Genomic DNA, 144,012 nt, shown 5'->3' with positions numbered 1-144,012 from the left:
AATAGCATTGGCCAGGATTAAATCATCTTTTGCTTTCAGTACATCGTACTCAAAGAATATTACACTACACATGTGGTCATCCAGAGGGGTGTCTGCATGAACTATCACAGATGACAAAATTTACATCACTGGAACCCCAGTGAACCCTCACAAACTCGCAGATGCCTAAGTTCTAAACTTACACATTCTGCATCCATAAATAAGTTTCCACTAGAGACTGAGTGCCGTAAATGTCAATCCATGTGGATGCTACGCATTAAGAATAGTAATGAGCATGCTTGACTGTAGTGTGCATGCGTAAAATATGTATATGGCAATAACTGGAAAATTTTCAGAACACATCCTCCAAGTGACTGTGTGTAGACTAGAATGTAGTACAGAAGGACTAGGAGTGGCACAGCTCAGGCTACCTCAGTCTTACTTCTCAGCCTCTACCAGCTTTCGCACTTTTTGTCGCCTCTGAAATATGCAAATGAATGTAACCATTACAGTGTGAGTTGTGTCATAGCCCAGCACCCTGCATATGAATTTGTGACCTTCTGGAAGACACACCACTTAATGATACCTTGTTTTGTGTTTTTGGTTGTTGTTTTTTTTGGTAAGGGAGAGTAGGCGGTGTGCATAATCAATCAGTTAGTTATTGTCAGTCTGATAGTCAGTTAGGTGCTAATATAGCATTATATTGCTCACGAGTTTCCTCATCAGTTTAACCACACGTTTAGAACTTCAGTTTGCACTTTGAGAGTGTTTCTAATGTGTATTTGTTATTAGATGAATTATTTACAAATTGATTTAAAAAACGTCTTTGTACCTACTGAAAACAGAATAATTTAGTTCAGGGTTACAGTACACTGTGGTGTTTTTTTGGAAAGCATGACAAAACATATTGTGCAGATTATTTTTGTAAGTGTGCAATTCTGCAGTTCTGGAAGAGTATCATTTTACAGTTTTTTTCAAACATACACCACCAAGAAAAGATGACTTGACAAGATCAAAAATCATATTAATTGTCCTGTGGGCTTGATTGTCTTTAGTTGTTCATGGTAATACAGAATGTTTCAGAAAGTTTGTAAAATTAAATGAAACTTGTTTGTTAGACTTGTTGTGCATTAAATGTTTCTAACACAAATTCTACCAAGAGACTGGGTTGGCCAGACTCCATGAGGCTGGTAGCAGGCGGCACAGGAACTCAGGGAAATGGTGTGTTTGTGCAAAGAAAGGTCAACATTCAAAGTGGAGCCTGGCTGTATGCTGTCTGGAGGGCATTGTAAATCTGCAGTTTCAGGACACACAGACATATACAGACTCACTTGAATACTGCAGAGCAGTCTATCCAGGGAATCTGTTTCTTCTCTGAAACCACAGAAAGCTTTTCCACAGAAAATGATGCAGAGATACAGAAGTAATGTATTTCATCTCAAACCAAAATGTAGTGACAGATGTTGTGGAAATTTTGACCTGTTGCTCTCTGCTGCATCTTTGTTCTCTCCTTGATACACACATGCAGATAAACAAAAGTTTCAAACTAGTCACAACAGCCAAAGTCCTTCCCAACATCCCAGAGCACATGACCAGGGTCAGATTAAAGTGTGAGGCACGAGATGCATCCACAAATAGTATAACTTAGTTTTCCACTTTTTAAAATTTATGATCAACCCCACACTGACTTTGCTGTAAAGACTTAAAGATTATTTATGACCATGTTTATGTTAAAACATACACAGGGATGCTGCTGTCTGTGTGTCGAATCTCCAGAGAAAATTTAGGTTCAAATGGACTGATAAGTACTTATGCAGAAGGTTTTTACATAATTTAAGTTTGCATGTGGCATAACAACAGTGCATGTAAAGCTGTTCTTGATGTGCAGCCAACAGTCGAGGAAGCTGATTGTATATTTGTATATTTATTGATCCAACTATTAACCTTGAGTTAATAATAACTATAGCACTTTCCCAAAGAACATTACAATGGCATCATCACATTCTGGAACAGATTTAAATGCTAATGCAGTGCACTGGTCGGCAAACTCACAGACCAAAGTACAACTATCATGAAATATGCTGAAGTTGGGGTCACTTAGAAATGTCCTTATTTTTTTAAAGAAAAGCATTTTTTCAACGACGATAACATTAAGATTATCAGATATATAGTTTAGACATTGTTAATGTGGTAAATGACTATTCTAACTGGAAATGGTCGATTTTTAATGGAACATCTACATAGGGGTACAGAGGAACATTTCCAGCAATCATCACTCCTGTGTTCTAATGCTACATTGTGTTAGCTAATGGTGTTGAAAGGCTAACTGATGATTTGAAAACCCTTGTGCAATGATGTTGGCACATGAATAAAAGTGTGAGCTTTCATGGAAAACAGGAAATTGTCCGAGTGACCCCAGACTTTTGAACGGTAGTGTGTGCTCATGCAGTTGTTGCTGTTGTTGTTGAGGGAGCTTCCCACTTGAAAGGATGAGGTGATTCAGTCCTGGAACTTTTGAAAACTCCACCTATTTTCTATAGTGATCTGAAACTCCCCCTGTTGGACCTATAGCCAGCACAGAGGAGCCATAAGACATCTATCTTGGTGCTGTCTTGTGATTTCAATCAATATTCTGTCCTTGGTTGAAAGTGTGTCTCTGTCTTTTTGAAACAAATCCTACTGCTTGGACAATAATGTGTTTTGGTGCCATTTTAAGCAGAGCTGCAGGCTTGGAGCTCTGGTTGGAGGGTAAGCCTGTTGATTACAGAGAAACACTGGTTCCAGCTAATTGGTCGTCAGATGTGTGAGTCCAGGTCCAGAGGAGGGAAAACAAGATCTGCTGTTTCTTTATATCAAGTGTCTAGTTGATCCATAAATGTCCATGTATGTATTATCGATAAATAAAATTACAGAATGTAAGTCTTTGATTCTGTTGTGTAGAGCATGTCTTAGTCCAGACCCCGTGCAAACACTTCTATGAAAATCCAACTTTCACTCGACAAAAAAAAAAAAAATCATGCGTTTCAGAAGTTTGGATTTTATTCTTATGGGAAGAAAATTTTATTCAAAGACAGCAGTGATATGAATCTTAAAATGAATAAATGATTCATGTTTACTGGAATGATCTTCATCTAGGAAGATTGTGTTATTGAGAGATGAAAAAAAAAGAATATCACCGCAGATCCTGAGCCGAAAAAATGGATAGTTAACCTTTAAACTGGTATTAGATGACATTATAGTGCGCAGGTCAGGTCATCTCATTTCTCTGTGAGTAATTCGTGGATCCAATTACTGATCACATGTTTGAGCACCTCTCCACTACTACAATCAGTGCTGTCTTTGTGTGTGATGTACATTATAGTCTTTTCTCGTGAAGGTCATTCAGAAATACCTCAGAGGCAATGACAAGATCTAGAACAAGTTAAAACTGTACAGTATGTAGTCTCAAATATGTAAACATTTCAACGTCAAGCCAAACAGGACGACTACAATAAATGGTTCCTTTGCCAGACATATAAAGATCTACTAATTGTTTTGTTGTTAGGTTTGTAACTGGGTTAGCAGTTAGTTTTCTATTTTTGTTGCTGTTTTGAAAGTCTTGGACTATAATTTAGTTTACTTTAAACCAATTTGACCAAAGAACTAATTTCTGTAATAAGATTCAACTTCATTGTCATTGCACAGAGTATAAATGAATCCAGTCTTTTCACATCCCACAGCTGGTTAGGAAGTCTGAAGTCAGACGTCAGGATCAGCCATGCAACAGTGCATCTGTTGCAGACAGAGTGAAGGGTCTTGCTCAAGCTGCCCAACAGTGGCAGGTTTAGCAGTGCAGGCCCTTGGACCCTCGACCTTCTGACAGACAGCACCAATGTGAATTGCATGAAAAAATCACGGTGGTGTTAGACTGACACTAAACAGGGAGAAAATATGAATGTGAATGAATGTTTATGCGTGGACCTGACTTTGCGACATTCCAGTAGTAAAATAGTGCTGCGCAGTGGACCGGTGGTTCACAGCGGCGCCTCACAGCTAGAAGGTCCCCGGTTCATGTTCCAGCCTCCTTGGGATCTTTCTGCATGGAATTTGCATGTTCTCCATGTGCATGTGTGGATTTTCTCTGGGTTCTCAAGCTTCTTCCCACAGTCCAAAAACATGCTGATTCTAAATTGTCCATAGGTGTGAGTGTGAGTGTTTGTTTCTATATGTAGCCCTGTGATAGACTGGTGACCTCTCCAGGTGAATCATGCCTTCACAATAAGTCAACTGGGATAGACTCCATCCCCCCATGACCCTAATGAGGACTGAGTGGTGTACAACAATGAATGGATAGTATTATAATATACACAGATCAGTGATGTTACAGTTATCAAATGATCAAACTAGCTTGCCTTAGTTACCATAGTTTCATGTAAGTTGCTTTGATGTTCTGATCAAACAGCACTACCTAGCTTGACAGCTTTGTTTGAACGTTAGCTTGCCAGCTAGTTCTAGGTAAGTGTTATCTCATCTCATGGAGGCCTATGTCTTGTTAAACAGCATTTAGAAAAATCAACATACATGTTGTCTACACAAAATATCACACCAACTGTAAATTTAAAGGACTGTGTCACTTTCTGATCTGTTCACTCCAAGTCTTCTGTCCATCCATGTCATGTTTGCCATTTGACTGACAAAAGAGGTGGTTGATCTGCACGGTGGCTTTTGGGAAACCTATTGACAACACAAAGGGATGTTCTGGCAAAAATCTGATATTTACAAGTTGCTACATTTTATTACCAGCTAGAATTCTTCAAAATTTATGAGAGCACCAGTGAAAAGGCTTTATATAATTATTTGAATTATTAAGATGGAGAATCATTCAAATATAGTCCTTGTGCATTCTGACCTAAATCTCAAATTATTCAAAACTATACCACTTTAAAGTCATTGCATTATTATAAAAGGAACCATAGAGTATTTGCTCTAATGTTAAAAAATATAACTAACCGTCGATATTTGCTAAATTCAGAAAAAACAATGCAAATGCAATTACTGAGAAGCGATACAGCTTTGAAAAAATAATTTAAATGATGTTAAACACTATAGTCACATCTGTTGTATACTATGTGAAACCACTGTTTCCTGCAAGGTCAGTTTGAATCAATGTTATCTGAAGTCATGTCATATCTTGCTCTGATCAGACATTTTCTCAGATTTTCTACATTGACAGATTCCTGGTTTTCTTTGTAGATTGCCTTGGATACGTATCAGCATGAACAATAGTTGAGAGTGTCAACAAAAGTGTCCAGTACGTCCAAAAAGGCCATGAGGCTATGGTCACTTTTCCTGTTGATTTTTGCCCTTTGCATTCCTGATCTACATCCTGTGTCTCTCTCGCTGGCATGTTTTCAGCAGCACTCACTCTTTCAGTTGAAATAATTTATTTAGGGGATTTCACGGTAACTACACATTTACTCCATTTGGTAATGGAGGAAATGGAACAATGTCAAATCCTCCCACACTTGATCATCCATTTCAGTCAAGTATTTCCTGCAACAGGCCTTTGACATAAATGACACCGTTCACTAAACGCACAGGCCCTCCTGATATCCTCCTTGGGGGGCCTGTGCGTCTTTCAGAGGCTGTATCGAGGCCTTCATCATGGCTGATGGAGGACATATAGAATAAACATCTTCTGAAAGCTTTAAATTTGTGTTCTTCAAGAAATCAGTTCAAAATTCCAAAGAATAAAAATGTCCTGTCAGGTAAAAACAACTGTAAATGGGTATAACATTTTTATTCTTTGGAATTTTGAACTGATTTCTTGAAGAACACAAATTTAAAGCTTTCAGAAGATGTTTATTCTATATGTCCTCCATCAGCCATGATGAAGGCCTCGATACAGCCTCTGAAAGACGCACAGGCCCTCCTGATATCCTCCTTGGGGTAGGCCTCCCATCCCCTGGAGAATGCAGCCTTAAGTAAATCCATATTGGCATGAGGGGTGGCATTAATCCTCAACTCAATGGCGCCCCATCAGAAAAAAATCCAGGGGGTTTAGATCAGGTGAGCTTGGGGGCCAAATGCCTTTGGGCCAGAAGTTCCCCATATTCTTCTCACAGAACTTTTGGACCTTGATTGATGTGTGAGCAGGAGCCCCATCTTGCTGCCACACATAGTTGTTGTCAGGGTAGGTGGCCTTCAGCCAGGGCAAAACGGTGTATCTCAGAACTTTGTAGTACACATCAGCCCCAATTTTCTGATCTGGCTTGAAGAAGTAGGGGGGCATCTTATTGCCATCTGAGCCCAAGACTCCCAGGACCATCTTGGTGCCCAAACTGGATTGTCTGGCATGCTGGATGCGGCGAATGGTCCTCTCACTGATGCCAACAATCTTGGCAATGTCCTTCTGAGGGATTTGGGCATCCAGGAGACCACAAACCCTATTGTGTTTTGCTTGTTGCCTGCTCACTTCACAATGCACCAAGGTCTGACAAATACTAAAAAGATTGGTTAAAGGTAAGGAACTTTGACTTTAATTATTGTTTTGTTTACCCTCACCGTTTGGGCAGGACATTCAAATTTGTCAATAGGACATTTTTGCTTCCCCAGCCTGTACAATGTATAACGAGATTGCAGAGCTTATCCTTCTCATTCAATGCTTTTGATTTATTTGTAGTATTTTCTATATTGTAGATTAATACTGAAGATTCACTCTTTATTATTTACAACATAATCCCATGTGTCCTTTCATACTACTGATGTCTTCAGTATTAATCTACAATGTATAAAATAATGAAATCAAACCCACTGAATGAGAAGGTGTGTCCAACCTTTTGACTGGTAGCGTATACCCAATGATCCACACTAACAATGCACTGATCAGAGCAAAACAATTACACAAAGAAGTCAGAAAAAATCCCACCACAGTGAGCAGTGAAATGAGTACGGCAGCTCAGTTCAAAATTGTTTTGTATTCCAAACTGGGATATCAGGAACAATTGTCATGACTGTGGTAAATGACTTTCATGACCTTTATGACTTTGCAACAGTCATTCCTGCCCCGCTGGACTCTGCTGGAATGTGTTTTTTCTTCCCTTTTTAAATTCACTGATGTCCTCAGTGTTTCCATTAACTCTGACCGTCACATTAACTCTCTCCAGGGAGGCTCGGTTGTCGTAAACACCAGCCCCTGCAGGACCAATGACATCACAGTCTTTCTTCTCTGTCCACCCCTCCCTTGGACTTGAGTCAAAGCCTCTCGTCTTAATTATCACTTTGCTGAAGCCATTTCACAGTGGAGATGAACATCCCCTGCAGACAGTAAACAAACAAGTGAGCTGCTTTCATGAAACATCATCACAAAAGTTGATTGCACCATAAAAGTGATCAGCGCCAACAGTAAACAGCAATTACCGCACTCATGGCTTTTTATCTCTTTCATACATATAATTCAAGTACTACTTCACAAAAGCTTCATTTGTATTAATGTGTTTTTAAATATAAGTCTCAATGTCCTCTCTGAGGAGTTTATTACTGATTTGACATAATTTTAGAAACAGGCCAGAAAAGTATTGGTGGTTTATAACAGTTGGATAAACAGATCCGGAAAAGTGAACAAAACCACACAGTGGACAAAGCCAACTGTCCACGAGACGTAAACACTTCCTGTGCCGGCCCATGCAGAACACAAAGGAGGAATTTAAACATCATACTGACATTGCCAAACCCCCTTGACAGAAGAACAATATGAGGCAGCTGCCTGCTAGTAAACAATAGGTTTAAAACATAACCCTTTCCTGCTGCCAGAAAATCTCCTTATAGTCCCCTGAAACCTGTTTGTCACAATGAGAGAGAGAAGAATTAACGCTGGAATGCAGTCGCCCACTCTGATAAAGTGACAAGTAAACAGATTAATCTCAAGCAACTTTCTGGCTGAAGACTTTGCCCAGGAGTTTTGTTTCACTTAAAAGCTCAGTTATTAATGTGTCTGTGTGTTATTGTTTGTTTTTTTATTTATGTACAATCCAACTCCTGAGAAAACTATCACATATACTCCAAGCGCATGCTGCTTTTTTGACCTACAGGACTTAATGTCAAACACAGGCAGCAGTTGCTGAGGCTGAAAAGTAAAGCCAACACAGATGTGCTGAAAACTGCAGCTCCTTGGATGGCCACTTGAGACTGGATCCAACAGCAAATGAATCCCTATAGACCCCCATGTAAAACTATCCTACTTTACAGCAGAAATAAACCAGCCTGGAACAAAAACACTCTTGGTGTATATGGCTTAATTCCGTGTTAGGGTTGTTGTTAGGATTTATTCCCTGTATGTGGGATGGATTGTTTATTAGTTATTAATGACCAGAAATCACGGCAACACAGAATATGCCCATTTAATATAGTTGTACTCACAAACAAAATAACCTTGCGCCAAGCATAGTTATGAATTTATTATTATTTATTATAAATACACTATCATTCAACAGTTTGAGGTCACCCAAGCAATTTCCTGTTTTCCATGAAAACTGACTTTATTTATGTGCTAACATAATTGCACAAGGGTTTTCTAATCATCAACGAGCCTTTCAACACCATTAGCTAGCACAATGTAGCATTAGAACACAGGAGTGATGGTTGCTGGAAATGTTCCTCTGTACCCTTATGGAGATATTCCATTAAAAATCAGCTGTTTCCAGCTAGAATAGTCATTAACCACATTAACAATGTCTAGACTGTATTTCTGATTAATGTTATATTCATTAAAAAACTGCTTTTCTTTCAAAAATAAGAACATTTCTAAGTGACCCCAAACTTTTGAACGGTAGTTTATATGCTATTCTGCTCTGCTGAAAGAGATAATAAAATACAGTGGTATTGGTACAACCAATGGACAAGTCATATTTAATTGATGTAGCGTTAAAACAACAGCTCTGAGGTGAGGATGTCTCATTTATGAAGACCTTGTTGCCTCCATGTCTCGTGTCATCCTCTCGCCTCCTCTGGTGGGAGAGATTAAGAAGTGAGAAGAGGAGCTTAGGGAAGAAACCAAAGATGTACAAACTGGGTAATGCGATGAGGGGAAAGAAACTGAGAAACCATTAACTTTGTAGCACACCCAATTATGTGATGTTCAAAATATCATGAAGTTTATAAAATAATAAGACAGTCTCTTACCTGTAATCAAACAAATCACAGTTTCTGGTTCTGTTCTGAAATCTCCACTGTTTAAAAGGTTAGTTAGTTAGTCAGTTAGTTAGAAGAATAAATTTATGTAATCTGCCCCTTTACAACAAACAATCAGTTCACAATGAGCATTAAAAAAACAACCAACAAAATGTCTCTAAAGTCTGAAAGGTCTGCACAGCCACCCTCACTCATATCTCATAACAAACACTATGATACTCTTGCTTCAATTCTTTGTGTTTTAAAAATATGCTAATTACATTTTTAAATCTTGCGTGTGATTCAGAGTCTTTTGATTCCCTGTCTGGATTGTTCCATAAATTGACCCCTTTCACAGAAATGCAACATTCTTTGGTCCTAAATCTTGTTTTTGTGAAGATATCTGTTCTTTTTAAGTGATACTTACTTTCTTATTTTTCAGATCTGTTCTGGACATTGACTGACAAAGTTTCTTTAAAAACATCATACTTAATTTGCAGAATACTGCAATCTACTGTGTGGTGGAATTTCAACCATTTTAACTGAAGGAATAATGAGTTTTTTGGATCTCTATATTTTTCTTAACTGATTATTCTTATTTCTCTCTCTTTTTTTTAAACGAAACCTGAGTGGATGTTTGTCTTACAGCTTTTTACCCAAACTTCAGCACAGTAGGACAGATTTGGAACTATCAGAGATTGACAGAGCATGTACAATGCTTTGCTATCCAACAAGTCAATGTCAAAAAAACCAGTCGACATAAGGAGGAGCCATACACAACGTTCAATGTTCTTGTAAAATCAATGAGACAGTCTTCCACACGTGTTTTCACCTCTCACTCTCACATTGTTTCTGCTCTGCTTTCTTTGGCTGGAGTGCTGCCTGATGCTGCTGCGCTTTGGGATATGATGTCAGGACGGACGCAGGGAGCACCTGTTGATTTACGCACAAAGGCAGGGAGCAAGCTGATAGGTTTACGACCTCTAGCAGCTCTTATGTGGAAGCATCAGGATACCAGGGTGGTCCATCCTCTTATGTACATACACCCAGCTTACATAACTCCTGTGGACACACAGTGAAGCACCTCTTTGCAGCGTGACGCTTTATTATAATGCAGAGACTGCCAGCTGCTTATTCACAAACGCTGTCGACACACTCCCTCAGTCCTCAGAGGAAGCTGGTAGCAGAGGTGCTTTGATTCCAACAGGAAACTCCCTCCATTGTTCTTCCATGGTAGCTAATCCACACCCACAGGCTGGCCTCGCATTAAAAAGTCATTTTTAAACCATTTTTTATTGCTGTGACAGGCATCTGTGTTTTAATATAGCCCCTGCTATCCCATTTTACATTCCACTTCCATTTTAGGCATTAAGCTGACCCTAAAAACCAGAGCTGCTGCTTGAGGTCTTTGGAAAAGCCTGTTAATGGAAACGTAGGAATTAAAATGTGTCTGCAGTCAGATCTCACTTCACAAAGATTGTATTTTTTACTCAAACATTTTTTTATTTTACAGTACAGATCTTTTAAGTACTTTGCCTTTCCCTTATGACTTATTACTCCGCCAAGGAACGCGGCGGAGTTAAGTGATGATCAGCGTACGTTTGTCTGTGTCTGTCTGTCTGTCCGTCTGTGCGCAACATTACTCAGAAACGGACTCTAATGGATTTGGATTAAATTTGCTAGGACCAAGTGATTAGATTTTAGCAGTGATTCAGGCTTGTGGTCTGGATCTACAGATTTGATAAAGACTTCTGTATCATTGCAAGATGGTGTCACGGCGTCACTGTAGCTATGAGTACAAGTCAGCTGCCTGCTGACGATCACATGACTGCAATACAACTACAAATCCAATGCTGCGGACTTATCGGGACATATCCATCCAAAATAACACGACTGAACAGCCTTGGCAGAGCACTGCACTCTCTGAGTGTTTATCGTGTTGAATTATGCCCTACAATATCCATGTTGTCTTGGCAGAAAATGGTTCAGCAAAAACCAATCCCTGTAAAATGGCTGAGCTATAAGTAACGTGTGAGGCCGATTATAAAGCCAGCAAGCAAACCGCAAGGACATTTGTCGCAGCCAGTCACATCAACCTGCCAAATTATGTGGGTAGCTCATGGTGGGTTCAAGAGTAAATCTGGTTAAGAAATCCCAGATTAGGCTATTGCAGTTCAGCTCAAAATGAGCATGAATCTCGTACAGGGGGACAGATGTTGATGTAATACCATGTATTTTTGAGGTGAGGGGTTGGGATGTGTTTGATTGAAAATGACTAATTTATGGTACCTTTACAGCTCAGTAAGTATGTTGTGAATTTATTTACTAGATTTGTATTATGAAAAGACATGTCTCTCTATGCAGATTCAATCCCACATCAGCACTTTCATGAATTACTTTACATGAATTAGGTTTCTCCCTGATGCAAAAACCGACAGCCCGATTTTTCAACAGACCAGTTTAGGCAGCTGAAAATGAATGTAGTCCTGTGATCACTGTGTTTGTATTCTCACTTATCTTGGGCTGGAAGACACTAATCTACATCCTGAACACATCCCCCTGAGGACTGTCCAATCAGAGGATTTATTCATCAAATGTACACCGCATGAGACTGAGCGCCCACGCCAGGCATCGATTCCCACACTACTAAATCATATACTCATTACAATGTTGAAAAAAAACCTCTGCATGTACAGTAAGTGGGTGAGCGTGCATCATGAAAATTCAGCTGCCGCCTCTGGTTCAGTTAAATGAAGCAGATTTGATGAAAATGTAGTTCTTGAAATATACATTTTCCCTTCATTTTGAAACCCAACAGCAGCAACCCAAGACGCTTAGCATTTCTTAAATATTTCCCCAAAGTTAAATCCAGCATTTTTTCTTATCTCTGGAAACTCTGAGATTGCTACCAAAATTTAAGAAGAGGTCTGGTTGTCTTGAGGAAAATTTAGCTTTACAGCACAGCTACAGACTGTGCAGTCATATGTTAAAAAAGAAAAAAGTCTTAAAGGGTTAAAATCCTGGCACCCAAACCTGCTGACTGTGTTTGTACTGGGGTGTGACTGAAGATTTTACAGAACACATTACAAAGGTCCTTTAATTTTGGTGTTGAGGTTACAATTGCCGCCCAAGACAAATTCATCTCCACATCCGCAAAGGTCTGCATGGATTTATTTCACGGAAGTTTTGTCATCTACCCAAGTCCATGTGGACCTCTCTCCATCAGTCCGTGTTCGTGCATTCGTGACTACACAAGTGCTTGGAAAACAAAAGAAATGTTTGTTTTGAGGAGAGGCTGTGCAATTACATCTGTCATTATCCAAACATTTCTAATTTATCAATCAAAGTAATGGAAGTTTGTCAGCACCGGAGGGGCTTTTATTTCTTCTCGCTTCCCATCAGCATTGCAAGTGGAAAGTTTCAAACTCTCCTGAATTCCTGCGCTGTGTCCACCCATTGTACATAGGACGGAAAGGTCACAAACTCCAGTTACACCAGGAGTCCCCTTTAGAGTTCACTTCAATCTCCACCCTGGTTAGCTGAGGTAACCTCCTGCAGAAGGACGAATCTGTCCAAAATGGAGAGAAAAAGCGGGGGTGTACAAAGAACACCTCAAAACAGTTTGAAACAGTATTTTTAGATCAAATTGAATTCCTAAGTGGCTTACCGCAAAGAGCCTCCTTCATTCTACATTCCACCAACGCCCAGCTATGATCTGTTGGCTGATTTTGTAAACACCAACGGCAACATGCAGTTGACACCTGCATATTGACACATGCTGACAGATGTCTGTGTGTAAATGAATGCTGACATCTGATTATAAAGATTTAAAGAGTTGCAAGCTTGTTTCTCATGGCTTTAATCAGTATTGTAAGATGACAAACGCCATAAAAGATGACGAATAAATCAGTGCGGTGCAGAATGATTTGATCATAATGTTCTCCATTTTCTCTGATGAGACTCAGAAATGTTCACCAGAATTGTTAAGGAATTGCAGGTTTTTTTTTTCCACATACAAGCAAAGAAACTAATCTACTACTCCTTGTTTTGTATTGACACAGTGGATGGACCAATGTATGCTTTGTGAAAATGATGCTGGGCCAACAGTCACACCCAGTTTTGAAAAGCAGTCGTATGTGTTAAACATAAATCATATTGTGAGCCTGCACAGAACAGAATAATCACAGGTACAAAAGACATAACCACAATCTGCTTTAGTCCACTAAGTTGCTGGGAAAAACCTTTGTGATGTGTGCCACCATGCTGGTGTAGTGTCAGGTAGTTGCATTTGATTGTTTTTTCTTGAGAAAACTGTGAACTTTCCAATATCTCTGGAATGCAGGGTTGCTTGTCTAAACATTTGAAAAAAAAAAAAAAAAAAACTCCAAAGAGATGCTTCCACAGCATGCCTGAAGGCCTTGCCTGGTGCCAAAGCAAGTCGTGTGATAGTTTTGTCTAAAGAAGTCTCTGTTCCTAATCTCAGTGAGGCTGAAGAGCGTCTGGTATCTGGTTCAGGGTCACACCGTCTATAGGGGTGAAATGGGAGGTCTTGTTTTGACACCGTGGGACAGCTTGCTTTGTTCTTACTTATCTCCCCCTTCTGTAGCTCACCCCTACATGCTGTTTCCTTGTGATGTCTGGGTGTAAGATAGTGAACCATAAAAAACACGCTCTGCTCTTTTGACAGGGTAGCAGTCACATCTTTTAGCCCTTGTACCTGCTGGTCACTGTGAATCCCTGTTGAGCACTAGATCCGATTTCAACATTACTGCTATTTGTAACTCTCATGTCCTGAATAACTGAACACCACTTTAAGGCCAACCACTTTACTTCCCTATTAGATTATTTATATATGACACAAACAACTGCAATTTTTTTAAAATTCACAACTTAAGTTCATACACTGTGGTAAAATACTATGAATTGCTATTTTTAAAAGGTGCGACCCTATCAAGGCTAAATGGCCCACTTTAACAGAAACATATTGACACAGTTGTATCACTAAGACAGCTAGATGCCTACAGATGCACAATGTAAAAATATGAAATAATGAGTTGATTGGTTTGAAAGTGGGCTACAGTTAGCCTGAGAGATTCTGGAGTAGATCAGAGCTATGAATAGACAGAATCTATCTTGCCAACTACAACCTGCTTTTAGACCAATATTTACTCCGGCAAGGGACGCAGTGGAGTTATGTGATGATCGGCATATGTTTGTTTGTCTGTGTGCGCCATTACTCAAAACCGGACTAACAGATTTGGATGAAATTTTCAAGGCAGGTCAGAAATGACACGAGGACCAAGTGATTAGATGTTGGCAGTGATGCAGCTTATAGTCTGGATCCACGGATTTGTTAAAGATTTCCATATCATTGCGAGGTAACTTCACGCCGTCACTGCAGCTATGACTACAAGTGAACGCTACGTCAGCTGTTTGCTGACATTCACGAGATTGCGATCCTACTACAAATCCACAGTTGCCAGAAAAATATACAATGAGTGAGTGTACTACTGAGGGGTCTACAGTGTGTAGACCAGATTTCCACATAGACAACTTTTAGTCCAAGCAGTTTGATTCTTTATTACATGCAAATATCACACAAACAGTATTTATGTCAGTTGCATAAATACAGTTTGTGTATTGGCTAAAATAATGTGAATTGTGTTACAACCCAGCTCACAGGGGAAGTAGGAAAGTAGCATATAAATGACGAGATGTGCCAAACTTAAATGTATTTTCAGAGGATGAAAGTGGATGGAGTAATGATATAAGTCAGCACAGTCCAAAAACGGAGGAATGGAGGTTGGTGGAAGCTACTCAAACAAATAAATAGAACCAAAAGGAGGAGTGGAAGTCTACAACACGCCTACCTGGTCTATATAAATAACAAAGGAAGCGAGAATTCCATCCTTCACTGTCTAACCTGCACTTCTCAGCCAAAAAACAATTCTAGCCAGAAGCAGCAGCCCTCAGTCTGACTGAACATTTTCTTGAACCTACAGTGTAGTGGCATGTTTTTTGTGCCAGTAACAGAATTTTATGATCTGGATCTGTCTCCAGTAACAAACAAATGCATCTTATACATAACAAAAGAACTAATATCTCTGCAAAGTTTTCTGACTACCATCTGCCTGAGAAAAATCAGACAAACAAGACACACAGATGTGAAATTGTCATTTCAAATCACATTAAGGCAATTGTTCAACAGCCATTTTTTTAAAATGCAAAAACAATTTTTTTGATATTTAAGCATATCTAAATGGTATTTACAGGTAAAGATGCATTCCAGGAAACAGTAATTGTGTAGAAAAAAATTTTAAAATTAAAAAAATTAAATTTAAAGGTACTGCTTTTAAAAATCAAACACATACTACAGCAGGTTGAATGATTATTTGTTTTTGTTTTTTTATTATCCTTTATTAATGCCACAAGGGGAAATTCTGATTTTTGCATATCCCCCCCATCTGGGGGGGTCAGAGCGCAGGGTCAGCCGCGGTACAGCGCCCCTGGAGCAGGAAGGGTTAAGGGCCCAAAAGTGGCCGCATTGGGGTTTGAACCACTGACCTTGTGATCAGTAGTCTAGAGACTTAACCATTGCACCACCACTGCCCCATACTACAATTTGCAAAACCCTGAAACTTAGTTCAAGGCTATCAAAACTGATTTAAATACACTATATTGCCAAAAGTATTCGCTCCTCCATCCAAATAATCAGAATCAGGTGTTCCAATCACTTCCATGGCCACAGGTGTATAAAATCAAGCACCTAGGCATGCAGATTGCTTTTAGAAACATTTCTGAAAGAATGGGTCACCTGTGCAACAAATCCAGTCGTGACATTTCCTCGCTCCTAAATATTCAACAGTCTACTGTCAGCTGTATTATAAGAAAGTAGAAGTGTGTAGGAACGACAGCAACTCAGCCACCAAATGGTAGACCACGTAAACTGACGGAGTGGGGTCAGTGGACGCTGAGGCGCATAGTACTCTAAACCTCAAACTTCTGTTTTAACAAAAAAATTCTGAACAATTAAAGCACTCAGAGAGTGCAGTGCTCCGCCAAGGCCTCTCAGTCGTATCATTTCCAATGGCTGAAATTTTTAGTCCGTATTTGAGTAATGTTGCGAACAGACACACAGAGAAACAGACAACCCAAGCAGTCATAAAGAGTAGTAGGAGTAGTAAAACATGACCGAGGACTAGTGTCACAGTGAAGAAGAGAAAAGAGAAAACAGAAAAACGAGCAGCTTTAACGTGCATACTGGTGAATCTCATTGTTATGATAGCTTGTTCTCCTACTATATTAAAAATTCATTAAACACAGAACTCTCATGCTGCCAGGACTGTATGTTTTACTACCTTTTTTTTTTTTACAAAACCATGCATCAGTGTTTTCTTAGCAACATGGCTGATATAAGTTAAAAGTGTCATGTATGAATGTGACCATGAAGTTGTAATTAACCATGATGTAGTCTGAAAAGTCTGGTTGGCGCGCTGTACTCTTACAAAAAACTTTCAAAGAGCAATCATTCCTCACACATATTGACCGAAACTATATACATTTAAGGTTTCTTGTCAGAAGCAGCAGCTCAGAAGCATTAACAGAAAGCAGTTTGATAATAAACAAATACCCCTTGATCCATGAGTATACAGTCCTTCCTTCCATTCCGAGGCCCATGTGGAACGCTTGATATATTGTTTCAATACTGAAATTGTCAAAACCTTGAACATATCCATTACAGTCCTTACCATTCACTTTATCTTACTAACATTCACCTCCCCCCCACCCCCTCCCCATCATGCAGTACCTGGATGCATTGTTTCCCAGAGAGCCCGTGTGATTTGCTGTGCAGAGCTGATTGTATTTCAGCCAGAGGCTTTGGAGTGGCCATACATCTTGAGAGTGAGAATTGGCTCTATGGGGGGGAAGGCCAAACAAGCAACCACCTACCGGTTCTCCGTCTAATCCTATTGAAAGGCGGTAAGAGGTGAGAAACTCTATCGCACATAAAAAGACAGAGGCCTCATTTTGGACTCTGTGCTCTGAGATCTTAGCTCCCACAGCCCGTCTACTACAGGAATTAATGGATTTGTAGCTTTGTGCAGCAGTGTTTGGCCTAAACACCTTGAGATTTGCATGAGAGCCTTTAGTCAGCATGATGGAGAGCACAACTTTGTGCCCAATTTCCCCTGGTTGGACTGAGCAGAGGATCAGTTTAAGAACTGCTTTTATAATGATGTTTGATACTCTTTGCAAGTCTTGACTCACGACAAGCACAAGAATATTCAGTGTAAAGTTGTGCTCCGGCTCATTACTGCAAACCTATTCCACTGTGGATTTCACTTTGCTGTGTGGTCCGGAATGGCAAACACAATCTGCTTGTTGCTCGCTTTTGGTGCTTGCTTGCTGGGATCAACAGTTTTGTACATTTTTCTGTACACAAAAGAGGAGCATATCTGCATACAGATCAAATGGGTTTTATTATTAAATTAATCTGACACTATTATCTCTGAATGTACTGCATGCAGGAAATGGAGGAGCTACCCACAGCTGCAAGAAATTAAAGCTAATTATGGGTGCTGATGGGACAGCATCAGGAACATCTCAAAAAGAATACATTTGAAATATTTAATTGAGAAAAGGGGGAGTGTTGATATTAGGAGTCAGATTCTTATTAAATTTCCTGTATGGTTTTATGATTTACAGGTCAAAAATATCTAGTTGTGGAGGGTAAAGCTGGCTAAATGTGATTCAAAAGATGTCATGTAGGTTATATAACAATTTCAACAGAAGTTTGTGTGTGTGTAATGTCACCCACTGTTTGGTGGACTCAGTTCTAGAAAAACCTAACAAATAAGAGGTGGATCTGACTGAGTGCACAAGGACTCTATGCATGTCTACACAGTATAGCAACTTGTAAATAACAAGGTAGCCCCACCAAAACATCCACCTTATTTTTTAGTTTTACTCTATATTGGAACAAAATTTACTAAATGAACACTATTTTATATTTAAAAAGTCTTAAAACTAGCAACTGAGACCATAAACTTTTTAGGAAAATGATTAGGTAACTAAGGAAACTATGAGAAGTAGTCAGAATTATTTCCACAACACTGTCAGTGCTACAGAATGGTCTGGCTGGACCTCATCATCATTCTGCTGTAGAGAAACAAAAGCTCTAGGTTGTTTTCATTTCTGTCAACTAATCACAATCGTCTTAGCCAGTGCCAAGTCCAGGATGCAGCATGGTGCCCCATATAATGGAATGGCTTTGGTAGAGTCATTTTAACAACAAGCACTGTCAGTTAAATGTGTAATTCACGAAAAGAGTCATGCTGACCCATCGAATGCACAATCCAGATCCTCAACAATACATTTTTAATATGGGTTTGCTAACTTGGAGGTTGGTGTTATTGCTCTCCAAAGAGGATTTTGAAAACACATAGTAGAGAGTAGAGGGAGTAGAGAGTCACATGAAATGCACAGCTAAAAAGACGGGTTTAAAATCTACACTACCATTCAAATGTTTGGGGTCACTTAGAAATGTCCTTATTTTTGAAAGAAAAGCCTTTGTTCAATGAAGATAACATTAAATTAATCAGAAATACAGTCTAGACATTATTAATGTGGTAAATGACTATTCTAGCTGGAAGTGAAGAGAACCGTTCAGACCCAGAGGCTACGTTCTTTATATACAGTCTATAAATTAAATTGACTTCCTTCAGCACATGTAAATATAAAATATTGAGGTACTTTATTTTCTTGGATGTTAACTGCTGGAACAGTAATTACCTCCGCCAGGAGGTTATGCAATCACCGGAGTTTGTTTGTCTGTCTGTCCGTCTGTGTGTGTGTGCGTGCGTGTGTCTGTCTGTTAACAGCATAACTCAAAAAGTCATGGACGGATTTTCTCCGTTCTCCGTTCTCTCAATTGTCCTTCGACCTTCAAAAATCCTGGATCCAGACGGTGATTCGGATCACCTCCAAATCTAATCGATTCTTACTCTTGCTCTTCCGGACATCCTGTAAAAATTTGGTGAAAATCCGTCCATGACTTTTGAGTTATGCTGTTAACAGACAAACAGACACACACACACACACACACACACACACACAGACGGACAGATAGACAAACGGCATAGCGGAGGTATGCGCTCTCCGAGTGCTTTTCTAGTTGTCAAGTTGTACACTCTTGTCCAACATGAATAAGAAGAAAAATGGAAATTCAAACATCTGCAATAACACCTTGCAAAACCTCATCAGCTTGTACAGTTGACTTCTTGACGGCAGTTTACAGGGTATGAACTTTAAATCTCAAGTTTTAATCTAAAATGGACATGACATATTTAACTGGTCTTGACTGCAGTGACAGTGGGCGAAGTCCATCTGCTGAAGAACATTATGTGAAATGTGATTTGATCAAAACCTCTAGGACATCTCCTAAGTGAAAAATGAAAGACCACATGTACAGAATCTGTAAATGTACTAGTGATGCTAAATAGTGGTATTTACTTCAGACTTCTAGGATTTTACCAGATATGAACATTATCCCACTATGGCTGAGCACCTCCAACTCCACTGACACTCACATCTATCTTCCTCCTATATATCTGCTCATGCTCAAAGAACAGTGCGTCTTTCTAATTAGTCAACTGTGCAATGTAAGTTTTAAAAGTGCCTCTGTGAGTGGAGTTCTCAACTGTGATGACTCCTTGTTTGTGCAACTCAAGGATACGAAAGCTTGATGCAGTGTGTCTTCATAACGCACGACTTGCATGCCAAAACGGTATCCAGGAGCTTATTACTTCTGCTTATTAGCAATGTGAGAAAGCGCATGCAGTTCTTGTATGAGTAAATTGATACTAAGTGGTGGCATTAACTCAGTGTTATAATGACAAATTAGTTTTGGCTTTGTCTTTTCTTCGACTTCATCCTCTAAGGATAACAAAGTCTGAAAAGCAGAAGATATGTTGAGCGGATGTGTGAAATGTGTATTAACTATGAAGCACATGGAACGTCTTGTGTGCTTTACCACATGAGCATGTGTTGTGTTTCAGCTGGTAATCGGCCCAAGCAGTTCACAGGTGTACAGGTCCAGGCGTATTCAAGCTTTCTGATTTACCTTGAGGGAGTTGAACAAGTCTTTTATTACCGATGCCAGCCAAGAGAAAATTTCCTCACTCCGCTGTTGCTCTCAGCACCTTTCAGGTCTCTAAAAGTCTACCTCACTCCTGACTTTTGCCAACGTTCGATCACACATAAAGGTTTACTGAGATCCTATAAATCACAGAGGTCAATCCAGCTTCAAAACTGCTCGGAGCTGAATTCAGACCTGTTGGCGTCATTGTGGGTATAGCTGTTTGATCAATACATGTACGCACATTTTCTGACAGTGAATGTCGACTTTACTCTACAAAAGCCTGTAATTTGCTGCTCAGCACTATTTTGAGTCAAAGACCAACACTGCAAGCACCTAGCAGAAATGGCAATGTAATAGCACATGTTTTCATGCCCTTTACGTTGTCCTGAACTGTTGGCTGAATTGCCTGCGTTTGTCTTCTGAACAAAGGCTTGAGGTCTGACCATTAAAAGCAGGCAAACATTTTTCTTCTTACATGTTCCTGAGCTCAGCAAGTTTAAGAGCACACCAGGAAGAATCAAAGGCACTGCTCTTCTGGACAGTTAACTCAGTCCAAGTCGAGTTCTGCCAAAAAGTGACTGAATACCACCAACAATCTCTGTGTTGAATCCAATCAAAAGTGTCCGTCACCTGTGAGCAATAAACCAGATTCATGCAGTGCAAACAATTAAAGCAGCTGTTGGCTTAAGCTTCACTTCCCGCTTTAAGTACGCATGACTGCTCATTTCTCTCAGTGTTAACTTGAGGCTGTCCATGCATTAAATCACTTCAGTGATCTGACCTGCAGCTTTATTGTGCCTTACTGGAGCGTGGTTGTCTGAATTCAGAAGCTGAACATACTTTTCTTTTCTTGTGAGGTCTTTGTCAGGGTTTGTAAAAATCATAATTAATTAAACAAAACCACTTCATGGGTTGTATTATGCTGGAGGTCATTGGTAGAGATGTTGTGTTTTACATTTACAGCAGATTGGCTGTGGTTACACCCCTCATCAGTCAGATTGTTACTGTCAGATAACAATCGGATTGTGTCAGTTAACAGGTTAAACTGCAACGTTTGATCAGTTTTGCTTCCACTGCTATAAAGCAGGAGCTGAGGTATTTAATTTGTGACAGAACAGAGACGCAGAGTGTTTTAAATTTAAAGAACTTATGAAAGAATATTATTATGAATTTGATGTAAGTACAGACAGGCTTTCAGTGCAGCAGTTTTTATTTACACTTTTTTAATGACTATTATTTCATAATGACAGTTTTCACCACAAAGCATTTGGCTTCCAAACAAGACAAACAGTGCAGAGACAGGGAAATGATTGACTGCAGTTTCTGTTTGAATAGGCAGATAGATCGTAAAATAGGCCGATGCTGTAATCACAGTAATTGTGAAAATAAGCAAATGAAATAAAAGGTGTGTTGTGGTGTCATTTATAGGATTGAGCTAATTCATCCATCCATCCATCCATTCTCTATACACCGCTTTATCCTCATTAGGGTCGCGGGGGGGTGCTGGAGCCTATCCCAGCTGACTCGGGCGAAGGCAGGGGACACCCTGGACAGGTCGCCAGTCTGTCACAGGGCTACATATACAGACAAACAATCACACTCGCATTCACACCTATGGGCAATTTAGAGTACTCAATTAACCTCAGCATATTTTTGGACTGTGGGAGGAAGCCGGAGTGCCCGGAGAAAACCCACGCATGCTCAGGGAGAACATGCAAACTCCATGCAGAAAGATCCCAGGCCCACCCCGGGATTCAAACCGGGGATCTTCTTGCTGCAAGGCAAAAGTGCTAACCACTACACCACTGAGCAGCCCCCTAAGCTAATTCATATTTACATTAAATATGTGATTGGTCTGTCCATTTTTTTTTTTTGTTCAAAATGTCCTATTTTGAATTTTGAACACATTGAGTCTGGATTATCTGAAAATCGATTTTTGCAAGACGTTAAATCAATTGATTCATTAATTCTAATCAATCAGCTGATTTTTTTGTCCACAGAAATTGTGGAATTATCTGAATGAAGTTTTACCTGATGTGTGGTTGGATATACACCAATCAGGAATAACATTTTGACCACTGACAGGTGAAGTGAATAACATTGATTATCTCTGCATCGTGGCAGCAGGTGAACATTTTGTCCTCAAAGCTGATGTGTTAGAAACAGGAAAAATTTGCAAGTTTCAGGATTTGAGTGAGCTGGACAAGGGCCAAATTGTGATGGCTAAACGACTGGATCAGAGCATCTCCAAAACTGCAGCCCTTGTTTGTGTTCCCAGTCTGGAGTGGTCAGTATCTGTCGAAAGCGGTCCAAGGAAGAAACAGTGGTGAACCAGCGACAGGGTCATGGGCCGCCAAGGCTCACTGATCCATGTGGGGAGTGAAAGCTGGTCTGTGTGGTCCGATCCAACAGACAATCTACTGCTTCTGAGATTGCTGAAGAAGTTAGTATTGGTTCTGACGTAAAGGTGTCAGAGTGCACAGTGCATCGCATGTTGTTGCGTATGGGGCTGCATAGCCACAGACCAGTCAGGGTACCCATGCTGACCCCTGTTCACCGCCGAAAACAGCAATGATGGTCACGTGACCATCAGAACTGGACCACAGAGCAGTGGAAGAAGGTGGCCTGGTCTGATGAATCATGTTTTCTTTTACATCACGTGGATAGCCGAGTGCGTGTGCGTCACTTACCTAGTGAGCACATGGAACCAGGATGCAGGTTGCTTTGACACCTACCACCTATCTAAGTGTTGTTGCAGACCATCTACACCCTTTCATGGAAATGGTATTGCTTGATGGCTGTGGCCACTTTCAGCAGGATAATGCAGCGTGACACAAATCAAAAATGGTTCAGGAATGTTTAGAGCAGCACAACAACCAGTTTGAGGTGTTGACTTCAGAGGTCTGGTGGAGTTCATACCTGGAGGGGTCAAGACTGTTTTGGCAGCAAAAGGGGTACCAACACAATATTAGAGAGGTGGTCATAATGTTATACCTAATCAGTGTATGTGCTATGTAGTTTTATAGGCATCCTGTTGTGTCGCACATGACTTATAAAGTTTGTAAGATGTGTCTGAAAATTAGACAGTTGTCAAACTATATGTGTTATACTGAAAGAGTGACAAAAGAATGAAATAGAAAGTGTAAGTAAAAGAGGTGGGCAGGGGGTGACGAGAGTAATGGGATCTCATAAATGGTGATTTTAAGATCAGATTTCACGAATCACTTTTAAAAATGAAGCATTCTTCTCATCACCCCCTAACCTTTCCACTCCAGCTATAATTGTTCATGACAGTTTGTCTCAGGTGAAACAGTCTGGCCTCAGGGAAGGTCTCACTCTGCTGGATGTATATGCAGCTCACTTAAAGGAACAATTCACCATAAAACCCTTTGACACTTTAAAGCAGCTATTGGAGACACAGCTTGGGTCAACATGAGCTCATGTAATGAATCATGCAGACTTCCTCCCTTGTATTTTATTACTTTTGTGTTTATATTTAGACACATTTTTTTAAGGTTAGCTTTTTGTCAGGATTATAAACACATTCTTTTGTGCTGAGACATGCACAAAGAATACAGGGAAATAAAAGTGTTTTTTTTCATAGAATCTAAACTGTAAGATCCATTTTATTCTCACAAGATACTCACATGGAGATGATTAATGCACTATAAAGCTATCAGCAATGTCGTAAAATAGCAAACAATCACAGGAAGGTCGATGCTGGACTGCATCAACCGGAGACGCGTAGTGGTGGTGAAGATTAGGGTAGGACGAGGGGTGGTTGTCGGAGTTGGGGTAGGTTGCAAAAGACAGCAAAGCTGATCCAATCTAGCACCGAACAGGAAGGAAATGTGATAATGAATGATGTTCGTCTTGCTAAATGCCTCTGATTGCTGTGTGTAGTAAATGGCAGGAGAACAAAATAGTGTATTTGGTGTGATGCTGAATGGTTGCGTGAATTATCAAAACCATCAGCAACAATTTGCAGCCAAAGATAAAGTCAGTCAATAGTTCTTTTTATGTGGGGGGCATTTGCATTTTGGGGTGAACTTAGCATGTTTTTTGTTGTTTTTTTTTGCCTCATATGATATTAATTTGTACTGTCTTAAATTAGATTGAATTTAAAATGATGAGTTTGTGATACTTAGTGTCAGTATAAGGGCATCTTATTTCTGTTTGAAGTACTTGGTGCCAGTGCACGGTGAAAGATGTGCCCTTAATCAAAACCTAATTATCTAGATAGATTTAATAGAACTTCTCGAATCCAATAGTGGTTCTTCAGCACCGAGCTGCTGATTTCTGCTGCTCACAGTTTTCGGTCCAAGCTCATAAAGGCTGGGAGTAAATCAGAGCAGCAATCAGGCAATGTGTTTTGACAGATATTAGGTTCATTAAAGCACACAGATGTGCGTTATGCAAAGCGTTTCTACTAATTCATTTAATTGTTTGCTGAGTAGTAAAGGCAGGGGAGGAAACACTTTATGTGATTACATTGTAATTTTCAGTGTGTGTCAATACTGAAAGGGTGTTAATTCCCAGTTTGGTCAACGTCATCATTTCATCTTCTCAACAGGAGCCTGTGTGTCATACATATTAAGTCTTAACATGTCCATTTAAAGACATATTGTAGAATGAAGTCACTTGCAAAGAAGGATGTTGTCTTCAAGTGCAAACATGTTTTAATTGCAAGTCAACAATAGAACTCCCTCAGCTCATGAAAATGTGGCTTCTGTCACGAAACACAGAGAAGAACCCAAGCAGCAGGCGCAGACAGGAGGGTGAATTAAATAATGATTTAATACAAAATAAAAATATATTAACAGAAAACTCCTTATAGCTGAAGCAGGAGGGAAGTGATGGGGAGAAGAACTAAACTAAACAAAGGGCGGACCCGAAGGCCGAGGTTAAACAGAACATAAACTAAAGGCCCGGTCACACCGCCCGAACTTTGCTGGAGCGTTCCTTGAACGGTAGGGAGGAGGGGCCGAATTTCGACAACGCTCGTCGCTGTGCACAAAATGGGAAAAAAAAAATCGAAAACATGGGCGTTGTCTTAGCGGTGCACCACTGAAGCCAGCGTTGCTTTAGCGTTGGTTTAGCGGTAGTGAGCGTTAGCTTTGTGGTGACGCGAGCGTTGGTATAGCGGCGTTCTGCGCATGCGGGCGTTGGCTCGGCGGGGGTATAAAGTTGGTTTAGCGGCATCCCAACCAGAATTTTGTTCAAGTGTGGGGTACACACTTTACTGTTGGGGGTACCCAGAGCACCCATGGAGGCACAGGGAGAACATGCAAACTCCATGCAGAAAGATCCTGGGAAGGAAACTGGGGATCTTCTAGCTGTTGCTAGTTTCTTTTCACTATATTTGCATGTTGTCAAAGCTTTGTCTTTCATTTTGGTCACTGCTTAAAGTCTGGCACCTACCCGCTACCATCTTACCTGACTACTGTTACTGGCTGGTGTTTCTCACCTGCAGCCCAAAAGTTGCAGTTCAAAGGTGTCCTGAACAGCACAACAAGAAGTAAAGAAGAAAGTACAGGCAAAGGACAGGGTGCTGGTTAAATACACCCTGATACACTTCTGAAGGGTCATATCTGTGATTGTCTCATAGGTTTTTATTTAGGAAAATCCTGCATGGTACCTTTAAATTTCAGTGTACTATTGTTTGATTCGCTTCATTATTTAGTACAGTTCTGCAAAAAATGTTGCTGTATTTTAGAGAGTTTCATTTTTTTTTCCTAATTTGTTATAAGCATTTCCATCTATTTCTGTTTTGATTTTGTAAGCCTTTCAAGGCCTGCTTCACCTGCATTGCAATGCAAATATGATGAAACAAAAGTGTAAAAAATAAATAAATAAAACACTGAAAACTTGACATTCACTGTGGTATGAAAAAAAATCACTGATTTTAATGATGCATAAAAATGATTAGAAAAGAGTGGGCAATTGGATCAGTAGTCAAAATATGTGCAAAAATGACCTAAATAGTGTGCTTTTAAAAAAATGGTACACAAAAACATAAATTATCGTACGTGATTTTTATTACAGGAACTTAGAAAAGGCTTACCAAAAGAGCTGATGTTCTGTAGCTCTTACAGTCTCTGTAAAACAGCAATTTCTTTCTTTTACTTAAAGACTTCTGCTGCCTCTAGCTTCAAATCTTTAAGATGCAACTGAGATGTGAAAACAATGAGGCCAGCCAGAGGATCCTGAAATGAGATATAAACCATATAAACTACTCCATCTCTCTCTCTCTCTCTCTCTCTCTCTCTCTCTCTCTCTCTCTCTCTCTCTCTCTCTCTCTCTCTCTCTCTCTCTCTCTCTCTCTCTCTCTCTCTCTCTCTCTCTCTCTCTCTCTCTCTTACATGTTTCAAAAGCTGCTCCTGAATAATTTCCAAGAGGTTTATAAAACAGCTCCATAAATCTGCCACAGAGTGAAGTGAAAGTAAGCTACTAAAGCAGCTGTGCAACAATGGCCACATTTATATTGCTTTTTCTTTTTGTCCCTGCATATATTTTCACCTGTCAGCTCCAGTGGGAAAGGATCCATTAAATCTGACTTTATAAAACGCGTCATTGTATAGCTGCACAACGGCTCTGCATGCATTTTTAATAATAAAAACAAAGCTAATAAAACAAACCTAACTGTATAATTTTTGCTGATTAGAATAATTTGCATTTAAAGATGTGCTTCTTGCATTGTGAAGTCCAATAAAGAGTTCATCACACTCATTTTCTGATTTGCTTTGACAGACATTCAACCTCAAGATAAACCTCCAAGGCACTAAATTAAAGCTTTACAGAACAAAACTACTGAATGCATGTTTTCACGCTAAACAAGGACCATTAGTGTATCAGTGTGGCTTACTGGTGTGTTTTTAAATGTTTTTGCACAGTGACAGGGCTCTGTAACACAGAGGAACACATGCAGTATATTGGGGATCTTGTCTTTTGGACAGTGTTGCTTATGCAAGGTTACTCTTCAAATTCATATTTATTTTTCCAATCGTGGATGATGACTGTCTGTATGGATTCAGAGGTGGCAGTTTAAGGAACATAATACCGCCCCTATAAGTCAATAGGGCTCCAGTGAAGTGACAGTGAAGTGTGTATGTGGCTACAGATAAGAAGACAGGTGATATTGTGAAAACGTGCTGTATGTGTCACCTCTTGGTGACGATATAGATGAGCTATTAAAGGAAACTGCACTGCATCAATGAGCTTTCACCTAAAGTGTTGTCATCAAGAGGCCCTGATGAGGCCATTACGGTTCACAAATAGATGTAATAGTTGTGGTGTAGAAATAGTGGACAGAACTTCATCTTATCAAGAATAGAAATGCAAACTGTCAAAAAAAGAGCAGCTTGTAACAGACAGACAGGACAAAGTAAAAATGAAGATATTTTAATGGCTGTCAGAACTGTCACTCAATTTTGTTAAAAAAATATCAGTAAAGAGTGGGCAGGATGTATTCTGTTATACACGGCATGAATTTTAGAACTGTAGATGGTGTCATTTTAGTCGCATTAAAAGGCAATTTTTTGTTGACACGTATCAAATTCTTGCTTTAATAACACAATGAGAAGGGAAAAATTAAAGGAAAAACTAAATTCAATGAGGTTTGAGGCCGCGATTTGGGGCCACTTAGAGTAAAGAGTCACTGCAGATCAATATAAATATACTCTGAGTGTTCATCTTTATCTTATAATGAAAGATTTCTATCCTGACTTGGGTGCTCTCTTCAGAATGTCAATGTCCCCATCCATCATTCATGAGGGATCGCTGAATGGTTTGATGAAAATGATATGAATCATATGATCATCAGATTTAACCCAACTAAACACCTACTGTACATTTTGGACTGAATGTTAGATTGCGGTGTCCACCTCATCATCAGAACACCAAATGAGAGAATATCTTGTAGAATAATGGTGTTCATGCCTCCAGTAGAATCAATTCCAAGCAAAAATGTGTTGATCCGACACCTTACTAACTTAATGTTGGATTTTCCTTTAATTTGCCCCACATCTGCATGTTAACATCATCATCATTGCAGCCTTTTAAAAGCTTTTAAATACTCATGAATATAGTTTGCCTGCCTGCTGACCCACACTTCAACTTCATTCAAAAATGTGTTCTGGTCAGTAATTCCTCTGTTGTATGCAAAGTAATTGTATGCAGGTAATTGACCCTGTTTTATAGGAAGAAAAACATCAGCTAAAATGTTAAAGAAACCTGCATAATATTATGTAGCCATGCAGCTTAAACAGCTCTAATCAATTGGGATGTCCAAATGTTGGCAGAGGATCATTTGGGTCTTATGAGTTTCAGTGTGGGGTCTCTGTGGATCAGGCTTCTTACAACACAATAAATGTTCTTCACAGTGTTAGCTGAGCGGTGAATACACAATAACATTTCATATCTTTCAGACCAAACCAGTTTTTATGTCACTTGGGGGCAGTGCAATCGTTTCTAAACACAACTCTGGCATCGTTTCACCTCATAAAATAGATACAGTAAGCAAGTTAGCAAAAACAGTTTACCCATCCAGCAGACACTAAGACACATTCATATTCATTTGGCATACTTTTCTTTTAGCTCTTTCCTCTATAACTCCTGAGAGAAATATCTGGCTCTGCAGCCGCTAACTGCTGCACTATGTTTAATGTTTAGCTGATAATTTTATCTGTGTGCTGCTTGGTGCCAGACAGGTAGTGAAGAGTCTGTTTATCAGAGCTTTTTATCTGTCGCTGCAAATGCTGCCGATGTCACGGTACCCAAAGAGCGGAGATTTAACACTTCATCTGACCCTTTTTGCATTTCACATTCACTTTGGGTTGCCAAAATTCTCTGTAACTGTTGCTGATGAAAAATGGAAAATAGTGACAAATTTCTAAATTACTCAGAGCTGAAAATAGTAAAGCAATGGCAGGCAGGTGTTGCGCTAACTTTTAATTTGTGTGATCCACACAGATGGCTGTATGACTTCTCTAATGTGCTGTCCCTGTGACAGTGACTCATGTTCGCTGTGATCTTGATCTGAATAGAGTTTGTGAATCATCACAAATAGTGACGTCCACCAATGGCAGCAGGATCATTTCAACCAAATATCTATTATCCAGGCCACAAAATATAGCCTCACTGGCACCAGAAAACACACACTGGAGTTTTAGTCAGCTCTACATTAAACAGTTAAAAGTGACTCCACCCTGACAAGCTGCAACATTTAAATGCTGCAGTGTGAAGTAACATAAAAGGGACTTGTGTGCATAATGAGGCATCTTATTTAGCACAACAAATCCATGAGGCTAATATCAGATAATAAACAATGTGACTTAATGCTATTAGATGTTCTTAGTGAAGTAAAAGAGTCACATGTGAGGTAAAATTGAACGCATCATGCTGCACTGTAAATAGCTGTTATCTTTGTACAGCTAGAATAAAACTGGTCTGTTTCTGCGCCTGTAAGACCACAAGCAGCAGCTTGAATGGAGCCTTTCAAGGATCACTGCAAAGCTACTCGGATCAAGAAAGGCAAAACAGTCATGGTAATTGTGCGATGCTTTTAGTGTATCAAACTCTGTTCCCCTAAGCAGCCTGGGAGATTTCTTTTAATCAGCATTTTCCAGCTTCTTCTTCTTCTTTGATCTGGCTGATGGGTAAAAGAGAACAGACTTTTATATTCAAGTGTTCACTGTTAAAACAAGTTGATCTCGCGACTCAGAGCTTTTTTTATGCATTTTTTAAAAAAGTTCACAATTGGACGGATTCACCAACATTTAGCCCTGTACTTCCTGACATGGTGATGCACATCACTGTTTCTTCCTGAGTATTTTCTCTCTGGAATTTTGACAAGTACATTCTTTTAAATCCTATTTAGTTTCAATGCATTACTTGTGTTTGGTTTTGAGATAAATGCAGTTGGACTGGGTAAATGAGTGCCTCAGCACAATTACAACACTGTTCTGTATCTCAGCTATTCTCAGTAGCACTGTTTGACTAACACTTTCTGTGCATGCCACTTAAAAGTCAATTATGCTTTCGCTCTCGTGTTGACGAATGGCAACAGTGGACTCCAAAGAAGGACATCTAATCTCTCACTTCTCACTTGAAGTTTCTGTTACTGGCTCCTGCATACCTGAGATTCCGCAGATCTCAAAAGCCTTGAAAGTATTTACCTCTTATTATTTTACTGGCTAAATATTACCTCATTTGGTTATCTTAACTTTGCTTTCAGTGACAGCTATTTAAGTCTCCGCCTCCAGACGCCTTTATTTGCTGCCGTCACTGTAATGGAACATTTTATTTGACTGAATGAAGAGAGTATTTCTTTTTTGGCATCAAGGACAGCCTGTCCTTGTACACACTGCACATTTACTCAGTACATCTATGCGTGCGTTTTGGGTTTTTTTTTGTCCTTCTTTATAGTGTGGAGCATTTAGTGGGTTTTCAAGAGTGTATTCATCCTTTCCTATGGCAACTAAGCCCATTCCTTACAAACTGAAAAGAAGCACTGAATGCGGTGGGAGAGTGTTCAAGTGTTTATACCCACACATCCTCCCCTGGGCCTTCTTACAGTTGCAGCAGCTAAATCTATTTCAAAAGCTTTACGTAAGCCAAGCCGCGGCCACAGTGCCAAGTCCCATCAAACCCGCGGGGGTGCCCAGTGTGTGAATAAAATTTCAGAAAGGAGACGGTGAATATGTTTGACCTTTTGCAAGGCGCACGGTGAGGGCCTGCCTCCTGAGCTCTCCAGGGCATTAACCTTATCTTAGAGTCACATAATAGCCTATTGACTGTTGCCCATATCTATCCTGTGGCTCAAAGTTCAATGGCTGCTGATGTCTTTTTCTCTGGAAGGACTTTTTGGTACAGCATGGCTCTAAGAGTACTTGGATTAAGAGTTTGTGCCCAAATAGGAGCACAAGAGTTACCACTTTGAAGCATTTAATATTTGCTCAAATACCTTAAAAACAGGACAACTAAAGAAAGACTTAATACCACTAACACAATATTCCAAGAAAGAATTCTCTTAAGCTTTTATAGCTTTTCTTGATCTTGTAGGAGCAGTAGCTAATGGCGTCAGAGATTCATTTGAATGGTCGATGTTTCAGTACGACGAGTACAACATGAAGAGAAGGCATGTTTGTAGTTTCCCACCTGTGGTCCATTTCTACTTCCTTTCAATTCAGATGCTGATGATAACGGAAGGAAATCTTCATGTGTCATAGTCCTTTTGCATGTGAGAAAGTACTTGCAGCTGTCTACATTTTTTAAATTTTACTGGTTTTGCATAATGAAGCCCAAAATGTACATGGTTCACACAATAGTAAATACGTTTCCAAACATAAAACTTAATGTGTAATTTCCTACCATCAAGGCAGCTGTCAGTATAATGCTATGAAAATCAATCTGCAAAGACTGAGCACTGGTCTTTTTTGTGAACTATAGTTACATTACGTAATCTAAATTTAGTTGTAGGTCAAAAACAGTTTGTCCCTTTGACAGTGCATTTAAGAATATTCTGTCATCCAAGATGTGACATTGTATGCTGGAGACTTGTTGTTAAGTTTTTGTGGAAACTGATCTGTTGGAATTGAAAGAAGATAACACTGTGAATGCAAAATAAGCAAAGACGGTGACAAACAGAGAAATGTGCAAACAGTCATGTTATGATCCATTTGGAAAAGTCAACACAATGTTAGCCTACTGACTGACTACTGGATATTACTTCCATATTATAACAAACACTTGATTCTGCTTGTGCCAGTTTGAAACTTTCATCCTTTTTCTGGGACTCTGGGAAGAAACCAAAGTACTTAGAGAAAACTCACAGAAGTAAAGTACATGCAAACTCCACAAAGAAAGTCCTGAACCAATCTGGAATTTCGATGCTTGGATCTTCTATCTATGAGGCAAAAGTGCTAAGCAATGTATTACTGTGTCGCTCACTTTGAATCATGTTCTCTTGAAATTTTAGTAGCTGGTTTTTTTTTTGTTCCTCTGAACTAGTGAACTGATGAAGACGTAGGCGACTTGCCTGATCTGCCTGCCAATACTCCAGGATTCATACCAATGGCATTTACCTTGGTTCTGCAAGTTCACTGAGGCGTTCCTACACCAGGCGCGCATCAATTACCAAAGTCATCACAGCTGCAACGCCACGTCTGCCATGCCACACACCATGTGTCTTCCAATTTCCCTTGACTCCTCACCTTAACCGGTTTCCAGCTAAATAGCCCCCCTTCGTTGTCGGTCCTTGCTTTGATAATTCTGTGTACCTGTAGTTCAGGATATTCTCTTTATGTGTTATATGGCATATCATAATATTTTTCTTGTTCGCGCCCTGCTCAGTCTGCTCAGCTTTCCTAGTTTGGTTATATCAAGTCCTGGTTAGTTGCCGCACCTAGTAAATCTCCTTGGAAGATCTAGTCTGTCTGATTGTGTACTGTGTATATTCCATTATTATTATTGTTTTTTTTTTAACTTATTATTCAGCCTCCACTCAGTAGTCGCCCTCCAGTATTATCCGTCTAGTTGCTACCCCTTAGTAATCATCGCTTCCTGTTAACCTTTTACCCTTCCCTTGTATATCGTTGTAAATGCTGAGTACATTATTGTAATTGAAGTATTGGTTTTGACTGTGTTTTGTCGTCATGCATCTGAGCCTCCGACCCGCTTCATAACAATTCAACCACAAGCAATTTTCAGGAGATACGCAACAGGTAATGAGTGGAAGCAGAATAGCAACTTGCAAAGAACTAAAAGACTAGATGCGCAGACTGACTGGAGCAGAGGCTGCAAGCAGACAGGATGGTGATAGCAGAGCTGATATTTGTTGAGGGCTTGATTACGGTGATGATGTGCAGCTGATGCAGCTCCCTTCAGACTCCAGCACACCTGCTTCCACTCAGACAAACACAGACAGAGAGACGGACGGCACCGCAGAACACACCTGCTTAGGGAGGCTCACTCACAGTAAGTGGAGGCGTTGTCAGGGGAAGTTGGAGAGGCAGGCGTGACACTTTTGTGATGTTATATGATCTGTAACATTAGAAAATACCACTTAAGCAAAATATTATGTCTTCCCCTGTAATTGTGTTTCAATAGAATGTAAATTCCACTATTAGGTTCTGCCAATTTAGCTTTCCTCAGGGCTACAGAACCATTCTACCCCATAATACCCTCTAATTGCCTCATCTTGCCCGAAAGCTCAACTCATATATAATTTCTCAGACACTCCCCACACTGCATTTAGGTTTTCTAATGCTGGATCAAATGCCTAGGTTCACAGTCAAAATACTGGATCATGAAGGGCTCTTGAAAGCTAATATCCATTTTGTGAAGATTTAATGCACATTGTTGCAGTGTTTTGCATAACATTACCGCTCATTATGCCTTAAGACGCACCTCAACATATAATCCCAGAAGTCTTTCAATCCATAATGCAAAAGTCAACAAAAGGGAAGACTCGCTCCCTCAAGTCACGGCAAAGAGCCGTTTTATATTCATTTGTCCTGTGTCTGATACAATTTTGATTAAATTAGATTGTCTTTGAAAAGTGAGGGAAAACTGTCATCAATGTAATTCACTCCGACTTAGGCTACATTCACACTACGGGTTAAAGTGACCCAAATCCAATTTTTTTGCCCCTATGCGACCTGTATCTGATCTTTTCAGGACAGCCTGAACAACACAGATTCGATTGTTTTTAAATGCGACCCTGGCCACTTGGATATGTGGTCCTAATTCCGATAGGTATCGGATCTTTTGCCATGCGACTTCAGTCTGAACGGCCAGGTCACATTTATCCGACCTATACATCATTGGTACACGACAAACGTCACTATTCTGCGTTCAAGCAAAACAAGAACCATGGTGGACGATACTGTGGAGTCCAGTCAATGGAGGGAAAGCGAGGTTTCTGACGTTATAAATATTTGGGGGGACAACTCTATTCAGGCCAAACTTGAAGGGTCTTATCAGAACCGGGTGGTTTTTGAAAATATTTCCAAAGAAATGGCCGAGCGTGGCTATAAACGGTCCTGGCTCCAATGCCAAAGAAAAATAAAGAGCCTCCGAGCCAAATATAAAGAGGCTAAAGACGCAAACAAACGACTCGGCCGTGGACGTGTTACCTGTCCATTTTATGAAGAGCTGAACCGCATTTTGGGAGACAAGCCCAGCGTTCAGCCGATAGAACTGCTGGATTGCCGAAGAGGAGCCCGAGGAGACGAGCTTGGGTCCCGCAGACACTTTTGGGTCGTGTGAGGTTCACACAGGAGATCACATACAAGTCGCATTTAATTGGAAATGTGAATGAACTCGCAAAAAAATCGGATTTCAAAAAAAAATCGGAATTGAGCACTCAGTCCTGCAGTGTGAATGTAGCCTTAATGTGGGGCTATTTCAGCCCGATCTCACGAGGATTCGTGAAACTGTCACGTAAATTTTTGTTTCGGCTTCGTGCGCACCAACACGATTTCGTCATGTTTTTCGTGCCGCTCACCACGAAATGCACACCAATGTATTTTAAACGGCGGACTTTTCGTGCCACTCAGAACGTATTTCAAAAGAATGTGTATATTATATTTTTAATGTAAAACCGCGGCGAATCCAACGCTATATTTTGCATGACATCGTCCCTAAACATAACCCTAACCATAATCCTAACCATAACCTAACCATAACCTAACCATAAGCCGGTGGTACACTTACCAATTTGCATAGGAATTTCAAGAATGTCCGGCGGCCGGCGGCCGCAAACGCAATCACACAAGCAGTATACGCCGATGGACAGCTTAGATCGTCATGAATCCGCCGGTATAAACCACTTTCAGATGTGATTACCACAGCGAAAAACATTTCGTGGTGAGCGGCACGAAAAACATGACGAAATCGTGTTGGTGCGCACGAAACCGAAACTAAAACTTACGTGACAGTTTCACGAATCCCCGTGAGACCGGGTTGGCTATTTAGTAAATGTTGACTCGTTTGAGGAGATATCCCCTTGTATTAATGGAAAAAAATCATAAATGGAGCTTTAACCCACAGAGATAGCTTTCTTTGTCTTTCTCATATTAAAGAAGACATTAATAAACCTCACGCTGATGCCATCCCCATGCGTTTTTCCCCAAGATGCTTTATTACTACTGCATTGCTAGTGATCAATAATGCCTTGACATTATTGGAGGAGCTGACTGGTCGTCTTCTGAATCTCATGTTGAATCTTAATGCACCGCTTTCTGTTTGCAGAGGAGAGTCCCCTGGAGATCAGCGCTCCAGCTGAGGCCTAGCAGACCTGGCACCATCATGTGAAAAGATGCATTTTAAGCGATGATCTACCGTAGTCAAGACTTTCATCTTATATAAACCACCGGTAGCACTCCAGCAACTGACAACAATTTCAACAGCAGTAAAACTTTCAAACATATCAACAGTGTGAAGGTTTATAAGTTAATAAAGGGATGTGAATCTGCATTTGTCAAGCACTACAGTGCTCGACATTCTATGTTCACAGATGCCTTTGGTGTTTTAAAAGCTGAGTGTCTCATGGTTTTTGTGGGAAGAAGTGATGGCATACTTGTTTGAAATAATTGCGCACTGGATTATGAATCAGATCATGGGATTCCCTACTGGGAAAAATGTAAACAGAAGACATAAAATGACATATACAGCGCCTGTTAAAATATTGACTTTGATTCTTTTAATATCCTACAATTCACTGAGATTAACTGGCCTTGATTTTACTTGCCTTTACAGGCAAGAGATCTGTACATATTCTTTCAAAAATTAAACGCAGGATTATTAATTGCATAAATATTTTCCCAATTACAGTCAATTGCTTTTAGTTCAGGTTGTTGAAGCCTCTTGGATAAGAAATGAAACATTTTCAAAAGCAAGATGGACGCCATTTGCTGAAATATTCAGTTCTGATTTACCTGAATACCTGAGAGTCTCATAATAAACGAGGAGTATGTGATTCTAATCCAGTGCATTTCCTGCAGAATTCAGCACATATCTTTTCCACAGTCTAATAGTTGTCTACTGTGTGTGTTTCGAAAAAACTTCTAATTTTTCTTCACAGTCTGGCTCTGTAAATAGGAAACAAACCAAATGTCTCGGACTGAGCCACACAACATTATCTCAGCATGTTTGTGCTTTAAAAATTAAGTTTCGTTGTCGCTCTTTGTTTGGTTTCATTTTTCCCTTGCTGTTAAGCTTGGGAGCACCGTTGCTTTGCAGCAAGAAGATACCTGGTTCGTGTCCTGGCCTGGGCCTGGAATCTCCCTGTACATGCGTGGTTTTACTCTGGCTTCCTTCCACAGTCCAAAAACATACTGAGGTTAATTGATGATTCTAAATTGTCCGTTGGTATGAATGTGATTGTTTGTCTCTATGTGTAGCTGTGTGATAGACTGGTGACCTGTCCAGGGTTTCTCATGCCTTCACCTTAAGTCAGCTGGGATAGACTCCAGCACCACCGCAACCCTAATGAGGATAAAGTGAGATATACACACGTGGACAAAATTGTTGGTACCCCTCAGTTAAAGAAGGAAAAACCCACAATTCTCACTGAAATCACTTGAAACTCACAAAAGTAACAATAAATAAAAATTTATTGAAAATTAAATAATCAAAATCAGCCATCACTTTTGAATTGTTGATTAACATAATTATTTAAAAAAACAAACTAATGAAATAGGGCTGGACAAAAATGATGGTACCCATAACTTAATATTTTGTTGCACAACCTTTTGAGGCAATCACTGCAATTAAACAATTTCTGTATTTGTCAATGAGCGTTCTGCAGCTGTCAACAGGTATTTTGGCCCACTCCTCATGAGCAAACAGCTCCAGTTGTCTCAGGTTTGATGGGTGTCTTCTCCAAATGGCATGTTTCAGCTCCTTCCACATATGTTCAATGGGATTCAGATCTGGGCTCATAGAAGGCCACTTTAGAATAGTCCAACGCTTTTCTCTCAGCCATTCTTGGGTGTTTTTGGCTGTGTGTTTTGGATCGTTGTCCTGTTGGAAGACCCATGACCTGCGACTGAGACCAAGCTTTCTGACACTAGGCAGCACATTTCTCTCCAGAATGCCTTGATAGTCTTCAGATTTCATTGTACCTTGCACACTTTCAAGACACCCTGTGCCAGATGCAGCAAAGCAGCCCCAAAACATTACTGAGCCTCCTCCATGTTTCACCGTAGGGACAGTGTTCTTTTCTTCGTATGCTTGGTTTTTGAGTCTATGAACATAGAGTTGATGTGCCTTACCAAAAAGCTCCAGTTTGGTCTCATCTGTCCAAAGGACATTCTCCCAGAAGCTTTGTGGCTTGTCAACATGCATTTTTGCAAATTCCAGTCTCGCTTTTTTATGAGTTTTTTTCAGCAGTGGTGTCCTACTTGGTCGTCTCCCATGAAGTCCACTTTGGCTCAAACAACGACGAATGGTGCGATCTGACACTGATGTACCTTGGCCTTGGAGTTCACCTTTAATTTCTTTGGAGGTTGCTCTGGGCTCTTTGGATACAATTCCAATGATCCGTCTCTTCAATTTGTCATCAATTTTCCTCTTGCGGCCACGTCCAGGGAGGTTGGCTACTGTCCCGTGGGTCTTGAACTTCTGAATAATATGAGCCACTGTTGTCACAGGAACTTCAAGCTGTTTAGAGATGGTCTTATAGCCTTTACCTTTAAGATGTTTGTCTATCATTTTTTTTCGGATGTCCTGGGACAATTCTCTCCTTCGCTTTCTGTTGTCCATGTTCAGTGTGGTACACACCTTTTCACCAAACAGCAGGGTGACTACTTGTCTCCCTTTAAATAGGCAGACTGACTGATTATGAGTTTGGAAACACCTGTGATGTCAATTAAATGACACACCTGAGTTAATCATGTCACTCTGGTCAAATAGTTTTCAATCTTTTATAGAGGTACCATCATTTTTGTCCAGGCCTGTTTCATTAGTTTGTTTTTTTAAATAATTATGTTAATCAACAATTCAAAAGTAATGGCTGTTTTTGATTATTTAATTTTCAATAAATTTTTATTTATTGTTACTTTTGTGAGTTTCAAGTGATTTCAGTGAGAATTGTGGGTTTTTCCTTCTTTAACTGAGGGGTACCAACAATTTTGTCCACGTGTGTAGATAACGGATGAATGGATGTTAAGTTTGGTTCAGGTGCCAAAAATACATGATTGGGTTTAGGGTTGTGGTTAATGGTAACTACCTGTTAAGAGCTTGGTTAAGTTTAGGGGCCAGAACTAATTGGTTAGATTTAGGAAAATATCACACTTTGGGTTAAAATATGAAGCTCGAACATATTTTAAGGATCTCCTCTATTGTCTCAAAGTGAGTCCAGCTGCATTGAATACATGACTGGCTGCCTAAAAAGGAGCAACAGTAAAGCAATAAAATAATTGGAAAATATATGATGTTGATTAGAAATATATTTGTGATGCATCACAAACATAATCCAAAATTTCATAATGTAACTAAGAATGCAGTTTAGTTGTACTGGAATGTAATTTTGGGGAAATCGGGCTGCCAGAATCAGACTCTACCTTTAAATGATTAATGGGAAAACCATTCTTTGCTTCCTTTCAACTCAATTTGTATTTTTAATAACCAAATACATAAATGAAAAAGAAAAGTATACTCAGAGAGTACTCCGCCAAGACTGCTCAGTTGTATCATTTCCAGTGGTGAAAATTCTGAAAAAATTTGTGGCATTCTATGTGGCCATTAAATGTAGATGTACCCACAAACAATAATCGTACAGAGCACAGGCATGTGTTGTGCATGTGCACATTATGTAGGGATACCGAATCCCGTGACCTAAATATGTAGCAGGCGGTGGAAATTTATGGGACTCGGAAACACCCCCACAATTTGATCAATTGTTCCTTGTAGGATTTCTAGTGGATGAGTCCAGATAAGTCTGCAGCGGTGGATTTGTAGCAGGATCACAACCATGTGATCGTCAGCAGGCAGCAGCCGCAGTGTTCACTTGTAGTCACAGTTACGTGCCACTATCTCATGATACAGAAATCTTTCACAAATCTGTGGATCCACACTACACTGCGACCCAAATTATTATGCAAGTTAGGTTTTTAATTACTTTGCAGAAACTATTGGGGTTAGCCCACCCTTTCTTTCAGTATACATTGCTATATTGGTTGTACAAATTTATCCATAAAAATGCGACACTGAAATGATATCAGATGGAAAATGTAACATTTTGAATTTCAGGTGAACCAAATTATTATGCAAATCTTTATTTCAAGCTAAAACATCCAGCATATGAAAATAAAACATCTTTTTTATGAACAAATATATTTTATATTGTCAGTTAGACTATCCTGAGCACAAATTATCAAATAATAAGCATATCTGGATGTATCTTTACTTGGAGATGTAGCCACCTTTCTTCTGCATCAGAGTAAGGAGCCTGCTGTCCATTGAAGATGTTCAGTTTTCAATTTCAGCAGGTGTAATGCTTTTTGCAGCCTTTACAATAGCTCCCCACAGCTTATCCTTTGATGAGAACTGTTTTCCATTTTCAAAAACCCTTCTTTTCAGGATCGACCACAGATTTTCTATGCAGTTTAAATTGGGTGAGGATGCTGGCCAGTCCATTACCTTGTCCTTTGGGTAGCCCTTTGGTGCCAGCCATTCAGCAGTAAACTTCGATGCATGGCTTGGAGCATTATCATGCATGAACATCATTTTCTTGCGCTGAGCAGCTGTTTTTTTCTTCAATCATGGAAGGAAATTTTCTCCTAGAAATTTGCAGAATCTATTTTCACTCCTTCTGCAACCCGGAAAGGTCCAACGAGTTCATTTTTTATGATGCCTGCCCATATTACGCCTCAACCTGGGTGGAGCATCGGCACCTTCGACTATCCAACCTCTAGCCCAACCGTCCGGACCATCAAGGGTGGCACGCAGCTCATCAGTCCAGATAACTTGTCCAAAATCCAATGTCATGTACTTCTTACACCAAGCGAGTCTTTTATCCTTGTGCTTTTGATTAAATGGAGGCCTTGTTTTTGCTTTTTGGATCTTACCAAGGGTTTTCAGAACAGGATTCCGTGATGTCTTTGGGGTGTGACCTAGACCAACAGCAGAAAAGATGATTGCACTGGAACTCAAAGGCTGTTTGACCATTTCCCCCTTTAAAGCTGACAAATCTCGAGCTGTTAGCTTCCTGCTTGGGGCCTCTTCACGTTTTTTTCTTGTTTTTCCACCATTAGAAACAAAGGCCTTGATTGTCCTGTGGTCACGGTCCAATAATCTTGCTATTTCCATCGTTGGCCGCCCCTCTCCCAAAAATGTCACGATAGAAGGCTTCTCCTTACGACTGAGGTCCCTCTTCTTTCCCATCTTTAGTGCTTATTGTCACAGAACACAGAATACTCACCTTTATATATGTCTGCATAATAATTTGGTTCACAGCATTTTAAATTTTAACTAATTATTACTCAAAATTTAAATGCTTCATATTTTATGCTTTTGGATAATCAACTGCCCTATCAGGCTTGCATTAATACCACTTGTTCATCAGTGGAACATATTTGGATAAAGATATTTTTTTAAAATGACTTGTATAATAATTTGGGTCTCAGTGTATAAGCTGCATCACTGCCAAAATCTAATCACTTAGTCCTTGTATCATTCCTACCTTCCTTTAAAATTTCATCCAAATCCATTTTTCAGTTACTTTGCTAACAGACAAATGTACACCAATCGTCACGTAACTCCGCCGCATTCCTTCGCGAAGTAACAGTTGTGACAATGAGGCAAATTGCCACGAAACATCATATGCATTACCAGTCAAAAGTTTAGGAACACCTTCTCATTCAATGCTTTTTATTTACTTTTTTGTGTCATTTTCAACATTGTACATTAATATTGAAGATTAACACTTTTTGTTTACGACATAATTCCATGTGTATTCTTCTATAGTTTTGATGTCTTCAGTATTAATCTAAAATGTACAAAATAATGAAATAAAAACTATAAAATGAGAAGGTGCATCCAAACTTTTCTCTGGTACTTTAAATGGACAGTAACCAAAATACAATCCAAAAATATTTAAGAATAACCCGTCTTGACTCTGTGTGGACTGATCAGTGTTAGACACCTGAGAAGTTTTCCCTCTTTGCCAATCTTTGAAGTAGTTATCAGGTCCTGCCACAAATTCTGAAATGGACTTTGGTCTGTTGCATTTTAACACTGCTGACTGAAAACCATACTGTGAGCTCTCTGACAAAAGTCAGACTAACAAGTATCCCACCTATTACTGCTTCTGCCCCTGACCTGTGTAGTCTTTACTGCTAAAATGAAGCAGGAGATGATTTCTGAATTTCTCACTACTGGAGATCAGTAACAAGAAAGTTGGACACACTCTGAGTCATTTCTGAGTTCACTGCAGCTGAAGTTTAGAAAAGAAAATAGCAGGCTGTCATTTCCACTTGAGTAGAAATTCACTCTAAACTAAACTTCAAATAATACCTCCACTTCAGTTATAAAAAACAGTCATATGTTCACCAAGTGAACAGGCCAGTCACGTCTATCATCTGCAGCATTGGGTAGAAGTTGGAGGCAGCTGCGACTTATGATGAAATACAGTATGTACCAACACATGGCACAAAGACAAGCAAATTCACTGACAGGCACAGATCCAACTAGGAAACTGATCCATCTGTCCTCCTGAGCATGAAACAGAATACAATACAATAAGAACTCAAACTTGCTTCTCACCAGACTACAGCTATTATTGGCTTGAAGAGAAATAGCACTGTTCATGCTCTAAGCCTCCAAATGATGCTTTAAAATTTCACTTGTGTTCATGAATCACCAAACTGTTTGGCTGTAATTGTTCCTGGGCTCAGTCTGCTAAATTTTTCTTCATATTCTCAGATTATGCAGCAGACAGGTCCAGGAATAAGCCTGTGTGTCACACAGCAGACCATAAAGCCCCAGTACTGTGATATAAAGACATGCCCACCAGCGCTGCACAACACCTGATCTTACCGTGTGAAGCATTTTGTTCTGCAATATGATAGGAAGCAAATATAGGCAATATGTGCAAATAAGCACCTCCATTAGGTACATAAGGAATGTAGACCATTGTTGAGTGACATGAGATACAGCCTTCTTCCTCTTCCAGGAAGAGAGAGGATAAGCATTACAGTCGTGTTCACATGCATATGGGACCACGAGGTGACACCCTGACACCACTCTGCTGTGGACCACAATACCCACAGGGAGTGTTTCCTAGATAAAGAAAGTGTTGGACAATGTACTTCAGGATTGTTCCCAACACAAGTGCTGCTCTTATTTGTCTCCCAGAACAGAGCAAACAGTCCTCAGACCTAGATGACAAAATAAGTGGTTTGTCCATTATCACGCTCACCCACTTGTCATGGTCCTACTGATTAGTTGTCAGTAACAGATAATGAATGTTATTGCTTTTCGGCCTGTGTTCATATGTCAAACTAAAAGAAATGAACACATCACTGAACAGATATGAGCTATCAATGAGTGCATGGGTACTGAGGCACCAGAGAACTCCTAAAGACCTAAAATCAGAGTTATCACGGTGCACTAAGGCCTTGCTGGTTATTCTTCGGCTTGAAATTTGTTACTATAGCTGCAGGACATGGCAGTTCATTTCTTTAAAATACGACAAATGATGTATAGTGCTTTCTGTGCTGTGTCACATCACTCTCCAAAATAATCCATTTAGGTGTTTTCTGATCTGGTCTTATCAGTCAGAAACTAGTCTTGCTGTATTTTACTTTAAGCGTGCTATCGGAGGAACAAAACTCTGACTTGTTTGTATTTCTTCAACCCTATTACGATCATACTGGGTGGAGCTAAGCGACAGAAGCAGCTACGGCATTCCCTCAAAATAGTAACACAGGAATTGATTTGATGGAACATTTGGAGCAAGGAGACAAGCACTGTGATTGAAATGGATAATCCACCACGAAACACTAGCAGAGCTGCCGCACCGCACGATTCAAATCCTCTGCCAAACCTGCAATTTTCTGTGTGGCAGGTTGCCGTTGTTTCCCGTAGCAAAGGGGATTTTGAAAATGCTAGAACGCAGATAGCAGAAAAAGGAAATGTGCCTGAAATGATGGGCCAGCGGCAGGCTTACGCTCACTGCCTGCATCTGGTGAGTCAGACTAACAGCAGTTGATTTGCTGTTAAGTTTACATGAATGTTCGGCCCCAGACAGGTTTTTGGCTCTGCCTTTCCTCCTGATGGTGTTCAGACTGGCATTGACATTGTTTAGGTGTTAAAGTAAACTGATCACCAGCTTTATCAGCATTATTTTACTGCTGTAAAAAAAAATCTTTCATTCACCCATTCGAACACAATCACACTGAACGGCAACAGTGAGGATGCTGCCTTAACCATCAGATGTGATTCAGGACTCTGCATCTTGCTGAAGGACACTTAAGAGGAGCTGGTGACCAAACTGTCAACCAAGCAAACAGTGGACACTCTGTACTACCTCTCACCCACCCACAACAATCCAGACTCCAGTGGTATTTGAACTGCGTCGCCAACAGAAAGATACACATATTCTCCTACATAGTGTATCTTCTAACTTTTCCTTTGAGTATCTATTGAGAATCTGTTGTCATCACATCACTTGGCTTCGAGTTATTTTTATTCCTTTTCAGAGCTCAGGAATGTTTTTGCTCCGTGTTTGTTCATCTGAGCTGAAGATGCATTATGAAGGAGTCACTCAACCAAGAAGTATACAGCGATGATTCATCTTTACCTATTTTGCTGTACATCGCAGGCACAAGCATGAAAACAAAATCTTTCAAGAGAACAGAAGTGACACAAGAAGATGCCAAAATGACTCAGTCAAATAAGTCACACCATAAATAATCCCATCTACACAGCTCTATTTGTCAATTTCCTCCATCTTTTACCTTACATTTGTCACATGGACTTCTCACTCTGGGCTGCTGGCATTCTGGAAATTAAGGAAATGCAATTTTTGTGCTGCTCCATCAATATATTCAAAAGAAATGACTCCCATCCTCTCAGCAGGAAGACCAAGTATATCTCTGAATGGTCACCGCCTGGCCACTGGACTAATGCCAAAGCAACAAACTTGGCCAAGTGTGGCCTAATGAAAGATCCATCCATCCTTTATCTATACACTGCTTAATCCTCAATAGGATCGCTGGAGTCTATCCCAGCTGAATGGATAACCAATGTATGTCTTTCAGAGAAAAAAGTCTAAAGAATCTGGGATATTTTTCTCTAGTTAAACTGGTGTGTCTGTTCAGGAGACTAGTAGATTCTACCTGAACCTCTGTCGTTTAGATTTCCTCTTTAAACATACACTACCATTCAAAAGTTTGGGATCGCTTAGAAATGTGCTTATTTCTGAAAGAAAAGCTTTTTTCCCAATGATGATAACATTAAATGAATCAGAAATACAGTCTAGACATTGTTAATGTGTTAAATGACTATTCTAGTTGGAAATGGCTGATTTTTAATGGAATATCTACATAGGGGTACAGAGGAACATTTCCAGCAACCATCACTCCTGTGTTCTAATAGTGCATTGTGTTAGCTAATGGTGTTTAAAGGCTAACTGATGATTAGAAAACCCTTGTGCAGTTATGCTAGCACATGAATAACAGTGTGAGTTTTCATGGAAAATATGAAACTGCCTGGGTGTCCTCAAACTTTTGATGGTAGTGTATTTCATTGTAAACTGGTCATGTTTAACTGTGTTGGAACTGTGTTAAATCACTGATGGCAAATTACTTTCTTGCTTGTTTAGCCTCATATCAAAAGTGCCTGATGGTTTCATTTTATTGATCATTTGCAGTTTTTATTCATTGCCAAACAATTACAAAACATTTCATCAAAGTGCTTACTTTGAAATGAATTCAAGTTTTGTTGAGAAAAGTAGATCTGTTAATATTGTTCATGAAATTTTATTGACAGCATGTCTCGACTTCTCCGCGCTTTTTATTGCACACCTGAGCACAGCTGCCTCCTCTTCTATGGAAAAACTCCATTAGGCCCCTTTCAGACATGCAGTCTCGTCTGTAAATCTGATGGCTTCCTAATAAGTCTACTCCATGTCTGAATGAGCATCCTGGTAACTTTTCTGTAAAAGTCACAATGGTAGTGTATTTACCTAGGAAGATTTACATCACCTACAGCATAGCAAAAGTCTGAACTTAACAGAAAGGCAGACAGAAGTGAGAGACATTGAGTTGTGTGAAGTCATTTGGGGAGGCTTTTCCACATGTCAGCAATCATAGACCATAGTCCATAGACATCAGAGAGAGCAAAGGATAAGGTTTACGTGTCTAGCTTCTTCAATTTGTCATAAATTTTGGCATCTATTAAAAAATAAAATGTTGAGAAAAAAGCTGTGATGAAGACAGACTTTGACAGGTTAGATTAATCAGACTCGTCAATAATAAATGCAAGCCAGGTTTTAACAAAACTTTAACATGAGCTTAAGTTTGTGTGTCAGTTTAGTTTGTTGCTTCCAGCTGTTGTGTCTCCATTGCATTTATTAAATACCTGAGAGTAACAGACAGCAGCCAGATCCAGCAGAGGAAAAGTAACTTCATTGACCATTTAGAATTTTAAATCACCCCTCATACAACAACAGAATTGGTCAGGATCTAACGGAGAGTGTGCTTTTCCTCACCTCAGACAGGTGAGCTGTCACACAGAGTCATCATTTATTAACACAAGTCAAATCATTTATTACACAGCGACCATCCTCAGGTTGACTTGGGATATGTTTATTTTTCTGTTGGTAGAATAGTAGTTGGATTATCAGCACACACTCACAATTTTCAGCTTTTGAAAGATAATAAATAAATTGCGCTATTAATTATTTGTCAGTTTCATGAGATTCCTATTGGTTATGTTTAGTCCTTTGTTTAATAATTCATTATGATACATTACACATCTGTGCTTATATGACAAATCATGGCTCTCTTCTTCACGGTGGTTGGTACGTCTGAATGACAGGATGTCATCACTGTAACAGATGATGAAGCCAGAAATGTTATATATCTTTGAGCTAAATGCGGAAGTATCAGTGGCTTGCACTGTTGCCTTGTAGCTAGAAGATCCCCGGCTCACGTCCCGTCCTTCCTGGGATCTTTCTGCATGGAGTTTGCATGTTCTCCCTGTGCATGTCTGGGTATTCACTAGTTACTCCAGCTTCCTCCCACAGTCCAAAAACATGCCGATGTTAATTGGTAACTGTGAATGTGAGTGTGCTTGTTTGTCTCTGTGGTAGACTGGTGACCTGTCCAGGGAGTCCCCTGCCTTCACCCAAAGTAGAGATGAACTCCAGTCCCCCAGCGACCTCAGTAAGGGTTAAGCAGTGTATAGATAGTGGATGGATGGAGACAATAGACAGGAAATGTGATAAGAATAAACAGGGCATTATGTTGCTGGGGAATTTTTGATCATATAGTATGAACCCTAACAACCAGACCAATACTGCTGTCCTTACAGACGTGTTCCAGACATGACTGAAAACTAAAGTTGCATCACTTCACAGAGGCTCTTGAAATTGTCCCATTATTCTTATTCATTAATGTCAGTAAACTAATGTGTAAAATGTGGCATCAGTAATGAAGTAAAGAATACAAGGCTGGTTATCACCATGTGGTTCATTTTTCACAAAGATTGTTAGGCCTACATTCACATGTGAACCAAATCTTCTGCAACTTGACAGCACACAGCTCCGATGTGTGTAATGTCAGACTGTAACTGATGGCTTCAAGCCAAGAGAGATTTTCACAAGTTTAACAAGGTAACAGGATGAGGGGTGTGTGGGAGAATTGGTTTTCTCTCCTCAGAATAATGGAAATGTCACGCTTTCTATAGACCTAATTTTCATCTGGAGAACACAACCGGGAGTCCTGAAGCTGCATATTTACTTAGTCTTTCTAAATCATGTGCTTCACACTGCAATCCTTGACAGAATACAAGCATTGACGGGTAATGAGAGGATTAAATTTATATTCATTAACCTGCGAGGCATGGTAGAAAATTGTGAGAGCAGTGCATCTGTGTCACAGGGCAACTTTAGTTCTGAGGAAAAAGTACAGCGTGTGCCCCCCTCAATGTCTCTATTCTTCTGTCTGTTCAGCAATCACAGCTTTCTTTAAACATGCATGTTTTAAGAAGCATCTTTTCACCGTATACTAAATGCATTATTTATATACAGTATGTTTTGTGTCTAAAGTCACCTATAGTGCAAACTGCACTACAGTCTGAAATCTGTATTTTAAAGCCCAATGGTAGAAATATTTTTTTAATGTAAACTGATTCTAACACAAAAAAACACTGACATTTATAAGTTTTTATCACTCTCATTTAAAGCTGCATTGTTAGGTTTTTTCTGTGCTTTGTTTTGGTTTTGCCACTGGGGCGCAGTGGAACAAACTGAAAAGACAGCACTGTCCCATTACAACTTTATTAAATTAGTGTGATTAACATGTTAGCAAACATGCTGCCAGTCTCCACCAACTTCTCATAAAAATATCAGACCCTTTAGCAGCTAAGTACATTAGTGTCATAATTATTTCCAGTGTGGAAACCATTCATTGAAAACGTGCTTTGAAGGCTGTACAAAGCAACTCGTGCTCATTCACAGGGAGCCAAAAACTGGCTATTTTGAGAAAGCTGCATCTTGAAGACACATACACTGATGCCACTCACATCACTATAAAACGGATATATAGGGCTTTCACTAGTCTGAAAAAGCTTCATAGTTGTGCCTAACAGCTGTTCAAGACACCAGAACACAGAATTGGTTGCAAAGTTCATTGGTGGTGGAAAAGGAAACCAGGGGAGGAAATCCAGACGTGAGGAAGTGGTTGTAGATAAATGGATGACTTTGGAAAGTTTTTGAGACTTTGAGTAGAGTGCTATTTGACTTGATAAATGGCTGGCTCATCATTTTGGAGATGAAGGAGTGGAAGCAAGCTTACGTGATTGGCCACAAGAAGGAACAGGTGGTCACACCCAGGCACAGACAGATACTGTACAACTTAATCTGTGGACCAACTTTCACATGTGTAATATATATACATGAATAACAAAGTAAGCAAAAACATCATGAGGTGTTTTAGTAAGATGCTGGTTTATCCTGAGCTTGGAGAACAGCTTTAAGACTGCTTGGCAAGGCAAGGCAAAGCAAGTTCATTTGTATAGCACAATTCATACACAAGCCAAATGAAGGTGCTTTACAATGGCAAAGAAACACATTTAGAAAAATGATTTAAAGGTAGACATACATTAAAATCACAGAAATAAAACATAAAAGTAGACAAGATCATAAAAGTGACAAATAAACAGATCGAGCCTCTGAGAGAAAGCTGGAGTAAACAATAGGGTTTTCAGGCCAGATTTAAAAGAGCTTACAATCTGAGCAAACCTCAGGTGTTCAGGAAGTTTGTTCCACAGGTGAGGAGCATAACAGCTGAATGCTGCTTCAATAGTCTTGTTTCTGGTTCTGGGAACACACAGTAAACCTGTCCCTGATGACCTGAGTGCTCTGGATGCTTCATATGGAGCTAATATGTCATGGATGTGTTTTGGTCCAAGACCATTCAGTGCTTTGTACTTGGCAAAGATTCTGGACCAATTTTAAACCTTCTCCTCCTCCAAGAAGGAAGAAACTTCCTTCAAAGTTTAAAATGATAAAATGGTGTCCAGTGAGATGTTCCTATGATTGTTTCAAACATTTTATTACTTTGGGGGCTGAACTTCTCAGGTACCATGAAAAATAACACTGAATCTGTTCCAGCCAAAGGTTGCTAACTGTGACCTTTGACCTCTCTGTGGAGAACCAGAATGAATAATGTTGGAAAAAATCCCCCTCCCTAAGGGAAGTCTACATGCATACTGACAGTTGGACAGACCGATACAAGTTTGTTTATTTTGTGTTGGGGGAAACCTGTTAACCTCTCTCTCTCTCTCTCTCTCTCTCTCTTGAGCTGGCTTCAGGGGGCGTGTTCCATGGAGTGCACACATGAGGATGTGGCCACAGGATACCAGCAGTTGTCACTTATCTGATTAGGCTGAATTAAGAGATCAGAGAGGAGAGAGGGGAGGGGTTACAGGGGGATTTTTGAATAAATTTGATCTTTGTTTCGAATTTCTTTGGTTTATTGTGTTTTCTTTCATTTGCATCAGACTGTTAATTGCAAGTATGTATTTTAAGTAAAAAGGATGTTTAACATGGTGTTTTTTTTAAATAAAAGTGTGGGCAGGTCACTGAGGTGGGAGGAGAATATAGGTGGGCAATCAGTGTTGTGCGTGAGAAGGAGGGGGTCAGGCTGAAGCTCTGCTCTGCGACTGAATCTGTCCTCATCCACTGCACCTGGGTGACTCCTTTGTCTTGCTGCTGTTTGGGGAGCTGTATTTTGTATATGAAAACTGGCAAAAAACAGACCCTAGAGGGATAGTATTCATCTAGCTGTACTCCAGTTGCATGCACAGAGATGATGTGTGTTTTACTGAAAGTATTTATGATTTTGGTTCAGGTTTCAGTGAGAATACAAAGCGATAAGTTCATCAGTGTTGACCTGCATACATAAAAATGCACTTCGTGTCCGATCATTACCACTTCCGTCTTGTACACTGCCACCCAGCCATTACAGCCACTCTTTCTTTTCTCCGAGTGTTGGGTATGAAGTGCATTCATCTCCCCCTTTTATTCTCTGGTTCCACACACTAAGTGCCCCATCATAATGCCAGTGCTCTGCCATCTTTCATCTTCACTGATGAAAAAGGTGAGTGAGTGCAGCGCTTAGTCCCACCTGGTGTCCCCCTCGCCCCCCTCCCCCCCATTGTCTTTAAGTGGTTTTAGAGCCACTTGTGCCATACTTTCACAGAAATAGCACTCTGGCAGAAGAAGAAGGACGGCAGCCCTGCCGTGCCCTCCAACTCAAATGACATGTGTCACTTCAAACTTCTTGGATAAGCCGAGAGAAAATCTGCACTGTTGTTTTTACTCTAAACTGCTGTTTCATCCGGAGTTTTCTTACTTAAAAAACAATGGCAGCTATCACACAGTGTATTTTTTCCTTGTGATGTTTGCACATGCTTTGGACTGTTTCCAGCCATGGCTATCAGCGGCATACAATAATGAAGATTTCTCAAAACTTGGCATCATCACCAAACTATTTTACACTGAAAGGTACAAATGCATAATGTGGCCAAACATATTTAGATTTTTTTCTTGTTTGAGCCTGTCTTCAAAGCAACATTTTTGACAATACTGAACAGTACATTGCATTTGTGACAATTGTTAGGGAAGATGGATGTGCAGTAGTGTAAAGTACTTTAATACTATATTCACTTTTGAGTACTTGTACTGTATTTTTATACATTCTAACTTGTACTTCCACTGCAATACTTAATCTGACAGTTTTTTTTAAATTTTAAAATAAAAATTTAACACATGGATTATATAACAAGGTTTAAGAATACAAATGCATGATTAAATATTTAACAACTTTTTTTCCAAACTTTGTGGTTTATTATAAAATTATTTTTTGCAGGTCTCACAAGTCAGAAGTCTGAGTCATTTACAGCTCCACCTGATATGAGCTATGGACTACGATATAAACTTCTCACACGGTTTCATTTCAGTGAATGTTCAGATAATCCGATATCTCACCAAGAATCAAAGATATCTCATATGCTTATTAGAACTTTGCTTCTTCCTCTTCGCCTTTCCCAGTAATCATGTGACAAGCAGTCACAGTAACATGCTGCCTACACACTGATGTTTCACTAGTAATAATCTGTTATGGATAATAATAATATGTGAGTCAGAGAGGTCAGAACTATTTTGTTTTATTGCTTTAGCTACATTTAAATGCTTTTACTTAAGCAGGATTTTTCATGCATTGTACTTGTCATAGAGTCCTAATACATGGAGGTATATTGGTTCTGGGCTGCACAGTGACTTGATGGTTAGCACTTTTGCCTTGGAGCTAGAAGATCCCGGCCTTCCTGGGATCTTTCTGCATGGAGTTGGCATATTCTCCCTGCACGGGTGGGTTTTCTCCTGGTTCTCCAGCTTCCTCATACAGTCCCAAAAACATGCGATGTTAACTGGTAACTCTAAATTGTCCTTAGGTGTGAATGTGAGTGTGACTGTCTGTAAATGTAGCCCTGTGATAGACTGGTGACCTGTCCAAGATGTCCCCTGTCTTCACCCTAAGTGAGCTAGGATAGACTCCAGCCTCCCACAAGCGTAATAAGGATTAAGTGGTGTATTGCTGATGGATGGGATTTTTCACACAGGACTATTACTTGTAATAGAGTATTTTTATGTGGGTATTGTTTCTTTGACCTAACTAAAAAATAGGATTACTTCTTCTACCACAGATGTGTAACAATCACATCTGTCACACAGACTTTTAAACTCGTGTAAAAACTTAGGAAAAATCTATATTAACATCATGAAAGACAAAGATCCCTGTGGATTTAGTCCTCCCACCAACTTCAAAGCCCTTTCAAGCACACTCGGAAGTGTTAATTGTTAATTATCAACCCTGTTAAGCACGTGTCACACACTCACACCCTTCATACCGAGGGGTGTTATTCAGGCACCACTCCTCTGGCTTTAGACTTCCCACAAGATTTAGGAACTTGGCTGCAGTGACGTTGATGCAGTCTTGGGCAAAGAAGCCTGGCTCAGTTCAAAGGTGATGTCTGGGGTTCAGGGCAGGGTGCTGTCAGACTCACATAATTATGACTGAATGTTCTACTGTTCAAAATTTTACTCAATTAGAAATAACAATTAATTTACCCTCGATGTGGATGAAAATGTCCACATACTTGTATTTAGATGATTTATTATTATTTAACAGATTTATTACTGCATGATTGTAGTTGTAGCTACATTGTTTCCAAAATACCATAAAGATAGTGCAACTCTGTAAATGTATTTGTCACTGCTGTTTTTTTTATTTATTGCACAGCACTCTGTTTTAACCCGTTTTAAATGTGCTTCATGACGCTTACTGACTAGACTGAAGCGATCCTGTGCTGCCATCTGGTGGACTCCTGCAAATTTTCCTTTGCTTTAGAAACTGTTTTATCGTTTTACCAGAATACACTGGATTTAACTACACATTCTTAATGTCTTGTCAGATTCTACACTCATGTCCATTTGATGTACGGTATTTATGTGAACTACATTTTCTCAGCACATGTATGATTTATGCAACTTTTTTTTCCCCTGTATGATTCACAGGTTTGAATAGCTTCACCCAAGCATCCCACCCCTCCCTCAGCTTGTGTACATGTGCTCCCATGTTATTTATGGTACATCTGAACTACCTGGAGGTGGAAACCAAACACAGTGGTGTCAGATATATGGGTCACTGAGGGGCTGCAGAAGAGCCTGGCTGCAGTTTGGTTTGGCCACCACACAGTGAGAGTCATCTTCCCCCTGTCAGCTTTCATGTGGTGCTCATATTCATCTCTGTGCAGGCAACTGGATCACAGCTAGATGAATACTATCCCTCTAGGGTCTGATTTCTACAGTTGAAGAATGTACATTTGCATATTCTGGGCTTCTTATATGGAGTTGTTCTCTAAGTTTGTTTGTTGTTTCTTTTCATCGTTCCTTTTCTGGTTGTGACACCCCTGAAAAATTTGCTGCTTACTTTAGAACAAAACAATGTTCTGATACCTTCAATGAAAATATGCTGTTATGTTCCAATCAATGGATTGTTTTAAAATATGGACAGAATCAGAACAAATACACTCAACAAAAATATAAACGCAACGCTTTTGTTTTTGCTCCCATTTCTTATGAGATGAACTCAAAGATCTAAAACTTTTTCCACATACACAATAGCACCAGTCCTCTCAAATATTGTTCACAAATCTGTCTAAATCTGTGACAGTGAGCACTTCTCCTTTGCTGAGATAATCCATCCCACCTCACAGGTGTGCACATCAAGATGCTGATTAGACACCATGATTAGTGCACAGGTGTGCCTTAGACTGCCCACAATAAAAGGACACTCTGAAAGGTACAGTTTTATCACACAGCACAATGCCACAGATGTGGCAAGATTTGAGGGAGCGTGCAATTGGCATGTTGACAGCAGGAATGTCAACCAGAGCTGTTGCTCGTGTATTATATGTCATTTCTCAACCAAGTGATCATTTCTTATGGTTTCTCTGCCAAGGAATGCAACAGAGTTATGTGACAGTCAGCATTGGTTTGTCTGTTAGTAACATTACTCAAAAATGGACCAACGGATTTGGATTAAATTTCAGGGAATGTGAAAAACGACACAAGGACCAAGTGATTAATTTTGGCAGTGATGCGGCTTATAGTCTTTGTTAAAGATTTCCATAACACTACATCAGCTGCCTGCTGACAATCCCGTGATTGTGATCCTACTACAAATTAGCCGCTGTGGATCACTAATTTTTTTAAAAAAAGATTTCATCCATCGGAAATCGTAGAAGGATTGAGCAGCCTTAGCCTATATTTCGAGTTAAAATCAGAAATTGTGCTACAATATGGAGCTAAAAGAGGGACTGTTCCAACATCAGCAGCAATGAGCATCTGTTTCCAGGCAGAATCATTGCAGTGATTTCAGGGAGATACAATCGTCCTCCCCTCGCTTCACACAGGGGTTATCAGGGGAAAATCAGAGCTTCTGTAACAGCTCAGAAGGTGTGAAGGACATTGTGTTATGTCAGCTTTCTGAAAGATGATCTTTGATAATGAACATGAAAAGAAGCCTGATGTATATTGGAGCACTTTCATTGGTCAAATGAGACCAAGATACATTTGTTCTGCTCAGATGGAGTTCAGGACTGCCACAGTGAATGCATACTCCTGACAGTGAAGCACGGAGGTGGGAGTGTGTGCTGAGTGAGGTTGCATTGGTGCAAATAGGTTTAGGAATATTTATAGGCAGCACCATGAATCCCCATAAATTGCGAAATACTGTCTGACCAGATGACTCCAGCTCTGCAGAAGTTTGGCAGACAAGGAATATTCTAATATGATAAGATCCAAACCAGACTGCCAAATCACACAAGAACTTATGGAAAAAAAAGTGAAAACTCTGATCTGACCAGTATGTTGCCTGACTGAAGCCAATAGAACACCTTTGGGGTATTTTGAAGAGAAGGCTAGAGCAGAAAAACCCTTCCAGGAAACAGCAGCTGGATATATTAGCGTTCCAAAATGACAGAACATCTCTCTAGAAATTTATGTAACACTAGTATTGACCATGCTGAGAGGGACAAAGTCTGTCATCAAGAATAAAGGTGGACTTGTGAAGTACAGAAAAATCAGAATCTCGATAATGAAAGGTGTGCTGACTTCAGTTGCATGTATTTGTTCTCATACTGAATAATACAGTTCGTAAAGGTGATTTACGGTTTGTCCACATCCAAGGTCAAACTAAACCCCATCAGTCACATCAGTGTTGTCTGTTTGTTGTTAATTATTGACTGATTCCTGCCTGTGTAAACATCATTATTCAGCAGGAGTTTGCCTCATCTGACTATTCATGAGTGAAGCAGCTGCTCGAACCAATGTGACGCTTTTGTGCTGATAGATGACTCGATGTCCAAGTGTGTGTGTGGTGTTGGAGTGTCTAATTAATGTTACTAAGGCTTTGGTTTTTTCACAGCATTTTGCAGCAGTTTGTGTGGCAGTAGCCTTTTTTATCTTTATTTACTTTATCTTCATGTGGTACATTCATTTCAACACTAAGCTGACTGTTATTCGATCACTCAGTCAGATATTTACAGTTAATGTCACGTTCACACTCAGGACATGTGATCCTGGTGATAATCATGATCATGCATAGCAAACAGTAATGAAGTTAGTGCTGCTAACTGGCTAATGATAGATTAATGATTTTGCGCATAAACACTGATGCAGGGTTCTCACCAGGATTTTTTTACAGTGTAACGGCAGGTCTTCCCGCACGCGCATGCGCAATAGCCTTCATTAAATCTTGGGAGTGGCTGGCCCAGATGTCAGCCAATGAGTGTCACGCAGATGCTCCAAATGCTCGTGATTTAGGTCACTATTCACCATGCATGGCATCACGGAAACAACCGAGACATGCTAATTGTAACCCCGAGATTGGAAGCGACTCTGAATTTTAGACAAGGAACGGGTCAATCGACAGGAAACTACGGCTGAGGTGGGGAGACATAAATTTACCTTGATAGGAACCCAGTTGATAAAACAAACGCACATGGCATTATATGTCAAAATAACAGCGTAGCGGCCCTAATCACAGCATAATCTTTTTAACTTACAGCGTAACGGCCCGTTACGCTGAAATGCGCTGGCGAGAACACTGTGACGGAGCTTCCACTAAGTTATGTACAAATGACGTCTTGATTAAAAAGTGATTCTGATATAATGGCTTGAAATTCACCTTCCAAACTTCTCTGTTATATTATAGAGGCTAGGGGATGCCTTAGTTCATTCCTGAGTCACACAAAAATATGTGAAATCCACTTATTGAACCAGTGACTACATTTGACAGAATTTTTTAAACATTATTACTTGATGTGATGCAGATACACAGGGCCTCAGGTCACATTCTTTTCAACCTGCGTCGACTACTCTCAATATTAGGGGCCTATTGCAAAAATGTTTTTATGTTTGTATTTGAAGTTCGTCTTAAAATCCTGTGTGAAAAAATGTGAAACTGAAATAAACATACAGAATACGCTGGTCAATAACAGTACAAATTGCTTAAGACTTCAAACACATCAATATTACAGGTAAGTATGGATTAATTTACATAAGAAAACCGCTGCAGGTGACTGTAAGCAATAAGGTACGAAAGTTGAATCAAAGCTAAAGATAAACTACCCTGAAGCCACCCCAAAGCTTGAAACTGCTACAATTATTGTAAAAGTAATAACAGACTGACACTCACAACACTGCAAATATATCATGGTATTGAATTGAATTGAATTTATTTGTTTGATAGGGACGATGCAGTTTAACATAGTTCCATTACTTAGCATGAATCTGATGTGCTGCACAGAGAGTTTATAGCAAACGCTCGTTTCCAACTCTTTCTAACTACATATATACATTCCAACAATATCATTAGCATCTTTACTCACTTATTTTGCCGCTCAGAGGGTTACGAACGAACTGGCAGACATTGAAAAGAGGCTAGCAGTCTCGCGCTAATGAAGCTGTTAGCACTGCCTGTCAAGTCGATCATTGGCTGAGGCAGCATCATATGACCACTAACTGCAAACGACGCCTAAGACAATTATGCCCCTAGAGGCCCTGGTGGATCAAACAAATACGTGAAGTTACAATACACTCCCCACCTGGCATTATTATAAAATGCCACAATAACTTATTTACAGAACATATTAATATCTGATCTCTGAGACAATGAAGGATACACTCTGAGAATGGGTCTGGAGAAAGTCTTATTTTGACTTTATTTATTTATGAAATAAGACTTCTCCAGACCCATCTCAGAGTGAGGTTCTCGCCAGGATTTTTTTCAGCGTAAGGCAGGTCCTCCTACACGCGCGCGCGCGCAAAGACGAGAACGGGTCAATTGACAGGAAAGTACGGCTGAGGTGGGAGACATAAATTAACCAGATAAGCACAGTTGATAAAACAAACGCACATGGCGTTATCTGTCAAATAACAGCGCAGCGGCCCTAATCACAGTGTTACCCTTCCTGTTCGCCCCCGACGTGGGTCAGGAGCCCGGGGTTAACCCCCTTCACTTCCTCAGCAGCCGTAGAGGCAAAGACACAGGAGCCCAGCCGTTATCGAAGAACACTGCAGCCTTATTGTCTATAAACAGTGGCTGAACCGCACAGTAACGCCAACCCAGCAACTACACACTTCTCTCCTCCTCCGACTGCACCGACTGCCCGTCTCTCTCACTCGCTCTCCCCCTCCCTCCCCTCCCTCCCACACACACACGCTGCTCTCTCTCCCACTCTCATGACGGAAGTCACACACACTCATAACAACAGCGTAATCTTTGAAATGCGCTGGCGTAGCGGCCCTAATCACAGACGTAATCTTTTAAACTGAGCGTAAGGGTCTGTTAGTAACAGTGTAACGGACCGTTATGACAGCGTAACGGGCCATTACGCTGAAATGCGCTGGCGAGAACTCTGTTTACGTGTATATCAATTAACACACACAACACACACACACACACAACATATATATATATATATATACACATATGTCACAGGCCAAATTAGAATCCAGGCAGATTTAGAATCCGCCAAGGCAGAATTAGAATTTTGATTTCGCCTAGGCGACCACTTTGCCTAGGGATCTTTCTGCATGGAGTTTGCATGTTCTCCCTGTGCATGTGTGGTTTTCTCCAGGTACTCCGGCTTCCTCCCACAGTTCCAAAAAATTGCCCAATTGCCGTAGGTGTAAATCGAGTGTGATTGTTTGTCTATATATGTAGCCTGTGACAGACTGGAGACCTGTCGCAGGGGTCCCCTGCCTTCGCCTGAGGTCAGCTGGGATAGGCTTCAGCACCACCCGCGACCCTAGTGAGGATAAAGCGGTGTATAGAGAATGAATGGATGGATGGAATTTTAAGGGGGCACATGGGGTGGCCAATCAGATCACAGGGGGGACCACTGCCCCGTGCCCCCACGGAAGATCTGCCACTGAATTGAACACTTTCACTTTTTTTCCCGTCTTATATCTCTCCCCTTAGATTCCTGCTGCTTAATGGAAGAACTGAGCTGTAAGTTGTCCTGTCAGTATTTTGAATCGTGGTCTGAATAGTGTCAGGGTCGTTCTCAAACACATTTGGAGCTCATTGGTCAGTCTGGTACGACATTTAGTTTGGATTATATTCATAGTTGAGAAAACTGCCTCATAACTGTATGTTTAGCCCAACATAATCAGCATGTGCAGGGCTACTTTCTTCTCGGTGTCGCATTATTTGTCTTTCTATCTACTCTGTCCTCTTGTCTGTCCTTTGCCTCTAAACTGTTTTCTGAACACTGAGCTTGCGTAACGGCTTCAATGCAGAGATTTCATTGGCTGAGTAGCGTCACGTGGGATGCCTGAATTCGTTTGTAATTGGTCTGCGTGTTTTCCTGAGCTGATAACCAACGACGTAAACTCTGGAAAGCTGCGCTTGGGATAATAGAAGCGACCTGTGAAATTTAAAATGCAATTACAATTTACTGATTACAGGTCCGGGGGAACCTGTTGACCAGCCCCACTAGACACCGGTCACCGGGACAGTGCCCGGTATGCCAGATGGCCAGTCCACCCCTGGGTACAGAAGAACATTTCCAGCAACCATCACTCCTGTGTTCTCTTGGTAACATTGTGTTAGCAATCATGTTGAAAGGCTAATGATGAAACACCTTGTACCATTATGCTGTCACGTGTATAAAAGTGTGAGTTTTCATGGAAACATGAAACTGCCTGGGGTCACCCAGGCAGTTTCATGCAGTTTCATATACTACTTTTCAACAGTAGTGTATGTCCAGCCTACTACCTGCTGGCTACATGACCTGCAGGAAAATCACCTCTGCCAAGTCTAAACTTTGCTCAGAGATAAGATCATTTCCATGTCAAAGGTTTTATAAATGACTACTTATTTGTGGTTTTCAAAACACAACTTAAGTCTGCTTTATAAATGAGGCTCCAGAACTGTCTGCAGCACACAGAGAGAAGGGGAGAGATGAAGAGAGTGTATTATGACAGAGAGCGAGAGTCTATCTCAGATAAATTGCTCCACCAAAGAGGACTGACAATGAAATCTCATTTCGAGAGTCCAGAGTCAGTTTTCACTGCAACAGTAGCTGTGTGTTTCTATCAGTAAACTTTGATTATCAGTCCACTACTATATCAGTGGGAGAACGGGGCTGTATCTCCAGGATGGATCAAAAAATAGCAGAAGCCTAAAAATTCATACTGAATTATGATTTCACAAGAATGTTGTTGTCCGAGAGAAGAGTTGTAGGAGAAAGGCTACTGGCAATCCAGCCCACATTTTTTTAACATCTGTGTTCAGCCTACATAGACCAGGTCAGCAGTGGACTTTAATTGGTCATGGAACACCTCCACAGTGTAACAAAACCTTGAAGAAAAATTGCAGATACTTATTTCAAGAAAACACAGTGACACTGAATGTTTTGAATGAGAAGTGAATTAAAAATAGACACCATCTCGTCCTGCAGCCATATGTTGGTTTACAGAGGAAGAAATAGTGGCTTCAATAAACTAAAACTGTTTACATGAATTTGTTACGGCATTTTGACACTTCTTTACAGCACATAACCTGATGGGAAACATTTTCACCTCTGATGTCTGTCATAACTTTTAATAATAGTAACAGCAATTAGCTTTATACCAATCAGCCACAAGATTAAAGCCATCTGTATAATACTGTGTTGGGTTTCCTTGTGCACCTAAAAACAGCTCTGACCCATCGAGGCTTGGACTCCATAAGATCTATGAAGCCATCCTGTGGTATCAGCTTCTAAGATGTCAACAGATCCTTTAAATCCTGGAAGTTGTGAGGTGAAGCTTCAATAGATCAGACTAATTTTTTCCAGTATGTCACATACACCATTCAAAAGTTTGAGGTCATCCAGGCAATTTCATATTTTCTGTGGAAACTTATTCATGCGCTAACATAATTGCAGAAGAGTTTTTTTTAATAATCAATCAGCCTTTCAACACCATTAGCTAACACAATGTAGTATTAGAACACAGGAGTGATGGTTGCTGGAAATGTTCCTCTGGACCCCTATGAAGTTATTCCATTAAAAATCAGTCATTTCCAGATAAAATAGTCATTTACCACATGAACAATGTCTACACTGTATTTCTGATTAATTCAATGTAATGATCACTGAAAAAAAAACTGCTTTTCTCTCAATAATGAGGACATTTCTAAGTGACTCCAAACTTTTGAACGGTAGTGTAGATGAGCAATCAGACTGAGATTAAGGGAATTTGGAGGCCAAGTGAACACCTTGGACTCCGTCATGTTCCTGAAACCATTCCTGAACATTGTTTGCAGTGTGGCAGGGACTATTATACTGCTAAAAGAGGCCGCTTTCATCAGGGAGCACTGCTACTATGACAGGGAGTAGCTGGTTTGCAGCAGGGTTTAGTTAGTTGCTGTCTGCCATGTCTTCCCCAGATCAGCGACACACACACCCAGCCATACACACGCTGTGAAGGAAAACAGGATCCATCAGACCAGACCTCCTTCTTCCGCTGCTCCATCATCCAGTTCTGACACTTATGTGTCCATTGTGGGCCCTTTCAGCTGTTGACAGGGGTCAGCATGTTCACTCTGACCGGTCTCTGGCTACACAGCTCCATAAGCAGCAAGCTGGGATGTGCTGTGTTCTGTCACCTTTCTAGCACAGCATTTTAAGCAGTTTGCTACAATAGGTCTTCTGTGGGATCAGAATACACTCCTCACACACATCAGTGAGTCTTGAGCACCCCTGAAACTGCTGATTGTTCACAGGTTGTCCTTCCTTGAATCCCTCCTGTATGTACCAACCACTAGAATAGAATAGAATAGAATAGAACTTTATTTGTCATTGCCACAAGTGCAACGAAATTGCAAAAGCCCTTCAGTCAGTGCAAGACAGTGTGAGAAATACGATAAAGGTGCATTGAACGACATGAGGTAGTTATAATATGACAGGTAGTGGTCTAAATTGCACATTTCACATTAACAAGGCTATTAGCCTTTGTTCAGGACCCTTACTGCTGTTGGGTAGAAACTGTCTCTGAACCGGTTTGTCCTTGCAGTGATTGACCTGTATCGCCTGCCTTACGGTAACAGATTAAACATGTGGTGTCCTGGGTGAGAGGGGTCCTGGGTTATTTTTCCTGCCTTTCGGAGGCAACGGGAGCAGTGCAGCTCTTTAAGTGTGAGGAGAGGGCAGTGTGTGATGTTTTGGGCCGTGTCGATGATCCTGTGCCGTGAGGCCCTCTGAGCCACCGTGCAGCTGGTGTACCACACGCACAGACAGTACACCAGGATGCTCTCGATGGTGCACCCGTAGAAAGACACCAGCAGCCTCTGGGAGAAGTTATTCTTCCTGAGCACCCTCAGGAAGTGCAGTCTCTGCTGGGCCTTCTTCAGTAGCTCGGAAGTGTTCACAGTCCAGGTCAGGTCCTTCTCTAAGTGGACACCCAGAAAGCGGAAGTCCTCTACCCTCTCCAACCAGTCCCCGTTGATGATCAGAGGTGGAATGTCTGTTTTAGTCCTCCGAAAGCCAATGATGAGCTCCTTGGTCTTGGCTGTGTTGAGGAGCAGGTTGTTGTCTCTGTACCACCCAGTCAGCTGCTCCACCTCAGCCCTGTATGCGGACTCATCCCCCCCCAGAGATGAGCTCCACAACTGTGGTGTCGTCGGCGAACTTGATGATGGTGTTACTGGGGTGCGTAGAGGTACAGTCCGATGTGTAGAGGGTGTAGAGCAGAGGGCACAGCACGCAGCCCTGGGGGGAGTCGATGCTGAGGCTGATGGTCCCAGATGTGTGGTCTCCCACCCTCACCCTCTGCCTGCAGTCCGACAGGAAGCTGTAGATCCACATGCGGATGGAATGTGGAAGTCCAAGGTCTCCCAGTTTACCCACCAGTTTGTGAGGAAGGATGGTGTTAAATGCACACCAGAAACCACACATTACATGCTTATTGGACCTGCTCTGACCCAGTCATCAAGCCATCACAATTTTACCCTTGTCAAAGTCACTTAAATCTTTACACCACCCATTTTTCTCTTTCCAATAAATTAACTTCAAGAGCTGTCCTCAAACCAAAAACGACCACATAGGTCGTCTGTACACGCCCGTATTACGACCCAGTGTTACGTTTTGACTATGCGACCTCTGGCGGTTGAGTAAATATCGACACTCTGGAGTCGCAGGTGAAACGTCATCATGAACAAACTTTTATCTAACACTATCCCTGTCCCTATCCCTAACCCTAACCTTAACCATAACCCTAAAAACGTGTTGGGAAAGTGAGAAAAAAGCCGTTTTGCGACGGAAAAGCCGTTTCGCGAATTAAATCCCGTAATGCGTTCGTTTTCCCCGTAGGGGCGCAAACGTTCATACGACCGCATAGGTCGTATTCCGGTGCACGGTGCAAACGACCGATGCGGTCGTATGAATTGGAGGACTTGTTGGACAGGTGCCATTACAATGACATGATCGATGCTATTCACCTGTCAGTGGGTTTAATGTTGTGACTGACTGGTGTATGTTTGTGTTTATTTGCTATAAACCAAAGAAAAGCATGAGCAGCAATGGCTATTAGAGGACTGCTCACAGAAGTCAAACTTTGAAAATCAGAAAAAGTGGAAAACATTACAGAACCAGTCAAACAGTGTTTGAATGATCTGCGTAAAATCCTGCTGTAAGTGCTTAATGCTGTCACATAGGTAACTGTTTAATGATACGATAGCAAGAGTTGTCCTGACTTGGATGAAAAGTCAATGATTGGCAGCCTCCAGAGATGTCAGTCAAACCTCTGGTACAGCAGGGAGATGACATCAGTGATTAGGTAATAGTCAGACAGATTCTTCATTGGTTACGGTGGATTGGACTACATTTAGCAAGGGACCCAGCCTGCAGCTTTCATATGGTAACACTGCTAGCAGCCCTTTATGTGTGAGGGAACTGATATAACATGAACATGCTGTATACAATACACATGCATATACATAAATGGCTTTCATACAAGCAAAAACTGACAAACACACACACACACACACACACACGCAAAACTCCCGACACACACACTTATGTTCCACTCTGACATCTCTGGTAACTGGACACCTGCTCTCTCCCACCCTGACTGACAGCCTGCAGTAGAAAGCAGAGATCCAGTCCCAGCTCTTCCTAATTGGATTTGTGAGGCATCCTGCCACAGGCCTCTAATAGCCTCTTGTAAGCCGCCTCAGGCCTGTTGTGCACCACTTCCTCCCCACGCTGAGAATAAGGGACCTCCTGAAAGGCATTTTTGGCTGCACACCCTGAGTCCTCGGGGCTATTAGGCACTTGTAGATTTTGAGCAGCTTTGACAACAACAGGACACGTGCTTAAAAAAAACAGGGAAACAAAATGACTGCAAGGTTGTAGCGTTTAAAAGGCCGAGCCAATTTTGAATTTTGGAATTCAATCCAGGACATTTCCTCAACTGTACAATGTAATGTTTGACTTTCAAATCCAAGACAGGAAATAAGAAATAAAAAGAAAAAAATTAACTTACGGTATTGAACATAAACAAGTGCCAGAGCCCTAAATTGCTACAGTGGGGTAAATATGAAATGTTGTTTGATCCAATACAATAGGCTATCAGCATTCTATAGCATAGTATATACGATATAAAGATAGATAGGAGGATGTTTTTATATGGAGACAATGAGAAAAGAGAAAAGGATGAGATGGTATTTCAAAGAAACATTTTGCAAGAGAATATTTTTCCAAAGAAATCAAACAAAGACCTCTCCTATAGCAAAAAACGTAATAATTCTGTGTAGATCCTCAGTCATTCAGGTCATGGTAATCACAGGAGCTTCTGTAGAAGTCCACCAGTCTTGTCTTGTAGGTTCTTTAAGATGCTTCATCTGTCATCAAAGAGGCTCCTTCAATTCAGAACTGAACCAAGACAAACATGGAGGTATGCGGCTGTCTTTAAAATGAAATGAAAAGATGTTTCCACTGGTGATGGCAGTTAGGATTTTTTTCTCCCAGAGAACATCTAACATCATGAAAGTTACTATAAATAGCAACAACATCACTGCAATTATCTTCAGGGCTGTGGTTTTAAATGACTTTGTATGCATTGAGTCTTACCACATTAGACCACTAGAGGGCTTAAAATGTAAAGGAAGCTATTCACATTTCAGTATTTTGGATTTTCAATTTCAATAGGAAAATGTTTAACTGCTGATTTCTAGAGCTGCAAGTAAAACAGTTTGTCCTTTTTCCTCATCTGCCAATGTACAACAAAACAGTACAAAGAGGAGGCAAATCAGATCATTTGTAGAGGTTAAACATTAAAGAAGAGGGCAGTATTGCAGCCACTGGTTTCTATATTTAAAGGATAATAATCGCCAAACCTCAAGACTTCACAATTATGCTGTATGTTCAAGGAAAGTCCTTTGAGCTTCTAAGAACACGCCCATCAAATTTCAAATAATCCATGTATAAAATACAACTAGGAGAAAAGAATGTTTGAAAATATTTTTTAAAATACCAAATAAGTCTGGAGTTCCCCCTAAAATGACATTTGTTCCTTGTTCCACCCCGATGATGACCAAACTGAATCTTAAAAAAACAGCAGAAAACATTTAAAATGAAATCTAAATCCCCCTTTTTTTCATTGTTGTCTCTTGTAATTGTGAGAACATTTGTTTAAATCATCATAACATTTTAAATAACAATTTTTATGCATGGAATGCGTGTCCCATAACATGAAATGCTTCTTGGTATGATAAAGTCTCCAATACTGAAAATATATTTTCTAAAAACCATCACCATTCACTCATTTAGTTGTACCTCGAAGCAGGAAATCATGCAAGAGTATATGATGTGTGCTTTTGGTTGCAGTGAAGCTTGTACTGACGTTCTCCAAAGCATGAAGCGTTTAATTACATTCCTCGATTTTCTAATTAGCCAAACAAACCATGAGTCATGTGTCTAATAATTGAATACACAAGCCTTGCCAGGTTTTACAGGTCAGACCTGATCATGTTCCTGCCTTCAGGTCTTAAGTCAGTTGAAGTCGCACAGAGGGCAGAATCAAGTCCTCATTTTGGCCATTTAGGTCTGTTTTGTTTCAGATTATAGAGTGTTTTATTGGTGTTAATGAAAGCAGGCCTCGCATCCCAAAGCTACCATAAGTTTGTCATTCATGAAGTTTGCATTCGCTACACTCTGACAAGAAATCCTCATATTAAATGACCTCTAAAGAACCATGAATCGGTGTAAGAATATTACAGGGGGAAGGTTTGCGAGAAATATCTCCTCGCTTGAAAATAAAGAAAAAGAAAAAGAAGATGAGTGGTGCAGAGCTGGACTATCCATTCCAGAGCACGAGAAGAAGAAGTAGAACATCAGTGTTGAGCGATTAGAATAACAACAGTGAGCAGACACCGAGTACAGATCTCTGCTGTGGAACATACGTGACCGCCGACGCCATTTTTCAGTCGCCTGCCACCAGCTCGTTTGATCTACCTCTATTTCTTCATGTCAGCAGCTGTGTGCGTATGTGCGCACACGTCCACGTGCACGACCACAGGGCTGTCCTCCCCCATGTGAGGTTGTGCGGGAAGTAGGGAGGCGGGGGAGGGAAGCTCTTATATTAATGGCTGCGGTTAACCTGGAAGGGTCAAACCCATTGGAGCTGTTGATGGATCTGGTCTGCAGGAGCTTTCTCTCTCTCTCTCCCTCTTACTCTCGCTGTCTGTCTCTGTCTCTCTCTCTTCTCTCTCACTCTGTCTGTCTCTTTCTTTTTCTGTCTCACTCTCTTTTCTGTCTCTGTTTCTCTCTTTCACTCTCTCTGTCTCTCTGTCTGTATCTTTCCTTTCTCTCTTTTTCTCTCTATCTCTGTCTCTCTCTCTTTCTCTCTCTTTTCTGTCTGTGTCTCTGTCTTTTCTGTCTGTCTCTCTCTCTCTGTCTCTCTTTTGCTGTCTCTGTCTGTCTCTCTTATCTCTCTCTCTGTCTCTCTTTCTCTGTCTCTCTCTCTTTCACTGCCTCTCTGTCTCTCTCTCTCTCTCTCTCTTGCTGTCTGTCTGACCCTCCCTCTCCGTCTCTCTCTCTCTGTTAAACACACAAACACTCAGGCCGGCTGCATGATCAGTCTGTGGCCGTCCAGTCACAGCGTGATCATGCAGAGAGATAAAAGATGACGCGGAGGGCAGGGCAGCAGGAACAGAGAGGTGGTGGGAAGCAAAGATGATGGATACAGTGAAAGAACAGATTGGAGTTTCAGTTACAGGCATGTTCATCAGAGTCAGAGGAGGAGGAAAGTGTGTCAGTGGATAAGGTGGGTCAGTGGGTGGAACCACAAAATCACAGAGGGGAAAAAAGGAACTAACTGTATGCATACATCGACCTGTCCAGGGTGTCCCCTGCCTTCGCCCGAGTCAGCTGGGATAGGCTGGATGTATGCATATATACATTATATCACTAAAGGATACAGCTACAGATTTACAGATTTATTTTCACATTCCCTGAAATGAGCTTTTTCAGGTTTATCATAGAGTTTTGTCAAAGTCAGTGACGGTATACATGTTCCAAACACATCCTAATTTGAACAACCCATACACCTGTAACACAGACAGCTACTTACTTGTATGTCCATGAAAATAACCTATTTCTGCTTTAACATGACTTATTTGAAGCTCTACATTACTGAACCTGCTCATCCATGGTTTTGCCTGCTTATTTCACTGAGGATATGTCTTCCAGTTCGCAAAAAAAAAAAAAAAAACACACCATATGGAGTGGACATGATACAACAAAAAAAGTAACAATATTCACTGGAGGGGGTCTTTACATGAAAAAAAAAAATCTCAGTTCACACAGATCCAAAAGTTGTTCACCCAACCTGAGAGGTTTTTTGGTTTTGTGCAGCTCTATTACTTCATGCAGCAGCGACCTGCAGAATGACTGGGGCTCGCACACACAGTTTGAGCATTTAAAAAAATCTGGCAGCCAATAAAAAGCAAACTGTACGAGGTTAGGAAGAGTAATGGATGGGTGGATGCAATAAAGGCAGAGGGAAATAAATATCCTGGAGGTAAGCTGATATGTGTGTGGGTATTTAAATCAGTTTTGATTTTAGTGCCAAAGCAGCAAAAAGAAGCAAAGTATCTGAACAGATCTAATTAAGGAACACATTTTTTTTGATAAAAATAGAAATATGACACAGTAAAACAGTTTTCAGAATCCTTCAAATGTATTAAATGTCTGTGCAATGTAGGGAACATGAAGAGAACATGGAGAAAAATTAAGGACTTAAAGTCATATTTAAATAATATGTTATGAGGAGGGGCTGCACAGTGGATTGGTGGCTAGCACTTTCGCCTTGTAGTTTGAAGATTCCCGGTTCACGTCTCAGCCTTCCCGGGATCTTTCTGCATGGAGTTTGCATGTTCTCTGTGTGCATGTGTGGGTTTTCTCCGGGTACTCCGGCTTCCTCCAACAGTCCAAAAATATGCTGAGGTTAATTGATGACTCTAAACTGCCTTGTGATAGACTAGTGACCTGTCCAAACCTGTCCTGCGAGTCTGCTGGGATAGACTCCAGCACCACCGTGACCCTAATGCGGTGTATAGAAAAAGGCTGGATGGAAGTTGTGAGGAATCAGAAGACCAAAAACTAAATTTTAGTCATCTTCCATGTCAATGATATGTAATATCTAATTGCAAAGATAAATCAAATATCATATTGCAGTATGTGTGACTGTGATGCTGTGGGCATACGGTTTCTCTGTGTTTAATGTCCACACTAAGGCAGGCTTCACTGCAACATTATGAAACACATCCTCCACTGTTTCCCTGCATGCTTCAGGATCAAAGCCTCCGTGTTATGATGCGTGCAGATAAAGCTCTTGGTTTTGTACTTTTGAATGGCAGCGACCAGGAAGTGCACCAAAGAAACAAACTTGTGTCCAAACCGAAGCATCTGACACAAGTTACGGTTCTAATTAAATCAAGCCAACTGTTCCTATAGACAGGGTTTCCCTTAAAAAAAAAAAAAGGCTCTCCACTGCCGACTGTGATCTCAGAGCAAAACAAAAGGATGATGTCAGCGAGGAAACGGAGGAGGAAGGGACATGCTCCCAATTATTTGACAGTGTGATAGATTAAAGGACAAGGACTGTGTGTTTTACAGGAAGATGTAGTGTCGGGGCCTCGTGGAAACGACTACTATTGATGAATAAAGAGATTACGTGAGTTTAATGAGCTGATGTTTCCACACAAGAAGGGTGGGGGCTGATTTTGAATGGAGCTTATAAGGTGAGGTTGGGTTGACTCTAGATTTCTCTTGTTGTCGACAGATCTACGTTTCTACAATTTCATTCGGCAGATGCTTTTATCCAAAGCGGCGTACATCTGAGAGAAGATACAACACAAACAAGGACCTAGTCGTGAGGAAACATGCTGGACAAGAGCCATAAAACAAGATCTCATCCAAAGTCCAGCAATGAATGTCTTCTCATAACAAGTATTGTCTCTGCATAGTCTGATGTATCTTATTCCTTTATGCCATTGAGCTACACTGTTGTCATTACAAACTATTAAAAACACATCAATGAGCTGCACCACATCACCAGGAGATAGGTTGTTCATTAACATGAAAATTGGAAGTGTAGTTTATTTTTAGTCTATGATTTACATTATCTTGCTGTCTGAGATACTACAACTAAAATGTGTTTTAATCCACTGCTAAAAATAGTTCAGACTACATGTACTATTACTTTTAACTTCTTTTTTTAAAACAAACCTACTAGATTTGTAACCTGTTTTTCAAGTTGTACATGTTCAGTAGGAAGCAATGGACTCAGAGGTGACTGTCAGTGAGAAAACAGTTGGAGTCATGCTGATGGCTAGTTTTGGTTACCTCAACAACAACAACAACAACAAAACTCCAGCTTTTTCCCTTACGGTAAAGTGATATGGTGCTAGTATGATGCACGGATAATCAAGTAGCGACAAAAGTTACATTCATTGGTTTCATCTTCAAAAAACAAAAGATTTGATTAATTTTTATTTTTTAAATGAATTAGCAGAACTTGTAGGGGATATTCATACATTTTTAGATATTTTGTCAGGTTAAAAAAATCAACAAAAAAATCATTTAGCATCAAAACCATAAGGCTGTGCTGCAGCCCTGCAGCATGTAGTCTTGTGTGGTTTAACTGGAACTGATTGCAATTGAGTCCATGTAACTGAGGACTGTTATACCTCACAAGCCACAAAATGTCTGTTAAACGTGTGTTATTCAAATAGTCCATCCATGCATCAGCTACACAACGTTTAATCCTCATTCGGGTTACCGGGGGCTGGAGTCTATCTAAGCTGATTTAGGGGTGAAGGCAGGGGACACCCTGGACAGGTCGCCATCACAGGGCTACATATAGGGACAATCAATCACACTCACATTCACACCTAAAGACAGTTTAGAATCATCAATTAACCTCACCATATTTTTGGACTGTGGGAGGAAGCTGGAGAACCCAGAGAAAACCCACACATTTACAGGGAGAACATGCAAACTCCATGCAGAAAGATACTGGGAAGGCCAGGACACAAACCGGGGATCTTCTAGCTGCAAGCGAAAGTGCTAACCACCAAGCTACTGCGCAGCCGTCACATTAAACAAACAAAAAATAATTCAGCTGCAAAACGATAAGGCTTTGCTGCAGCCCTACAGCATACAGTCATTTGTAGTGTAACTGGAACTGACTGTGATTAAATCCTTGTAACTGAGGACAGTTACACCTCACAAGCCACAAGATGAGTGTTATTCAAATACAAAAATATTTAAGTAAATGAATATATTTTCATGCATACATGGCGCTGATAAACTGTTGGAAATGTAGGATTTGAACTGCCCTGTAAGATGCGGTTAGCGGTCTTCCATATTTTTCTTATTAACAACCAATTTGACAAAAATGCAACAACGCTGCATCTGTCCGCCTCTCAATAGGTCCAACATTTTTTTAACTGTCCGTGGCAATCAGCTGCAATCTCACTGATTCCTACTGAAGATGAAAATCTTCAAAAAAAAAAAACTCTGCAAAAATAGCAAGTTTAATTTTTAACAAGTAATTTCCTTAAACAGCTGGTTTCGGCTGTTTTCAGCAGCAATTTCTCAAACCAGAGTGAATTACATATTTGCTGGAAATACTCAGCGGCACATTAATACACATGTGGTGCTCTACATGGAATAGACTCAAGAAAAACTACAGTGCCAATGTTGATCATAGTGATGGATAAATGGTACACTGATGTGTTTAATACTCTTGCGATGACAATAAGTCTCCATGACACAGAGGAATAAAGTATACAGTATAAGTTTTTTTTGATACAAAGACAATACAAGCAATTCACTGCTGGGTTGAGTCTGTTTGTTGGGTTTGTTGACAATAAATTTCAGCTCCCTTACCTTTAATCTAATCCTCCAAAAAAGCGAAGTCACACCAGGATTAACTGACATTCATTTATTGTACTTCCACCAGATAAATTTGGAACACAAACACACTTTCATAACCTGCCTCCTTTTGCCTGTGGTGTGTACCTGTGACACAGAACAAAGGCAGAACAAACAGAGATTACAAAGCTTTGCTGCAAAGCACACGGACACGTTAGTACGTCAAGTCACTTTTCTCCGCCCTGCTCATCTTCAGTCCTGAGCCAGAACGAGGGAGGAGGATTAAAAACGCAGGTACAGAAAGCTTACTCACAGTGCTATGGGATACTGAAGTGGTTTGGGACCCCTCCCTCAGGATCCACATGAGTCCACACTGGGATTGAATCCCACCGGAGCCTTCAGTTTCTACTGCTTCACCGTCACACTTCTTCACTCCCCAACGTCCAACAGCAAAGACAGCCCATGCACATCACGGCTCTCACCTCCACAGATCAGGAGGGTTCAGGAAACGTCTCTTCTGACCACAGAGGACAATATTTTGTGGAATAAAGAAATGACACGCATTACCCTGAAACTCTGAATGATGTGACTATATATTGCTTGACTATATTAGGGCCTCCCACTTTTTAAAAAGTGTCCTGTCAGCTTGCTGCAAGACACGTTTAATGACTGTCCTGCTCTGCCCTACTTATTCAACCACAGCTGATTTTCACATCTTGGCTATTCCATTGTTTTTGCTCCCGGCTTCAGTTTATTGACTTGCTGCTATTCAAATATGCACAGAACCATAAATCCCGCTCCATTATTATATAACACACCTATTTGCTCAACTCAGCAGATAAAAATTTGGTCAGAGTTTGGTGTAGATCTAAAGAGCAGGACAAAAAAAAATGCTGTCAGATCTTCACTGTGAGTGACAAACAGCTTTTTCTGGGTAGGATTTTAGACTCGTCAGGGAAATCACACATTTTGTAAAAATTGGAAACTCTAAAAAGGATTTCTCATTCATTATCCCGACTTTCCAGACATGCATAGGAACCCTGATCACATGGCCCAGGAGATGTTGGCTGTGTGCTCCTTGGCCTTCATGCGCAGCACGGCGATGCTGGATGAGCGCCTCTCAAACTCAGGCTTGGTCTCGAAGACCGGGTGACTGTTAGCGGCCGGGGTGAGGAGGGAATCTGCGCTGAAGAAGTTGTTGAGGGAGACGTGGCCAAACTGGTTCTGCTGATTAGGGAAGCCCACGTAGCCGTGGTCAGCAGCACCGGCCGCCGAGCGAGGGGAGTGTGAGTAGGATGTGACGCAGGGAGGAGAAGCTCTGGGCAGCATGCAGGAGGAGACCACAGAGCCACCAGGAGCTGGACTCGGCCACAGGTTGTTGGGGATCTGTTGGGAAAAGAGAGAGTTAGATTCAAAGTTCAAAAGTGCACTTCATTGTCTCCCATGCGGGAAATTTGTATTGGGCAAAGGCAAAAAGCAAGCTGGATTGCAACACAAATGACAGAACACATAATACTAAAAACACATAAAATATGCAACGTATAAATGTAGAAATATAAATAAGTTACAATAATATAAAAAGCTAAAAAATACACACATACCCCCATACATACACTGCTGTTCAAAAGTTTGGGGTCACTTCGAAATGTCCTCATTTTTGAAAGAAAAGCAGTTTTTCAATGAAGATAACATTAAATGAATCAGAAATACAGACATTGTTAATGTGGTAAATGACTATTTTAGCTGGAAACAGCTGATTTTTAATGGAATATCTACATAGGGGTACAGAGGAACATTTCCAGCAACCGTCACTCCTGTGTTCTAATGCTACATTGTGTTAGCTAATGGTGTTACAATACAATACAATACAGTATACTTTATCGTCCCACTTGTGGAAGTTTGTCTTGGACTCAGCAACTGTGTCTCGAGAGCCACAATGACAGCAAACAATGCCATCTTAACAACAATTACATAACAATATTGCAGACATCCCATGACATCACACGTAACACATACATATGCTGATGGGGAAAAAACATGCTAAAAAAAATCACCACAGTAAAAGCACTATAAAAGTTATTGCACATTCTTCGGCCTCAAGCAGCACTGTTCAGGAATTTGATGGAGGTTGGAACAAATAAATTCATAAAACGGTTGAGTTGGCAGTTGAGGACTCTATATCGAGTTGAAAGGCTAATTGATGATTGGCAAACCCTTGCGCAATTATGTTAGCACGTGAACAGAAGTGTGAGTTTTCATGGAAAACATGAAACTGTCTGGATGACCCCAAACTTTTGAACAGTAGTGTGCATATATGCATCCCTACGTACACAACATTTAATCACCTCCTTTTAGTAGCTACATCTAAGCGCTCATTAATGAGCTTGACTGAGAGAGGGATAAAAGAATGCTTAAAACAGTTGAGATACTGGAGGAGAATGACTTTAATTACATGGGGACACACTGGAACACAAGCTATGCAGTTAGTTTTAACAGACTAATAACTTGCCATGCACAAACATGTGCACATTTTCTCAGTGAAGTACAAAGTTGAATCAGAAAAGAAGGATGAATATAGGCCAACATGTATTTATGACACCAAGTGCTAATGCAGCCCGAGGCACTATTACTGGTAGTTCATTCAGACTGTATGCAGAGTGTGGGCACTTTCATTTGCAGGACGTTAAATCTGGTTATACACCTAAAACTGTTGACCTTCTGAGTTGTGATAATTTTGTCACTCAGTATAAATGTACTCAAGGCACAAAATTTAAAAAAAAAACAACAAACACTTAGGCTACGTTCTGGTGACTGTAGACGTAATTTGCTTCATCAAAACAAAAACGCGCAAAGAAAAGCAAGAAGGTAGCAAGTTATTCATATTGCATTGAAAATAAATACCTGAAATTTCGGAACAATATTTCTTCTGTCGTCTACACACACAGTTTTCTGCTGCAACTTAACTGCACCAGTGGGAAGCTATACGGGAGTTACCACTGGGGGAAAAAAGGGAGTGACAAAAATAAAACCTACATACCTTGAAAACATTTCTGAGCAGTGCGAGCATAGTTTGGCAATGATAGTTATGCAGCTGTTCAAGTAATGTTATGTGGGCAAAAATGCATTTCGCTTTTCTGTATTATCTGTCTTTATATGAACGCTGCTTTACTGGAACTGCTTTCTACAGAATAGTCCCTCCAATGAAAACATGTGACAGCAGTGTGTGCGTGTGTGAGTGTGTGTAGACACCCGGGACAACACGGTATATGCGAGAAATAGCTTTGCTTTGTTCAAACGAGAATACAGATAATTCCAAAGATGTGGGGCTTGTGTTTCTTTGCTAGAGTTTAAACATTTTCAGAATTCGCCACACGAGAGTTGTCATTTTCTTCGAACAGACAGAGGCAGAGAGGAGATAAACACTCAGCTGGTCAGACACAGTTAACACACAGACTGATTCACTCCACAGCAGCATCCTGTCTGTAACTTAAAGCACAGGTTTGACTGAAGGCTCGATCACATTCAGCCAGTTTTGCTCATTTGGTTATGAGAACTTGCCGTGATTATAAAGAAACTGGGAGGACAAGCCGGTGCAAATAAGCAGCATTCAATTCATCTGTGCCTTCACTGTTACAATCAAGTCACTGAAATGTGCCACTAAAGCTACAGCTTCTAGGGAAAGTTTAAAATAAATTTAAATTAATGCATTAAAATAGTTACGTAAATGCGATAACCAATAAGACTTAATGTAGACTTTATTGTGTGAAAATTCTATTCTACAGCAGGACAGTACAAAAACACACACTCTAAAAACAACATTGTTCAACGTATAAGTGTCCTTCACTCTGTCCGGATCACCTTGGCCTTTTCTGAAGGGCTGCTATGATAGATGGGATCAGGGTTTTGCCTTGTCATGCTCATCTGCCATGCGCCTTCCTCTTCAGGAAATTCAAAGCATTGTAAAAGTGTAAAAGCTGAACCTTTTGCTGAAGAACGGCCATCAGAAAACGATGAAAAATCCCACAAACCCATTGTGGTTTGGTAAAGACTGAAAGTCCACATTCGCAGTCAGATAAACTTCCTTTGTAGCATAAAAATGTGGTTGTGGCGGAAGGATCAGCCCGGCCAGTCAAATGTTTCCTAACAGAACCCTGCTGACCACATGTGCCATTGATAAGCAGGACTTCCATTTTTGCCCAAAAAGCAACAACAATTTCCAAAACCTCACAGTCAACTAAAGAAAAACCCAATTCTCGTAAAGCCACAAGAATTCCGTCGCTGTCCGGTGCGTTTAGGGAGACAAACACAGCCAGCGTCAACACGGTTACAAATAGGATGGACCCTCTAATGACAATAATCGGGATCAGCTGCATGGACGGGCATGCATGGCTGCTGTCCAGGGGAGTCTATCAGAAACATGTGCGAGGAAAACGCCAGACTGTCCAGCAGATTTCTGACCTGGTCTGAGGCCAGGGTACAGCGGAGCTGGGACTCTTCTGCTTTCTTTTACCTCAACACATCAGCTGCTTTCTTTAAGGTCAGAATATGAATGCAGACCCATCAGAGGAGCTGCTGCCTGCATACGCTGTAAAAAACAAAACTGTACAATCTAGCAGCTGTGGTTGCCAGAAAGCTAATGTAAAATGACTTAAAGAAGTGTGCTGATATTGTTGATTTTATGGTTTTAAAAAAATACGCTTCATTCTTTATTTTACTGTAAAAAAAAAAAAGGAGAAATTTTATAAGTTACTTTTTAAAAAGATTTATCTTTACTTGAAAATAGCATATAAATAAAAGTTTGTGTGACCTACTGTAAATATTACAGCATTTTTTCATTACCAGCACAACAGTTAGTGTATTTAACGTTTAATATAAGCATTTCTGACATATATGCAAAAATTGTGGTTATATCTATCATAAATATTAAAACATTTATTCATTTGACTGGAAACAAACAGTTTTTTTTAATGAAATAAATGCAAAAATCGCCATGTTCTAGCAAGCTTCTGTTTTCACTACATACATTTAACTTGGAAAAATTTGTATTGTTTTCAAGAAATGAATGCAAAAATTACAGTATTGAATGTTATACGTGTTACAGCATTTATCCATTGAAAAACTCTACAAGAGAAGGGAAATTGATTTTTTCAAGAGAAAAAAATCTGAAAAAATTTCTTCAGGAACTTATTTCTGGTGACTCAGTGCTATATAAAGAGTATCAAACTGTTTTGGAGTTCAGAGATTTTTACTGCCATGGTTGGACACTTTCACTGTGAAATTTACAAACTTTTTTTTACAGTGTATTTCCATGTCACACTGTAAAAAAATGTTATTTTCACTGTAGAGTTCCAGCAGCAGTGGTTGCCAGAACACCGCTGTAAAATTACGGTAAAACATTTTCCTCATTTACGGTAAAGAAATGTATTGACCCTGTTGATTTTACAGTTAAAAGTTTGCTTCATTCAGTAGTTTATTGGGGGGGGGGGGGGGGGGGAAGTTTTATCCCTTAAAAACCTGAAAAATTGCATGAAAATACCACGCAAACTTTATCAGCACAACACTTTGTCTAGTTAACATTAAATATATGTATTTTTAGATATCAATTTGTACAATTGTTCTATCAAATGAATCATCATAACAATATGCTATAACAACACATCTAACTGCGAAAATTTGTATTCTTTTGAGAAATATATGGAAAAATTACAGTACTGATTTGCATTTTTCCTGTAAATAACTATGCAAGAGTATAGAAATGTATTTTTTCATAAGAAAAAACTTAAAATACACAGTTTTCTCCTGCACTTACAGTGATTCAGTGTTATATGAACTGTATCAAACTGTTTTTGCCTTTACAGATTTTTTTTTACAGTGTATTTCCACCTCAGAGCAACACTCCGAGGCCTAGTCTCAGTTTGTGATAGGGAACACCTACCAAAAGGACAAACTGACATCCCGCGTCTCCTCTCACCTCATCTTGGATCTGACCTCTGTCCGCACAGCAAGATAAATGTTCAGCCAACATGAAACGTGATATAAGGCCATCAATCCCGCCGTGACACCTCACAGAGGCTCTAATCAGCGTTCGGCCTCTTATCTGAAGATGCCTTTCATAATGTGTGATTAATAGAGCAGTAATGGCAGGGGACTGCTTTATGCAATTTGTCCCGACTTATATGAATTGAGTATTTCAGAAGAGCGGACTGAGAGAGAATGAGGAATACGACAGGCCGTGGGGCTTTACGCACGGCCTGCGTCCAATAAGCGCAGCTGACAAATAGCTCCACATTCCCAGCAGAGCTTCTTCTAACACTGATTATGAAAACGTTCGAGCACATCTTGCCTGAGTGTAGCTGTCCGTCCTCGGTAACACAGATAAATCGTAGGTGGCCGCGAAGTGGGTTTTGGCTTGTTGGATCTGTCCGTAGCGCTCTCTTTTCCTCCACTTTGCTCTTCTGTTCTGAAACCACACCTAAAATGGAGAAAATAGTGCAAAATATGACAGAATAGCTGGGTTAGTTTTTCCACAAATATTCAAACGGATTTTAATTCAAAAGCAGGAGACTGTGGGTTTTTTTTTTTTAAAGAAAACAGCAGCAGCTTTAAATCTAAATGAAATGAGAAATGTAAAAAACGTATCTAAAGCTGTGAAATTTATTTTAAATATTCAATATATTTTGTGGTGTAGCTTATTTGTACAAATGCACATGAATTTGGATTTTGACGCGCAGCAGCCTGCTCCTCCGCGTCTATATTTTATCGCTAAAACGCCCTCATTTTTTATTATTTATGGCTTTCTAGTGCAACTTAAAAATATGAGGCTGGTGATAAACTATACCTGCACTCTCGCCTCTGTTAATTCCGTCCTCATGGCCAGCTGTTCCCTCACATAAACATCTGGATAGTGAGTTTTCTGAAACACTTTCTCCAGCTCCTCCAGCTGCGCGCTGGTGAAGGTCGTCCGGTGTCTCCTCTTCTTGCTGCTGGACACGTTACTGTCGCACTTGTCTCCCACGTCGTCCAAATCCGTTTTCTCCTGTCCGGTTGTCACGGGAGAGGCCCGCAGAGTGCAACAACTGTCCATGGACCTGCCGAGGTCCGAGTGCAAAGTGTCGTCGTCCGTTTTTGGCACACCGTAACTGGCTGGAAGGAAGAAGAGACAAATGAACAGCAGTGAGTGCTGCACTTGCTGCGCCACTAATTCATTTAAACATTAAACTGAGTATAATATACACAAAGTCTGGACACACCTTCTCACTCGGTGGTTTTTATTTCATTATTTTATACATTGTTTAATATTGAAGACATCAAAAATGTAAAATAATACATATGGAATTATGTTCTAAGCAAAAAAAAGTGTTAATTGTCAGTATTAATCTACAATGTAAAACAATAACACAAATAAATAAAAAGCACTGAATGAGAAGGTGTGTCCAAAACCTTTGACTGCTAGTGTATACAATCACGACCTGAGATTTTTTTTTAAAATGCGAAAATCAGAAATAATTCCAAAATTAATGAGAAAAACTGAACATTTTTTCAAAGATGCTGAATTGTCGATAAATGTTCAGCTTTTCTTTCCTCCTCAACTCGCGCACACATGCACAGCAACTGCACCAAAAGTGCGCAAACACTTTCCAAACAGCCTCCACTCACCGTTCTGCTCTGCGCAGGGCGAGGAGCGGTGCTCGGCGCTCTGCAGCCCGAAGGCCTGCACGCATTTGGGGGAAGACTTGGTGAAGTACTGCGCGCTGTCCAGGCTCTCCATGACCTGGTCCATGTAGTAATCGCTGGCCTTCATCGCTTGGCTTTTCAAGGCGAACTTCTCCTCCATGTACTCCATCATCTTCGCCGAAAACTCGCTCGCTCTAATCAAATGTCACCATAAAAAAAAAAAAAAAACAAGTAAAGAAAGAAACTAATCGCGCTGCCGATGAGCGAGGAGATGTCTTGTAATGCAATAATTCGCCAATGGAGTTAATTTGCTCTGTCTTGAAGGCACACAACGTCTTTATAGCCCCAAAGAGAATGAGATCCTCGCAGAGCACCCCTCCTCTCTGAATATGGAGCAGCACCCAACTCCTCCCACGCCCCGAATCCAAACCAAACAGCAGCAAGTGATTGTAGATCCGAGGAAACGATCAAAAGTGACTGTAATTTACAGCGTGTTTACACAACCAAAATGAGGCAATAATTTATCTGCAGCGAAGTTACAAGTTGCAACTGAAAGTGGGATTTAATTGGAGTCTCTGGAACAGGTCGCTGGTCTCTGCTGTAAATTTAATTTTGGGTGTATTAACCTGCAGACAGTGGAATAAAACCAACAGCGAAATACTAGAATTGACTTCTAAAATGCAGGATCAAAAAAGTGCACATAAGCTTGTTTCATTTCGAGAGCTAGCTTACGCAAACTGATTTTTGCCTCTTTAAAAAAAAAAAAAAGCTGCTACAACATATTTCCAAAGCTAGAATTTTAAGCCTAAAGGTCACAGATTTACAGTTCTGTCATGAAAGAAAAATAAATGCTGTCTTTAACAGAAACACACGGAGAAGGAAAACGTTTTTGGTCAGTTTGACGTATATTTTGGAAAATTATTCGACTCTTTTTTTTCTTTCTGCTCTTCATTTTTAGGCGGTTTTAAATTACAGACGCACATTCCAGACTTAAATCCCAATCTGAATAGCATTTTTAACAGGCATTTTTAAACTTTAATATGTTTTCCACACAAAGGCAAATGAGCAAAAAGGATTCCACGTTGATAGATATATTTTTATACCATGCATATTGCAAACTACGAATCATCGTTTGAGTTGCACCAAGGACCTGCAGTAAATGCGCAGTTTTTATTTGTATTTATAAATCTTTTAATGTAAATCTATAGTTTGTCTATTCAGGAATTGCGCAGTCAGAAAAAATAATGAAAAATGAAAAGTGATGTGGCACTGCCAAAAGAAAAAAGACACCAGTAAATGTGGTGATTATTCCAGTTATGACAAAATAAAAGCCTGAACATGCGGCTAAATAAAACATGACCGCCGCCTTTGAACTCTTTGAATTTATCCTACAACATAAGTAACTAAATTCTGGTTAATATTTGACATAAATGAAGTACAGACTATTATTTCTTTGCTGGAATTAAAGACCAAACATCCTCCTCTTGCAGTAAAGTTTCAGGAGCAGACACTCAGCACTCTGCATGGATTCCCCCCCCCCCCCCCCCCCCCCCCCCAAAAAAAAGGACGTTCTTCTATTTCTCCTTACTGGAGGAATTCTGCTCCATCTCCACCTCCTCGCCTCCACCCACAGCTACACCACCTGCAACGCGCACCGTGCTCAGCTTTGGTTCGCTGTAGGGTCAGTGGCAGATACCTGGGGCCGCACGGTGCCACGGGAGAAAAAATAAATAGAGGCGCTCTTAAGTAGCGGGGGGGGGGGGTCTTATTGGGCTTCTAAGATGACCTCCACGCTGGCTCATGCTGAGGAGAAAATGTGAAAAGTTCAGTGCGGTTTGGTGGGCTTTGTGCTCCAGATTCCAGCCACAATAGCTGCTGCTGATAAGTTGGGTTTGGTCACTGTAGGTTGATCAGTCAGACTAATTCTTTAAGTGCTGCAGCCAATATGTCATGTGAGCCACCTGGAAGGACCTACAGACTCACTTCAAAAAAAAAGCACATGCTGCCAGTTCCTTATAACACTCATCTTTGTCAAAAATATGATAGAAGTGAATTAGCAGTCATTTCAGTCTTAATGTGACTGAACACAGTCCAACACCACCAAACTGAGGCCTGGGAGGCCAAAGCATGCCACTTCAGAAGGCAGCAACATGACATCATGATGCCCAGAGCCAGGCGTGGGTCTAATTCAATCCACTGAAATGCCTTCAAACATTGGCTAGCCACGAAAAACACAAAAAGGACCAGAGTTTATTTTCCCCAAAAGCACAAATTTGGTGGAGCTTACAAATGAGTCTGCATTTGGCTCATGAAACTGAATTCTCAGAAAGCGAAAGGAGCGAATTAGAGCTTTGAAAGTTTGTTTTCATTTTGTTTGTCTTTTGTTTTTGGTTTTATCCAGCAGTGAGGCATTCCTGAGCGCTGACAAACTTTAACCAAGTCATGGATGCTAACGTTAACATGCTACACAGCGTGGTCACCTGTGACTGAAACCAGCCGGCAGGGCAGGTCAGGCTGGATCCAAATACTAAGACAGAAGCAGATTCTGATGACAACACAAAAAGAAGATGATTTTTAAGAATTCAACAGAGCATACAGAGAGCAAGACGAACCAACGCATCGTCACTCAGAAATGTCCTTATTTTTAAAAGAAAAGCTTTTTTTTTCAGTGAAGATAACCTTAAATAAATCAGAAATACAGTCTATTGTTAAATGACTATTCTAGCTGGAAACGGATGATTTTTAATTGAATATCTCCATAGGGGTACAGAGGAACATTTCCAGCAACCATCACTCCTGTGTTCTAATGCTACCTTGTGTTAGCTAATGGTGTTGAAAGGCTAATTGATGATTAGAAAACCCTTGTGCAAATAACAGTGTGAGTTTTCATGGAGAACATGAAATCGTCTGGCCGTATATTTCACAGATTTAGGCTGAACTAAAGCGAGAAGGAGCCTCTGTGATCACTGGGTGAGGGCAGGAGATACATAAACACACATCGTATCTATAACAGAGCAGTGGAGGGTCACAGGCGGATCAAGCACAAATAGTTTATTTTATAATAATTATTCAATCCAGTAGCTTCAAGAAAAGTCTGTTTATCATTTAAACACAAACCAGACAAATGTGGAAGAACTTCTGCTCCATATACAAAGGATAAAATAAGTCATTCCAATATTTTTCACCCCATGTTCCCCCTTATTAGATATGTTGCAGTTCCAAAATAAATGCACATCTCCTTATTGTTTACTTGAATTTAAAAATGACGAGAACATAATATAAACCACCTTTTTATAAAATAGATGTCATTGCCTGTAATGTTACCTTTTCATGATACATTTGTACATGCCTGCCCATATCCATGTGTCTGCACTTACTTGCAGAAATGCCTTCTGTATACCTGCACATTAGACTTGCACTCTCAGCGCTCTGTCTTAATCTTATTTCACAAATGACTTCATAATCTTTCAGTTTCTCTTTCTGGGCAGAATGTTAGCATCAACTTTTACTGGAGTCATGTACAGAAGAGGTTTTGCTCTACGCGAGTTTATTTCCAGTTTCTTTATAAGTCGGTTTCACATTTCCAGGAGAGCTTGCACATTCCTCAGAGTTTATACCCATTTCCTTTTTTCTTTGCTTTGGCTAAAGGAGCTGCCTACTCATGTCATGAGGTAGAAATAAATAAAACCAGCTCCACAATTAGTTTTCTTATCAGCTACAGTGTTGCAGGCTTTCGTATTACCGCTTCTGAATGAAGTAATTTATCACTGTAAAATGAAATAACTATAAAATGTTATGTTTACTTTCAATCCACGTGACTTTATTAATCGGTTTGCAATTTTCTGGTCACTTAAATAATAAATAGAACAACTTCAGGGTACATTTCATGCTGCTGGCACACATATATGCTCTGCCTCTCAGTACAACATTGTGCTCACCACACTTTGTCTCAGCATTGCATTTTTTTTTTGCAGCAGTGTAACCAAAAGAAACTACCGTAGCTGTTATTTTTTTGCACGTTTAAAGGAACTGATCACAGTTATTCATTTGCATAATATGCTGGTGTATTTTAGACATCTTTGTTGGCAGTTACTGGTTTCTATTATTTGAAAATGTCAATGAAAGGCTGTTATTTTTTTCTATTAGGTTTGTATAAAGTGCATTACCCACAATGACACATTAACATTGGCAAAATTTGATTTATTTTTTAAACATATAGAAATGAAAGGAGCGATGGCTGCCATTCAAAATGCTCAGTAAAAATGTATAGCATGTAATTTGTAGCTAAAACTTGGAGAGAAGCTGTTCTGGTCTTTTTAAATGCATTTGAATACAGCACTTGGAGAGATCTAGATACGAAACCTCCGTCTGACAGACTGCGTTTGACAGCATTAGCTGACTTGAGGTGAGGCTGGCGGGGCACTTCAGGCTGAGAGGGACATTCTTCATCTTATCTCAATGTGTGGCGGAACACTCATTTCACCAGGCAATGGATTTTGGATGACTTAGGTTACATGTGATTTAACCAAAAACCCAAAAGTAAACGAATCTAATGAAGATTGGTGGACAAGGGTTCAGCAGTATCATTTCAGGAGCCGGAGTTGCACACAAAAACTCTAAAAGCCTGAACCGGTGTCAAATAAAACGATGCTAGTGACAAGACATGTGCATATAGCGCTTTATATCACCTGTCTGTTAATGCTGCATGTACAATAAAAACCTGACTTATCCATCACCAGTGTAATGACATGTAAAGGCAGCCCCTCTGTGTCCCCCATGGGGTGCTTGAAGAATCCCCCCCTGACAGAAGACAGCGCTCCTGGGCTTCACAACATCCCCAAGCGAGCAGGACCACCACATCTCTGGCATACGCCGCTCTCCACGACGAAAATCCCCATCAGCTCGCGTACAGTCAAAACACAGCCCTCAGACGTGTGTGAGAGAAAGATAGGAGGAACATAAACAGACAGACATGTATTTCCTGCCAGGGAGCCACTCTGAAGCTCTGACTGTTTGTTTTCAGATTCATTAACTTATCATTTTCAGGCAGCGGCCCAGCAAGGAACCTCCAAGCCTGAGGTTCTCTGCCTCTGGTGGGGCAGTGCTTGTGGACGGACGCCTCAGCTCCCCAAATTCAAATACACAGACAAGGCTATGATAATCCACGTGTGAAAATAAAGAAAGCAACATTCTAATGCTAACACCAATGTTTGTGCCCAGCTCATGAAAGCAGTAACTTCAAGTTCACCAAGAGCTAAATATAATCACAGAACAGGGAAACTGTACTTAAATTTCCAGCCTTTATTAAAGTTCACTCTTTAGAGAGCACAAAAGAAATGGAAGAAGCAAGACTCTATTTCTAAATCAGCACGGAAACAACATTTTAACATCGTAAGAAACATGAATCCACAGGTATTAAAGGCCCCGGTTCTTATTTCCTGCCATCATTTGCATACGAAGCGTGTCATTTATTCAAGGTTTCTGACTTTGTTCCATGTGTTTTAGTGCTAGCTGGCTGTGATCAAGTTCAGGCAGTGATACTTGAGCAGAATGGTCATAATGGAAGCGCCTCAAGTTATTTGGGCTGGGCCAGGTCCTATTGGTCTTAATTAATTTTCAGAAGAGGGAGCATGAGTTTTCAGCAGAGTTTAAAAAGAACAGCTGCGGGAGAATTCAGCGCAGGCAGTAAAAAAACAAACAAAAATAAAACAGGCCAGCTTTTCATTGAAGAAATAGCCTTAAACATGTAAGATTTAATATTTTAATACATCAAATTTGTTCTGTTGTCCAAGACAGCATGCTTACATGATAACAAAATCCACCGTGGCTGTGAGGTGGTTCAGTGTACAGATTTTTTGCAGGGAGACGTATCGGCGCAGGAAAGAGGGTCTGTTGTTGAGAAAGAGTTTGTGTTTTACTTGTACACTCTGTCCTTCTTCTTGCCTCCGCCCCAGCCGCCGCTCAGTTGGACAGGGTTATCTCGGAAGGAGATGCGCTCCTTCTTTGACGGAGCAGACGTGACTCGCTTTGGAGATGGGACTTCTTTCCCTGGACACAAAGTGGAAGAGGAATGCGTCGGTATTACACGTGTAAAATGAGCAGCGTGAAATCACAAAGGGCTTCAAATGGTAATTTATTTGGGTTATAGAAATTATATATTTCATGCTAAGCATACATTTTTATGGACCAGCTATGGTCTTTTTGTGTGCTCAACCATATTTATAGCCTGCAATAACACAGCTTGTTATCAGTAACCAATATCACAAAATAGGGATCTTAAAGGAACAGTTGACTCAGCTGCAACAAAAGTGGGATAAACTGTAAATTCAGGTTCTTCTCTTCTCTAAATTTCCAACAAGGGTGTAATCAAAATACGGTGTTTTACAAATAAACATGATGAAAGTTAAACTTTTTAACATGACAATAAAGCACAAGACATCGTGCTAGTTTGACCAGATCCCCTTTGTGGAAAATGAAATCTGAAAATTTGCTCCCATACTTCAATCCACAATCCCACATACCAAAGCTGGAGGACATTATTTTATGCTGAGTAAAAAAAAAATCTTAAAGCTGATTTCAATCATATTGTTAAAACCCAAGCTAATCATTTAAAAAAAAAAAAAGTTAATATACAAGAAATATACAAGTTATGCTGACTACAGTTGATACTTTATTATTTTATAAAAATCAGAATACTTATGCTTTAGTATATTCAATTTTTGAAAATGTTATGCATTAATCAGCTTTGCCTCAAGACAGCATTATATTAAAACCTCACTCTAAAGTCTTAAATGTGAGCAGGTAAGTTCAGTGTTTTTGTTCTCTCAGGAGAAACGTGTGCTCTGTCAGAGGCGCTTCCATTTCACCTGGAGATCAGTACAAAGCCTTTCAAACACACAGAACAAAGGCAGCGCTTCTACCGGGTATGATGCATTCCACGTGTAGAGCTCAAGAGTCTGCGGTCTCCACGGCTGCCCCACACAGAGAGTCAAACAGCAGGGAGGGTTCTTGAGGTGGGAGGCCTGGGACGCATCGCAGGTACTGACCGAGCTCCAAATGTCTGCACAGCTGGCCCACTGTATAGAATATCGCTCCACTCACAAGTCATGCCTAATCGCACTTCTCTAGGTTTTGATTCTGCGCATGTCCGCAGTGTTGCCGCTGTGTTTTTCCTCTCCTCGTGGTTTGCCGTAATATAGTTTAAAGTTAAACCACCGCAGTCCTTTGTGTTTATTTTCAGAAACTTTGGGCCAGCTTTGGTGGCTGAATTTAGTTTATTAAAAGCTTCTATCCAATGATGCGTTCTAAATCAAAAACAGAACACTGAACTTGTTGCACATGTTGCTAATTTCAATGCAACTTGTGCATTCTGTTTTAAAGGTACAGAGATAAACAAACGGCTGCACAAATGAACCAACCGCTGTGACCAAACAAATTGTTTTCGATCATTATACTCCTATTAGGGCTGAACAGTGGACAAAATTGAGCAGATATGCGACTTAAGTGGTTTCCTCTGCGCACGTAATGAAAATATTTTGTGAGCCTGGAAACGCATTTTATGGTACTGTCCCAGCAAGTGGTGAGTATCACATTGCAACAGGTTATAGAGTAGGTTATAGAGTATTTATGTTGCCTTTACTGCTATGCCAAACTAAGTGAACCCTCTGACTTTAAACCTTTACTTTGATGCATGTATGTAACTGCAGAGGCAAAGGCTACAGAACCTCTATAGCCTAAATAAATAGGGCTTGTTTTTGTGAGTCACTCTCTTTTACTGATTTGTGTGCGCTCAATATGAAGATTTACATCACAGAAGCTCCATTTCATTTTCTCTCAGTACCACAATCTCACTCAAGTAACCCATTTCCTCTGATAGGAGTTCTGGATGACATAATACTGTGACCATTGACTGCCCTTTCTAAGGTTATGAAATATCTAATTGGCTTTTTTAAAAAATGTTCCTGCCTTACACATACATTCATATCTCAATTTGCCCTGGACAGTTTAGATAAGTAGTGTTTTCATCGATGTGGACAAAAAGGCTTTCTTTCTCAACCACAGTGTGCCTGCTGAGCACAAAGACACTCGCTCCTGCTGCTGTTGCACCTCGTGGATATCATTTTGAAATCATCACCGGAATCCAATTAGGCTTCGTTACCGGGGACAGGGCTCTCCTTTACTCGGATTCCTGGGCTTGTTTAATGTGGTCATCTGCTGTCCGCCTGTCAGTAGCATCTTTGTCACTCAAACTCCTGAGCCCCACTTCCCCTGACAGAAGGGCCAGTCATTCTTCACTGAAAGGACAGATTTTTTTTTTTTTTCCCCACTCTCTCTCCCCGTTTCCTGTCAGAGGAGAAATTCACGGTGCCCTGTCCCCAGCCCGACCTTGTGGCTCCCCTCCCCTCCCACAGCAGCCGACCGGTGGACTGAGTCTAGGCTGAATAAGCAGAGGCCTTTATCCATGACTCCCCGCTCTCGGCTCTGTGTGACCCAAGGCTCGTGGGGGCAGGTATGCAAACTTAAAAACATGTGAACACGCATGTAAAATCTGTAGAGTTACTTACACACACACACAAACACACACCGTGCACAATAAAACATGCAGTTTGAATTTGGTCCTCCTAATCGACTATCTGTGCAGTAATAACTGATTTGTGCCCATTCAGCAATTGGTTGACAAGAAATGGGACTACAAAGATAATAGGATATAAACTAATGTATGTGCCATTTCGCTCAGTTTTGTATTGAATTTAAACTTTCAGCTGTAAATTTTATTGTCACTGCAAAAACAAGAGCTATTTACTCGACATGTCAGCTTTAATATAACTGTAAAAAGTAGTACATTTGCTATTATATTTTGGATATATGACCATATTGTTGTTTATCTATTCATCATATATGCAGCATGCATGTATAAAATAATTAGCAGTGATTAGTGAAGTTTTCTAAATAATCTCCAAATTAAGAGAAGTCTCCACTATCATTTGTCTGGAGTATAAAGTTAAAAAAAGTAGATGACACAAATAATTCAGTTTAAGGAGTTTGAGTCCTGCTTTTTCAGAACACTTTACCCTAGATTTTTCTGGACCCAAACCTTTTAGATTATTGAGACCAGTCAATAATTCCCAGCAACACGTCATCTTGGCAAGAAAAAAAAGACTCACTTGCATGACCCAAGGAGTTTCTGCGAGGCGAGCATTTCACTTTGCAAGGCTGGGCAGAGAAACTGCTGTTGGCCCACAATCCACCGGTGTGGTGATGACAGTCTGCGTATGCTGGGTCAGCCTGCACACACCACACAGAGAAACACACACACACACACACACACACACATACACACACAGAGGCCCAAAATGACACATCTCACGCAAGCAGTCCAGCATTTAGAAAAACATTCAACAACCAGCGGCTCTGCAGTCTGAACATATCTAAGAAACAGGAGGAAGGGGGCGGCTTCTCTTGCCAGTGATCGTAACTCAAACTGCTCCATAACGGCACAGGGAGACCTGCGGTTTCTGACATCAAAGACTTCACGAGCATCAGTATCGTTCTCAGGTCCAGGCAAACTGTTCCAAAGTGACACAGGGATTTCTGCAAGTGAAACGAAGAAATTGCAGCCAGTTGATCCAATTGAAAGTGTCAGCGTGGAGCTAAGCCTCCGACTCACCTCCCCCTTTCCTCCCTTTAAATCGAAGCTGATGAGACAGGCTCTGGGAGAGGGGGACCTACGGCACGAGACTCTGACTGCTGAATGTAAATACTGCATGCCTTCACATACATGCAAGTGATTCAAATCAACATTCACTGTCATTTTATGAGGTGGATGAAGCACGTGGGTAAAGAAAACAGAAGGGGACGGTACTCACAACGAGCTGCACTCTGCCTCCGCTCAGAATGGATGAGTTTATCTCTGGCAAGAAATGCTCACTGAGAACAAAGCACAACATGTTTAAGCTATTAGTGTTTTGCAAATTTCACATCAATCCAGCAATTTCCAGTGATCTCATTCAATGCAATTAACTCTTACATAAAAATAAAATAAACAGAGATGCCATGGATACCACGTTAATGTCTAGTTCTTTAGTATGACGGGGTAGTAGAGGGTCTGCATACTGAGTGCCACTGTTAGACATCCAGTGGTTACACTGCAAGAAGTAAAAATAAAGCCTCTCTCCATTTGCACCATTTGTTTTCTTTTACTGTGCAGAATGAGGTCTGTGCAGAGTTTTTCAAATTCATCTGCTGACTGCAGAAAAGTTCTCACTGTTTATCCTAAATCCTGCATGTACAAAATGATTTTGTGGCAGCATTACTAGTTTGGAAGCCAGTTGCCATTCAATAAGCAGCATTTACTCATGCAAAACCTGACGTCTTGATGCTGTCTTGACAAACATCCAACATATAATGGTCTTTTTAATGAAGAAGGAGAATCTTGTGTGAGGAATTCAATTTATGCATTTTCAAAAAGTTGTTCAATTTCAAGAAGTGCCTTTACAAAACTGTCTGTGGTTAAAAAAAACATCAAACAAATATTTATTACAAAAGGAATATTGTTTTCTAAATGAAAAAGGCAAATAAAAAGAGCCACGCTACCAGTTTTAAATGTATTTGCCAAATTTCTAAAATATCACTCTCAGAAATGGCACCTTTCCAGTTCAACAGAAATGAATATATAGTACTTGAATTCCTGTTTATAGTACATCCAAATGTTATGTTATGAACTGTTCCAGGCACAGCGGATAATCCTCAGAACTTATAGTGAAATCACATAGATATTTCATAAACCTGAACAGGTTGATATAAAGAGAAAAACACATCTGACCGTGTGTATGGCTAAATATTGCCAGGGTTAAATTATAAATTACATTGGGTGCAGGGTAATCTAAGGGTTGTTTGAGTGCAATTTCAGCTACCCAACATACCACATTCTGACCCACACTAGGTGTCTCACCTCTCAGAGTGTCGACATTGCTGTGCCTGTCCCAGCTTCATTTGCTCCGTCTTCTCTGCTTGCTGAAGGCCAAGCTCGGCCTCACCAACTGTATTCGATGAAAGACATCGAATAAAGTTCACAGGGTGTTAATTTATCCCTGTTGTCGGTTAAGAAACATTCTCGAAAACAGTGGTAACAAAGAAAGAGCAGGCTGCCTAATCAGCAAGTGGTGGAGAGAAGGCGGCATGTTTCTAAATGGCAGGAGGCGTAATCAATACTGCAGTGACGGAGTTGTGTTAACAGATGCTGACCGATGTACAAGTTTAACAAATAAACAGCTCAGGGCCCTGATGTGTGGCAAACTTTGACATGTGGCATTGTAATTACTGTCGGCCAGGTTTCCCCGCGCTGGGAGAGATCAGTAGTCAAAGCTCTCACAGTTTATGTTGGGGCTTAAGGTTGTGTATTTGTTTGTGGGACTCAAGGGCATTACGATAATATGTTTAAAGCTGCTGAAAGATGCAGCAGGGGAGGCTCTGCTGCTGTCCAACAATTGTTGGGACTTGTGGTTCTTTGTAAAATTGAGCCCAAGCAATGTTCCAAAAGTTAGTTAAGGAGAGAAATCTGAAAGCCTGCCGATTTACGAGTTGTGCTGAAATCCCATAATAAGGTCGTAATTCAAAGTAAACATTTATGTTGCGCTGACAGTAATGCTGCCGTAAATGAGTGTAAACTGATAATGAATTTTGACAGCTCAATGCTGGAACTAATGATGCATTTATTTAAGCCATTTACTTGCTTTTGCCGGGTTGTAAAAAGTAGAGAAAAGCTTTACAGTTTTCATGGGTTAATTGAGAAGCCTCACTAAAAATGTCAAGTGATAGATGCTTCCCCCCGGGGCAGCAAAGGCCAGGAAATGGCTACTTGCACTTCCCAAAGCTGAAAATACAAGAGACCGAGCATACACAGTCCTAAAAACTTTTTTAAAAAAAAGTTTCTTAAAAAGCAATTTGCTCAAATCCCGTTCATACAACAGCAACGCATGACCAAAACAAAGGTTCTGCCTGCCTTCTCACAGTTTTTATCTATCAGTCATATCATAGAATCTTATTTGGTTAGACCATCCATTGCAAAGATTTTGAATGATAAATTCAGACTCACTGTATGGTGAATGCACTGTCGCATGTGGAAGCAAACACATGCTCAGGGTGCACACAGTGATATAAGATGAGCTGCATGAAAAATGTTCACATTTGCGTTGCACTCCAGTAACATAGAGAGACCTCTCTCCCTTTTCCCCTCAGAACCCCCGACTGAAGCTCCCTCCTGACCTCCTCCAACCTCCTAAATCCCCCTCCAGTCCTCCTCCAGGACATCAGGAGGGGGACTATAGGAGTCACGCCTGTTAAGGGGAGCTCTTAAGCACATTAAGTGATCTGGTCCCTACTGAGGAGGGGAGAACTTTGACTCAATATCAGAGACCTGGAGAGGAGGAGGGTGGAGGCTGTGGCCCAGAGGAAACCAGAGATGAGGGAGAGACAACGCTGACAGCCTCCTTCTCTACAACCTCACGGCAGAAACAAATGACATGCAATGGATCAGAGCCAGTGCAGATCCCAGTAAGAAATTAAACAGTGTCATGTATGACTATGATTGTGTGTTGTTGTGAATAAGAATCTCTTGTTGGCATATTTAAGGAAAAATCTGCCTTCACAAAAATAATTCCTGAAATATGGCAACAGGATACAGCAAGAAAAACAAGCAATCATCCAACATGACAGAAAAAATTCAACAATCCGGTTGTAAATATAGCAAAACCATCGCCAAGTCATCTAAACTACATTTTATATAAAACAGAAAGTGATCACACCTGTAATGTTGGTAATACTTCTGCGTTACACAGTAAAAGTAGAGACCCCCAGAGTCGGTTTACAAAAGACAAAGTCAGTTTATAAAGTGACAGAAGGAGATGTCTGATGAATGAAAGAAGAGGTTGAGAAAGAATGTTTAGCCCACTTTTCCACCTCTGCACATCTGGCCATATGTGTAGATGTGACTATCAGCTTGTCCCCCTTTCTAACCCCCAAAAGTTTGCTTCATGTGCTGTTAGGTGACTATTCTATCCACCATTCCACAAACATGTCCATGAACCTAATTTGAAGCAGACAGAGGCCGGTAAAATGTTGTTGTCTCTTTCAAATATGTTGAATGGTTTGGGTTGTTTAAACTATGAAAATAAAACAAAAATAATACCCAAGTAGTTATACACTAAACTGACCTCTAAAAGCGGCAGTAGACATGTTTTTTTTTTTTTGCTTTAACATATCATTATGAACTACATGCTGACTGCACAGTGTAATGGCTACGGTGACATTGGTTTGTTAGAAGCTTCATTTTCACAGTGCAGTTCTGTCTGCTGCTAGGCATGAAATCTGTCAGGAAAATGAAAGCTCAGTTTACAGCACAAATGCACTGCATTGGCAATTGGAGGATGGCCCCAGCAGCAACCTGTAGTTTTAGCTGAAATGGTGGAGCAAATGCAGTAGCTGTGGAAACTCTATCTGGCAAAAGAAAAAAAAATCCCATTGTCAGCAAAGACAAAGAGGGATAGAAGCCATCATAAATGAGGACAAACCTTGGACTAGTATTCACTCTGTGGACTCAAAACTGGCATTCAGTTGGCTTACTTTCTACTAGATCAGTAAGAAACAAAACCTGCCACCTGCACGACTAGATGCTTTGCTCTGCCTTTATCATAACACTGAAATTGGGGAATTTATTTCAGATTGGAATTCTAAAAGCAATAACCGATCTATCTGGTTATTTCATATAAAGTTAGGACTATCTATTTCCTTTCACTTCTTCACTGAACATGCGTCTTTCTTCCCTGTTTTTGCCCAAGTGGTGTTGATCATTTCGTGTTTCATGTTGTTGGAAAACTCAAAGTAATCTGGTCTTTGCAGCAGCAGTGCCAACAGCAATACCACTTGAAACCGCAAGCGGTGGGGAGGTTGAAAAGTTGTCTGTTGCCATTTTTATCACTAATTATTTTAACAACCATTTGTCAGTTATGGGAAAACACCACTGCTTTGAAAAGAACATGATCAAATGGTGGGTCATCCTAAGGGTTGGGTTATGCTCCAATAGAACTAGTTCAAACGGGGTGCTGTCCAAACACATCAAAACTCAAAATGTTTAACGCACGCATGTTCAGACAGTTTCTCTGGGACGGAATTCAGCACCTTGGCTGTCTATTTTCTCATGAAGACTTGTACTGGACCTACACTAAAGGAGACTGAACTCAGCCAATGAGACTATAAAACAGCTCGAGTAATGCTAACCCTTCCTTCGCTTCATAGTTTGTGTGTATGTCACAATGTTGGAAAATAAAGAATAACATCATGAAAAGCATATAAAGAATTATGTTTTCATGGCATTTGCTAAGTGGAAGAAGAATCAGAGCGTGTCTGAAATTTGACTGACTCAGTGTTTTTAGTTGGATGTCTGTCTCTTTTAGAGAGTCAGATTGCTGCACCACTGTACATTGGTTCTGTATGTTTATCAAGTGTGCCAGTGCATCTCAAATATATACTCTGAGGAAAGAGTCCTGAAATACATAAAAGATCAGAGATTACTGGGGTGAAACTGAATGCATGTGAATGGTGGCAGATAGTCTAATATGAAGTTATTTTGGAAGATCGGTGATAAACAAAATGATTGTATTTCAGTTTGACTTTGTTGATGACTTAAAGTGTGAAATCAAATTAAGTGCTCAGGAGGAAGGGGTTCCAATCTGGAATAAAACTATACACCCTTGTGTCCCTGTGACATGAGGATGGATGTTTGGTGGGGCTGGATCTCAGTTTGGATGGAAGAGGAAGCTTGGAGGAGTGTGCATTTGCCTCGGGGGGTTGAGTGGAAAGTAAGAGTAGAAATGAGGAGAAAACATTGGAGGCACAAAACATCTTCAACATTTGCAGCACACGGGCACTTGAAGATACAAATCATACAAAATAGGGAAAAGCATATCTATATTTGCCTTTAAAAGAAATTTTCTTGTGGCTCTGCACTGTTCTATGTGTGTGTGTCTCTCTCTCTCTGGGTATGTAAGTCGATACCCATTTCAAGTGGGTTACTCATGTCCAGCACATCCACACAAAGAGCCCGGATAAAATAAACATGCCGCGTCGGATATCTTGGAAAGAATCTGTCATGGGTTTGGGGCTAATCACCTCCAGAAGGGCCTTGACTCAAAGTCTGAAACGTTAGCCCCTGTCGGGGAGCACTGGCTGGGCTGGGCCGGGTTGGGCTGGGCTGGCTAGGCCCCGGGCACTGGGGATGGATCCGGAGGAGGGGGTGTCTTACACAGGTCAGGACAAGGGGAGCAAAAGGGGATTTTAGCCTTGGCCTGTTCACAGGGACCCAGGATCACAGTGCTACAAGACTGTTCCCGACACACCACCTCTGTCGCCAACATCGCCATGGCCTCATGGTCATCCTGTAAAAAGGCAGCGGGAGTCGTCTCCTCCAGAATCAAGCTGGTTAGAGTTACACCTTTTATAGGATCCCATTCAGTTGGATCAGAAATGTGACTGAGGATACAAAGTACAAAGCAGAAGGACAGATGACATCCTGACCAGCGTCTTGTCATTACTTTATCCGCTGCTGTAGCTGCTTCCTTTCAGTCCTTGAAATGGAGCAATGAAATGCTTCATTGCAATCACTGCAGTTTGATAAATTATCAAGACATGGGTGGAGAGGAGAGATAAGAATACTGGAAAAACAGAGCTGGAAATATTGTTGTAATCTAATAGGTCATTCGGATAGAACTGTTCCTCAGCCGCCAGTTGGCACAGAGCTTATCCATAGCAGTATAGTGCTCAGAGATGATTCCAATGTCAGTAATCACGGTGTTGGAAAGTTGACATAATACACCTGCAGTTTAAATAAACATTAGATAACATGATGATGCCATAGTAAAGGAAAATTTTTCACATAAATAAATTATGAGTCAAAATTCTACATGAAACAAATTCAACCAACATGAAGAAAATGCTGGTCTATTTTGACATGGTTAACCATCTGTGTGATTTAAAAAAGAGATAAGTGCCTTGTAACTTTGGCAATTTAGTGGCTGCTGATAAAAAGAGTCTTTTAAAAAATCTGAAAACACTGAAAGAAAATTTTAGTTGCTCTTTCATTGTGGAGCATTTACTCAGTTTTAAGAAAAATAAGGGGATTCCTTCACAACTATTCTACTAACAAATTACTAAAATGTTACACCCAAAGCAGATAAGTTAAAGCTAAAGGTTGCATAATTTTTCTTAAACAATAACATGAAATGACAAGCAAATATACTGTGATTTCCCATGAGCTCATTAAGGGCTATTTCATGCTCATAGCAACATTGGACTTGGACCAGTCACTCTCACTGACTGCTGGCAAATGCTAGGGTTGCAGCGTCCCTCTGACTGCTGGCTGACCGCGAGCGTCCTGCTCTCTGGATGCGAGGCCTTGACCCTTGTGGGTGGGGGCGGGTTGGGGTGCAGAGGAAAGATGGAGACAGGCCCTCATGATAAAAGCAGACTCTCCCCCTCCATCCTCCCTCCAGCACTTCCCTCCCTTTTAAGTCTGGCTGTGTGTGTCACAATGCCAAATCATCTCTGCACCTCAGGGCAGGGCACCAGGCCACAGAAGAAAAAGATGGAGGAAGAAATTTGCCTCTTCTCGGATCAATCTATTTCAGACCACGGTCAGTCTGGAGGCTCTTGTGAAGATTGTGTAAAACTTTTGAAAAAAAGTATGTCATCTGCAATAGGTTCAGACCTGCTCTGTGAAATACACACTATAGAAAAAGATACCTGACTGAGTGTTCAAGTGGCTAATACTTAGCTGCTGGTTGCACCTAAATTGGTTGCCGTGATTCCCACCTTGTTGCAACAATACCATTGTACTCACAGATCTCTGCAACTTTGGTAAATACAATGTCATCCTAATCCTAAGCAATAGAAATAATCGTCCTGGCTCTCATCTCAAATCTAGAGTTCTTAATAAAAGTGATTCCCAAGCTGAAACAGACTGGAAATGCTGTCATTGACATGCTTCATAAACAATTGTCACTTACAAATGGCAGATAGATTCTGAAGTCCTACAGGGCTCGCACATGCTCATATATTGGCCACAAGTACAAAGTATGTGTAAGTCCCACGCTTGTACAGACTGATCATTGAGCAAAGAGTGAATAAAGAATAATAAGCATGTCCAAAACAGAAAAAAGAATTTAAAGATTATAATACAGGGTTAGTAAATGTGCACCAAGTCCCACATCCTACCTTTTACATAATTTCCGTCGTGTCGTGTAAGCCTGTTCCGTGCCGCCACTGGACCAGTTTGGTAATTGCAGTTTTTGAACAAGGCAAGACGGACAAAGGGATCTATGAGCAAGAAAGAGAGGGTCAAAGAAGGACAAGGCAGACCTAAAACCAGAAGCAGAAAACCAGAATCGTACATTCGGAAAATATTAGAACAGCGCTCTGGTTCCACTGAGGCAGATGCCATTTGGAGTTATAGCCGACATAGACCTGTGTGTCGGTGGAGCAAGATGACAAGAGCACTGCTAATGGAATCATGCATTTGCAATTCTGATCAAAGAGCAGCCTTCCTCTACATGACCATGGCATGATAGCTGTGGCAGGACTCCTGTTTCTTGGAGCAGAGCAGAGGTGAGGTCACCTTTCACTGCAGCTACTCAACCACTACAATGAAACGGAATGAAAGTCATCACGAGATGACTTGTCAAGAGGTTTCTTGGCAATCGTTGTTTCCTTTGCAGGCTTTCAAATAAGGCCCAATAAGAGGCGACAGGTCCTGACTTCTGCTGTCTGTTATGGCTTGTTAACATACATGGGGTGGAAAGGGTCACTGCTGTTGAAACATGATTGAAGGAACAACGATGAGAATGACAACAGGCAAAAATTAGTGTGGATTTTTTCCCTTTGAGAAAATAGATTTATCTCCCTACATGAGTTCTTTCCATATAGGGAGGGATACAAGGATTAAGAATGAGGAAACAGAAGGAAACATTAGTTCTGGTGTTGAAGCATTATTGAACAATAGAAGCATTATAGTTGAGGTGACTTAATGCCCTCCCCTCCAGTGAAATTCAACTTTTTAGTTTGTTAACATGCCATCATGGTGTTTTTTTTATATGCTAGCAGATACATCATGAGTGAAAAAGGCAACGTACCAAATACAGTCCATAAACAGCATATAAACATAGTTAAACTCTCTGTGACATCACAAATAAGTTTGTTGAACAGTGGTTTTGAATCTTAGTGTGGTGTCAGGGCTGCTATCAAGGCAGCCTCTTAACTCTCATCAAGTAAGAAAATGGCTAAATAACAGTTGTCATGAACAGAGAAATCACCCTTTTGGCTGTAGACTGGTTTACTTCTATTATAAAGTCAGGCATTTGAACATGGTGGTGTATGGAGACTGACTAACTCTTTGAGCCAGCCTCAAGTAGCCATTCAAAGAACTGTAGTTTTTGGTACTTTCGCACCGGCATCATTTTTTAGCCCTGGAAGTTGCGACTCATGACAGTCTAAAAACATACACAACAAACCCCAAGAACCAATTTTGTCACCTTGCAGGATGAGGCTTTTTCTATCATTACTCTTCTTCAGAATTAGTTTCTGGTTTGAATACTGCACTGAATACACATGCCAATGGAAGCAATGGATGGAAGTGATATTTTATGCAATCTTAAAGCAGGAAAGGATTTTTTTTTTTGCCTTAACCCTCCTGTCGTCCTGTGGGTCAAATTGACCCTTTTAAAGTTTTAAAAATGTGGGGAAAAAGTATATATTTCCACAGTGGAAACTTGCACATTTTCAGAATTGATTTAGGAAATTTTTGAACATTTTTTGGTGGAAAAAAACAAATAAAAAAAATGTTTAAGAACATTCAGAAAAAAATCTACCAAAATCCAGTGAATGTCACTGTCAAATTTGGGGATTTTTTATTTTTAAAAATAAAACTTTCTAGGGAAACTTTTCAGGAATTTTCTTTCTGGAGAATTTGCAATTTTTTATAAATTTGGAGAATTTTTTTTTGAATTTTTGGACTTTTTTTCAGACAAGGCAACAACATTTATTGGTAAGGACAACACGAGGGTTAAGATAACAGATTTCTGAAAAGGTAACTAATACACAGAGATGAGATTATGGGTGTTCAATCAATGACCAGAGAGGGATTTTAAGAAGAAAACCTTAAGTAATATATTTAGTACATATGGTATATCATTAAGTATCCTATCCTGAACATACTCACCCCTGTGTTTTTTCTGCTGCTGTTTCTTCGACTTCATCTTCTGAGCTCTCTTCAGCATCAGAAGAGCTGTGTGGCTGTCAGTGAAGCCCCTGGAGACCACAAGAAAAGACAGAAAATCACATTCAACGAAATGACAACACACACAAATTGTAGTTGGGAAGATACCGTGTATGAAAAGATGATGATTTACCATTCTTCCATAATCTTTTCTGATCTTTCGGAGAGACCACTAAGCACTGAGGTTGAAGGAGGAGATGTGATTCTGAAATCATAAAGTGTTATGGTCCTCAAAAAGCCAGCAAGAAACACAGAAATTTACAAATTTACATTTTATGTTATTACACATATATACACCAAGAGAAAACAGCAGAAGTAATGTTACGAATGCTATCAGTGATATCCACTGATTATCAAGAGTAATCCGCACAAAAAGCTTCTTATTATATTCAGTCTCTTTCTATACCAGCTTGCTAAGATCCAATGATGCAGTGTGCTTAAATATGGACTGGAATTTAGAAAACATTAAGACTGGAATTCTTAATGTTTTTGGTCAAACAATAAACTTTACTGTGAAGCATGCTGGTGGAAGTACAATTACACTCCAATTACATTTGGCAATAGAGGAACAGACATTTGCTATGGCTGAAGTCCAGCTTTTATTGGAGATGTATGAGTATAATAGATGAAGAGAAGTTCACTTAAAGCCAACCCAGGTTTCTAAATAGTGAAGAAGAATTGAATGATAGACAAAGGCAGTGATCAAATCTAAAATCGCTTGGACTCCGCAGTCATGTCTATCTGCAATTAAAAGAACATGCAGGGAAACTGCAAAACTAGCCAAAAGTAGTGCTACTATTCTTAAGCAAGATTAAATCAACTGAAAAGACTCCATCATGCACCATGAAAAAAATAAAGAGATAAAAACGGGTCTGTAGTTACTGAGTAATGTGGGATTCAGACTTGGGTTTTTTTCAGTAACTGTTGTATGATCACATTTCTAAAAGTACTGGGGGAAAACCATCAGTTAAACAACCGTTAATTAAAAAAAAAAAGAAAGAAAAACTAACAGAGGGGAGTATCTCTTTAAAACAAACTTTTTTGTTGGTTTGAAACTTAGAGAGTGAGGCTGCTTTTTTTTCCCTCTATCTGGATCTAATGTTGCCAAATGATTAGGTAAACTGCAGATTAAGGAAACATTTAGGATTATTCTACCTGTTGGAAATCTCTGGTGAAATTCTTTGTGCAGCCAAGTCCACATGTTCCCCAGATACCCAGGCCTGTCTTGGGCTCTGTACAAGTGGTGGAGGGAATATGAACTGGGAGCGATTAAGACAGGAACTAAGAGGCTGAAACACAAATACAAATCAGCAAAAATGTACATCTTTAATTTCAATCAGTTTATTTTAAATCAAAGCATACAACGTAGGAAATATTTGTATTTGCTCCAAAATAAATAAAAAGTTATGAATTTACTGGAGTGGTTCTTTACATATAAGTTTTTAGTGTTAGAAAACTTTATATCCGCCACAATAAAAACTGGACTGTCATTTGAGGTGTGTTCAGTAGGTTGCTTTGCTGGAGCTTCACGTGGACAAAAAAAGAGTTTAAGCTCTGCCTAGAGAACATAATCTTCGCTGTGTACCTTTGGGAAGCTTGCATATAATGTATAAAATGACATCCAGTCACATTTAACTCAAGTGGACATTTTCATTTTTGGTATTAGGGAGATAGCTTTTTAAAAAGTGAATTTTCACACTCATGGAATGCTCATATGTAAATCAAAGTAACAGCTTAATTACTCTCCAGGTTCCATTCTCTCTTTGTCAAAGCACTAAATTGTTCATCTCTGCCTTTGATGTGTGTGTCAGTGTCAACACGTTGAGGCCAGCCACACCAGCAGCTGCACCGCATCAGCTGGCTTAAACTGGCTACCATGATGTACAGTACTGAGCACGCTCCAAAGAAAAGATCCAATGAGAGGTAATGAATGGAGAGAAAAAACAGGACGACACTCCAGCCAGCGTGAAAAGTGACATCTGCTGGTGCTGAGCAACCTTCAGCCCTCCAGGAAACAATTTTGTTTTTCAAGAGAATAAATTTAAACATCAATCAGGGAGGGTGAGATGAATCCTGGAGGAGGTGATAAGCAATATGAGGAAGGGGCAGGGGGAAAAAAATAACTCTCATATTGACGTGACAAGCGGCTGGTGATTCCAAAAATTTGCTGCCCACTTTTACTATATTCAGTTTATCATAGGTAATAAAATATTTTACCTTCAGAGATAGTGGCTGCTCCGAAACAGGGTAGTGTGTGGCAGGTGAGTCCTCAGAAAGGGTTAGAGCCCAATGTTTCTCCAGTGCTGCCTTTTTAAAAGTCAAAAAGAAAAGATTTTTCGAATCAAGCATAACACTGTATGATTCACATAATACACAGATGGGTGACAAACTGAAGGAAATTGCCACATACAATGTCAAGTAAGGTGCCTCAACATGCCACCAGAACAGTTCTAGCACTAATCAATCAGTGCCACTGATTCTTCAGGTCTCTGCTGGGGGGGATCAACACCATTCTTCCAAAAATAGTTTCCTCATTTGGTGTTTTTATGATGGTGGTGGAGTGTGCAGTATAACACTTCAGTCCTAAATCTCCCATAGGTGTCAAGTTAAGTTTAGAGCCGTCGACTGTGAAGGCCATAGCATATGATTCACATCATCCTTATCAAACCATTAAGTGAAATTCTGAACAGGCAACCCCCCCCATCCTCATGTCAGAAATGTTCCACCATAGGATATAGGTGGCAGCTCAGAACTACTTTGTATTAATTAGCAGTGATCCTTCCATCTGAGGACCAGTGGACCTAAACCATGTCAGAGTCACCAGATCATCTCACTATAGGGGTCAAGGGTTCAAGTTTTCTTTAATTTGCCACGCATCTGTATATACATACAGGAGACTGCATACTCAGGACGGTAAAATCTGTACATAACAAAACATAATAGTAAAGTTTTTTACTTTCTTGAAGATAATAAAATGGCAACTCGAGATTTCTGAATACGTTTTCGATGTGTGTGCGACAGATGTATGTACAGAAAATATCTCCACATTGTTCCGTGTCTTTGTAAGTTTTTATTTGTTTCCATATATGCACGCACAGGTTTTTGTGCTTGTGTGTAGGTCCATGTGTGCACACGTGTACACACTTTTGTGCACTGATGCATCAACCTCTGTGCAAGGCTGTGTGTCTGATGGGGCGTGGGGTGGGGAACTTACTGAACCATGAAAGTGAAGAACACATGAACTTGTGTGCATACCTCATCAAAGACAAATTCATCCACCTCCTCAAAAGTGTCATCCTCTCCATCGCCGGGGCATTTGACAGCAGCAAGAGCAGATGCAAGCCTCCTCCTCAGAGTGAAGCTCCTCCAAAATGCCTGGAGGTACCCGAGAAAAGAAATGGTAGAAAACTATCCATGAATCACACAGCAAACGTAAATATTGCATGTTATCCCATTGTGGAGATAAAACATGTTAACCCCTCTTTTAATTGCTGAGTGTTCTGCTTTCTGAACTCTGCATGACTCCAGGCTGTTCAGAGACAAATGGAGCTCCAATGTGCCTTTAAATCCTACAATTCCCAGCGGGCTGGGGGGCACGCTCCACTTCAAGTTGAGCCGCGCAGGAATTCTAGAACTCTTACTACTGCACTTCTTTGGAATCTGATTAATCACTCCATAGCCCCCCCAACACACACACACACACTACTCTGCTACACTACAACCCCCACATTCTACCTTGGAGAGCCCTAAAGGACTCATCAAACACTTTTTGTGTTGAGAAGGGATTTGAGAGAGGTGTTGAGTAGCATGTTTTTCAGAACAGCAGCTTACACCTCTGTGCAGAGGATTAGCCAAGTAAGCTTCCAGAGCACGTTTGAGGCTTGAAGATTGATGTTCAAAGCAGAAAATGGACATTTCCAGGTATCAACAAAGTGAAAGTGACTTCAGACTTCAGCCACAGTTCTGGAAAGTTCTAGTCATAGCAATAAGGACACATGAGCAGGTTAATGAGCAATCTATTTTGAAAATATAACTTTAAGAAGGAAACTGAAAAAGTATTTTTAACTCTTTTTTTACATTTTAGCTAAATAATTGATGAACCGAAAACATAACTTAACAACTATTGACAGTTATAATATTAGTAGTTGCTGCTTTAATGGAGAATGACTAGATTTTGAATGTATCCATGGACATAATAGCCTAATGGACAGATGGACGGAAATGGACTGATAATAAAGAGTTCATATCAACTATCCTGGATAACCAGTCTGTGTTTTCACTGGGATAATGGGGTTTAGTAGGCTGCTGAAAAAGGGCACAGTACAAGAGGTGGTATATTTTGGATATAGCAAGGCAGCAAACAGCTGAACTCCGCTCTCTGGAGTTAACCTCCTGTACAGTAAGCCAAATGAAAACGCTTGAATTTCTGACAAAGTGCCAAAGGTTTTACCTGGATGACAGTTGCTGCATAGTCACGGCCAACAGCTCTCTTGTTAATGTAGGAAGGTCCTGACTCTGGCGTTCCTCCATCTCCTCCTCTCTCTCCCCCCTCTCCTCCCTTTTCTGAGAAGGAGGGAGCATTAATGTTCCCCTTGTACTTCCTCCACCACTGCTGAATCACGACTGCTGCTGCGCTGCTCCAGAGAGAACACACACACAGTTAAGTACACACACATAGTGAGGGATATACATGATGTCATAGCACCTTCATCCTTCAAAACATGAATTTATTTCTGGGCAGACATCTGGAGAGCAGGACTCTGGAGAGTTTAAGCATGTCCAGAGCCAACCCTCATATCAAAGATCTATTGTCCTCCCAAAGATAGCACAGTGTTAATGATAAAGCTGCGTGTTAAAATGAATAAGGTCTTCAACATCTTCTGATGTAAATCAAATAGAGGAGGCTCCAATGATGACAAATGCGCTGCAGCAGAAACTAATAAAACGCTGAGCTGCTACAAAAAGAATTGTATAAAATACAGAGTGTTTGCTTGAAGTCATCAGTGTCCAGTTGTGTACCATGAAATAATCTGGAGGCTTTCATTACATGCTTTACATCAGTTGGTCTGTCATCAATAGTGGAGTGTTTAATGGGATAGATGTACAGAAGCTGACATCATTGGCTCAGATAAAATATTTGGCAAATTACTTTTTCAGGTCTGAGTCTTGATGGTTGAGCACAGGTGATTTATCAAAACTGAAGGAGTTGGTTTTTCCCATTGTTGCAAAGACGTGAATGCTGTCACAGTTGGTTTTGGTAACTGTCGGTCCTGTCTTTGGACCCACTGTAACGCTGTCTAATGCGTCACACTGACTCTCTGCAGCTGGATTGTCTTCTAAACTCCAGTAGCTGCATCTGATGTTGTCCACACTTGGAAAGACTGTTGGTGTTCGGTTATTGTCCTTCATTTTTGGGAATTCAGTACAATTTTCAGCAATGACACTGTCCATGTGCGGAGTTTGCTCTAGTGGTGTTTGGTCTACAACCCAGTGTTCATCACACACAGTGGTGTCACCATATTCCTGGGCAAGTCTCTGGTTCTCAGCCAGCTTCAGGGTCATAGTGAAGTGCTGGCAGACATTTTTCAAAGCTTCCAAGGGAGATGAAGCATTGCTGTAAACAAGCACACAGAAAAAGTCACAGCATTAAATATGATAGTCATTCGTATGGTTACTGAAAAATCTACATCAACTGTTGAAGTGTAGGACTCAGTGAGACACACACACACACACACGCACACAAACACACATTTAAAGCCTGTTTTATCCTAGTTCTAGTCCACATGGATTCCAATCAAACCTACTCATGGGATTTACTGTATGTAATGGTTTATGTGGATGAGAAAGACTCTCCTCCATGAGAAGTCTGAGAAGACCGACTATCAAGTCAAGAAACACAGTAATGATGGTTTGTCTTTATGAACCTTCAACAAACTGACCACACTGGGGGAATGCAATGCAATTTGTACCAGAGTCAAAAACCTTTCATTTAATGTAAGAACGCATTCATTAGATGATTTTGATTAGATGTCTATGGTGCTGACTGAAGCATAGATTATATAAAAAGATGGATAAGCCAGTGTCACATCACCCATTGGTTTGAAGCCTTTTCCATGTTGGTATTTTGAAAACAGACAGACATAATGGGCATGGGGTGGATCTGATTAGGTACTCAACTACACTATGCGTTCCCACCCATAAAGTTATGATTTGTCAATCGTAAGATAATTCTTCTCTAAAACATTACTTGCTTTATCGTTTATTTTCCTGTAAATATTGACAAAATAAGCATCATACTGTACTGAGGTAAACTTGGCACTATTCATTGAAACCATTTACTCATTCTTAAAATGTTTACTGAGATAATAAATGAATAGAGAAGTGTAACCATTTTCCTCATTGACCTCTACACAACTGGACTTTGTTTCCTGGCAGAGATGTCCCCCTCTGATGGCTCCTTGAAAGAATGCAGGGTTAAGGCACTTCCTCATTGGCTTCACTTATCATACCAAAAGGCTATATCCATATTTCACTATACAGTCTATGTTCTCACACAGGAAAAATGAACAGGAGTCAATGTTATTAATAAATAATCTCAGACTCGTGAATCATGGATATGGAAAGCAGGCAAGTTGCCCCTAAGCTCTTGTACAGTTCTGATTTAATCACAGTACCTACAGTAAGGAATTTTAAGTGGCTAAAAATATTCAAAATCATAGTTATATTCAAGAAATCCTTACTTTCGATAACCAGAATCAATATAAACATTTATTTAACAAAAAAAAAAACCTCAAACAAAAAGGATGAAATCAGTTGTTGCTCAAACTAAATGCTTGAAGAGATAATTTCCTTGCAGTGAGGATGCATAAGGTTTTATCCATAGGTATATTACCTACAGTAGCTACCTGTTGGCACATCACAACCCCACCACCACAGTAGCTAAGCAATGCATTGCCATGAAAGGGGTCAGCAATCAAGCATATTTTAGCCACTTAAAAATTCAGTCAGTTTCAGTGTACACTATATTTAGAATGTTTTCACTGCTATCTTTGCTGTCAGACAGTCCTTTCTGAGTTTCACCAAACTCCTTAATAAAAGCAATTTTACCTCTTAGAAAACTGGAGTTACTAGACTTAAGCTGCAGTCAATTCCAGCCATTTTCAGTACAAAAAAATCGCTAATATTCTATTTGTAAATAAAAAAAATGACGAGAAATACAGGGGATATTGGACGCGCATCGCGAGGTGCATTTCCTTGAAAACGACCTATTCGTGGAGTATATACCGACTTCAAGACATGTTTTGGAAAAAATATTTTACTGGCTTGTTTTGTCTGGATGTCCAAGGTTGGATTATGGCTGTTTTTTGTGGAATATTTTCATCTGTGTGTAATAATGAACCCGGAAATGTGAGTCGCGCTGTGTACGTTGAAGCCGTGTATAGAGAACGGATGGATGGATATTCGTTGTTTGTCGGACAAATGTGTTTATATTACCCGCTGTGGTAATCACATCTGAAAGTGGTTTATACCGGCGGATTCATGACAATCTAAGCTTTCTATGGGTGTATAGTGTTTATATAATCGTGTTTGCAGCCTTCGGACATTCTTTAAATTCCTATGCAAATTAGTAAGTGTACCGCCGGCGGTACACTGAAGTTTAACGGGTTAATGTGTTTAACATTGTGAGGTCACACAATAGCACAACAAATGAACCGATGGAAGCAGTGGTAAACCAGCAACCCCCATTTTCTACAAGGAAAAAGTACAGTTTTTATCAATGGAGTCTGATAGCTTTGAGGAAAGCAGAGCAAAATACAGGCTCCAACTCACTGTTGAAAAGGACTAAAGATGAAAAAATTACCTAAATACAGCGTACTCTTATACTGATATTGACTGTTTTTTTTTAGCTGGGCCAAAAATACGGTTTGCTGCTGAGCCCATCCACAAATACACAGCATTTAGCGTATGTGCTGGTCCTCTTGTTTGCTTCTCGAAACTGGAGATGTACCGGCTGTGATTTACTGTAGGTCATACACTGATTATGGATAAACACCTCATGTTACCACGTGTCAAAGAAACCGAACTATCCCTTTAAAAGAAATAGAGGTTGAAAATAATTTAGAATATAGTAATGGAAAAACTAAATTCAGTTTAATAGTAAGTTATTGAAATGTCTGATTCTGGGTTTTTTTTTTTTCTTTATAGAATATATTCCTCATCATTCTATCAGAAGTGAGGTGATTGTATTCTCTCTCTCACGCTCTGTGTGTGTTTGTGGGTGTGTGTGTCTGCCTGCGAGAGAGAGAGCGAGAGTCAGAGAGAGTTGCCTGCCTGCTCTGTGTGTGCCCTAATACCATATAATGTCTCTTTCATTGAGGGGATAAACTGACTACAAAGCCACCTCAATGGAAACTTAATGAATCTATTAGCAATGCTTGGCTCTGCTGCCCTCCCTGTCTTCAACCCTGAGGGGGCACAGACGCTCGGCCAGTCTGAAAAGCCAATGGCCTTAAGTAGTACAGCTTCTTCTCTACAAAGACCTGGCTCTTCATTCTCGACGGGACAAGGGAGAGGAGTCGGAAGGTCCAAAAGGATTACGACCCCTGTGACCTCCCCTCCCTGTACCTGCTGGTTCACTCCAGGGTCACCATAAACATCTATAGCAGTAGTATAAGAAAGAAGGAAAGTACAACGTTAAAGCTGCGTTTGCATGGTCATGGCAGAAACGTGCAATATGCAATTGATCATCATTACTAGCTTTTCACTAATCTTTTCTCACTGGTCACTTGTCTTTTCAATTACATTTAAGGACATAGCAAACTGTACTATTTGTTGTTGCATTATGATATGGGTGCTCCCAGCAGAAATCACTGCTGCAATAAAATAGTTAGACAGCAGTAAGAAAGCAAAGACCAGCTGAGGTGAGGACAAGTCCTTCAACAGTAAATTCAGTTTTTTAATTCTTGACTGGATCTGATTCTCTAACATTGGCTACAAAGGTGCAATTCACATCAATCCCAGAATAAATGTCACCTCAGCAAGATCAGTAATAAGTGGTAGAGTAAGAGCTTTAACGCTTAAAGTAAAACTGTGGAACAACCAAAGTTTACAAGGACAGGTTAATACAATATTCAAATGCCCATAGAACACTGAAAAGGTTATTGCTCACTGTCATTGACTTCCTGTCCACACTGCACATTACAGCATCCTTTCACGACACAACCCAAATAAAGAAAATCATGAACAAAATCCAGCGGGCCCTCCAAAGTTCAGCCAATGCTAACTCGAGGCTTCACTGGTCCAATTTAGACAAATCAAGTGGGTGTTTTGTTGTCGTCTTTTTAGTGAGAAAGGTCGGTGTGTTTCCTTGCTGCACTGTCGGATAGTATCACAAACAGGGAATTTTATACTGAAAAGGCAAACTTTGAGGCATACTAAAATTGCTGATACCACAGATTAGCTTTAGCTTACCTATAAAATACATGAAGGTCTTTGCACGGAGTAAGGGTTGTGTGTTTTTAATCTGCATCCTTTACATTATAATCACAAGAAGTGAAAACGAAGTGGAAATCTGTAGTTTGTTGTTTTGTTAACTCCAATAGTAAATATAACTGTCCTGAGTTAACAATAAAGGTTCACTCTATTGTACTGCATTAACCCTCCTGTTTGTCTCTATAAACATTTTGTACATATTAGTTTCAAGTGTGGTACCAATACTGCAGAATGAAACCAAACTGGAAATATTGTTATAGCCACAGGCTAAAAAAGAAATTTAAAATAAAAAGTAAGAAGATTTTCCTCCACAAAAAATAACCTTTTTTTTTCTTTTTTTTACATTTTTTGTGGCATATGATCACTTAAGGCCACAAAAACATTTGCTTGCTTTACAAGTACATGTTTGTTTTGGGGAAAAAACATAATTTTTGCTCAGCTACATCAGCAAGGACATTGTATGTGTGAAATAGAGGCATTTTGTTAGAAATATACTATTCAGCTTCCAGCTTACACCTTATAAAATTTCAAAAAATGCTGTAAAACTATACCCAGAACACACTCCATCCTGTTCCACCTTACAGTCGCCAGTGGATTGACGTGTGGCACTCTTCTCACCTCCACCAAACCTCAGTCTGACACGAGGTCAGGCCAGGGGTTAAATGACTATGTTGGCTCTTGCAAAGCCTCCAAAATGGCTCATTGTCCAGGGGCCAGGGGGGTAGAGGGCACACAGTGAGGGGTGAAGCAAGGGGAGCGCCACGCTATCCCCCAAGCCATAGGAGTCCTCGGCGTGACCCGCACGACTGGCCGCCGCAACGTTTCATCTTTTGTGCTGTGTAATTAGAAAGGGTCAGGAAGATAAGCAGAAAGTTGACCACTGTTTTAAGTGCTGGTGGTCCGACTTGAGAAGGAGTGTCAATGTGTGTGGAGGCCAGTGACACTGAAGGACTTGTGAAAATAGGTGGACGTTGTCTTTAGGCCCACTACGCCCTACGTATCAGACATAACATCAGGATAACTAACATTCCTCACTGCTTGATGTCTGCAAGTCTGACAGGCTGAACAGCACAAGAAAAAAACTGTGTAATACAACCTCTTGTAAATAGATTTGCAGCCATTTATATCATCTCATCCAGTTCGGTTTTATTCTGGTTTACCACATGAAATCTGTATTTCTTTTCGAGGGTGTTATAATATCTTCAGTGTTTTGCTTCCTGCCTATCTTTCTCTTCTCTCTTTTCCTTAGATGCACTATCAATCAAAGGTGCAGTAAAGACTGGATAAACTGATTTTCTGTAAAATCTAGTAGGGAGAGATACTTCAGGTAATTTGGTGTGAAAATAATAGGTACCTGACACAAGTTAACTAAAAAGGAGAGAACATACCATCTTTGACACTGGAACTATATGGGGCATTTACAAGACGCCTCAAAACCAAATTTCAGTTAACACTTCCACATGTGCATTTCTAACCTTCCCTCCCTTGAGCTGCCTCCAAGATTCTTCAGAAATCAGTACCATTGATAGTTTACAAATACAGATGATGCAGGTGTCAGCACTGGAGAAAATAATCCTAATTAAAAGAAGAAAAGCACTCAGAGAGCGCAGTACTCTGCCAAGGATGCTCAGTCATACCATTTCCGATGGCTGAAATATTGAAAAAAATTTGTGGCAGAAATCACGGCAACATAGAATGTGGCCATTAGTTATAGATGTAGCCACAAACAAAATGAGCTTGCGCTGAGCACAGGCATGTGTATATTATGTATGAATACCAAATCGCATGACCTAATTATGTAGCTGCTGACGGGAATTGATGGGACTCGAAAACACCCCCACAATTTAAACAACTGTTCCTTGTCCCTTTTCTAATAGATAAGTCCCAACAAGTCCACGACAGTCGATTTGAAGTAGTATAGCAATCATGTGATCATCAGCAGGCAGCTGATGTAGTGTTCACTTGTCATAGTTACAGTGATGTCCTGCTGCTATCTCGCAATGACATGGAAGTACTTAACAAATCTGTGCATCCACACTATAAGCCACATCACTGCCAAAATCTAATGAGTTGGTCCTTGTGTCATTTCTGACCATCCCTGGAAATTTCATCCAAATCCATTAGTCCATTTTGAGTAATGTTGTGCACAGACCGATTCATAGAAGAACAAACATACACCATTCGTCACATAACTCCGCTGCGTTCCTTGGCAGAGAAATTATGTAATCTGAGGTAATATTAAGCAGTAAATCTGAGGATCCAACCATAGTCTCTGACCACTCATAAGACCTGCACTCATCCACACTAGACACAGGGCACACTCACTCTACATCTTCTCATTTGTCTCTTACCTGAGCTCCCTGCTGTGACTCTGCTGCAAGCTGTGTGTCTGCTGAAGCTGAGCCTGACAGAAAGTCAGGAAGGAGCCCGAGGCCAAGCTGACCCGTTGAACAGCAGGGGATGAGAGAAAGGAGTCTGTCTGCTGGCTGTCAATGGTCCTCAGGCCAGGCACCACTCTCTGCAGTGTAGATCTGAAAGAGAGAGCATACTGGATAAATATCAGATACATTTTTTTGTTGTTACATGAGCGGTAACAACAGAAAATCTGAGTAGCCAACTGAATCGTACAAATAACACACAGTTTTATATACTTCTGCACATTTCTTAAAAAAACTATTTATTTCCAACTAACACATAAGTCCAATAGTGTAAAAAGTAATTAAATAAATGGTAAAGCTAAAACTGAGAGCTATCATAGTGACAGTAACAGAGAGCAATTGTGCTGGTATTCATCTAGCAATGAGACAGCAAGGCACCTACAATATTTATATTATGTTTTTTCGGTTTGATCTTATCACAGACTAATACATTGTACATAAGAGTTCTGCATCTTGAATGCACTCTTCACAACCACAGAGTATACAAACAACTTGGTGAATCCTGCAGTTTGCATAAAGAACAGTGTGTTCACAAATAATGAGGGCCTTTGGGACCAACATAAACAGAGCTGGAAAAAAGAAGTTGAAATCTCAGCTGCTGTGAAGAAACGTTCACAATGAGCCTCAAGTTGGGCAGAGTTCTGTCAGGGCTATGAAACCAGATGTAAAGCTTTTATCTGAGATTTTTAGTTAACAGACCTTTCATATTGATGCACAGGTTTCAGACTCAGAGGAACAGATGCAGTTTGTTTTTGTTCCCAGCCCATATTTCAAACCAATCATTTAATAACTGATACTGATCAGTGTACCAAATTATTATCGGAATCTTACTGAATTATATTCAATTACAATATTATAATTATGTTTATATCTATATAACTCAGCGGGTGGAAAGCTGCTTTGATATTGAAGTGCTACATCTGCCATTCTTTGCTCAGTTTGACAGACTAAGAAAAGTGTTTCATGAGCCCACTAATGCTACATTCTGTTTTTTACACTGCACATTTTGTCCCCTGAACTAGTAAGATTATTGCATTTACAGTGATTTAGAGATCCCCTGTTATAAATGACTCTGGCTTTACAATCTAAACACATTTTGAGAAGGTTATTATCTGTCATCTTTATATTGTTTTCTGAAAGTGTAGCTACAGAGCTACTTTGGATAAAAGCCCTTACCAAATGACATATGTTAGGTAGTATCAGCCTTCAACTTTAGGGGAGTCTTGAACGGCTGTGAGTCTGGGGGAGAGGTAACCACTGCCTGAGGCTAAGGATGTACAAGCAGAAGAATCTCAACTATCCGCCAGAGAAACAGACTCAGAGCATCTACCAGCGCAACACTGGCCAAATGTGGTCTGTGTTCAGTGGGAAAATGTGGAGCTGGAAACTCTACAGGACACCAGGGAATGGCAACAATAAAATCCATAAAAATACAAGCCTTCAGGCAGCAAAAAGTAACTTTTTTTTTAAAACATTAAGAACTTTTTCTAAATTGATTCCCAGTGTACCATATGCTCTTAAATCTTGCCTCCCACGTCACAAGAGGAGGACAAAACATGTGCAGGAGTCAAATATTTCATTTGAGATGGATTAATAAAGGGTGCATATGTGAATACTTAAGTAGGTCCTTCTTTAGACTACTAATCTATTTTATTCTGCATTTTTTCTGTGTAATAGCTGTTTTCTCTGTAACTTTTAAATATCAGTTCATTGGCTTTTAAATTTTGTCAGAGTGCTATGGCAGAATGTAACCATTTAACACTGGTACATTTACAGAAAGACTGACTCTTGTGCTTTTTTTAATCCAATAGTTATTAGGATTTTTTCTCTGTAGATTTTGTTTGATTAATTAAAACAATGCCTCATTTTACACTAATGACTTGATTTAAAACTATATGAACGTACTATGCACACGTACTATGCACAGATAGCAAGCAGATTTTCACAACCCTACCGTCACCCTGAGACAAAGACATGACAACAGAGGACGGGATCTGTGTACGGTCAGAGGGATACGGTTTTGATGTGGCCCACTGGGTCTCTCTAACACAGATCAGGATTACATTCCAACCCTTTGGGCATGTTGTGTGGCTGGCTATCAAACCCAAATAGGTCCTTTTGGTTGTTACATGAGCTCACTAAGGTGGGGAGGGTAATTTAATTCAAAAATGGACACCACTTAGACACACTTGTGAGATTGCAGAGCAGATCTATGTAGAAAATAATTAGATGCTGTAAATTATTGATGCTTACAATGGATAAATCCTACTATAGAATTGGTGAAAATGAGTTTTGCTCATTTCAGAGAGACAACTCTTTATCTACTGTGATCATCTCTGCAATAGGCTTTCCAGTTTTGATCTTTCTAAGGTATAAATACTTCTCCTGAATCATAGTAAGTTGTGAATTTGGCTAAATGCCACCAAGTAACTGAAAGTAATTTTTCAGAACAGGGGCGGGCTTCACAATTAAGGTGCTATGAATCTTTTGTAGTTATATTCACACTGAATTTACTTGGACTTGAACTTGAATCTTTCTTAAATTGTTATAAATTTCATCCGCCTTTATGAGGGAAACACTGTTCTTGGCTCACATTCCTTCAACCTCCCTCTTCAGCCCATACGAGCACAAGTCCGTATTTCATTTAGTGAAGACTTCCTCCAAAACACAGGCCCTTAAAGTGGCCCTGATTAATCAGGCCCAGTGTTTTCTTCATCTGCGTCTCCTGGATCAGGGGCTGCCTACAGGGAGTGTAATTCTTAGCGCTTGCCTTTTGGTGCTTTAATTTAGCAGATGTTATCACTGGCTCGGGATGAAAGGGCCAGGGCATGAGTGTGGAAATACTGAGGGTTAATTCCACTGTTGGCACTGGAGGTTAAGCAAGTTCAATGAAATATTCAGGTAATGTTTCGTTTAAGGCTTAAGACAGAAAAAGTGTTCACAAGTAATGCATGTTTTTAAGGTTATTCTGGAGAGAGAAGACTCCACTGAAAAGGTAAATCTACAAATAAAAGCAGAGATTTTATATTCACATTATCAGAATTCATGAACTCAATAGACATTAGCGTGCACGTTTGACAAAGTGAAAGTTTGACATGCACAATTCAGACTGGACTCCTCTCTGTTATACTGTAAAGGTAAACTTTTCATTATGTGCCAAAAGTGCAAAAGTGACCTGTGACATCTCCTAAACGCAAAACCTCAAATGTTTGATAAGCAACAATTTCCTGAAAATGAAACACTGAGGGCTTTTTGGAGGGGCAAGTATAACTTTTCAGATTTTGGATATTTGGCTGTTACTAAATGGGTGTGAGTAACTCTGAGAAGCCAAATAACTTTGCAAACCTGTAACAGCTGACATCACTGATCATGACGGCTCAATAGAAGCATGAGGAATATGAGTGGTCATCGCAAATTTTCATATAAACTGACTGGAACTGTCTTAACTTGCGTAAAATATTTAGGCACTATAAGTGAATGAGCAAATTGACAATGAAATAATAATTGATTTTTCTGCTGCATCAATATTGTGGGAATTATAAGCACTTAATGCAGCATACGTACACACAGATGTCTGTGGAACCTCACGGTAATCTAATAGGCAACGCGGATCACAGTGGTAATCCTGGGAAGTGGACAGGGAGGCTTGTGTTCGGCTGGAATGTTTAGACTACCTGAGCCAACAGACCGAATTTGTGACAGAAAAATAGTGGCTTTTCACTGGTATGTTCCTTTGAACATCCATCACAGCGACTGATATTTCAGAGCAAAGGAAGCTGAACTGAAACTTAGGTCTAAACAATTTTCAGAAAGACCTACGGAAATTTCTAATTACTCTATCTTGATTTGAAACTGTGCCACAGGTACTGCAAAAGGAGCATGTGCTCAAGTCAGAGGTGAACAGTCATCCAGAAAATTCCTTAGGTGAATTCAAATGAGCTGAATGCAGCAGCACTGGCTTTTATATCCTAAAAGCAGATGCATACGTATTAGATAATAACATATGGAGTCCCTAAAAAACAGTAGCCCATGTATTATCCCACACCCAACCCTCATGCTACCTCCAGCCACTCTCATGCTGAAGAGGATTCCCCATGAGGTGGACTCTTGCAGGAACTCACAACCCTCCAGATTCTCACATACGTTACATAGCTCTGAGAGACAAACAGAAAAACAATTTTGTCATGTTAGTATCTATTTCTCAGTCTATTCCTCAATATCACAAGCATCTTATCTGTTACGTAGGAACTCTGTCAACTGGATGAAATGAGCAGAGATGTGCTCCTGAGAGACGTGAATTTATGGATCTGATTAAAGTGGAGTCACACACTGTGCTTATACAGCCTGCATAGGGACTCAGTGAATGCAGCATCAACATCTGAAATACAAAGAACCAAAAGAATCAGATGCTGATGCCTCAAGGTTAGGTGCATGTAAATATACTGCTATTGTGACCTCTTTTGTTAAGTGAACTCTATCTGTGGTTTAACAGGAGTAAGAGACTGGGAAAGGAAGAAAGCTTGTGAGCATAGAGAAGTAATGTGGTGGCCGGGCTTTAAACATGCCAGTACTACGGTAGTAATAACTATATTATGTCACTAAAGTCATTAAGCGCTTCACAAAAGGCAACAAACTAATCAGCAAAATGTAAAATCCTTACATCAAGATAAGCAGGCAAAAAAGAAGATGAAACAAACTGGTATGAATTTGTAGTCAGAATGGCTTTATAATTAGGGCATTAATAGTATGTTTAAGCAAGATGGTGTTTTACCTGATAGACAATTGAAGCTAAGATCCAGTTTTTCAAGGGACAGAAAATCAGACATGGGGGGCAGCTGGTAATCCTAGAAGCAAACAGACACACGAAAACGCTCTTAAAGTTTTAGTCTGTATCAACATTAAATACTGAATCATTCTGAATTATGTGACCAGTTTTTTTGTTGTTGAGGTTGCATGAGTCACCTAATAATAGGATAAAATCGATATTAGGTAGAGCTGGAGGGATACTATGTACCTGTTTTGGGCCGCAGAGAGGTGTTGCAGGAGAGGCAGCCAGCAGGCAGCGAGGCCATGCAGGGAGGAGATGCTGTTGTCGTCCAGATGCAGCTCTCTGAGGAGGACCTGGTTCTTCAGAATGGGGGGCTGATGGAGAAACAGGGTGAAGCTGTCAGTTAACACTGGTCACACTGTGAGGTTAGACCAACTTTACACTGCCGCTGCTGGTCCAGCAGCAACTAACTGACGCCGTCCATCAATGTCAGTTGTTTTAGCCCCGCTAGGGTTACTGTCATCAGTGTCAACCACAAGGGAAGCTCAAAAGTAGCACGTTTGGAAACCCTGCGCATGTATACAGCAACTTACTGCCTACTTTTCCTCGCGTATTTTTGTTTTGAATGTTTCGAGTTTTTTTCAATTACCTTGGAGTTGATCTACCAGAGAATAGAAAGATAAGCTCAAGCATCTGCACACTCGTCTACGACCACCGATTATTAAGTATTTCTTGGAAGACATTTTGACTTGACAAATACAGGTGAAACTACAAACATAACTGCTGCTTTTCATTTGTCACTGGAGCTGTGCATCTCTCATTTTGTTTCATTGAAGGCAAAGCCAAGAATGCTCGTCCCGCTTGTTCATTTCTTTTTAGCCTTTTTATTTTGTTTTGGTTTGTTCAACATCCAAATTTGCACTGTGGATAGAATGTGCTATCACCACATTGTACAATAACACATTAGGCATCACTCTGGGGCATCAGCTTTGTCACATTGCATTATTTCATGATCCAGAAGGGCTATCAAAACATACATGTCATATAAAGGCATTCCTTTACTTCATCCATCTGTTTAGGCCTCTTATCCAGCGGAAGGTAGTTGTTAAAATCATGCTACATGGAAAGATATTTAATAGGTTTGTTTTGTTTTTGGATTTCCACTGGTGAGGTGTTTCAGATGCCATGATCTCAAGATTTAAAATTACATTTGGAGAAGTTTGGGCAAAGGTATTTAGAAACACCAGCTTGTGGTTTCATCAGGAGAATCTCTTCATTCATAATCTGCTCAAAGTGGTGATGTGAGCCAAGAAAGTGATGTCATTTGATTGAAATACATCATCTTATATGCATCTGTAAAACTTTGTTTTTTAAGGTTTGAGATCTATTCATTGCAACCTGATAGCAAAGTGGTTCAGATCTATAGCACATATGTGGGTGTAGAGACCTACAAGTACTGAATCCCTGATTTGATTCCTGGCCAGCCCACATGTTTTTTGCATGTCATTCCCCTCCTCTTTTTCCCACATTTCTTATCTCTTTCAACTAGATATTTCTAATGAGGGTGAAATTGCAAAAATATAATAAAATAAAGCAAGCATCTAATGGTATGAAGAAAATAAAACAAGCCTAATTCAATTGCATTACAAGTCATTCGACCTCTCTCTAAACTTGTCTCGATCAGATCCAGCATGTTCAGTCCTCAGTTGTGGCCGTTTACCTCAGCAAGGCTGTTGCCTCTCAGATCCAGCGATGTGGAGCAGAGCGTTGTTCTCCAGGCCCTCTACCCTTGCCAGGTGATTGTGTGAGCAGTCCAGGTGGAGGAGTGTATATACATCTTTCAGTCCTTTGGTGCTGATCAGCTGGTTATGGTCCACTGACAACCTCTGCAGTCTCCTTACAGACTCCAGACCAGCTAAGGATGACACAAAACTGAGGACTCAATTTTTCTGACTGGAAAACTGCTCAAGGTGAATCAGCACATAGGGAGAAAACAAACAAAAGAACATCCACTACAAAACAATCGATGTATAATATTGGGGTCATGCTTCAGTTTTCATTGCAAAAGTAAATAAGTTCAGATCTGAAAAGCAGAGATATGCTGCCATCTTGTGGAAATAGCAGACTGACATCTGAGTTTCAAGCTTGTCAAGCTTCAAGTTGCGACATATACATTGTCCATCCTTCCATCCATTATCTCTACACAGCTTTATCCTCTGTAGGGTTGCAGCTGACTTAGGGCAAAGGCATGGTTCACCCTGGACAGGTCCCCAGTCTATCACAGCGCCACATAGAGACAGACAATCAACACACTCACATTCACATGTATGGACAACTTAGAATTAACCTCAGCATGTCTGTGGACTGTGGGAGGAAGATTGAGCACCAGCCGTCCAAAAGTTTGGGGTCACTTAGAACTGTGCTCATTTTTGAAGGAAAAGCATTTTTTTGTCAGTGAAGATAACATTAAATTAATCAGAAATACACACGTGGACAAAATTGTTGGTACCCCTCAGTTAAAGAAGGAAAAACCCACCAATTCTCACTGAAATCACTTGAAACTCACAAAAGTAACAATAAATAAAAATTTATTGAAAATTAAATAATCAAAAACAGCCATTACTTTTGAATTGTTGATTAACATGATTATTTAAAAAAACAAACTAATGAAACAGGCCTGGACAAAAATGATGGTACCTCTATAAAAGATTGAAAACTATTTGACCAGAGTGACATGATTAACTCAGGTGTGTCATTTAATTGACCATCACAGGTGTTTCCAAACTCATAATCAGTCAGTCTGCCTATTTAAAGGGAGACAAGTAGTCACCCTGCTGTTTGGTGAAAAGGTGTGTACCACACTGAACATGGACAACAGAAAGCGAAGGAGAGAATTGTCCCAGGACATCCGAAAAAAAATGATAGACAAACATCTTAAAGGTAAAGGCTATAAGACCATCTCTAAACAGCTTGAAGTTCCTGTGACAACAGTGGCTCATATTATTCAGAAGTTCAAGACCCACGGGACAGTAGCCAACCTCCCTGGACGTGGCCGCAAGAGGAAAATTGATGACAAATTGAAGAGACGGATCGTTGGAATTGTATCCAAAGAGCCCAGAGCAACCTCCAAAGAAATTAAAGGTGAACTCCAAGGCCAAGGTACATCAGTGTCAGATCGCACCATTCGTCGTTGTTTGAGCCAAAGTGGACTTCATGGGAGACGACCAAGGAGGACACCACTGCTGAAAAAAACTCATAAAAAGCCAGACTGGAATTTGCAAAAATGCATGTTGACAAGCCACAAAGCTTCTGGGAGAATGTCCTTTGGACAGATGAGACCAAACTGGAGCTTTTTGGTAAGGCACATCAACTCTATGTTCATAGACTCAAAAACCAAGCATACGAAGAAAAGAACACTGTCCCTACGGTGAAACATGGAGGAGGCTCAGTAATGTTTGGGGCTGCTTTGCTGCATCTGGCACAGGGTGTCTTGAAAGTGTGCAAGGTACGATGAAATCTGAAGACTATCAAGGCATTCTGGAGAGAAATGTGCTGCCTAGTGTCAGAAAGCTTGGTCTCAGTCGCAGGTCATGGGTCTTCCAACAGGACAACGATCCAAAACACACAGCCAAAAACACCCAAGAATGGCTGAGAGAAAAGCGTTGGACTATTCTAAAGTGGCCTTCTATGAGCCCAGATCTGAATCCCATTGAACATATGTGGAAGGAGCTGAAACATGCCATTTGGAGAAGACACCCATCAAACCTGAGACAACTGGAGCTGTTTGCTCATGAGGAGTGGGCCAAAATACCTGTTGACAGCTGCAGAACGCTCATTGACAAATACAGAAATCGTTTTAATTGCAGTGATTGCCTCAAAAGGTTGTGCCACAAATATTAAGTTATGGGTACCATCATTTTTGTCCAGCCCTATTTCATTAGTTTGTTTTTTAAATAATTATGTTAATCAACAATTCAAAAGTGATGGCTGATTTTGATTATTTAATTTTCAATAAATTTTTATTTATGTTACTTTTGTGAGTTTCAAGTGATTTCAGTGAGAATTGTGGGTTTTTCCTTCTTTAACTGAGGGGGTACCAACAATTTTGTCCACGTGTGTACAGTCTAGACATTGCTAATGTGGGAAATGACTATCCTAAACTGGAAATGGCTGGTTTTTAATGGAAAATTTACATAGGGCTACAGAGGAACATTTCCAGCAAACCATCACTCCTGTGTTCTAATGCTACATTGTGTTAGCTAATGGTGTTGAAAGGCTCATTGATGATAGAAAACTCTTGTGCAATTATGTTGGTACATGAAGAAAAGTGAGTTTTATGGGAAAACATGAAACTGTCTAGATGACCCCAAACTTTTGAACGGTATTGCACATTGTAAGAAAAATAACTAATCAAGGTGCAGGTGGACTTGGAGATCTTGTATTTGATATATCAAACATTATGATAGCAGTACTTTGTATCTAATTAGCTCACTTTTTAAAAAAAAATATTCTAACCGTGGTAATGTCAGAGCTTCCTGAGGTACAGTCTAATGAATATTTTAGTTCTCACCAATACGGGTGATGGAGTTGTGTGAGAGGTCAAGAACATCCAAACTGTCTGCGCCACTTAAACCATGGGATGGATGTTAGTTTGTTGTGGGCAAGTCGAAGAACTCGTAAGCTGGTCATATTTCACAATCCACAAATGAGATGTCATTTTCCTGAGACAAAACAAAAGACAAACTGTAGGACCCAACTGAACAGTCAGAACAGATTCAGCTTTGACTCTCTATTCACCTGTAGATCAATGTAAGCAGAGCTCTTGTAACTGACTGATGCCTTCCAGGATTTCAGGCCACAGCGTCGGAGAGTGAGGGACCGAAGTTGAGTACACTGGACAAGAGTGGACAAGTTACATCCAGGCAGGTCCTCCAAGGTCATCATGGTTACCTGAAAGAGAGGTTAACATGTTTCAGGCTCGAGAGTTTACCTGAATTTTTAGAGATTAAATTAGCACGTGTGATGTTTACTAACCTACTAATGATTTGTTTTACCTTGCAAATAGACTATATTATAGATTTTCTTTAACATCGTATGTTTTACTGCAAAGTGATAATATCGTGCAATACATCTCATGACTTGCATGCTAACAGATTACTCCGGCGGGGCGTCACCAGACCATGAGAAAGAGACAACTTGTCAAAAATTAAGTAATAAGTATTTCTGATGAATGTGTCTGTATGGTGGCTGAACCTTTGGTACCTCATGCAGTGATTTCCAGCCTGTGGACTGAAGCAGAGTGTGTGGGCAGAGAGGAGGCAGACTACTGGCCTCAGCTGCCCTCCTCAGCCCTCTACGACTCCAGGTAGACCCCTTCTCTTTCCTCCTGTTCTGAAGGGACAGTTTCGACCACGAGATGCAGTTCTTCATCCACAACAGCATCTTCTGCTCTGTGTGTTCTGGCAGGCAGGTTGGTAATGGCAGGAAGAAGTCCCAGGATTGCCTGCTGGATCTGGTTGAAGCAATAGTTTTATGTAAGGAAATCTGACTGATGTTCCTTTGTGGGTCATGTTGATTCGCTGCTACAGAGCTGGTGGGCCTGGCTGTGAATTCACTGGGTAAAGGAGCAGAGCTTGAGGAGGTAAGTGTGGTGTTGCCTCCTAGCTGGGAAGTCATGGAGTCTTCAGTGCTTCCTGTATTTTCATTTTGAGAGTTCAAGCTTTCTCCCTCTTCTTTCAGTATCCTTTCTTCCATTTTTATGTTTTCTTTCACCATATCCAAATTATGCCTGTTGTCTGTTTGTTTATTTCTTGCTTCACCCTCCTTTATTCCCATATCATCCTTCTCTTGGCGTTTCTTCACCTCTTCCTGCATTCTCTCTTTATCCTTTTGTTTCTGTGTTTTGCTCCTTTAGTCTGTTGTCTGCTTCATATTCAATATTTCCTTCCATTTCTTGTTCGGATCTTATTTTTTCCTTTGTATCTCTATACTCTTCATCTTTCTCATATCTCCTCATATCTTCCTCCTGCCTTTCAATCAGCTCCTCCTCTTTAGTTTTTTTCTCCTCTTCATTCCTTGTAATATCTTTATTTTCCAAACTATGTCTCAGCTCCTCATCCTTTTTCTTTTCTTCATCTCTATTTAGTTGCATTTGTATTCTCCTAGTTCCCATTTCCTTTCTTCTTATCTGTCCATCCATCATTTTCCCTTGGACCTCTGGCTTTCGTCTTTCCTCATCATTTTCTCTCTTCATCTCTTTCCCTTTTTCTCCCTCTGCTTCATCAACACCTCAAGCACCTCAGTCATTCTCCCCTCTTCCTCATCCTCATTTCCTTCTCTAGCTCCATGAATCTTTGCTCAGCCTTAAGCTGCATTTCTTCTTCCTCCATCATATTCATCTTGTCATCCCTATTTATTGTTTCATCCTCCTCTTTCTTCTCATTCTTCTTTCTCTTCCTCCTTCTTTTTCTCTCTCTTTACTTCCACCTGTCTTCTTTTCTCCTCTTCCTGCAACTGTATTTCTTTATTTTTCCTCTCTCCTCCTTCTTCCTCATCTCTTTCTCATTTTTCCTTTTTCCTCTTCCTCCTCCTTATCCTCACTCTTCTTCTTCTTTCTTCTGCCTCTTCTTCTTCGAGTCTCTTTTCTAGAATTTTTCTCTTTCTCTTCCTCCATTCTCTCTCTCTCTTCCAGTCTATGTCTAATGTCCTCCTCTTCCCTCTTCCTCTTTTCTTCTTTCCTCCTCCTCCTCCCTTTTCCGCTTTTCTTCCTCCTCTTTTATTTTCCTCTTCTGCTCTCTTCAATCCTCCTCCTCTCTTGCTCCACTTGTTTTTGCAGGTTACTCATCAGTTCCTAATTGGTAAAGCGAGTTAACAGAGTTACAACAAAACCAGCTGTCTTATTTCTTTGATTGACATGTGCTTTAAAATATAGCAACAAAAAACATGGAAATAACTACTTAGTGTAGGAATATTATTCAGTGAGCCTCTGATTTGTGAAGTCAGATATCCCCAAAATGAGGCAGTCTTTTAATGCTTACATTGTGCTGATTCAAATAGGTAAATATATTAATAACGAGAACTATATAATCAATGGAAACCTTCAGCAGTAGACATACCTGCTGAAGCAGCAGGCTCCTGTTCAAGCCTTTCCTGAGCTTTCCTTTCCATCACTTCGAGTTCTGTTGATGGAGCTGGACACAGAAGGTGGTAATTAAGTCAAAACATAGCAATGATACACACTAACCATCCATTCATTTCAGTATTACCACTTTATTTTGGCAGACAGTTGTTTGGGTGAGAGGTGTAGTACACCCTGGACAGGTACACAAAGTCCACCGATGTATTCAACACGAACAGAACAAACAACCATTTTACACTCCGCCGCACAATCATTAGTAATTTAGAAATCACCAGTGAACCTCTATATTTTTGACTGTGGGGAGGAAACCTGCAAGAAAACACGTAGCAAACAGAGAGGAACATCAAATCCAGAAACATTCTTGCTGTAAGGTGACAGTGCTACTCTGGTACACTTAACGACCTCTTACAACTTTTTAAACACGAGGGTGTTTTTGTATCTCTGTATTTTTTAAAGGTGGAAATCATTTGGTTCCTCTGAAAACTTGTCCTTATTGGAACAACAAGGTGTTACTGACTCTAATTTTTCTCATTTGTCTGTACTGATATCCTTGGAGGATATGATCCCTTTTCCCTACAAAGAATGCCGGTTTGGAACTGACGCATAGAAATAAGTCTTTCTCAAGAATACATGTGGGCAGTTTGCACAGTTTTCAGCATAAATACCATGGCATACCATTTACCCATTAGCCCACTTCCATTATTAGGTGGTATAAAAAAGGAAAATATGAACTACAAATAATTCTAATTGGCAAGAGGTTCAAAGTATTTGCTCACCTAAAAATGTTACCAAATCTACATCTGCTTCCATGAATCCTTCATCAGGACATAGTACTATGTTAATAAAAGGAAGTTCCAGAGTCACTTACCTTTCTGCCTCCATTATCTTCCTCAGCTCCTCCTGGAAGTCCATTTCTCTTTGTCGTCTTTGCTCCTTTTCCTGCAGCTCCTTGCAGTGGCGTTTCTCTCGCTCTGCCTCACATTCGCTGATTCTCAATACCAATCACTCTCATTGTCCATAAATTCATCTGTTCCTGCTTCGTCTGTAAAGTACAAAAAGCACAAAAATGTAAAGCTTCCGCAGAAGTTCAGCAAACGAAGAAAAAAGTGCACATGTGCCATTGTAGATTTAAATCTGTCTTGTAGTGTGTTTTCCCCTTGATTGCACATTATGCACTAAAAAACAAACCACATGAAAGTTATACATAAAGAAATATATATCATCTTCCAGAAATGATTTGGTGCTTGGGAAGATGTGTAGCAATGCACTGTGTGATGTTTTGCCAAATCTAGGCTGATTGTGTAACAGGTACGTGATTTCCATTGGCACATACTCTAAGTATTTTAAATCTTCATTAATAACTTCATCATCAACGTCAACCTTTGTTTTTAAATTTTAAATCTATCCGAGTCCAAAAGCTAGGATTATGTGCATTAATCACATTGTGCCACATGAAACAGAGCAAAACAGGACAACAGCGACTCTCTTGTGGCGTTTTATGATCAAAGGTGCATTGACAGCTTTCAGCATTCATCAGTGGCATGAAGAGTTTTGTTCAGTCTGAATTTATATCTTTTTGTCACTCTGCCATAAATGAATACCGTACATGATCTGACGAATATCAAGATACGACTGATCTTCATGAATCATGCTTGCGTTTTTTAATTACAGCAAACTCTATTTTATTACAAGTCTTTCAAAAATGCAACGTCTTTCCTGGAAAATGTGCAAAGAAAAAGAAAAATTTAAAGATAACTTAAATGAAGAGGTTAGTCTGGTTGGATATTTTTTCCGTACAATTAAAAGTGAATTTGAGGCAAATCATGCATGGCTGTGAAAGCACCAAACCTGTCCCGACCTTCATCGTTGGGAGACAGTGGCACACTGTGAGCAAACCAGTGCTTGGGTCTCTGCCAGGGCATGATAAAGTTGGTCATCAGACTTGTTCACCTCATTCTCTGTTTCATAAACATTCTGCATTAAGGAAAAAAGGAAAATATTAAATGCACGCCTTATATCACACATTACAATGCTTTGAGATTAGATTGTAAAAAGGCACATTTACCTGCCCATTTAATTTCATCATGTCCTTATTGAGTCCATTATGCAAATCTACTGCACCATCAGTGTGATGTGATGCAGTTAAGTCTGGGAGGGAATTCAAAGAAAACACAGATAATATCTACTATGGTCGGGAAGCAATCTCAGACATTTAAATCAGGTCTTTTCGTCTAAACATCTATACAGAGTATTTGATTGAGGGGAATAATGAAATTTGCTGATCATATTTTTACTATTCAAAAATACCTTCAAGTTCCTCAAGAATGGATTTCTCACAAGCTGCTGCTCTGCTTTTTGAGGTTTCAAAGTAGCTGAGTAGAGACGCTGGAAAATCATCCAAGGCCTACAAAGAGAAAGTTAGTTTAATGTTAGTTTGGTGTCATCAAAATAAATAAATCAAAATATTTAGGCAAAGATAATATTCATTATTTTATTTGTGCCAAACAAAAATCTAAACGCTGCATATCATATTTTATTAAATTCTATCCATTCTTAAGTAAGCACTAGTTGTTCCATCAAACTGCATGGATGCCAATAAACAACCAGTTTCACTCTACATCAGAAATGATTTGTCTTGAGACAAACAGAAGCAATGACTGTCTGATTGTATGAAGTAGTAGCCTGTATGGTCAGTGTCACAAAAACAGCGAGGAGACTTGACGTGGTGAGTTTATATTATGGACATAGAGTCCTCCCGTGCTGTCCACAATCCATACATTCACTATTATCTATCCTGATTAGCATCACAGAGGTAGCTTCTTAGTGAAGTGTGTTGTACAGCTCTCAAATGAGTTCTCATGGCTTTGTGATTAGCATAGCAAGTGGCAGCGCCAGAGCTGCTTATCTTCCAATTGTGAACAAGTCAATGCAGCCAGGTGAAGACCGAAAACAGAGCAAAACAGATAAATATTAATTACAAAATACACAACAGAAATAAGCATAACACCTGTTACATGTCACCACATGAGTTGTTATTAAAAAGTTTAGTACAGTTAATGTCTGCTGCGGCCTACAGCAGCCACCTGTTCAGATAACATCAACAAATATTACTTTCATAAATTTATTTCATCTTCTGCAAGGGACTCTCAGGCTTACCGCCTCTTCGTGACATTGAAAACCGTTGTTGCTCTTCTGTAGTTTCATCAGTATCAGAGAGGACTAGCTTACTCAGCTCCAGCATTACTGATTCACAGATCTCATTAGCATCCGTCATAGCTTGACACACCTCGTTAGTCGGTTAACTGCCTTTAACCATAACTATTTATCGTCCAGAGTTAATTTAAGGCGGTGTTATTATTAAGTACACATTCTTTGTCCGACTAATATTCGTCATGGTTAATTTAACATTTGCTGGTTTGCAGAAAAAGTCGAGAAGATCCGTGCGCGTCTCGAAGTACTTCAGTCTCCATGGAAACGATGCTGTGAGCTACGTAGTGTGGCAAGGGACAAACAGAGCAAAGCGCGAAGGAAAAATCTGCTTTTCTGTTGTGTGTCCTTGCAACGCTAATCTAGCATTAAGCTGTTTATTTTCCATTTTAATGCAGCTTGCTTCATTTATCGCTACCATTATTTATTTGAAATACTAACATTTTACATTAATGTGAGATTCTATAGTATTGTTTGCTGTGTTTTATTGTTTTATCCCGTATTGTTGCATTGTTGTCTGTCTTGCTATGCTAATTGTTGGCATAAAAGGCAAAATGAAATTGTAATATATATATATATATATATATATATATATATATTATATATATATATATATGAGGTATGAATGGGAAATCCTTTTTGATGATTATTTGGAGAAGGAGGCATCAAATGTTGTAAACTAAAAAATTGTGTGTCATCATTCTCCTACACAAGTTGTGAAAATTTCCACACTTGATGATTTACAAGATAAGCCATCTGAGAACACCAAAGCCCTTTGATTGCAGCCCTGCTTGGTGAAAATAAAATGTGGTGTCACTGACTTGTGTGGGCATTTTGAGCAGCCAGCTAGAAGAGGTCAGTGAGCCTGAGACCTTGTAGGTGAATCACAGGACCAGAAGAACAAAAATCTGTTGGGCTCTAAACAATGCATACTTCTTCCATGGAATTTCTGATCACAAAGACCGGTTCCTCTCTCCCGTGGTGAGAGCTCTGCACTTGTGTTGTACTCCTTCTCTTTGAGGAGATTCCAGTGGCCTACGCAGGTTTTCCCATACACATTCCTGACGGCTCTCTAAAAGGAACCCAGTCTCCTTCCTCAAAGTTTCAAAGAAGAACAGCTTGTCCTCCATCCCAAACTGTTTGGTCAGGAGACACACTAAAGCCTGTTTTCTGTTCTTGTGACGTTCCTGGACGAAAACAAAACAACAGAATGGCGCCAAGTTAGACTCGTTTTTCCTTTAATGGCCAAAACTGAATTCCGCTATAACAATGAGAGGCACCACATCTACAACCCTTCTGTGGCACAAGGTCAACACCTTCAGAGTCTTCACAGGTTCTGCACAGATATACTTTTATAAAAGGCCATTATGGGTCAAAGCACAACTTCAGTCCTGCGGCTGATGGACAGATACAGGACAGTTTGGTGCTACCCGCGTTGTTGGAGTCAAACTGCCTGTCCCTTATGTTTCATTAGGTCCTCTAAGATGCATTGACCAAGTTCAATTGCTCAAAAAGGCTCCATCAGCAAGCCTTGTCTGCTCCAATTAGGGCCAGGTCCTTTGTCAGTGGGCAAGGTGTCCGTCGCTTTTGTCCAAGTGCACGGAACCCAGACAGCAGCCAGACAGGGCCAAGCTGCAGATTTATACAGCAGATTATGCGAGTCAATGGCGGCTCCGGCCCAAACGCAGCAGTGGTTTGGATAACAGCCGTGTGTTTATACTGTCAAGGGTTTTCTGTTACTCGTCTGTAGCCATTATCTTGGCAGCCACAGGGCCTATCAAGCCTATCATTTCCATCTGGGGGCTTTGACGAAAGCAGGGATTGGAGGGAAAAATTACCAGTATCACAACTACCATTTAAACTTTCTTTTACTGCACATACTGCATGGAAAAATTGTAATGTATACTTCATTGATGGTCCATAAAATGAATTTGTAAAATTGGCGTTTATGCTGAAACACACAAATTTGTCTCTTTGATGGATTTGATCCCTTTGCTGAATACAGTCATTGTGAGCAATCACAGAAACTTACAATAAAAATGCCCTCCAGAAACATTTAACAAACATCCATGTGTGAACTCACGTTGACATTTCAGACCCTTGGAGCTGGAAAATGGATGATTCTTCTCAATGCACTGATCCAGATTACAGGCTTCTGAGAGCAAAGGAACTTATATATGGAGCTGATGAAAGTTTAAACATATCATGTGCATGTAAGAGGGAAAACTTTTAAGCGAGCTTATCCTGCACAAATGCCATTGTAAGCCTATTCACTCTTGTGTTGCATTCCTATAGTTATCTGCTGTCAGATCAGTTCTCAATTGTGCAATCAATACCTGCTGTTGGCTTTTCAAAAATGTTCAGAGTACCTGCACAAATGACTCAAGCTGATGCATCGTAGTTCAGCCAGTTCATCCTCAACATCCTCCCAGCTGAGATTAGCCCTCCCACAGTGGACTGACAACAGAAGTGAATCAGTTGGACTTGAACACAGATTTGGATTGCATTTCAAAGTTAACATTGTGCTGCCAGTGTGACCTTAGTACATCTAAATCTGCTTCAAATGACTGTGGGATTACTGTAATCAGAAGTCCCACCTGACAAGCTGGAGGAAACCTGGGAATAGTTTACTACAGGTTCAGCAGCTTATTCTAACAGTTCTACTAGTTTACATTCATCATATAAATACTTCATCTGGGTTAACTGTTTTACAAATTCTATATATGATATTTACAACATCTGTGCACATCTTTCTTGCATAAAGTGTCTATGAAAAGCATTCAATCCCCTTGGAAGTTTATCCTTTCTTATTATTTTTTAACTTTTTGATCATCAGTCAAAATATATATATATATATATTGACAAGAATTTGCCCAAAAATCCCCCCAAAAAACTCAGTAATTTGAATTAATTAAAAATACTGAATGGAAAATAAGAGATTGCATAAATATCACCACATACCATCACAATCACACTATCCCCACGCAGAAGCACAGTGGTGGCAGCATCATAATGTGGAGATGCTTCTCAGCAGCAGGCCCTGGAAGGTTTGGAAAGATAGATTATGTGCATTGTATTCCACTTTCTATGTTTTTAAGTGACTGACATTACTTTGTAGATTTTGACAGGAAAAGGTCTTTCTTTGTATAAATTCTTGGGGGGAAAAGCTAAATTAAACTGACCATGATTTAATGTGAAAAGCAATAAAACGCGGAAAATTTCCAAGGAGAAGTGAATGCTTTTTATATTCTTTATATATCAAACAATCACATGCTGAGAACAGTGCTCCCTCACAGGGTCACTATCAATGGTAACACTGACAACCAAGAGCAAAATGAAATGTGAGATCTTTTGTTGAAGAACTGAATACTGCATACATACTTAGAATGTCCTAAGTTAACCCAGTAGTCGCAGTGTACAGAAATCCACTGTGTAGAGTGAGAATGGCTCACAGTGAACTGTAGAGGACACTCACTGCTAGCTCTGTCAGAATCCAGTACTCAATGCAGCGTTTTAATTTAAACAAAACACGCTCAATTTTATAGAAGAGTATGCTTTCTAGATGAAGGTCTGATCACTTTGGTATGGACGTTGTTAATATATGTAAAAGTGAAACTGCATTAGTGTAGACGGTCACAGTAGAGTCTACTTAATATAATCACATACAGCAACATGGCATTCAGCAGACAGTGTCTAAGAAGGATAAAAAATAACCATAAAGAGAACACTTGGCCCAGGTTTGATGAGCTCTGTAGGTCCCATGACTTGTTCTTGGCCTCGTGTCACAGGACAGTTTCTAGGGAGAAGAGAGGGGCGGCGTTACCGCTGTTAATCCTCACTTTCAAAAAGCATCTCCGCCCCCAGTCAGCAAGCTATGTGTGTGTGATAAAAGTCATGGTGGCCTTGGATGTCATTACCTATCATATTGTGTGTGAATACCAGTAGGAATGTGCAGTAATTCAGAAAATTGATGTGGGAAAACACAGCTGAACATTAGTTTTGTCTTTTAATATATCATTGTAAACTGTTCGTAAAGTACTTATGTCAAACATATCCAATTTTCTATCTGCTACAGTGGGCTGGAGTCTAACTGTGAATATGGGCATTTATTTTTGGTGAGGTTGCCACCCCATTAAATGTCAAAAATCCCATTCACACACACACAAATAATGACAAGTTTAGAGTCTCCCAAACCTGCTTGATGAAATGATTACACCTGGAGAGGAATCCTGCAACCACAGGCCAGCTATGCAAACCACACACAGAAAGGAACCAGTCAGTGCCGTATTCAGACCACTAACCTCTGAAGATAATCCATCCATCCATCCATTCTCTATGCACCGCTTTATCCTCACTCGGGTCGCAGGGGGTGCTGGAGCCTATCCCAGCTGACTTGGGCGAAGGCAGAGGACACCCTGGACAGGTCGCCGGTCTGAGACAGGGCTACATATACAGACAAACAATCACACTCACATTCACACCTACGGGCAATTTAGAGTTATCAATTAACCTCAGCATATTTTTGGACTGTGGAAGGAAGCCGGAGTACCTGGAGAAAACCCACGCATGCTCAGGGAAAGCATGCAAACTCCATGCAGAAAGATCCTGGGCCCAAGCCGGGATTTGAACCGGGGATCTTCTTGCTGCAAGGCGAAAGTGCTAACCACTACACCACTGTGAAGCCCCCTCTGAAGATAATGCAAAATGAAAATATTAATATTCATTTTCCCCTTATATCCCACCTCATAGTAATCATGTGTGTGACGGTACCATGCTAATGCAGTTTAGGTACGGCAGTGTTAGTACCATGATGTTTTACCATGATGAGCTTATAATGGCAGTACAGCAATGCAATTCTCATTTTACTGAATGGATCATAAAACCATTTATGGCATCACTTGGCATATTTTCTGATATTACTGGAACAACTCTCGCAATCAAATTTCTGGACCATGACAGCACAGCACAATAAACTACCTGAGAATACTGTGGTCCATCTCCAGCACAGTTGCTTTTATGTGGTCTAACTGTGGTGGGATATTTTTACTTGTTTTTAAGCAACAGACAAATTTGCAGTCAAACATTGTAGTCCAACCTGTATTCAGAGATCTTAGTATAAAACTGTTACATTGGCTGTCATGGGAGAATATCATGGACAGTTAAATAAAAAATGATTCATCATTCATTCATTTATTGTGTCAAGTTTGTTTAAAATTGTTTGAAAGGAGGCTGCAAGATCAGCAGTAGCTACTACAATTCACAAAGAAAGGAATGCCATATTCAAGAACTTAAACTTCAAGGGTCTCTGTGGTGGTTTTGAAATCTAGTAGCACTACAAGGTATTTTTCTATAGGTGGGTCCTCTTTTTATTCATCATGTGTGTGCAGGTAACCTGATACAGTACTGCCAGTCATGTCACACTATTCCATTATTGGGCAGGTGGCAGTAGTGTGCAAAGACATGCAGAGATGTACCTGCAGTAACAGAAAAGTTCCATCCATCCATGATCTATACACCGCTTCTGTAGGGTTGTGTGGAGGCTGGAGTCTGTCCCAGCTGACTTAGGGCGAAGACAGGGGACACTCTGGACAGGTTACCAGTCTATTAAAGGGCTACATAGAGAGAAAAACAAGCACACTCACTTTCACACCTACGGACAATTTAGAATCACCAATTAATCTCGGCATGTTTTTGAAGAACTGAATGAAAATCCATGCATGCACAAGGAAAACATGGAAACTCCATGCAGAACGATCACAGGCCCAGGCCGGACACGAACCGGGAATCTTCTAGCTGTGAGGAGATGGTGCTGACAACTCAACGCTCATCCATCCCTGGCAAAAAAGATGGTTTGTATTTGCCTTCATTACAAGAATAAGAGTATCCAACATTGTTCCTATTAAATAAAATAAATAAAGAAATAAAGAAATAGGTTAATCTGAAAAATGCAGAATTCCGAATGTTTTATGAGGAAGGAAATGCATTTCAGTTGTGAATTTAGTTGAATGACACTGTCTAATATCAAAATCTTTATTCATTTATAAGAAGACTCCACCTTGAATCAAGAGAATATCAAAGGAAAAGACCATAACAGTACTGGCTACAGTGTGCAATACTCCAAACTGTAGGTCCTTGAACCTGTAAAAAATAATCTTGCATGGTGCGCAGAGATATTCACATCTCAAATAATGATATAAAAGCACGGGAACACGCTCATCTTAGCAGCAGAAGAGCTGTAAGAAGAGATGAGAGCAGCAGAGCATGACGTGTGTCAGTACTACTACCAACAGCTGCATCTACTGCTGCATTGTGCATGAGGTGGCAGGAAAACACAGTGGCGTCACCAAAGGAGGGCCAGTGGATGCCACAGCCACCCGTTTTCATGTGTCTAACTCAGCTAACAAATATAGAAAGAAATCTCAAAATAAACAAGGAATGCAAAGACACAGTGGCACACCGAGTAGGAGTCAATGGGGAGTCACAGTGATATGACTAGACTATAAGCTGTCTCGTAACTTTACATTCATACCAAAATCTATCAGTATGTGATTCCTTAGCACTCATATTTCCATAGTTTAACTAGTCTTTACACTACAACATCTAAATAGATATCTAAAAGTTAGTTATGGCTTTTGTTTGGTGTGTGTCTCTTCAAGATTCTCAGAGGCCCTGTCTGCATGACCCCCTATAGAGAATCTCTGAAGGCGACATTGGTCAGTCATTCAACAAAACAAAAGGGACATCTTGGAAACATATCCTTCAGGTAAGAGAAAAAAAATCCTGGAGCAACCTACCATTAAAAACTAAAACACTGTCACTCAGACAAGACACAACATGGTGGGAGCAGATTGCATTTATCACCACCTTGTGTTTTTATTCTTCTTTCAGCTCTTATTATGGCCTTGTGGTGTCACTTTGACTCTCGAGTTCGATGGAAGAAACACAAAACTGCATCAAGGTTGTTACGGTGAACGTCACCATTGACTCACCACTGACTGTTTTCTTTTCTTTTATCAAATCAGGCTTGAGCTGCACAGCGTCTTTCACAGCACACAGGCTTTTCTACTTTTCAAAGCAGCTCCCAGACAGCACATGAAATACAATTTCATTTTCCCTTGGGTGAAAACAGAGCTTTTCCCAACAATAGCACCAGTTCAAGAAGTGTAAGTTAAAGAGTTCAGCATGTGTCCATGATGTTATAAATAGTTATTCTAAATATAAATGTGCATCACAGCAGTGCATAACAGTTGGAGGATGTTACCTCATTGTTTGGTAATAAATAATGTCTGTGAAGCATGAACTCTAAAGGTTTCTGTTCACAGGCCTTAAACCTCAATGTTCATCTTCCACTGTTCGACTGACTTGATTTTAGTTCTATAAATGTCAATCTTCACTCAAAGATAGATTTGGCAATTCTGGAGAATCATGATTGATATTTAGCTAGTTGGCATATTTATGTAGTTACCATGTTCCAGATTTATTGGCCCTCTTGCCCTCACTGACCCCTCTCTTGTTTCCCCTTCATCTTTCATTCGCCCTGTCCTTTGCCTGAGTGCAACCTTGCTCAAGCATAAATTCCACAGGACATGCTGGAATAGTGTTCTGTGAATTGGTCTGAGCCATATCGTTTGTTTCCCTTTTACAGAGTTAGGGTTGTGTAGGTACACTGGATTTTTTTCAGTTAACACTTAGAACAGACAGACCATGAGGAGATATTCACTGAACTGGACAAAAAGAATATTGGTTTATAATGACATACTCCACCTTGCCCCCTGAAGAATCACCACCTTGTTGTGGTGGAAGGGTTTGTGTGTCCCTGTGAAACTGGCAAGTATGCTGCATAGGAATATAGACCATAGTAGGATTCAGAGCAATTCAAAGACCCCAAAGACAAAGGAGCTGCAACACCTCGTCTGGAATGGAGGGCGAGAACCATCCAACCCACACAATTAGTCATGAGTTTTGGGTAGGGTTCTGACATTAACACTGCATCCTGGAATCAGCCTCAGAGATAGAGTGAGTCGCTGTACCTTTGTGTTGAAAGGAGCCAGCTGAGGTGGTTCAAGCATCTGATTAGGATGCCTCCTGGGTCCTTCATTCGGAAGATTTGCCATCATGTCCAAATGTGAGGGCACCCCGGCGTAGACCCACAATGTGCTGGAGGGATTACATATCTCATATGGACAGGAAACACCTTGTGATCACCCTGAAAACTGGAAAACATTGCTGTATCTACACTGCTCTGCGGCCACCGTGACTGGACAAGACCAAAAAAACAGAGGGGTGGATAGTCCATCTTCAAAATTTGTATCAAAACAAATAAAATCCCACATTACTAGTGATATACTTAGTTGGCCTATTGAAGAAAAACAATGAATGTATTAACACAACTTGTGCATGTTATCTTACTGATGACTTTCTCTACTTTTCTCTATAACTCAAAATCAATGAAAAGTATTAGTACTAGTAATTTCAAAACACAAGTACCCATTTAGATCAACACTAAACTTGCGTAAATACTATTTTATCATGAATTGACAATATTGTCTTTACTGAGTTTAAACATTGAAAATAAACATCTTTGCATGCTGAATTTGCAACTATGGGCCAACATGGCTGTCTATGTATTAATTTCTCAGAAATCAGCGGAGACACTGCAAGAAAATGTATTATAGCAACAATAAGTAGAAAAAACATTTTAAAATGTGACATACAGTATTAAAGATGCCACTTGTGGCTATGTTTGGATTTCCACCAATTCCTGAGGAAAACACCTGGTTGTTCAGCCAATAAATGCTCCATTTACTGAATTAGCTAGATGCTAGTTTTGTCTCCTATTTGCAGGAATAGAGTGTGAAGAATCAGGAGCAGCATTAAATCACTGATGGACTCATTTCTACCTGCCCTGTGTCACTTCTGTTGGCTGAAAATTTGTGTCTCTGTGACGTGGTGAAAACCAATATGCCTTAACTTTCCATCAGAGGTTTGGGAGGGGTGACCTCGTGACGGCCGGATGGCATCGTGTTGCCAAAGTCAGAGTCAGTTCATGAAGAATTCAGCAGGTATGCAAGGTACGCCGCCATCTGTGACAGGCTCTGTGTTTACCATTGCAAAATCAAAACAGCAGCACACCGTGGGGAACACCATGTACCTAATCACATGGTTTTGACCTGCTTGAAAACAACACAACTTGATGTGGGATTTTTTTTTTTTTTGCATTATTCTTATGTCTTTTTTGTAACTTCAGCAACAGTTTGATCTAACTGAGGAGTATTTTTTTGTATTTAAACTCCTCACTCATTAATGTGTAAACTCTCCCTTTGCCAATGGTACTGTATGTATACATTCCACTTCTACATTCCACTTGTTCAACATCCAACATAAATGAGATGGGGGATTGACAATGAATACATAGAGGATGAAAGGCAAGAAGCAGCCATCTCTGTCTAAAAACTCTCCATAGATTATACATGACACCTTTTATTCATGACAATATGAATCATAGACGTCATATTTATGCTTAAGAGGTCATGGAAAAATTTGAGAGAGTAACTATGCAATATACATTGTTTTCAGAAACAGGTTAACATCAGAAGGGGATTTGATGTTTTTGCTACCTCTGGCATTTGAGTGACCAGAATCTACAACAAAGCACATGCTATAAGTGGCTACTTACTCCGCCAAGCAATGCAGCGTACATTTGTCGATCTGTTTGTCTGTCTCTTATTAACATTACTCAAAAACGGACAAACAATCACACCTACGGGCAATTTTGAGTGATTAATTAACCTCAGCATATTTTTGGACTGTGGGAGGAAGCCGGAGTACCCGGAGAAAACCCACGCATGCTCAGGGAGAACATGCAAACTCCATGCAGAAAGATCCCAGACCTCGGCCAGGATTTGAACCGGGGATCTTCTTGCTGCAAGGCGAAAGTGCTACCCACTACTTCACTGTGCAGCCCCCTGGAAAGAACATCACTTTGGTAATGGTTCATTTTGCCTTTCAAATGTCTTTGAACACATTTTGTGGAAAAATTCCTGTGTAACTTTGGAATTCTTGATGCTGATTAGAGGTTTGTATGTTGCACAATGGCCTCAACTCAACAATATGTGTCTTGTGAAACTTGCACACATGAACTGTTGCTGGTGTTACTGACCAGTGTTTTGGATGCTTATTCACAGCTTGAAGGATTCTTCTGTCATCAGCTGCAGTGGTTTTTGGTGGGTGGCTTACCCTGTACTTATTCTATAAACCAGTGGCAGTTTCTTCTTTCTCCTGAACTTCCCACACTGCCGTACCAACCTATTTCCACAGTAACTGATGAAACAGTCATGTAATGAACTGATAGGTAATTTGCACCAACACAAATTTTCAATCACTGCATTAACACCTGGTGATTTTGTTTCTGTGTTACAGTTTGCACAGCTTTTCCTGTGCAGGGTTTAGAGGTGTAATATAGCCTGGCTAGGTTTGCTGTACTTGATATATCAATTTCATGTGCCGTGTGTCTTAGTGACGCTTTGAGTTTCTCTTCTTACAGACGAGCTGTCCTTCAGAGTCGGCTCTCTGGTCTTCATAATGATGTTGGCCTTCTGACTCTAGTTGCAATTTCAGCAGATGAAAAGATAGACTGACGTCAAGACTGGACACCAACTGCCCCTTTATGTGTGAACATAGATTGTATATACTGATGTACACTACCGTTCAAGAGTTTGGGTTCACCCAGACAATTTCACGTTTTCTCAGAAAACTCATGCTTTTATTCATGTGCTAACATAACGCACAAGAGTTTTCTAATCATCAATTAGCCTATCAACACCATTAGCTAACACAATGTACCATTAGAACACAGGACACAATAAAACACATACACAAAAAAACTGAAAAACCAAACAAACAAAAAATAAATTAATTAATAAATAACCAGACAGTACAGAACACCATAGTTGTGGGTGTCATGTCAGTATAGAGTGGAATAGGCCAGAAGAAGATACTAGAGAAAAGGAGAGTGTGTTTAGTGTGAGATTAGACTCTGGAGAGAGTCTCAGCACATTCTGGCGGGTCCCATCACTGCTCAACAGCGGAACTCGACAGGAGCTGGTGGGACCTGAACAAACATGCACATGCAAGTTTGAAAGACCCCGAAGCCCAGAACAGCCATCACAGCAATGCAGGGCCAAACCGAACCCCCCCACCCATATATATATATATATATATATATATATATATATATATATACATACAGTGCCTTGTGAAAGTATTCGGCCCCCTTGAACTTTTCAACCTTTCGCCACATTTCAGGCTTCAAACATAAAGATATAAAATTTTAATTTTTTGTCAAGAATCAACAACAAGTGGGACACAATCATGAAGTGGAATGAAATTTATTGGATATTTTAAACTTTTTTAACAAATAAAAACCTGAAAAGTGGGGCGTGCAATATTATTCGGCCCCCTTACATTAATACTTTGTAGCGCCACCTTTTGCTGCAATTACAGCTGCAAGTCGCTTGGGGTATGTCTCTATCAGTTTTGCACATCAAGAGACTGAAATTCTTGCCCATTCTTCCTTGCAAAACAGCTTGAGCTCAGTGAGGTTAGATGGAGAGCGTTTGTGAACAGCAGTCTTCAGCTCTGCCCACAGATTCTCGATGGATTCAGGTCTGGACTTTGACTTGGCCATTCTAACACCTGGATACGTTTATTTGTGAACCATTCCATTGTAGATTTGTCTTTATGTTTTGGATCATTGTCCTGTTGGAAGATAAATCTCCGTCCCAGTCTCAGGTCTTTTGCAGACTCCAACAGGTTTTCTTCCAGAATGGTCCTGTATTTGGCTCCATTCATCTTCCCATCAATTTTAACCATCTTCCCTGTCCCTGCTGAAGAAAAGCAGGCCCAAACCATGAGGCTGCCACCACCATGTTTGACAGTGGGGATGGTGTGTTCAGGGTGATGAGCTGTGTTGCTTTTATGCCAAACATATCGTTTTGCATTGTGGCCAAAAAGTTCCATTTTGGTTTCATCTGACCAGAGCACCTTCTTCCACATGTTTGGTGTGTCTCCCAGGTGGCTTGTGGCAAACTTCAAACCAGACTTTTTATGGATATCTTTGAGAAATGGCTTTCTTCTTGCCACTCTTCCATAAAGGTCAGATTTGTGCAGTGTATGACTGATTGTTGTCCTATGGACAGACTCTCCCACCTCAGCTGTAGATCTCTGCAGTTCATCCAGAGTGATCATGGGCCTCTTGGCTGCATCTCTGATCAGTCTTCTCCTTGTTCGAGGTGAAAGTTTAGAGGGACAGCCGGGTCTTGGTAGATTTGCAGTGGTCTGATACTCCTTCCATTTCAATATGATTGCTTGCACAGTGCTCCTTGAGATGTTTAAAGCTTGGGAAATCTTTTTGTATCCAAATCCGGCTTTAAACTTCTCCACAACAGTATCTCGGACCTGCCTGGTGTGTTCCTTGGTCTTCATGATGCTCTCTGCACTTTAAACAGAACTCTGAGACTATCACAGAGCAGGTGCATTTATACGGAGACTTGATTACACACAGGTGGATTCTATTTATCATCATCAGTCACTTGGGACAACATTGGATCATTCAGAGATCCTCACTGAACTTCTGGAGTGAGTTTGCTGCACTGAAAGTAAAGGGGCCGAATAATATTGCACACCCCACTTTTCAGTTTTTTATTTGTTAAAAAAGTATAAAATATCCAATAAATTTCATTCCACTTCACAATTGTGTCCCACTTGTTGTTGATTCTTGACAAAAAATTAAAATTTTATATATTTATTATAATTTTATATCTTTATGTTTGAAGCCTGAAATGTGGCGAAAGGTTTAAAAGTTCAATGGGGCCGAATACTTTCACAAGGCACTGTACTTCTACGGTTTGGCAGATGCTACATGAGTGTGAAAGCAAGGACCACCAGACTAAAAAACAGCTTCTATCTGCAGGCTATCAGGCTACAAAATCACTGACTCACTTGCAATATCTATAAATAGCAATATTTTGCACATATCTCCTGTCTTGGCACATGTCGACAATATAATAAGATGCTAACATTTCCACAAAGAATTTATTGTTTTTAATTATTTTTATTTTATTTTTTATTATATTCTATTTCATTTCATTTTATTTTTGTTATTTTAGTTGTGTGATACAGTAGTGTGAAGGGAACTCGTAAAATAATAAAAAAATTATAAAAATAAAACAATAATACTGCTGTGTATATGACAATAAAGTTCTTGAATCTTGAAACTTATGGCTACTGACTCCACGTCCACTTCTCTACACTTTTGAGTGCAATCTATTTGACAAGCAAGGGACAAAACAAGTTAAGGATGAATTTGACTGATTTCTTTTTTCAAATTATTGCTTACCACAGAAATGGTTCTTCTTTTGGCTCCACAGATTGAGCTGCAGACAGTTTTCTGCCTCTGAAGCTACTCTGCCATCGCAAAATGTTTATAATCACCTAGAGCTAGTGCAATCCTATTAGCCAAAGCTGGTGGATGCTCTTTTCAGCTTTATGACATGACAAAAAAAAACAACCCAAAAAACCCAAATCACTCACAATCGCCATAAACCATAATGCTGCAAATCCACTGCATCCAATTCCCAATAGGTTAAAGCTTGTCAGCTTTATTGTTCAGCCTCAGCTGCCAGTTCTGTGTATTCTTATTGACTTATGTACTGAATTGTCAGCGAATGTGCAGAGAGGACAGACTGCCACGTATTGAAATAGCCCAATATACACTTATAATGTAGATATATATGTTTTTAAACTGGTGATGATAGTCTTTGCTGTGACACTAAGTGTGAGACATCCTCTTTTATTTCCCATTTCCTCCCATGAAACAACCCCGGTTTGTTTTCACGGAGATGGTTGTTATTTTCGCTTCTGCCATTAAAAAGAGTAATGTAGTAAATTAAATCTTGTTTTTTTTTTATCAATCTAAAATAAGCTGAATGCTAAACAGAGTAGTCTTTAAAAAGAAAAATGATCACGCAAGCAATGATTAAGAGGTAGACATAATTGCATTTTAGCTTTTCCAACTGTCAGGACAATCATTCCTCATCAGGTCAGTTTATTTGTCCAGTACCTAATTTATGATGAAATGTCCTTGTCAATTGACACCCTCCAGGGCTTAAAAAAAGGGGGGGGCAAAAAAAGTAAAGATTTCAGTACCACAAATGGCCAATTGAGACTAGAGCCAAAAAAAAAAAAAAAGACTCAGTCTTCACAGATCCCCATGTTAAAACGCACAATTTAACAGCACAAATAAATATGTTCTGCTTGGACAAAACAATAACTATTTTGGTCTTTATAGCTGACTGGGGTAATTAACTTTTACTTTTAAGTGTTTACATTGTAAAAGGTTTACAAAATGCAACTAGATGTAGCAGAACATCGCGGTATTTTTTGGCATAATGCATTTGACATACTATGCATTGGGACTTAATAATTCTTCCTGGGATACTAGATAGCATGGTACTCTGGTTATTGGGAAACACACTGAGATTCAAAGCCTATCTTCAGGAAACATGCGGTGATGTCACAAATAGTTTGTCCACCTTTATATAAAGTCATGGTCATTTCTAACTAATTATTTAGAAAACAATAACATGGTGACATACTAAACTAAGACACCGAAACTAATTCTGACATTGTACCTAAACATTATCTTCTACCTCATGCTGATGTTTGCATTTAGTTCAAAGCATTGCTGTACAATAGTGTCACAGAGTTTTCAGCACTGTACACCGCTTCTATACAGACATCCATCCATCCATCCATCCATCCATTCACTATACACCGCTTTATCCTCACTAGGGTCGCGGTGGGTGCTGGAGTCTACCCCAGCTGACTCGGGCGAAGGCAGGGGACACCCTGGACAGGTCGCCAGTCTGTCGCAGGGCTCTATACAGACATACAGTTCAAAGTCTTTTCCAACAGGAACTAATTTGCTGAAGGCACCTTGAAGTGGAAATCACCTCCTACCCAATCAGGATCTTCCAGGACTGAGAAATGAAGCAGATGTGGAGAGGCCAAAAACTGCAGTTCCTTAAAAAAAAACACTTGAGGCTGGCTCCAAAAATCAATCAGTCCTCATTGACTAACATGTTAAGAGGTCTAACATTACAGCAGAAATAAACATGTCTACATCCTGGCACAGAAAATAGATTTTGGTCTCTATAGCTAATATCCCCATTAATATGAAATATACAGGGGATAAACCTTTACACAACTCACCCGTTTAATAATTGTATAAAGGCTTAATGTTATGCAGAATTAAGGGTGTGGCTACTTTAAATGACAGGTGGGTACCATGACAGAACAATCCATGGCCCACTAACATTTGCATAACCCACCTCAGCACCACTCACACTTCACATCTTTACTGGTTTGTAGATTAGCTGGGAGTCAGGAGGAGTCTGGAGCTGGAGCCACCTGACTAAACTTAGAAACCGTCATTCAGAAAACCCGTGGATGACATCACTTGGGGTTCATCCCCCATATTAAATACAATCTATGCCTTGACCACATTTTTCACAATTTTTCTCGAGTACAGCAACAATTCTGACTCTCTCAGTAGATTGCGATTACGTAATGATTATACCTCACTTGGCTTTTGGATGAGTGGTGGCAGTAATCTTAATAATTCATGGGTGAACCACATCTGCCAAACAAAATCTAAATGCACTAATAGAATTAACATGAACATTTGTTTTTCTTCCAGTGCTTTCAAGGTTTCTGTGCCGCACCGCTGATGAGATGCAGGCTATTAGCAGCGATCAATAAGCCTGCTACTTAGGCTGCTCTTACTCAGCTTCTGTAGGGAGAGAAAACTGCAGTGAGCAGGCAATATCCTGAGTATTCTGTACAACAAGGACGACAGGCTACGTTCATGTAAGGACCATTGAAATACACAATGCCTGACAGACTCTTCATCCTTCAACAGAGGAGGGTTGTAAAAAGAAGTGATAGAGTTTATGAACTGGAAGTAAAAGGATCTGTGTGGACATGACACACACACACACACACACACACACACACACACACACACACACACACACACACACACACACACACACACACACACATACACACACACACACACACACACACACACACACACATTTCTGCAGGGCAAAAGCAACTGTACAACCACTGTGGGAGTTCTGTGATGATGCACCTGAAACATTGTGGGTGGATATCTTACCATGCACTGGAGCAACTCAGGACATAGACGTGGGCGGTGTTGGTCTTTCCTTTCCAGTGGGCACTGGCATCCATTCTGCTTCAGTGAATAGAAATAAAGCATGGTTTTCCAGAGAAAGAAAAAAACAGGATAGTTGAAATTGCATTCTTCCAAGTAAGGAAACAGTAAACTTAACAGATAAATGAGGAAATTCAGGTCAGGTTACCTTAAATTTAATTCTTCAGAATTTTCCCTTCATTTGGACAAGTTAGGACATGTACATCTGAGATCCTGTGCAAAGAAAATACTATGGTTGAGTCAAAATGGTTTTGACAGTAAAGTGGTGTGATTCATCATCCCTTTAGTTTCAGAAAATGTTGTACAGTGTCTCTTTTTATGGGACAAGTTAAAGATATTTTGTAAAAGGCAAAGATAATAATGAGCATGAACAAATCAAAGGAGCCAACTGAGAAATATACTACCATTCAAAAGTTTGGGGTCACCCGGGCAATTTCATGTTTTCCATGAAAACTCACACTTTTATTCATGTGCTAACATAATTGCACACAGTTAGACTTTGAACACCATTAGCTAACACAATGTAGCATTAGAACACAGGAGTGATGGTTGCTGGAAATATTCCTCTGCCTATGTAGATATTCCATTAAAATCAGCCGTTTCCAGCTAGAATAGTCATTTACCACACTAACAATGTCAAGACTGTATTTCTGATTATTTAAAGTTATCTTCACTGAAAAAACTGCTTTTCTTTAAAAAAAAAATAAGGCCATTTCTAAGCGACCCCTTTTGAATGGTTGAACTTTTGAATGGTAGTGTATGTTTCGTAGTCTATTTATAATATTCAGTTGTTAAAGTGTGATCCAGTTTTCACATACTTTTTTGAAAAGTAAATCTGCACATCCGTTCTGATCCATCTGGTCCTTATGATAATGTTCAAGTCTGAGTGTCCTGGTTTTATACCAGTTATTGCTTTCTTACTGGAAAGCAATAACATTTTATAGAGATATAGGCAGGGGTGAAAGTCGTTTTAAATTCTTGCCGGAACTATTAGTAATAGTTCCGGACCGTTCCGGCTTACTTTCACCCCATTCCGTCGATGCTAACTATTGTAAATCCTGTTGAAAGTTTTTCAGCCAATCACAACAACGTGTGGAATTTCACGTGTAATTTATTGCTCGTCCCACTGCAATAAATCAAGCGCACCTATTTGCTATTGGCTGCTACTGGCCATAACAATCGCTGTGTTACAGAAGTAGACACGCATGCGCACTCACGTACTGCTGAGTGAACTCCGGTCGATATCTATGGATAGCAGGCAGGCCGGGCGGTGTACCGGCGTACCCATAGATACCGGTGGAAGAGCGGTGTACCGCCAGCAGATCTTTTCCCGGAACTGCGTTCCGCCACAAGATCTTTTGCCGGTACGCAGTTCCGGACCGTTCCGGCTTACTTTCACCCCTGGCTATAGGTTGCTTTATCATACAGCTTCTTGTTATCAAGATATAATATAGTGATGTCCTAAATTATTTCAAAAACAAGATTAAATGTAATTCAACAAGTAAGCAAACTCATTGGGCCAAAGTGATTTTAATGTCATAAAGGAAAAATGAAGCTCATCAGTAGCATATTTCATTTTCTTCTGGAATGGACATGCAACGAGAGCACATGGTCTCCCTACATGTGCACAAAGAGTAAAATTCAGACACTTTTTGATTACAGAGGAAATGAATGATGCAATAGAGATCTGACAGTAAAAGCTGCAATGTGGTGAGGAGGTGGATGAGAGAACATTGTGCCTTGACCACATTAAACTCTTCATTTAATCAAAACTGCTCTGTGCACAGCTTAATTGCAAGCAATCTTTTCACATGACAAACATAAAGATAGGTGAAGGGCCAGTTTGTAGTATTGACAGAACATTCTAAAAATGCATGTAATCAAAGGAAAAAAGAAAAAAAAAGCTGGTAGACTGAGGAGCTTTTATAGTGGGGGAAAAAACTCTTTTGAAGGCATAGTGAGTCAACAATGCTCTTCGGGATGTAGGCGTTTGCACGTTTATTCGTGACCTTCAAAACCTCAGAGGATTTACCACAAGATACAAACCCCTGGCAAGGCTCGAAAACATAGGGCTGAGCTACAGTTCACAGGAGAAACCAGTGTTCAGGAACAAAGTTCTGATGAAACAAAAATCAAATCCTATGAAGATGATGGAAACAGGCAAGTATGAGGGGAAAGAGAAGCAGCTCAAAGAAGCGTCTCATGTGTCAAACACGATGGTGCTTCTGTTATGTCTGGACATAACACACACTGGACCTGGCACACTGACATTTATTGATGACTCCACTGCTGACAGAAGCAGCAGGATGAAGGCAGATGAATACAAGAGCCTTCTGTGAGCTCACATTCAGACAAATGTCCCAGAACTCAACGGACGATGATGTACGATAATAAAACATACAGCCAAAGCAACCACATGGCTTTTCAAGGTGAAGAGATGGAAAATCTTTGACCTGATCTCAGCCTGATAGAACTGAATTTGTATTCCAGAAAACCAGACTAAACACAAGAATTGAAGGTGACTGCAGTGATGGGAAGATTTACCATCTGCTGATATCTCAAACATTTCAAGACATCATTCACTGCAAATAATTTTCCGCAAAGTATCAAAAAAAGAACATTTTGTTTGATTTTTGACCCCTTAAACTTTGGGCATTGTGTAAAGAAAAGAGCCACATCTCACACACCACTCATGATGTAAAGTTATTACACTTAATTATTGCTTTATTTCAAACTATATGTACTCGAGTTTGAGGGGCAATAAATGTTAATGACAGTCTGCACTGTGAATATATCCATTTGAAAAGAACAAACAAAAAGACAAAGCACTGCACCTGAACACTTAAGTGGGATGTAAAATAAAATTTTATGATCAAAATCTGATCAAGAAAACTGTATTGTCTCCAGGCTGTGGCATTGTAGAAGGCATACACACCTTCAAAGTGACATTTCAGTGCGCAATACAGTTCTTCATTTAGAAAGGAGTAAGCTATTTCGATTTATTTAGATTTAATATAAGGACATGGTGAGATTATCTAAATATGTTTCAAGTATATTTAATGACCTTTGTATAAAGGAATGTTTCCTGAATTCAGTAAAGGGCTCTGTCTGGTCTTGAGATTTTTATCTCAGCACCGAGAGGGTTGAGTCAGTGAGTGACGTGCAAAATGTTGACCCTGAGCCAA

General features: G+C 40.2%; 3 protein-coding genes and 2 long non-coding RNA genes across 5 annotated transcripts; all 5 read right to left on the bottom strand.

Moving 5' to 3' along the window:
- Positions 1–70,547: 70,547 nt before the first annotated feature.
- On the bottom strand, positions 70,548–79,696 carry alx1 (ALX homeobox 1). The gene is made up of 4 exons (XM_022211987.2): positions 78,149–79,696; positions 77,331–77,635; positions 76,836–76,964; positions 70,548–71,878 (listed from the first exon to the last, which is right to left on the bottom strand). Exons 1-4 carry the CDS (start codon positions 78,336–78,338, stop codon positions 71,537–71,539), a joined length of 966 nt encoding a protein of 321 aa, XP_022067679.1. The 5' UTR covers positions 78,339–79,696; the 3' UTR covers positions 70,548–71,536.
- A 3,751-nt stretch (positions 79,697–83,447) lies between these two features.
- Positions 83,448–114,250, bottom strand: lrriq1 (leucine-rich repeats and IQ motif containing 1). The gene is given in 16 exon segments (XM_051952429.1): positions 83,448–84,214; positions 87,331–87,451; positions 88,033–88,093; positions 89,118–89,205; positions 95,432–95,533; positions 97,431–97,519; positions 97,621–97,692; positions 98,643–98,776; positions 99,705–99,794; positions 100,743–100,862; positions 101,938–102,121; positions 102,637–103,101; positions 109,331–109,510; positions 113,479–113,521; positions 113,524–113,571; positions 114,189–114,250. Coding segments are annotated over 16 exon segments (1,986 nt in total). The 5' UTR covers positions 114,244–114,250; the 3' UTR covers positions 83,448–84,080.
- A 190-nt stretch (positions 114,251–114,440) lies between these two features.
- On the bottom strand, positions 114,441–118,903 carry LOC127535207 (uncharacterized). Its single transcript, XR_007943880.1, has 3 exons — positions 118,756–118,903; positions 115,906–116,100; positions 114,441–114,559 (listed from the first exon to the last, which is right to left on the bottom strand). It is a non-coding gene; the product is annotated as an uncharacterized LOC127535207 (long non-coding RNA).
- Positions 118,904–118,949: 46 nt separating this feature from the next.
- On the bottom strand, positions 118,950–120,647 carry LOC127535100 (leucine-rich repeat and IQ domain-containing protein 1-like). The gene is given in 3 exon segments (XM_051952100.1): positions 118,950–119,135; positions 119,448–120,086; positions 120,088–120,647. Coding segments are annotated over 3 exon segments (1,176 nt in total). The 5' UTR covers positions 120,439–120,647.
- A 1,551-nt stretch (positions 120,648–122,198) lies between these two features.
- On the bottom strand, positions 122,199–124,800 carry LOC127535206 (uncharacterized). Its single transcript, XR_007943879.1, has 5 exons — positions 124,480–124,800; positions 123,631–123,727; positions 123,389–123,471; positions 123,182–123,297; positions 122,199–122,365 (listed from the first exon to the last, which is right to left on the bottom strand). It is a non-coding gene; the product is annotated as an uncharacterized LOC127535206 (long non-coding RNA).
- Positions 124,801–144,012: the final 19,212 nt, after the last annotated feature.

This window comes from Acanthochromis polyacanthus, chromosome 8 (genome assembly GCF_021347895.1).
Source record: "Acanthochromis polyacanthus isolate Apoly-LR-REF ecotype Palm Island chromosome 8, KAUST_Apoly_ChrSc, whole genome shotgun sequence".
In the NCBI taxonomy this organism is placed as follows: domain Eukaryota; kingdom Metazoa; phylum Chordata; class Actinopteri; family Pomacentridae; genus Acanthochromis; species Acanthochromis polyacanthus.
Note: the sequence above shows the minus strand (reverse complement) of the source record. Positions and strands in the feature narration are given on the sequence as shown.

What these genes read in the sequence shown, in the direction of transcription:
- alx1 (XM_022211987.2), bottom strand. Translation starts at nt 78,338, where the DNA reads ATGATGGAGTACATGGAGGAGAAGTTCGCCTTGAAAAGCCAAGCGATG. An exon ending in TAACAGAGGCGAGAGTGCAG is followed by an intron (nt 76,965 to 77,330) that starts GTATAGTTTATC and finishes TCTCCATTTTAG; the next exon opens with GTGTGGTTTCAGAACAGAAG. An exon ending in GGACGGACAGCTACACTCAG is followed by an intron (nt 71,879 to 76,835) that starts GCAAGATGTGCT and finishes TTTTCCCAACAG; the next exon opens with ATCCCCAACAACCTGTGGCC.